Source organism: Pecten maximus, chromosome 11 (assembly GCF_902652985.1).
Source record: "Pecten maximus chromosome 11, xPecMax1.1, whole genome shotgun sequence".
Classification (NCBI taxonomy): Eukaryota; Metazoa; Mollusca; class Bivalvia; order Pectinida; family Pectinidae; genus Pecten; species Pecten maximus.
Window position 1 is genome coordinate 38186615 of NC_047025.1, and position 121896 is coordinate 38308510.

At 37.3% G+C, this 121896-nt stretch overlaps 2 protein-coding genes and 1 long non-coding RNA gene across 7 annotated transcripts; 2 read left to right on the forward strand and 1 right to left on the reverse strand.

Moving 5' to 3' along the window:
• Positions 1–13817: 13817 nt before the first annotated feature.
• Positions 13818–19480, reverse strand: LOC117337556 (tetratricopeptide repeat protein 19, mitochondrial-like). Its single transcript, XM_033898587.1, has 2 exons — positions 19327–19480; positions 13818–16468 (listed from the first exon to the last, which is right to left on the reverse strand). The coding sequence occupies exons 1-2, from the start codon at positions 19431–19433 to the stop codon at positions 15523–15525; spliced, it is 1053 nt and encodes a 350-aa protein (XP_033754478.1). The 5' UTR covers positions 19434–19480; the 3' UTR covers positions 13818–15522.
• Positions 19481–58526: 39046 nt separating this feature from the next.
• LOC117337066 (b(0,+)-type amino acid transporter 1-like) lies at positions 58527–116031 on the forward strand. 5 transcript variants are annotated; one of them, XM_033897848.1, is made up of 14 exons: positions 58527–58833; positions 65377–65494; positions 80950–81162; positions 84400–84501; positions 101231–101491; positions 102695–102820; positions 109115–109214; positions 109583–109627; positions 110116–110239; positions 110419–110522; positions 110707–110803; positions 111079–111228; positions 113649–113817; positions 114062–116031. In XM_033897848.1, exons 2-14 carry the CDS (start codon positions 65437–65439, stop codon positions 114133–114135), a joined length of 1623 nt encoding a protein of 540 aa, XP_033753739.1. In that variant the 5' UTR covers positions 58527–58833; positions 65377–65436; the 3' UTR covers positions 114136–116031. The 5 variants fall into 5 exon arrangements, with proteins under 5 accessions (XP_033753739.1, XP_033753740.1, XP_033753742.1 ...); XM_033897849.1 differs by lacking the exon at positions 58527–58833 and adding an exon at positions 64837–65068; XM_033897851.1 differs by lacking the exons at positions 58527–58833; positions 65377–65494 and adding an exon at positions 80386–80728.
• Positions 116032–118247: 2216 nt separating this feature from the next.
• On the forward strand, positions 118248–121374 carry LOC117337067. Its single transcript, XR_004534747.1, has 2 exons — positions 118248–119552; positions 119646–121374. It is a non-coding gene; the product is annotated as an uncharacterized LOC117337067 (long non-coding RNA).
• Positions 121375–121896: the final 522 nt, after the last annotated feature.

Consider the following 121896-nt stretch of genomic DNA (forward strand, 5'->3'; position numbering starts at 1 on the left):
ACAGTGTATACAGGGCCTGGTTTATACATAAGTACGGTGTATACAGGGTCTGGTGTATACGGGGTCTGGTAGATACAGAAGTACGGTGTATACAGGGTCTGGTGTATACAGAAGTACGGTGTATACAGGGCCTGGTTTATACATAAGTACGTTGTATACAGGGCCTGTTTTATACAGAAGTACGTTGTATACAGGGCCTGGTTTATACAGAAGTACGGTATATACAGGGTCTGGTTATACAGATGTACGGTGTATACAGGGCCTGGTGTATACATAAGTACGGTGTATACAGGGCCTGGTGTATACAGAAGTACGGTGTATACAGGGCCTGGTGTATACAGAAGTACGGTGTATACAGGGCCTGGTGTATACAGAAGTACGGTGTATACAGGGCCTGGTGTATACAGAAGTACGGTGTATACAGGGCCTGGTTGATACAAAAGTACGGTGTATACAGGGCATGGTGTATACAGAAGTACGGTGTATACAGGGCCTGGTGTATACAGAAGTACGGTGTATACAGGGCCTGGTGTATACAGAAGTACGGTGTATACAGGGTCTGGTGTATATAGAAGTACGGTGTATACAGGGCCTGGTTGATACAGAAGTACGGTATATACAGGGTCTGGGTTATACAGAAGTACGGTGTATACAGGGTCTGGTGTATACATAAGTACGGTGTATACAGGGTCTGGTGTATACAGAAGTACGGTGTATACAGGGCCTGGTGTATATAGAAGTACGGTGTATACAGGGCCTGGTGTATACAGAAGTACGGTGTATACAGGGCCTGGTGTATACAGAAGTACGGTGTATACAGGGCCTGGTTGATACAAAAGTACGGTGTATACAGGGCCTGGTGTATATAGAAGAACGGTGTATACAGGGTCTGGTGTATACAGAAGTACAGTGTATACAGGGCCTGGTTTATACAGACGTACGGTGTATACAGGGTCTGGTTTATACATAAGTACGGTGTATACAGGGTCTGGTGTATACAGGGTCTGGTAGATACAGAAGTACGGTGTATACAGGGCCTGGTGTATACAGAAGTACGGTGTATACAGGGCCTGGTGTATACAGAAGTACGGTTGTATACAGGGTCTGGTGTATACAGAAGTACGGTGTATACAGGGCTTGGTTGATATAGATGCACGGTGTATACAGGGCTTGGTTGATATAGATGCACGGTGTATACAGGGCCTTGTGTATACGGACATTACACATTTTTTGATTTTACAATGTATTCTGGTTTATGTAGGCTCTGTATATAGGGTCCCTGGTTCGGTTAATCATCTTGCTTTGGTGTTCTGTGATACTTGTTAAGCTATTGATTTATTGTTTATTTGTTCCATTTATTTTATTAAATCTCATTTTTTCGGGTGTGTGGGGGGAGGTAAAATTACTACTTTTTGATATATTTTTTATATCACTCCTCCCACTTTATAGATTCAGTGATTAACTCTCTTTAAGTTATCTTGTCAACATAACCGCGTTACTCTAACCACACAGACAAAACAAATAATGACGCAATGAGGTGATCCTAAAAACCGGTGGTATGCTATTAACACAAACGCCATATTGAATACACGTGCGAGTCTGAACGTCAGTATTGTTACAAGTATTACTGAAGAAAGTAGTTCAGTGTAACAGGGATACAGAAAAGTTACACTACCCGCAAATAATTTATCTGAAGTTGACATATCTCAGACGGACAATTTACCGGAAGGAGACGCAAAATAGACAATTTACCCAAAGGAGACGCAAAATAAACAATTCATCCGTAGGTGACGTAACACGGACAAACATTTTACCTGAAGGTGACGCAACACAGACATTTTACCTGAAGATGAGGCAACACAGACAATTTACATGAAGCTGACGTAACACAGACAGATGATTTACCTGGATGTGACGAAACACAGACAGATAATTTAGATGTAGGTGACGTAAAACAACCACACTTACAGGTACTGTAGGTGACGTAAAACAATCACACAATTTACAGGTAGGTGACGTCATACAGACAAATAATTTACCTATAGATGACGTAACACAATCACACAATTTTCCTGTAGTTGACATCACACAATCACCCAATTTACCTGTACGTGACGTAACACAATAACACAATATACCTGTAGGTGACGTCACACAATCACATAATTTACCTGTTTCAGTTTTTCTATCCCGAGAGCCATCCGGCTCAAAGGTTAGATGTCAGACAATAGAATAATGTGATATAGGTAAAAATGTTTGTTATACAGATTTAATTTGATTAAGTGGCGAGTAAGCTTACAAGATACAGTAGCCTCCTATATCAGACATTGAATACTTTCCTTGATTACATTTTTAACATTATTTGCACCCAGTAATTTGGTTAAATCGCGTTATATATCAACATCTCATGTATTGATATAATGGACATTTGAGGATGAAGTGAAATTCATCTTCTGTATCACCAGAAGTACAGCGAGTATATGATTAATTCTGTCGGGCAATATTGTTTTAAAAGTGATGTAACACGGACAGACAATGAACCTGAAAGTAATGTAACACGGACAGACAATGTACCTGAAAGTGATGTAACACGGACAGACAATGTACCTAAGGTTAATGTTACACGGACAGACAATGTACCTGAAAGTGATGTAACACGGACAGACAATGTACCTAAAAGAGATGTAACACGGACAGACAATGTACCTAAGGTTGATGTAACACGGACAGACAATGTACCTGAAAGTAATGTAACACGGACAGACAATGTACCTGAAAGTGATTAACACGGACAGACAATGTACCTGAAAGTGACGTACAAAATGTAACACGGACAGACAATGTACCTGAAAGTGATGTAACACGGACAGACAATGTACCTAAGGTTGATGTAACACGGACAGACAATGTACCTGAAAGTGATGTAACACGGACAGACAATGTACCTGAAAGTGATGTAACACGGACAGCTAATGTACCTGGAAGAGATGTAACATGGACAGACAATGTACTTTGAAGTGATGTAACACGGACAGACAATGTACCTAACGTTGATGTAACACGGACAGACAATGTACCTGAAAGTGATGTAACACGGACAGCCAATGTACCTGAAAGTGATGTAACACGGACAGACAATGTACCTGAAAGTGATGTAACACGGGCAGAAAATGTACCTGAAAGTGATGTAACACGGGCAGACAATGTACCTCAAAGTGATGTAACACGGACAGATAATGTACCTAACGTTGATGTAACACAGACAGACAATGTACCTGAAGGTAATGTTTGAAACCTTGGAAGATTTCGGGTGTTACCGAAGGCGTGTGATACCCTAGTCACTTGTTTTGATAAGATTGTTCACAAATATTCGCAAAACAATGAAACACTTCCATTCCATTTATTTCCGTCATCATCGTTTACCCGCGGGGAATCTTGTCTTCATCGGGTGTCAATGATGGGATGACATGCCGCCAAAACGTCTCCATACATGACTCGTTATACGATTGGTGTTTTATAACTAATCTCCTCCGGGATATTTATCACTATTCTGGTCCACGGTCATTCACTTGATCGGCACAAAAATTAAAATTTACACCGAAGTTGTGTCTGTGGTAAAGGTCAAGGCTACCTAAAGGGGTGTCGTGTCTTTGAATCCAGATGTATCCGAAAGAGCATAAGGTTCACGTGATCTACTATTCTATAAAAAATATTATCGGCTGGTTAGAGGAATTAAAGACTACACGCACCAAAAAAAAAGTCAAAGAAAAATAACTGCTTGAAAACATTGCTAAAAAACGGAATTTAACTGCAAAAATATCAGACGGAACTGTTTCTTTTTCTATAGATTTAATAAATATGTTATTCCTACATAGATTTTAGTGATAAACTGCGAGTTTCTGGTGTATGAAATTCTAGTAAAGATGTGACGTTACTCAGTGAGTGGTGTGTTTCCATATCGGGATGTTTGGTGTCGGCCAGACGTACTACAGGAGAGAAGGTATGAGGAGAATTCGGTGAACATCACAATATAAATGTCAATGGCAAATCACAAAAAAAGTAAAACGCTGGGGCCGCTGTTCGTGTATGCAGACAAACTCACCGGGAATAATCGTACCAATGGGTTCCGCTTTTCGTCAATTCATTTCAGACACAAATCTTGATAGACCTTCCTTTGTTAGTAAAGCTATATACACATTGCAGTTTTCTTTTCTCTAAGTTTTCCCATTTCGATTTCTAATATTTCCATTGGTTGTTTTTCATATTTCGTTTTTGTTTCTAAATATCTCGACTTACTGTTTTCTTTTTTTATATCTGCTGTTTTTCACATTTCGGCCTTTTGTCATTATTTACACGTGCTTTTTTCAATTTTCGAATCCATATATCAATAGCTCACGTACTGTTTTTGACTTTTCAACGCCAGGCATACTGTAAAGAAAACACAAGTCAGAAGACTTTGTCTCTGACGCGCATTGCTCCATCTTGATCATACATTACATGTATCTCGAGCTGGACCAATTCAAAGAGATAATTACGGCGAAATAGTGACCACATGTTCATCGTTAAAAAGATCGTGACCACGTGTTCATTATTGGAAAAGATCGTGACCACGTGTTCATTATTGGAAAAAGATCGTGACCACGTGTTCATTATTGGAAAAAGATCATGACCACGTGTTCATTGTTGGGAAGATCCTAATCACGTGTTCAATGTTGGAAAGATCGTATACAATCACGTGTTCATAGTTAAAATGATCGTGACCACGTGGTCATAGTTAGAAAGATCGTGTTCATTGTTAGGGAGATTACACCACGTGTAGATCGCTAGAAAGATCGTGACCATTAGTATTCTGAAGCATTTGTTGTAAGGAAGACCCCTCTGTCAACCAATAATCGGAAAATCTGTGAGCCGACAGCCAACCTACGGAGAGGGCAGACAGACAGATTCTTTATTTCCTCTTTACAGAGATTTTGAACAATACATAAATACAATACCTTAGTTACGAAATGCAATACATAAATTATTTGAATCAAATCATCAAATCATTAGAATGTTTTAGTTTCTAAATCAGATTACACTGATTAAGTTTTTTTTTTTTTATAGTTTTGAGTTCATATCAGAGAGCAGCACATCAATCCCGTCTGAGACTACCAGCATCAGGTGTTTCCATTCCTCATCATCCAACTGAACCTGCGTACGACATCCCAGTAAAAAGTCAGTTTGAAAGCTTATTCCAAAAGTTCAGCTTTCTCTCTTCTACCATACTCCACAGATCCATCAGACCGATACATTGCGAGGTAACCGCAGTAGATGATCGTTGCGGTAGACCAACGCAGCGCCTACAAGCGTGTCTTAATGTTACATTTACTTGGTCAGTTGCTTTTTGGGTATAATTATTCCACAATTCGCATCCATATACTATCCCTGGAATAACCACAGAAGTCAGTATAGTCTTACTCGTTAAGGGGTCTAACCCATTATAATGAATGCCAACACCTACAATGGAATTAAGCGTACGTCTTCCATTTTTACATTATGCCTTCATCGTTTTTCAGGTTATATACGAAGCTAACTCCTGCGTAAATGGTGCTCGTTACCCAGGACAGTTCTTTCTCGCCAAGATGAACAGTGCGATTAAATGTCAGCTTCTGACGGTTTAGTGTAAACTGCATAGCGTTACTCTTTTGTGGGTTATAATTAAGTCTCCATTTGCATGAATATGTATGTACAATGTCTAATTCATGTTGAAGATGGTCCATGGAAGCGGACAGGACCATGGTATCGTCCGCTAGCAAAACACCCGGGACATGTACATTTCCTACTTTCAAACCGTGATTGTAAGTGTCAAGTTCAGCTATCAGATCATTTATTATTACCAAAAAACACCAAGCAGATAAAGTTCTTCCTTGTCCGACGCCTTGCAACACCGGATACCGTTTGCTCAGGATTTGATTATAAAGCACAGACGCTTCAACGTTTCGATAAGAGTCAAACAAAAGACGCCAAAATTTCCCATTGAAACCAAGATGGTATATTTTGTACATCATTCCGGTTATCCATACACTGTTAAATGCCTTCTGGTTGTCCAAAAAGGCAGCGAATACTTTTGAATCCTGTTCTAGATAATGAGAAATTGATTCTTTTGCCACAAATGCTGCAGTTATACTACCACAGCGACTACGGAAGCCTTGCTGTAGCGGATGAGGAAAATCCAGTTCAGAACATTTCTTCCATACTCTTTGATAGAGGATTTTTTCAAACAATTTTTGAATAACAGGAGTGAGGATGATGTCCCTATAGCTGTTCGGATCTAGTTTGTCTTTCTTCCCTCCTTTGAACAGACTGATCACAACACCATATTTGAAATGCCCTGGGTAATGTTCGGTATAGATTATTCCGTTGTAAATTTTTACTAAAATGACAAGCGATTCATCGTTCAAAAGCTTTAAATGTTCCGCCACTATACCATCATGTCCACCAGCTTTCCCAGAATTAATTTCGCGCAATGCAAGCTTCAATTCATTAAGCGTTACAGGATTGTCACATATTGAATCACAGTTATTAAAACTTTCTGATTCTAGTTTGCATACACGCTCGGTTATGTAAGTCATGAATTTATTATCGAAATGTTCTTTTTCAAGTGGGCTTGCAAGGAGACTATAATGGTTTCTCCATGCGTCTCGTACAAGGTCAGGATCGCGTACTATGTCACCATTAACGCGAAGTTCCGACGATCCGTCAAAAGTGTGTCCCCTAGGACGACCTTCAGATATCCAAATTGACCTCATGTGCCTCATGTCCTTATGTAGCGTTTTCACACTGCCACGTCTCCAATATGGTTTGAGGTAATGCTTGTATACTTTATGCGGAAGTATGGAATCAGTCGCGTCTTTCATACATTTTACGAAGGTTTTGATACAACAATCAGCATCAGTCACACCACAATTACTTATGTCGCAAGATCGTAAGGAAGTTACAACATATTCCTGATATGCTTGGATATGTTCCGGTGTAGCAGCTTTCCAATGAACATTACGGACATTGATTTGTTGGTTATACAATTCGGGAAGTTTACGTAGACCGATTTGCACAGGGACATGGTCCGATACATTCAAAAATGGTCATCGCAATTATGACAAAAGTCGATTAGATCAATTTTCGAGTAATTGACGAATATATGATCAATCATGCTAACGTTTAAACCATTACCGGAAACAAACGTATATTCTAGACCTGTGGACCATGACTGAGTGTTGGCCGATATCAACTGCCTTTCAACCATGAATTCCTCCAAGAGTTTTCCCCTGTGGTTCGCTATATCATGATTCTTTTCGCCATATATCTTTGAAATGTGAGCATTAAAATCGCCCATCACGATAGCAGTTCCATCTTCGACAAGTCTATCGTAAACATCAGCTAGCGTATCGATAGTGTCACGATACTCACGTAAACTCTGATTAGAGGACGGTAGCAGAACACCAATAATGAATACCACAGTACCACCCGTCTTGATTCGAATGCTTATAATTCTGTCGTTTCCTTCACTAAATAGAGGCATAACCTGCAGACGCGTATTCCACATGATAGCGAAGCCGCCAAAACCGCGGTTCCCTCGGTTATTAGGGTTTTCAGAGATACGGCTATCCTGTCTTGCATATGACTTAAAATGTGGGTCTACAGAATCGAAAAACCTTACCTGTTCAGGCATAAGCCAATGTTCAACCACAGCCGCCACATCAACTGTCTTTAACGTTTCACACAAATACGGTGTGCCATACATGGCACCCCTCATGTTCCATGTCTGTAGTAACATCAACCAACAGAATACTAATAACAGCAAGTCTAATAACACAGGGATTCGACATCTAGTATCCATCACAATCGTCCGATGTATCCGCATATCCGAAACCGGCATTTCTATAATGGGTTGGTTTTACAGACCTGTCCTCATTACTATACATGTAGTCGTTCGCGTAATCATTTTTGTCTTTTACATTCCGTCGTCTGATATCGCGTTCGTCGCGTTTTCCTTTATTCGATATTCGCGAGTCTTCTCGATCCCACCATTCTCGAACTAACACACCTTCCGGCCAGAAGGAACCATCTGTAACAAGATGGTAATCCTCTTCCACTACATTGACCCTAGCGGTGTATGTAGGATTCTCTGATTTGTTGTAAGGAAGACCCCTCTGTCAACCAATAATCGGAAAATCTGTGAGCCGACAGCCAACCTACGGAGAGAGCGATTATCCAGTTCCAATTATCGTGATTTCAGTACTTCCATACATCTCAAATGTAGTTTTGCTGACTTCGTTGTAAAATTATAGTAAGGATTTAACATAGACATGTGTTGACGATCGTCAGTACTCTCCGTATCGCCAAGACCTGCTGTCTATGTTCTACAACTGAGCGGGAGTCGTTCTTCCTTTTCCTAGCCTTCTTATCGACTTCCATTCCTTCCTTCTTATGGACGATCTAGACGAGGTGATCCGTTGTGTAAGCGTCAAGGGTCTTGTTTTCTTCTTCTTCTTTGTACCAAGGTAATTTTAGCATAATTAAAGTTGCCGTCAAATTACTGGTGCTATCCTGGTTTTATGTGTATGTAATGGGTTCAGGTCGCCTACAAATCTAAAATATCAAGATGTGTCTAAGGTACACATGTTCATGAAGATGATTTCAAAGAAACATACGACAATGATCCAAAGACTGGTACCAATGGAAAACTACAAGTTCACGCATGAGAAAACACCGAAAAGGTTTTCAGGAAGAGCTCCTGGTGACATATTTTGATATAATTTTAAAAAAAATTGAATAGAACAAAATCAGCAATTACTTGATTTCAAAGTTAAATACAACTACAATATACAATAGTTTTATTCCGTGTGATTATTAATAACATGCAATCTAGAAACATATGCTGCCAATCGGTTTCATAGCATTTCAATCAGACTGAACATGATAAAGTATTGGAATTCTTTGTCAAAGCTCGTCTGAAAGTAACAACTCTAGGTCAGTTTATATCTAACGAAAACAGCTTTGTGACAATGATTGTTGGCGGTAAGGACATCGCGCTGACATTTATCTCTGTATATTACCAATACCTCTCGAGGGAATTGTGGAGTATGTTCCCATATCTGTAGTCTATCTACGTCCAGTATGTGTCTCTTGCATATTAACGCAAATTGTCCAAGATTGAATGAAGACCTATGGTCTATGTAGGAACTGTCAGATTGACGCACATGATATCGATTATCTGCCCATCCTAATACGGTATTGTTGTGTCGGTCTTCAGTGTTAGGGAAGTTATTGACCGCCCTAACCAGGCATACTTCTGTACAAATTTCCAGCAAATTAAATAACGCAATTAGAACAATGCCCAGGTGACCTGTCCACAGAAATGCCACGTATTAGTATTCAATATTTTCGCTTAAATATCGAAATTCAACAAGCGTGGGGACCTGAGTGTTGTGGTCTACTTAGGGGTATTAAACCTATCCTAGTTCAGAACACGTTTAAATCGGCACTCCTCACTTTGGACAAATCAACCAGATACAATGTATTGAATCATTTGTTTGCCGAGATACAAGTTATTTCGAGCATATCTTCATTGTTGTACGTTTGATGTAAAATTAAAGTTGGTCAAACCACAGATACACTGCAACACATTCTGGACGTTTTAGTTGTTCAGATTATACCGGGTATATCAAAATGTCCTGTACAATTTTGTATGTAGTACGTCTCCACACTTTATATGTTTATGAAAATAAAAGCGTTGTCATTGTCATTGCAGCAAATTCTGGACGTTTTAGTTGCTCAGAGAATATCAAAATGTCCTGCGTTACCATATAAATGTAACATGACTGATGTCAGACCCATTTGTAATGAATCAGACCACTAGTTACGGCTACTCTTTAAACAATTAAGTGACTGAAATCTGGGCGTTATCACACGTGTCCCCTCGTTATAGGAAACAGACGCCAAGTAAGCCTATCTGGTCTTCACCATTATCCTGTTATTTTGACATATCCCGAATGTTACTCAATGTTATCCTGTAGCTTATGAAGCGAACGGTATGTTCACAAGACTCAAAATTTGATTTTAATGGTTGACTATGATCTCACTTTCTAGTTGTTACACATGTAAAATATAACATTGATTTCCTTTACCTCTTGGCTACATGGAGGAGCTGATTCTCAAGATTTGTAACAGCCGTGACCTTAAAAGCCTCACCACCCTGACCCGAGTCTCTTAGGGTTAGGAGAATATTTCATATTTGACCCTGAAAGTAAGTAAAGGGCATTTATTTGAACCAAAATTGGTAAACTTAATTACGTTTGCGATATTCTTAATATGAAGAACTTTTTCAAATATTTCAGTCATTTGACCCCTACGGCCTTTGTAAAGTAGGTCAAGGTAAATTCACTTCAATAGAATTTGTAGCACTTCATCACATCATGCCACTAGCTAGCCCAATATCATGACTCCCAATTATTCTCTGCGTTTCAGTTAATCAACAGAGCATGTTTCTGTGTTTCTTGTCCCATTGAATTAGAATCAATGGTATTTCTTGTGCAAACTTTGCAGGCATCATTTGAAATATAATAAATTATTTTAAAATTTAGTTAAAAATATATATCAGATTTTATATCCAAAACTGTTCCTAGGTCTGTCTATATTACACATATTTGCCCTTTGGCACCAACTCTGTTTACCTGTTGACGTAGTTGATCTGATATTAACAGAACATGTTGTACATGGTTATCTAATATTGTCTCAGGCTATATGACAGACGTCTTCTGTATTACCATGTATCAATCAATCATACTCATCCCTAGGACTACCTAGGACTATATAAGATTAGATATTATTGTACCATTTAGTCGGTTTCCAAGATAAGAGAGGAAGACGGAGTCCAAGTCGTTGTATCTTGGTTTATTTAAGTGTGTAGAACTGCTTAGTCCAGTCCTTGGAAACCGACTAAATGGTACAATAATATCTAATCTTATATAGTCCTAGGTAGTCCTAGGGATGAGTATGATTGATTGATACATGGTAATACAGAAGACGTCTGTCATATAGCCTGAGACAATATTAGATAACCATGTACAACATGTTCTGTTAATATCAGATCAACTACGTCAACAGGTAAACAGAGTTGGTGCCAAAGGGCAAATATGTGTAATATAGACAGACCTAGGAACAGTTTTGGATATAAAATCTGATATATATTTTTAACTAAATTTTAAAATAATTTATTATATTTCATTCGTCCCTTTGTCAAAAATGATTTCAAATTAGATATAATTTCGACATCATATAAGTAGATTCTAAAATAATTAATTATGTTGATAACGTCCCTTTGTCATAAATTATTGAAAAGTAGGAGAAATATAACATGTTTAGATTATTTAAAACAAAAAGTTAAAATAACGAAAGAAATTGTGGTGAAGGCTAGATACTTATACTAAATATTATGACGGTATAGTATTGAATGAAATGACATTCAGTATACATTTCTTACATTTATAATAAGAAATGAAGTTATATAGATACTAATAATGAATTGAATACTAATCATGAACTAACATGATTACATTACGTAGTACGTAACAAAAATCATAAAGCAATAAAGCTTATAATGAAATAACATAGCAACATATATATTTCTGATAGTAATATCAAATATATCAATCAAATAATATTTAGTTTGTACTTTATATGTGTACAAAAACTTTAAATGTGTATAAATACATTATGACATATGTACTTGAAATGCATTAAAATATATAAACAAAAGATAAGAATTAAATTCACACAATATTTCTTCACACAGTTCATGATCACTTGTTGTAATTCCAGTATTAATGTCCAATGAATTAAAGAAATGTTTATGCACTGTTATTAAAATGAATGTTAAAATGAAATGGCGTGGATACGATGTACAACCATCTGTAAATCCAACTGTAAATTCTCGCACTCTAATTAGGCTGAGAAGATATAAAAAAAATGTCAGAAAGTTCCATGTAATGTAAAGATGTTCCTCTTCGGAAGTGGAAGTGGTATATCCTTTTTTCCTCGGCAATTGTACTGCATCGAGTATTCCAAATGTTTTAGAATCTACTTATATTTCACATTCCAGGTTAACCTACCAGCTAAATACATCATATCTTGATTCTAGGCCCCTCACTTCATCATAAGAGATCATTTGGGTGCCTTAACCAATTTTACGTGGCATCACATATGAGTCAAGGCCACATACACCGTAGTTTCCTAAACACTTTGTCTGGTGTCACCCAAGAAATCTGCCATGTATTTTAATTCTAGGCTGTCAGTCAACCAGAAGAAATAATTTGAGTGTTTTATCAAATTTGGCCAATGTGACCTTCAATATGGTCAAGGGCAATTCCTTCGGCAGACTTTGTCAGGTGTCATCTCGGGAATCTCTTGATTCCAGGCTGTCAGTCAATTACCGGCAGAAGAAAGCATTTGAGTTTTTTTTAATAAAGTTTGATCACTGTGACCTTCAATACAGGTAAATGTCATTTCTTTTCCCAAATTTTGCTGGGTATCATACACGGAGTCTACCAGCCATATAATTTGATTCTAGTCATTTCAGTTAAAAGAAGTTTTTTGAATGCTTTAACAAATTTGACACCTGTGACCTTGAATATGGGCCAAGGTCATTTCTATTCACAAATGTGATCAGGCTCCATCCCAGGAACCTACAAGCCAAATATCAGGATTCTTAGCCTGTGTGGTTTTTGGGGATTTGTATGAAGGAAAGGGTTGATGCAAGATGGCCGACGAGACACTGCACCGTGGGCATGACAGTGAAATCTCCAACACTTGGAGTGATATTGTTGATTGTCTAACCCTTGAGAGTCAATTGTTGGGAGATTTCTCTGTCACACCCTCAAGGTAGGGGGATGACACACACCTATCTAGGGCACTTGATCCCCTTGTTGGAAGCACCAGTCCCATGTAGTGGACACTAGAAAGAATCAGTCCCATGTAGAGGTCACTAGAAAGAACCAGTCCCATGTAGAGGTCACTAGAAAGAACCAGTCCCATGTAGGGGTCACTAGAAAGAATCAGTCCCATGTAGGGGTCACTAGAAAGAACCAGTCCCATGTAGGGGTCACTAGAAAGAACCAGTCCCATGTAGAGGTCACTAGAAAGAACCAGTCCCATGTAGAGGTCACTAGAAAGAACCAGTCCCATGTAGGGGACACTAGAAAGAATCAGTCCCATGTAGAGGTCACTAGAAAGAATCAGTCCCATGTAGAGGTCACTAGAAAGAACCAGTCCCATGTAGGGGTCACTAGAAAGAACCAGTCCCATGTAGAGGTCACTAGACCTTTGAACATCATCAATATCATCAAACAGGAAACTTTGGTCACTGTTCTACTGATCTGGGGGACATTTTCCTTTACAGAGACTTAGAGCCACTCAGCCCTTGATCGGAACACTTGGGCCTTGATCGGAACACTTGGGCCTTGATCGGAACACTTGGGCCTTGATCGGAACACTTGGGCCTTGATCGGAACACTTGGCCCTGGATCGGAACACTTGGCCCTGGATCGGAACACTTGGGCCTTGATCGGAACACTTGGCCCTTGATCAGAACACTTGGCCCTTGATCGGAACACTTGGCCCTGGATCGGAACACTTGGCCCTTGCGGCAACATAAGAGTCACTTATATTATGGATCTGTATTTACAAGGGGCCTGTATCTCCTAGATATCTATAATATCTAGATATCATTGCTTACCGGTAAATATTACACAGATATTACAAATTATAACAGTAGATCAAACTAATCATGTTTCGTCTGTTTTATTTCAATAAGATAGACAATCATGTGAGGCATCCAACTCAGCCCTACTCACTGTTATAAGCCATTCACAAATCTATAACAGGGCAAGAGAGAAAACAGTTTACTGTAAACCAACTCATGTTCCCAGTGACTTTATTCCGTGTATTCATGCAAAAACATTTTGTTTGCAGATATTTACATTTAAATTTACAGTCATAAAAGGCTTGTACTGTGCCTTTGATTGGAACTATTTCGCAGTGATTAATTTCTATGAAATTTTAATCACCTGCGAAATACACGAAAATTATAATTACACAGAAAAATAAGTTGATTTACAATATTGTATTTACCTCTTTTTGTGATAACGGGTAATCTAAAAGACCCACAGGGCCAGATCTACCCATCTACAAAATGAAAGTGATAGACTATATATGAATCACAAAAAGAGCTGTTTAACTTGGAAGCAAAAAGATGTCCTTTGATTTCCTTTTCAGCATAAGAAATATACATATCACAATCACATAAAATATCACAGGATTTAAAACTAACATTGCACAATCATTCGCTGGTGCTATTAACAAGATCAGAGAGAAGATCAGAAAGGTCACTGAAATACCGTTTTTCAGCCGTGACTGAAGAGTTAGGTGTCACTTAACAAAGCTACTTGCCAATTATAAATCCCTACACCAAATGGTTGGATGACAGTACAGAGACGAATGATAGATGCCAAACCTAACCAGGACATAAGCGTTCTGGCCCGCTGATCTAGATGAACTAACCTTTTTTTTGAGCTAATTCCAAATACCGTATTTGACCTAATAAATGTACATATACCTACCCTGAAAAGCACACCTCCACGTTTTACAGGAAAAGATGGTAGACTAATAATTGAAACATAAAACTTTCTTCGCTCCCCTGATCTGCCATAAAATTGTTAGTGTTTTTAAGTCTTTTAACCAAAGCCTCTATCTAAAGTGTATTACAAAAGGGCACGTAAATAAAAAAGAAAGTTATTTTTTCAACCCAAAATTCACACGGAAATTTGTCCATGCACATGGTTTTATTAAGTGTAAACCTTTTGTGTTTTGTAAGTGAATGGTGCGCTAAAGCAGGTATTCAAACTGTTACTGCTGCTGAGAGTGAAATATCACATTTTAACTTCCACTTAATCAGACAAATAGTAGAGTATGTTCAACGAGGTCCGATTGTAATCAAATTGACAGGATTTTTTCATCTACACTGTATAATATTACTGAGGTGGCATGGTAACAAATTGTTGGTACTTATATCTCTAACTACTGTGTATGTCAAACAAAATCCTACAATAAAGACAGAAGTCTTAATTACCTCTCACGAGCTAAGAACTGTAATTAACCTTTAAATCTTCTTTTAACTAATAAATCATTACAATACAAAATCTTAAGATTTTATTTTAATTATCAAACATTTATGCATTTCAGCTCATCTCTCAACAGTAGACATAGAAATATGTTTATTTTTCAAGGCAATACGTATATACACATACTTGCATTTGGAATCATTACATAGCAGATAATCCGCTGGTAAAATGCTGGAGCGGGCTATCTGTATACTAAATTTCATTACCTTGTGCATGCAATGTAAAGGAGCTGACAATGTTCAAGAAATAACAGTATAAGTTCATTAAATTAATACTTATAATACAGCACCTAAAACCTTCATTACTCCTATCTTTTCTCTTTTGCTTCTTGAATTTTTTCTAAATATAGCTCTGCCTTTTTAAGGCATTCTTTGTTACCATGTTCCTTGGCTAATTGAAGTCCTTTATTACACATCTTTGTTGCTTTTTTTAAGTTGTCCATTCTTGTAGCAAGATCTGCCATATAACAGTACGTAAAACACACATCAGGGGAATTCCCTTTCTCCCCAATTTTGACAGCCTTCTCAAAAGTTGCTTCAGCACCAGTGAAGTCTTGTTTGACAATCTGAACACCAGCCAAGTCAGTTAAAATACCCTGTCTCCCATTAAAATACTCCCCACTGGCTTTTTGCATGACATCATCTGCAATAATGAACATGTTTTCTGCCTCGTCATAGTCCTTATTTAAGACCAGAAATCGGCCATACAGTTGGAGAGTGGCCCAAAGTATCTGGTAGGTACTTAATGGACACTTGGTTTTACTATCCCTGATCTTCCTTAGTTGTGTGTCAATAATCATATCAAAGCTGTCCTTTGCCTCAACTTCCCTGCCACTCAGAGCAAAGCAGTTGGTCAATCTCAGGATTAATTCCAGAGAGGCATCATCATATTTGCTAACTCCCAATTTCTTATAAACTTCCATTGCTTCCACAAAAGATGATTCAGCCTTATCTATAATTCCTTTTTCTAGAAACTTCTCTCCTATATACTTATTGGCTAATACAACAACAATATCTCTCTCTTCCTCTGTTATCTGACCTCTTTTGAAAGCACGTTGAGCCTTCGCCTTTGCAGATTCTAATAAACTATTATCAAGCCTTTTTTCACTGCTGATCTTTTTTCCTTTTGCCATTAAAAGAAGAATTTCTGCCTTTACATCTTCCTTCATGTCACTCTTCACCATGCTGACTCCTGCAGCAGCTAATACCCCAATCATAGCAGGTGTCCGTCCACCATTACAGGCCTGGTGAAACCTGTAATAGAATTCATAAGTACACCATTATAATAGACAGTTTAAGTAATACAAAAGTATATATACATGTTTTTAAAATATCTATTATGTATATGGTAAATCCAATATTCAATATTTGAGAAAGTGAAAAAGCATGGAGTGGCAGCATGAGGGACTCAGAATCAAATGAGAATGCGATGGCTTCCAAGTTTGTAATACATCACAGTAGCTCTTCGAAGTTTTCATGTTATAGACAGCTACTGTCTACGTATTAAGCAAATCTGTCTATGGCATGATGCTGTAAGATTCATAAGAAAAACAACTAATTGTTGATCACATCCATAAATGTTCAATGTTCAAACAGTTATAATGATGACCATGCTAAAAAAGAACTTTGTGTTTCTTTTTCAAATTATCCTGCATTTTAATAACTTATTTATTACTCAAAGTAGTAACTGTCCCTCAAATCTAGGATTATTAAATATATCCATATGCGAAATTTTTAAGTTGATAGATTAAGGGGTATTGGTGAGTGCAATGAAACCATCAATCAGGTTATTCAGAAAGCATGCATAGAAAATTAGTTATTCACGGACTGAATACACTATACAATAATGGGGAAATGTTGATAAAGCGAGATTTGTCGTTTTCAAAAAAGTTATCACACACTTCAACAGTGTTCTCACGGGATGCATTGTTCTTGTTTCATGACAGACAAATTATTTTCATACCTTCACATATGTTATCTCGTACTTATACTTATGTATTATGTCAATGTTATCAAATTTTTTTTTGGGGGGGGGGGGGGGGGGGGGGGGGAACTGGCAAGATACATCACAAAACCAAACCACATTCATTTCCATGTCCAGTTTATCCAAAAAAATTACTGAGGTGACAAAGATTTCTGTGTGTGAATGAAGTACGTATACCTGTTGCACATTCGTGCATGCATGAGCACACCTTCCAGGTAGTAATTATATATAATGACTCTCAGTGCATACAAAAGCCTAGTCACCTCAGCTACTGTTTTGGATATTATTGTAGCTGAACTGGACTGAGCTGAACATCGGTGGCCAGGTAGCTCAAATGGTTAAAGCGTCAGTCTAGAGTTTGGAGTTCCTTGGTTTGAGTTCCGGTCTGGTTGTTGCATTTTTCCTATCCTTTTCAATTTTGCACCCATGGCCAACTAATTATATAAATACCCACGACGGTGGTATAGGGTCTCAGGAGTGTCTTTGGGGTTGAAGACTTCTTTGAAGGAAGGAGGAATGTAGAGGAACTGGACTGGGCTAAACACTGGTGGCCAGGTAACTAAAATGGCTATAGCTGTGATAACATAGCTCTGGAGGACGGGCGGACAATTTCTGACAGATAGTGTTGCAAAACAATGAACCTTGAAAATGCTACAAAAAGTGGATGTCATGTAACTTTGCTGTGATATTTAGTTTACTTAAATATTTTATTAAATGCAATTTATCAATGTTTATGCCTATCGTCACAACTGGAAATCTTAAATTCGCATATTCCGATATTTTACTACCGTTACTCGAGTTGTCTCAGTAATCTGCCATGATACTTCTTGGAGAACTCTTGCGAGGATGCTGATCCAAATGTTGTATCCGTGACCATATATGTATGAAGCCAATATTGATGAAAAAAACAGTATCAGAGATCTTCAACCAGTGTTTTGTAAGTCTTGTGAAGAAAGTGTATTTTACTTTGTATAATTATTTCATTTCAGAATGTTTGACCTTACTGAGGCATATATATAATTCTGAATTTGTGCAGGAAATCTAATTGGCATCAATTTATTTTGATTACGTACCTTATAAGAAAATTGACCTTTACACTCGTATCAAAGATGGCAGTATGTTTCAAACTGATTTCTCTGTGTGTCTTGCTCATTTGGGATTTTACAATTTATTGTCAAAGAAATGATGAATGTGCAGGTATGTGGATTGAATATTGCTAACAGATACTAGAATCATCAATTTACTTGTGTTTTTTATCCGAGAAAAATATAATGATAGTTTAATACTGCCCTTATCCGAGAAAATATAATGATAGTTTAATACTGCCTGATGTAAATCACATCGGGGCTTGCTACACTATCGGCAATAGGAGGGACTTCATATACCGTGTAGGAGAGCAGTGTTGGCAGGGTATACGTATGAATATTAGTTCTAAAATGGCTAGAGCATCCGTCTAGAGTTTGGAGGTTCCAGGTTTGAATCCCAGTCTGGTCATAGCATTTTTCCTCTCCCTTTACATTGAGTCCATGGAGATGAATGTGTTGTTGACAGAATACATATGATCACACATGTGAAGGTAAGAAAATAAACCGGCAAAGACTTAAATATGTGATAACATATCATTAAAACGACAAATTTCACTTTTGAATATGCCACATTTTACCTTTTAACTTATTTTGTATGAAAACGTTCCTTTGCGTGTATAATCAGTTTTCAATCCATGGTGTCGGCATAATCCGAAGTGTTCTGATGTTAAAGCTGCCTTGTGGCGATTTAGTAGTAGTTACATAGTAAGATCGTCAGAAAATTCGGACTAGGTGTCGGCAATACCCCTTGTTTACATAAATCTTTTGGCTGTTGTAAGTTGTATACAAGCGTACTCTGTTTGAGGTTTGTGTCATCGACTGTGCAAGCTGAATAAAAGCTGTCAAAGGGGTTTTAGTGCCTACACGGTTCAGTGATCAAACAGAAATTCTCACATTGGGTTAAATGTCCTATCTCCCCGAATAACATTGGCCTACGTGACATCAGTCATCCTGCTGGGTGACCCTTCATCACTTATGATCAGACATGCAAGTTCATCTGTTCAGCTATAACAATAAGTTAATTGGACATTCGCCTACTGTACCTTTTAGATGATTGGTTCGTGTAAAGTGAACATTTCCGAAAAATGTTCTTATTTCTCGTAAAAACTTGTAAGGTTCGAAAGCCTCTCGCAAACATTGAGGACGCCATTTTTACAAAACAGGTAAAGCTAGACTATACGCATATCCGGTTTAGTTTCGGATTTCCCACAGACGCCCAGAAGAACATGCACGAAAGTTGTCACCGGAGAGTTTATGAATATTTACGTGTCGCATATTTTTATCGACAGAAAAGTTTTGAAGTGTATGTGTCTTGACACCGTTTTGACACCGTTTTTTTCTTTCACATTTTGAAGATACATATATTTATCACTTTAACATTCTAACATTTAAATAACATCCCATAAACATGTTTGCTGGTATGACTTCTCTGTCATGTCTGTACTGTAGGCCTAATTTATTCTCGTATGTTTCTGAAGCAGTCTGTTTTGTGAGACGACAGGGCCTTTATTTTCTAAACAATGTTGTAGGGAACTGATTCTGCTAAGTAAAGAATAAACTGCGGAAACCAGTCGTAGCTCTAGTACGTGTTATTAAACTTGTGTTCATAATAGAATATTTTTTTGTAATCAGAGACGTGTGCTATCAGAGATATATATAGGCATATGTCTCTGGTGATGTTACACGTCTCTGTTGTAATTGATGTTATGGAATATATGACAACAAGAGTTGAGGACAGCAGTACTGTCCATGCCCAAATTAATACACTTTTATATACGTTCTTTAAATTGTGTGTTTATGTTCAACTACTTGACCAGGTAGCCAAGAATACCAATGGCCTCTAGAGCAGTAAGCTCTGTCATAATTGAGTTCTAAACCATGCACATTTAATTTGCTCTCCTAAAAAGAACATTCCAATTTATGGATACAAAAACATTTGTTCCTCTTTACAAATGCCTTGTACACCCTCAACTGGATAATACCAGCCTAACATGGTATCAATATGGAAGTTAACACATACACATGGTAGAGGGAGTCCAACGCAGGGCAGAGAAATGTCTCTGGGTCTGAAAAATCTCGCCTCCAGAAAAAAGATTGGGAAAACTTAAGCTTTCAACACTGTCCTATCGGTGATTAGGGGAGACATGATTGAATTATATAAGATGCTAAATGGACTAAACAACAAGGAATACCGTCAAACTATGAGAAGAGGTATCACAGCTGAAGAGGAAAACATCCCAAGGGAGCAACATTGGCAACAAGGAAAAACACATTCTCAATAAGAAAGGCAAACTTTTGGAACAGTTTACCAAAAACTGTTGTATCTGCATCAAGTATAAACATTGTGAAATATGCTTCAGACAATCATTGGAAAACACAGAAAAAGCATGACATTTTCTATGACTAAACAGCTGAAACAACCATAGCTGTACCAAACTGAAATTTGATATCAATGTATTCGTTAAACATTGTGTCTACATGTTCTGAATGTAATGAAGTGTTATTATGTACATACTTTAAGTTTAATGACATATCGATAGAGTCTTCTGGTACTCCTATTAGGAGGCCTCTGATTGACCATTTTGTCATATGGTGTTTTTGTGTTGACTGGTAAGTTTTCCGCTGTGTAAACCTCTAACATTATTGGAGTAAACTTCAGGGAGAAAGACTGCCTTTCCTTTTTCATCCATAATGTGCTTCCATCTAACTTGCCCAGGGACATTTCCTCTTCTGTTCATTTGGGAGAGTGCTATGTCATATCAGCAAGTGCTAGGTTCAATCCTTAGCAGAAACATTGTAAAAGTAATGATTTTAATGACCCGTATTTGTAACATTGACACCCATGTAGAGAAATATTGACAAAAATACTTCATATGCATCCCATATACTCCTGGAAATCTTGAGGCAATTTAGTTTAAAGCTTCTGGAGGGATAAGTATGTTACATTGGTAAGATACTTCCTACTGTTTAGCTCATTCATTGTAGGGTTAGTCTAAGACTGGCCCCTAGCCCCTAAGTTTTTGTCAGAATTGCTCCACTAAATTCAAATACTAGATTATCTACCCCTAATTTGAAACTTAGAATCAGATATATCCTGAAGACCAAAATCACAAACCTCACTTTAATTTACAATTTTGATATTCTAGAGACAGGTTGCCAGCCTAGGTTAGTCTAGATAGCCTGGATCCAGGGTTTGACCCTGAGCAAGGGCTCAAATGAAATTTATTAAAAACTGGTAAAGTAAAGTTTCTTTTTGAGGTTTAATATTTTTCATTATCCAGTCAAAATATGGAATATTGCCAGGGTTGTAGCCGTGGATTCAATACCCTTACATATTTTGACCACGCAGAAAGTTTATTCATGAGTAGAGCTCTGGTATGGTGTTATCTGAATAACAATATGTTCAGAAATCCCCATAAAACTTGGTAGACATTGTAATCATGACATGGAGTTTTTTCTTGAACAGCATTTCGATTGAACATATTTTGAAAGCATTATTGCCCTTTATTTAGACAGATCTCTTATGGTTGGTTTTATCAGCATGAGTATCACAATGATTTTTTTAAAAATGTCATTGCCTTTTAGTATTTCAACCTTGTTTTCTTCAATCAGGTTTTGACCATGCAACCTTTCTTCAATCTTGATCATGGGTTTACAATCATGACATGTAGTTCTATTTTGTCTTTTTCAAGTTTTCTACAATGTTTTTGGTGTATTTTCGTCAATCAGCAAATTACATTATGGAAGTAAGTGTTATAGTTATCATCTGGTAGAAACACTGTTATTATAGTTAATACAGGATATTGTAACTTCTTTGTGTAAATGACAGACCTAGGATATTGTAACTCCTTCGTGTAAATGACGAACCCAGGATATTGTAACTCTTTCGTGTAAATGACGAACCCAGGATATTGTAACTCCTTCGTGTAAATGACAGACCCAGGATATTCACTAGCGGATCCAGGGGGGGTCCTGGGGGTTAGGACCCCCCCCTTTTTTTCGGAGGAGGAACATTTTTTTATAGCCTTAAAAATGCCGTGGCGGCCCCCAGACCCCTCACAGATCCCCCCAAAAATCTGGCTCGCGCCTAGGAAAGATGGTTTTGTTATATTTCTTGAGGATATCTCTACGGCTGTCTAAACAAGAAAACAAATTGAAAATGGATGCTGTTCATATTTTAATTTCACAGAAAGCAAAGAAATTAATTTTCCCTAATGTATTCTCGCGATGATCCCATGTTGTGATTGTCATTTGTGAGTAGATCTAAAAACATATATATAATTGGGAAATGGCTTCATTTAAGTTTGAAAGCCTTTGTCCAATCCTTTTGTATATATTGATGCAAATAAAACATGTTTTAATCAAATCGAAAAATAATATGGCTGAAAGTTTAAGCTTAATATATATAAACAGTCACGCACGCGTAACACACTATGATCTCCGATTTCTGATCCGTTAATGAAAAACATGTTTTAAAAGTCTTTTAGTTTTGTTTTAGTCCATGTTGACTTTATAAATATGGTGTACATTTGTATTAACGAAAAGTCAATAACTTTCTCTACACGAGCAAGTTACAAACTTTTAATATTATTCTCGCAAATGAAAGTCACGTCAGATGTAACTTTGAAGGCGTCGATGAATTCGTGCAATTTACTCTCTAGAAAACGATCCCGAATGATTGCAAATTTGCTATATTCATTTTCCGCCGGGGGGAACCCCCTGCTCTAGACCCGCTGCCCCTCGCCAAAAAAATTCGGCTTGGGCCTACAGCGCTCTCATTATCACTAAATTTCTAGACCCCCCCCCCCTTTCAAAAATCCTGGATCCGCGCCTGATATTGCAACTTCTTTGTGTAAATGACAGACCAAGGATATTGTAACTTCTTGTGTAATTCTTATAGTTACAACCAATGTGATTTTGGATGGTTACACTTGCACCTTCAGAATCTATGGGTAATCAGTTCTGCAGAGCATAGAATATTCCAGATACAATCCCAGAACTTGACCTTTGAACACAACAGATAAGATACATATAATCATAAATGTTAGCTGATCTGTTTGCAGTAAAAATTATGTGTAAAAACATATTTAAAAAAAAAAAGTAGATTAGCTTCCATTGTTGGGGGTCATTGTACCTTAAGATATTTATGTATGTTTTACCTTGCTGTGATAAGGCCAGAGGAAATTTATTCTATTTTTAGATTGCTGGTACACAGAGAATTACAGAGGCTGACAAGGAGATTTCTTCTACATTACACACTACAGGCAAATGATGCTAGGCAACCATTGATGCCTGATACCCACATGTGAAGTAGAGCTACACAGTGGATCATCAAATCTCAACCTCAGTTATCAAGGCTTACAGAAAGGTAGGACTAACACCTAGAAATGGCTAGTTAACATTGTGACTGGAAGGTCATACTGACCTCTGTATAACACAGGTTTCAATGGCAGATAATTACAATATCAGCCTTTCATTATAAGTAGAAGGAATTTGATTCGTTCAGTCTCTGAACGTTCTAATTGATAGCAAACTGTCCAATGTCCAAGCCTTAATCAAAGTTGTAGGAAACAATAAATTTCTGACTGATTTGTCTTATTGCTTAATTATAGGGCTGTTTCATCCGAAGTGGAAATCTTCCCTTATAATTCTATTTCTGTATGTATGTTCTGTTATGTATAAAAAAAATGTTGAAGGTGACAGAATGCAAGTAACATATATCAAAAAATTAAAATATATATACAATTAAATATGCTATAATTTAATGTTCTAAATATGGTTTTATTTATACCAGTCAAACAAGTAATGAACTTAAAACATGCATGGCTGTACATAGACAACAAACTAAAACTGACTTCTTACAAAAGCTATAAGTCAACAAGCATAGTCATGATTGTGCCAGAGATCAATTAATGTATTTATCAATTAGTCATCTGACATTGTTTTACTAGAAAAGAAAGGTCAATTTATAATAATATTAAAACCCAGTCTCAACAGGCCATAGTAAAATTCACACTATTTTGTAGACTTGTTATGTGAAAGCATTTACATTATGACATCACATATCACTTATGACATCATTAAGATGGCCTTTGAAAATAAACCTTACTTGAAAAGCCCTGCAAAGGATGAAGCTGTTGGTAAGTTGGTTGTCAAATTTTGTTACTTTTTCCTATGTAGAAAATGTATATAGACAATGTCAAATACCTGTTAGAATAAAACAGTATATATTGTGTTATAGCACCATAACACCATTTGATTAAGCATTCATTTTTTTATATTTACATTTTAACAGAGTGTAGGCGTTACTTCGTTATCCTCCTAATGTCAGATTGTGATGTTAAGTTCTTGGAGCAGCAAAGTTAAAGCATCAGATTGATGACATCACAATAAAAATAACATCATCAAACAGTGATGTATTTGTCTACGTAACATATTGCATCCTCCATGCAAAAGGAGAATGCAAAGAAAATTTAGATATTGAAAGATATATTTATACTCTACAGTGTCACACTATGAATGGTGTAAACAAGATGTAGGCGATTTACACCTGTCAATGGCTTCTGTTGTACATGTCTTTACGTCAATTTTGAAGATACAATGTTGTTTCTGAAAGTGTGAACTACTACCAAGGCACCAGACAGATATTAATCTCATTTCAATGATTTCTTTGGAGAAGAAATTTAGTGAATGTGGTGTATTATTGAATTTGGTGTATTTGTATGGACAGTATATTCCACATATTTGCTGTTAGGCCTGTAATAAATCAAATGCTGGAACCTGAGCCAAAGTTTTTCTCTTGGAAACATTCTTCTGAGAGCACTATGCCAATTATATAACAGATATGTATGTCTTTGGTACCACAACAGTACAGGGGAATGTGACCAAATATAACAACCATGGTCACAAATCATTTATATTTTATTAGCCCACCATCATCAGATGGTGGGCTATTCAAATCGCCCTGCGTCCGTGGTCCGTCGTCCGTCCGTCCGTCCGTCCGTCCGTCCGTCCGTCCGTAAACAATTCTTGTTATCGCTAATCCTCAGAAAGTACTGAAGGGATCTTTCTCAAATTTCATCTGTAGGTTCCCCTTGGTGCCTAGTTATGCATATTGCATTTTGGGACCGATCGGAAAACAACATGGCCGACAGGCAGCCATCTTGGATTTTGACCATTGAAGTTTGTTATCGCTATTTCTGAGAAAGTACTGAAGGGATCTTTCTCAAATTTCATATGTAGGTTCCCCTTGGTGCTTAGTTATGCATATTGCATTTTAGGACCAATCGGAAAACAACATGGCCGACAGGCAGCCATCTTGGATTTTGACCATTGAAGTTTGTTATCGCTATTTCTGAGAAAGTACTGAAGGGATATTTCTCAAATTTCATACGTGGGTTTCCCTTGGTGCCTAGTTATGCATATTGCATTTTGGGACCGATCGGAAAACAACATGGCCGACAGGCAGCCATCTTGGATTTTGACCATTAAAGTTTGTTATCGCTATTTCTGAGAAAGTACTGAAGGGATCTTTCTCCAATGTCATATGTAGGTTCCCCTTGGTGCCTAGTTATGCATATTGCATTTTGAGACCAATCAGAAAACAACATGGCCGTCAGGCAGCCATCTTGGATTTTGACAATTGAAGTTTGTTATCGCTAATTCTCAGAAAGCACTGAAGGGATCTTCCTGAAATTTCATATGTAGGTTCCCCTTGGTGCCTAGTTATGCATATTGTATTTTGAGACTAATCAGAAAACAACATGGCCTACAGGCAATCATCTTGGATTTCGAAAATTGAAACTGGTTATCGCTATTTCTAAGAAACTAATGAAGGGATCTTCCTGAAATTTCATATGTAGGTTCCCCTTGGTGCCTAGTTATGCATATTGTATTTTGAGACTAATCAGAAAACAATATGGCCGACAGGCAGCCATCTTGGATTTCGAAAATTGAAACTGGTTATCGCTATTTCTAAGAAACTAATGAAGGGATCTTCCTGAAATTTCATATGTAGGTTCCCCCATGTGCCTTGTTATGCATATTGCATTTTGAGAAAATAACATGGCCGACAGGCAGCCATCTTGGATTTTGACAATTGAAGTTTGTTATCGCTATTTCTCAGAAAGTAATGAAGGAATCTTTCTCAAATTCCATATATAGGTTCCCCTTGGTGCCTAAATCTTAAATTTTGTATATAGGTTTCCCTTGTTTGAAAAGTACTAGAGGTTTCTTCTGAATTTACACAGATTAGTAAGACTTAGAAGAAGAGAAAAGTAGAGAAAAGATCAATCTGACATGGAACCTATGAAGAACATTCAATGGTGGGCGCCAAGATCCCTCTGGGATCTCTTGTTACTCCTGTAATCTCTGCTACAAAAATATACCACACCACGATTGTTAGGTAGTTTATGTTAGGACCCTAAACATCAACATTTCATACTGGTACCAGACTCCTCCACATCCCCGTCATATTGGTGAGAAGGTACTAGTTTTTGTAAGTGTTAAGCTTCCATTTCTCATATCAGAATGGTAAAAACCTCCCATTTCATGTATCTTAATGGTAAAAAGCTCCGAATCCATGTATCACAATGATAAGAAGCTCCCATTCCATGTATTTCAATGGTAAGAAGTTCCCATTCAATTTATCACAATGGTAAGAAGTTCCCATTCCATGTGTCGTACTTGTAAGAAGCTCCCATTTTATATGTTATACTGGTAAAATGCTTCATACATGCAGAAGATGTCCTCTGTAATACTGACAGGATGATCACAAAAAAATAGAAAATTTTTCTTATACTGTATAGCTTTGAACAAGATGTTTTAGCATGATTACTGAATATCCAAGTGAGCAATATATAGCCTGGCCCTCTGGACCTCTTTTTCCCCTCCAGCATTATCATTCCCCTCCACAAAGTGGTCAAAAATATACTCCTGGTCCCTGTATCTGTCCATTGACAAAGTTCGGTTATTAAGTTTTGCAGAGTTTGCTATTTGTTCAGTAATAATGATAATATACTGATTACAATCTAATTAAGATTAGACTTGTAATTTCCACTCCTCTGCAATACACTGCAAGATCTTAACGACACCCCATAGGAGGTCGTCTCAGCATGATCTTTGAGCTCAGCCAATCAGCGCAGTCAATTGGCGCATCGCTTATGAAATTTTCGGTGTGATTTCATTCTTCAAAAGTATGAATAATTGCATAATTGTTCCTGAGGTATTCCGATGGTCGACAGCAAGGGTAAAGAATATGGCTTTGCCCACTCCGGTTCACCGAGAACACGTCAATGAATTTATAGTTTTACAAACATGTGCTACCTGTGTGTTTTTTCCTTGATCGTACAAGAGATTGACTGTGAAGGAAACAGTATCGTGAACAAAAATTTAGTTTGAGAGGGAATGACTTGTACGGTAAAGATTTTCTAAATCCAGTTGGCAGCATAATCCGTCTTGTCAACAAGGCAATGAATAATTATTTTCTGTTCTTTCAATGTAATGTCCAGAGGATTAGCAACCTTTTTTTATTACTGTGGCCATTAAGATAGTCTGCTAATAATGTTTCTGAAATTGTGTGTAATTCAAATCAAATGCTGAATTGAGTGGTAAGTACTAAGGAGTTGCCACAGAAGGCTCGCATTGGACTTTTTGTCATTGGTTGACTAATTACGTCATTGACCAGCTTTCATTGGCTTATATTTGAAGCCCAAAGGTCTTGCTGAGATGACCTCTCACACAGTGTTGTTAGATCTTTAATTGCAGTGTATGGTAGAAATTACAAGTGTAATTTTAATAAGATTGTATACTGATTGATAAGGTTCTGTCCAGGGTTGGTTACTCAACATGCTCATCCCAAGGGTTGAGATTTTCTCTTTGTACCCTTGATATAGAGTAAGTGGTAAATGGGTCACATATAGATAATCCCCTGTCAAGACAGTCCAACAGACGCCTGTATTTGAAAAACAAAAAAAGTATATTAAAGCATTAAGCAAGTGAAAGTAATTCACAATTTACAGGTACTTATAAGTCCCATTAGGGGCCCTGCTGGGGGGCTACTGGTTCTGTCTCAGTCGGTCTATATTGTAGGTATGTATGTACATACAAACATACGTACAAGTATGTCACACCAATGCACTCTAGTGGCTTCATTCCTTGAAGGATTGTGATCAAATTTCACACAAGTACAAAGCCTATAATATCTGGGACAAGTTTGAGTTTCAAGGTTGTTGAGTCAAGGTCATTGTTACTATAATTATTAAATCCTTGTAGGGTTGGAGGGGAAATGTATTGCATCAGCAGAAGCAAATTATATATGCTTGTTAAATTACATATTTTATATTGTTATATTTTGTATTATTTTATACAAACATAGTTATCATATCAGGAATGAGATTCATCAGTTTGGTATGCATGCAATGAATTTGACAGCTGACTTATTTTGGATATTGAGCTGATTTCAGCGGTCAGAATACGGACACTTGGCTATTATACTCTGTCCTTGACAAAGGGAACAGACTTGTTCGAAAGATGGCAAAATATGTTTTCAATTTCTGTTTGTGTACAAAACAAAATTTAAATATAATTATTTATAGTGTGAAGATATATAAAATGTGTGTCTGTTGCAATCAATTAATATTTCAAATATGGAAGAAATGCTCATAAAATATTCTTTGTCAGTCATTTCACAATCATATTGTTATGTTGATGGATTCAGTAATTCCCAGTGGGCGGACAAGAGACATACAGATAAAATGAGAGAAAATCCATTAAATGCTTGTAGAATTTTTTTTTTTGGCCCTATATATTGCTTCCATGTTTGTATGACAGATAGAAATAGTCTTAATTATGTTATGTAAATAAATATAACATATATATAGATAACAGGATAAGGCTGTCCACTGTATAGGTAAAGGTGCCATGCTGGGCCCATAACCCCTGACTGAAGGGAAGGGTCTGTCCCCCATGGTGACCATATGGTACAGGAGACTTTCTAAGCTAAAGATACTTTAAGAGGTTGTGTTTGTTTTATATTTAAAACAATAAATAATTTAATAACTATTTTAATGTGGACTATAATATCTATACCATTAGATGCAGTAAGTGGTCTAGAATTTATACATTGTTTTATAATTCAATAGACAACATAGTTTAGAAGCTGTGTAGCTTTTACTGTAATGTACAATAGTTGGAAGTCTGTATTTCTAAGGTAACATTTATACTTAATAATGGTTTTATGTAATTTCTATATCAGTAAAAAAGTAGAAGAAGTCTTCTTTTAGATACAACTTTTATATTGATTGTAAATAGTAAAGTTTGTTTGCTATGACTTTTAATTTTATATGCTTTTACAGCATTACAGCAAGTCTTTGAGTGACGGTTACTTACATTACAGTGAGGTCTTTGAGTGATGGTTACTTACATTACAGTTAGGTCTTTGAGTGACGGTTACTTACATTACAGTGAGGTCTTTGAGTGATGGTTACTTACATTACAGTGAGGTCTTTGAGTGATGGTTACTTACATTACAGTGAAGTCTTTGAGTGATGGTTACTTACATTACAGTGAAGTCTTTGAGTGACGGTTACTTACATTACAGTGAGGTCTTTGAGTGATGGTTACTTACATTACAGTGAAGTCTTTGAGTGACGGTTACTTACATTACAGTGATGTCTTTGAGTGACGGTTACTTACATTACAGTGAGGTCTTTGAGTGATGGTTACTTACATTACAGTGAGGTCTTTGAGTGATGGTTACTTACATTACAGTGAGGTCTTTGAGTGATGGTTACTTACATTACAGTGAGGTCTTTGAGTGATGGTTACTTACATTACAGTGAAGTCTTTGAGTGATGGTTACTTACATTACAGTGAGGTCTTTGAGTGATGGTTACTTACATTACAGTGAAGTCTTTGAGTGATGGTTACTTACATTACAGTGAAGTCTTTGAGTGACGGTTACTTACATTACAGTGAGGTCTTTGAGTGATGGTTACTTACATTACAGTGAAGACTTTGAGTGATGGTTACTTACATTACAGTGAGATCTAAGTGACGGTTACTTACATTACAGTGAGGTCTTTGAGTGATGGTTACTTACATTACAGTGAGATCTAAGTGACGGTTACTTACATTACAGTGAGGTCTTTGAGTGATGGTTACTTACATTACAGTGAGGTCTTTGAGTGATGGTTACTTACATTACAGTGAGGTCTTTGAGTGATGGTTACTTACATTACAGTGAGGTCTTTGAGTGATGGTTACTTACATTACAGTGAGGTCTTTGAGTGACGGTTACTTACATTACAGTGAAGACTTTGAGTGATGGTTACTTACATTACAGTGAGGTCTTTGAGTGACGGTTACTTACATTACAGTGAAGTCTTTGAGTGACGGTTACTTACATTACAGTGAGGTCTTTGAGTGATGGTTACTTACATTACAGTGAAGTCTTTGAGTGATGGTTACTTACATTACAGTGAGGTCTTTGAGTGATGGTTACTTACATTACAGTGAAGTCTTTGAGTGATGGTTACTTACATTACAGTGAGGTCTTTGAGTGATGGTTACTTACATTATAGTGAGATCTAAGTGATGGTTACTTACATTACAGTGAGGTCTTTGAGTGACGGTTACTTACATTACAGTGAGGTCTTTGAGTGACGGTTACTTACATTACAGTGAGGTCTTTGAGTGATGGTTACTTACATTACAGTGAGGTCTTTGAGTGATTGTTACTTACATTACAGTGAAGTCTTTGAGTGATTGTTACTTACATTACAGTGAAGTCTTTGAGTGACGGTTACTTACATTACAGTGAGGTCTTTGAGTGACGGTTACTTACATTACAGTGAAGACTTTGAGTGATGGTTACTTACATTACAGTGAGGTCTTTGAGTGACGGTTACTTACATTACAGTGAAGTCTTTGAGTGACGGTTACTTACATTACAGTGAGGTCTTTGAGTGATGGTTACTTACATTACAGTGAAGTCTTTGAGTGATGGTTACTTACATTACAGTGAGGTCTTTGAGTGATGGTTACTTACATTACAGTGAAGTCTTTGAGTGATGGTTACTTACATTACAGTGAGGTCTTTGAGTGATGGTTACTTACATTATAGTGAGATCTAAGTGATGGTTACTTACATTACAGTGAGGTCTTTGAGTGACGGTTACTTACATTACAGTGAGGTCTTTGAGTGATGGTTACTTACATTACAGTGAGGTCTTTGAGTGATTGTTACTTACATTACAGTGAAGTCTTTGAGTGATGGTTACTTACATTACAGTGAAGTCTTTGAGTGATGGTTACTTATATTACAGTGAGGTCTTTGAGTGATGGTTACTTACATAACAGTGAGGTCTTTGAGTGATGGTTACTTACATTACAGTGAGGTCTTTGAGTGATGGTTACTTACATTACAGTGAAGTCTTTGAGTGATGGTTACTTATATAATACAGTGAAGTCTTTGAGTGATGGTTACTTACATTACAGTGAGGTCTTTGAGTGATGGTTACTTATATAATACAGTGAAGTCTTTGAGTGATGGTTACTTATATTACAGTGATATCTAAGTGATGGTTACTTACATTACAGTGAGGTCTTTGAGTGATGGTTACTTACATTACAGTGAGGTCTTTGAGTGATGGTTACTTATATAATACAGTGAAGTCTTTGAGTGATGGTTACTTACATTACAGTGAGGTCTTTGAGTGATGGTTACTTACATTACAGTGAGGTCTTTGAGTGACGGTTACTTACATTACAGCAAGTCTTTGAGTGATGGTTACTTACATTACAGTGAAGTCTTTGAGTGATGGTTACTAACATTACAGTGAGGTCTTTGAGTGATGGTTACTTACATTACAGTGAAGTCTTTGAGTGATGGTTACTTACATTACAGTGAGGTCTTTGAGTGACGGTTACTTACATTACAGTGAGGTCTTTGAGTGATGGTTACTTACATTACAGTGAGGTCTTTGAGTGATGGTTACTTACATTACAGTGAGGTCTTTGAGTGATGGTTACTTACATTACAGTGAAGTCTTTGAGTGATTGTTACTTACATTACAGTGAGGTCTTTGAGTGATGGTTACTTACATTACAGTGAAGTCTTTGAGTGATGGTTACTTACATTACAGTGAGGTCTTTGAGTGATGGTTACTTACATTACAGTGAAGTCTTTGAGTGACGGTTACTTACATTACAGTGAAGTCTTTGAGTGACGGTTACTTACATTACAGTGAAGTCTTTGAGTGATGGTTACTTACATTACAGTGAAGTCTTTGAGTGATGGTTACTTACATTACAGTGAAGTCTTTGAGTGATGGTTACTTACATTACAGTGAGGTCTTTGAGTGATGGTTACTTACATTACAGTGAAGTCTTTGAGTGATGGTTACTTATATTACAGTGATATCTAAGTGATGGTTACTTACATTACAGTGAGGTCTTTGAGTGATAGTTACTTACACTACAGTGAGGTCTTTGAGTGATGGTTACTTACATTACAGTGAGGTCTTTGAGTGATGGTTACTTATATTACAGTGATATCTAAGTGATGGTTACTTACATTACAGTGAGGTCTTTGAGTGATGGTTACTTACATTACAGTGAGGTCTTTGAGTGACGGTTACTTACATTACAGTGAGGTCTTTGATTGACGGTTACTTACATTACAGTGAGGTCTTTGAGTGATGGTTACTTACATTACAGTGAAGTCTTTGAGTGATGGTTACTTACATTACAGTGAGGTCTTTGAGTGATGGTTACTTACATTACAGTGAAGTCTTTGTGTGATGGTTACTTACATTACAGTGAGGTCTTTGAGTGATGGTTACTTACATTACAGTGAGGTCTTTGAGTGATGGTTACTTACATTACAGTGAAGTCTTTGAGTGATGGTTACTTACATTACAGTGAGGTCTTTGAGTGATGGTTACTTACATTACAGTGAGGTCTTTGAGTGATGGTTACTTACATTACAGTGAGGTCTTTGTGTGATGGTTACTTACATTACAGTGAAGTCTTTGAGTGATGGTAACTTACATTACAGTGAGGTCTTTGTGTGATGGTTACTTACATTACAGTGAAGTCTTTGAGTGATGGTTACTTACATTACAGTGAGGTCTTTGAGTGATGGTTACTTACATTACGTGATGGTTACTTACATTACAGTGAGGTCTTTGATTGACGGTTACTTACATTACAGTGAGGTCTTTGAGTGATGGTTACTTACATTACAGTGAGGTCTTTGTGTGATGGTTACTTACATTACAGTGAAGTCTTTGAGTGATGGTTACTTACATTACAGTGAAGTCTTTGAGTGATGGTTACTTACATTACAGTGAAGTCTTTGAGTGATGGTTACTTACATTACAGTGAAGTCTTTGAGTGACGGTTACTTACATTACAGTGAAGTCTTTGAGTGATGGTTACTTACATTACGTGATGGTTACTTACATTACAGTGAAGTCTTTGAGTGACGGTTACTTACATTACAGTGAGGTCTTTGAGTGATGGTTACTTACATTACAGTGAGGTCTTTGAGTGACGGTTACTTATATTACAGTGAGGTCTTTGAGTGACGGTTACTTACATTACAGTGAGATCTAAGTGACGGTTACTTACATTACAGTGAGGTCTTTGAGTGATGGTTACTTACATTACAGTGAGGTCTTTGAGTGATGGTTACTTACATTACAGTGAAGTCTTTGAGTGATGGTTACTTACATTACAGCAAGTCTTTGAGTGACGGTTACTTACATTACAGTGAGGTCTTTGAGTGACGGTTACTTACATTACAGTGAGGTCTTTGAGTGATGGTTACTTACATTACAGTGAGGTCTTTGAGTGATGGTTACTTACATTACAGTGAAGTCTTTGAGTGATGGTTACTTACACTACAGTGAGGTCTTTGAGTGATGGTTACTTACATTACAGTGAGGTCTTTGAGTGACGGTTACTTACATTACAGTGAGGTCTTTGAGTGATGGTTACTTACATTACAGTGAAGACTTTGAGTGATGGTTACTTACATTACAGCAAGTCTTTGAGTGACGGTTACTTACATTACAGTGAGATCTAAGTGATGGTTACTTACATTACAGTGAAGTCTTTGAGTGATGGTTACTTACATTACAGTGAGGTCTTTGAGTGATGGTTACTTACATTACAGTGAGGTCTTTGAGTGATGGTTACTAACATTACAGTGAAGACTTTGAGTGATGGTTACTTACATTACAGCAAGTCTTTGAGTGACGGTTACTTACATTACAGTGAGATCTAAGTGACGGTTACTTACATTACAGTGAAGTCTTTGAGTGATGGTTACTTACATTACAGTGAAGTCTTTGAGTGATTGTTACTTACATTACAGTGAAGTCTTTGAGTGATGGTTACTTACATTACAGTGAAGTCTTTGAGTGATGGTTACTTACATTACAGTGAAGTCTTTGAGTGACGGTTACTTACATTACAGTGAAGTCTTTGAGTGATGGTTACTTACATTACAGTGAAGTCTTTGAGTGATGGTTACTTACATTACAGTGAGGTCTTTGATTGACGGTTACTTACATTACAGTGAAGTCTTTGATTGACGGTTACTTACATTACAGTGAAGTCTTTGAGTGATGGTTACTTACATTACAGTGAGGTCTTTGAGTGATGGTTACTTACATTACAGTGAGGTCTTTGATTGACGGTTACTTACATTACAGTGAGGTCTTTGATTGACGGTTACTTACATTACAGTGAAGTCTTTGATTGACGGTTACTTACATTACAGTGAAGTCTTTGAGTGACGGTTACTTACATTACAGCAAGTCTTTGAGTGACGGTTACTTACATTACAGTGAGATCTAAGTGACGGTTACTTACATTACAGTGAAGTCTTTGAGTGATGGTTACTTACATTACAGTGAGGTCTTTGAGTGATGGTTACTTACATTACGTGATGGTTACTTACATGACAGTGAAGTCTTTGAGTGATGGTTACTTACATTACAGTGAGGTCTTTGAGTGATGGTTACTTACATTACAGTGAGGTCTTTGAGTGATGGTTACTTACATTACAGTGAGGTCTTTGAGTGATGGTTACTTACATTACAGTGAGGTCTTTGAGTGATGGTTACTTATATTACAGTGAGGTCTTTGAGTGATGGTTACTTACATTACAGTGAGATCTAAGTGATGGTTACTTACATTACAGTGAAGTCTTTGAGTGATGGTTACTTACATGACAGTGAAGTCTTTGAGTGATGGTTACTTATATTACAGTGAGGTCTTTGAGTGATGGTTACTTACATTACAGTGAGATCTAAGTGACGGTTACTTACATTACAGTGAGGTCTTTGAGTGATGGTTACTTACATTACAGTGAAGTCTTTGAGTGATGGTTACTTACATTACAGTGAAGACTTTGAGTGATGGTTACTTACATTACAGCAAGTCTTTGAGTGACGGTTACTTACATTACAGTGAGATCTAAGTGACGGTTACTTACATTACAGTGAGGTCTTTGAGTGATGGTTACTTACATTACAGTGAGGTCTTTGAGTGATGGTTACTTACATTACAGTGAGGTCTTTGAGTGATGGTTACTTATATTACAGTGAAGACTTTGAGTGATGGTTACTTACATTACAGTGAGGTCTTTGAGTGATGGTTACTTACATGACAGTGAAGACTTTGAGTGATGGTTACTTACATTACAGTGAGGTCTTTGAGTGATGGTTACTTACATTACAGTGAGGTCTTTGAGTGACGGTTACTTACATTACAGTGAAGTCTTTGAGTGATGGTTACTTACATGACAGTGAAGTCTTTGAGTGATGGTTACTTACATTACAGTGAAGTCTTTGAGTGATGGTTACTTACATTACAGTGAGGTCTTTGAGTGACGGTTACTTACATTACAGTGAAGTCTTTGAGTGATGGTTACTTACATTACAGTGAAGTCTTTGAGTGACGGTTACTTACATTACAGTGAGGTCTTTGAGTGATGGTTACTTATATAATACAGTGAAGTCTTTGAGTGATGGTTACTTACATTACAGTGAGGTCTTTGAGTGATGGTTACTTACATTACAGTGAGGTCTTTGATTGACGGTTACTTACATTACAGTGAGGTCTTTGAGTGATGGTTACTTACATTACAGTGAAGTCTTTGAGTGATGGTTACTTACATTACAGTGAAGTCTTTGAGTGACGGTTACTTACATTACAGTGAAGTCTTTGAGTGATGGTTACTTACATTACAGTGAGGTCTTTGATTGACGGTTACTTACATTACAGTGAAGTCTTTGATTGACGGTTACTTACATTACAGTGAAGTCTTTGAGTGATGGTTACTTACATTACAGTGAGGTCTTTGAGTGATGGTTACTTACATTACAGTGAGGTCTTTGATTGATGGTTACTTACATTACAGTGAGGTCTTTGAGTGATGGTTACTTACATTACAGTGAGGTCTTTGAGTGATGGTTACTTACATTACAGTGAGGTCTTTGAGTGATGGTTACTTACATTACAGTGAAGTCTTTGAGTGATGGTTACTTACATTACAGTGAGGTCTTTGAGTGATGGTTACTTACATTACAGTGAGGTCTTTGAGTGACGGTTACTTACATTACAGTGAGATCTAAGTGATGGTTACTTACATTACAGTGAGGTCTTTGAGTGATGGTTACTTACATTACAGTGAGGTCTTTGAGTGACGGTTACTTACATTACAGTGAGATCTAAGTGATGGTTACTTACATTACAGTGAGGTCTTTGAGTGATGGTTACTTACATTACAGTGAGGTCTTTGAGTGACGGTTACTTACATTACAGTGAGGTCTTTGAGTGACGGTTACTTACATTACAGTGAGGTCTTTGAGTGATGGTTACTTACATGGCAGTGAGGTCTTTGAGTGATGGTTACTTACATTACAGCAAGTCTTTGAGTGATGGTTACTAACATTACAGTGAAGTCTTTGAGTGATGGTTACTTACATTACAGTGAGATCTAAGTGATGGTTACTTACATTACAGTGAGGTCTTTGAGTGATGGTTACTTACATTACAGTGAAGTCTTTGAGTGATGGTTACTTACATTACAGTGAGGTCTTTGAGTGATGGTTACTTACATTACAGTGAGGTCTTTGAGTGACGGTTACTTACATTACAGTGAAGTCTTTGAGTGACGGTTACTTACATTACAGTGAAGTCTTTGAGTGATGGTTACTTACATTACAGTGAGATCTAAGTGATGGTTACTTACATTACAGTGAAGTCTTTGAGTGATGGTTACTTACATTACAGTGAAGTCTTTGAGTGATGGTTACTTACATTACAGTGAAGTCTTTGAGTGATGGTTACTTACATTACAGTGAAGTCTTTGAGTGATGGTTACTTACATTACAGTGAGGTCTTTGAGTGATGGTTACTTACATTACAGTGAGGTCTTTGAGTGACGGTTACTTACATTACAGTGAAGTCTTTGAGTGATGGTTACTTACATTCCAGTGAGGCCTTTGAGTGATTGTTACTTAAATGCTAATGGTTATATGTATAATGATAGTATATCATATGTACATTAAATTAGTTTTGCCAAGATAATGGGTTTTAGTGATCAGTTTAAGATAATTTTGTAGGTGTATATTCCGAAGATAATTTTCTGATAGCCATGATATGATGGTGGTGAATTTATAAAAGAGTAAGCATGTAAATAGAAGCAGTACATGTAAACCAACCATCATTATGTTGGAACTTTTCCAGTGCAAAAGTCACCATGTCAATCGCTTGTGTATACACTAGATATAACAATAAATTCTACAGAAGATGACGTCCTAATGTGCTGTGTTAGCCTGTAAGTAATAGTGCATGGCATAACAGCCTCTGTCTGGGAGGTGAGGGTTCGGGGGAGGGGGGTCCATGACATAACAGCCTGTCTCGGAGGTGAGGAGGGGGATATCATTGTGTTACATGTCATAATGACAGCCTCTGTCTTGGAGGTGAGGAGGGGGATATCATTGTGTTACATGGCATCTTGCAAGTAGTATTAATTTACTTGTTATGGCACTTGTACAATAGATTGTCACACTAGAGTACATTGTTTGTAATTTTGCTTTCTGTTATCTAGTCCCATACATTATCTTCTAAACAGCAGCATCAGAAGGCAAACATGTGGTCTTCTTAGCCAATTTAATCAATGAAACATTATTCTGTAAAGTCTTTAGCCCACCATTATCCATGGTCAATGGTCCGTCTGTAAACAATTCTTGTTGTTGTTCTTCCTCAAACTTCAAACTTGATATGTATGTTCCACTCAGTCCACTGTTGTACCAATTAAATTTTGATTTTGAGTCTCAGATCCAAACAACAAAATGGCCATGGCACCCATCTTGAGTTTTATAGTTGAAAGTTTGTTGTCTCTGTTTCTTGAGGAATATTAGAATATTTCTCAAAAACAACATGGAGTACTGACATAAGTATGCATTAGCATTATGCATAGACTATTCTGGGTTTTCTTTGCGAACATGGCCACATTAGGTATGATTAGCATATCTAATTATAGAAAGTAAGATAGTTACTAAAGATAATTTTATGTTTCTTAGCTTGTTAATGAATATTCTCCTTATAGGTATAAGATCAAAGCTTACAGCATTGTATTGCTTAGTTGTGACTGTAAGAGTTATTTCCCCTTGGTGTGTAAGTGATGAGTGTATTGTTAGCTTGATTATTTATCATTTGTTGCAGAGTTTTTTTTGTTTTTGTTTGTCCTTAGTTTTGATGTTAATTTTGTTTTGATATTCATTTCCATAAACATCTCCACACACTCTGACACCCCAGACAGGCAGGAATTTCCCTTCAGCATAATTATGGTAGGATGTTTGCTTTGAGAGTGAGAAGTCACTAATTCGAGCTCCAGCAATGGCAGGGTATTTTTTATACTGTCTTTCCAAAATCTATGAAATGTTCTAAAACAAACTTTTGCATTTGTTTTCATTGTCTAAATATTAAGTGGGAACAGTACAGTAAACAAAAAATCCCCAGGTAATAGACTTTGAAAATTTTGTCCAGGTGTAGAAAGTGAAGCCAACTTTTTGTAACTTGTTCAATAGACCAACACTCCTTGATGCTTACAATACCTCAAATGATAATGTGAGTCATTTTGCTTGCTGTTAGAGGACAGTAATTTTCCTACAATAGATCAGGGTCCGTTAAAAGAACCCATTCCCCTAAAAAAATCTTGTGAAAATTCCCAATTTGCCACTGAAAAATTCCCAATTTTGCAGTCACTTTTGAATGATTAATTAAGTTTTATTTACAAAGACCTATACTAAGGTACTTTTGAAAAATAAAAAAACAGCTATATATAACAAAATGAAATGAAAAATAATATAAAGGCAATATTCATCAAAGAAAAACTGAAATGTGTATGCATTTCACTATTTTATGTTTTTTTTTCAATGTCACATTTTGTTGTGTAGAAATTTCCAATAATTTTTAGAAAATCCCTGCTTGACCCAAAAACAATGGGACAATGCATCAGTATATAAGAGATGGTTTGGACCTGAGAGGTAATGTGGACTGTTAATTGTATAAACGTTGTAACATCTGTACTATTACTTTGTTATATATGTATATGAAATCTGATGAAGAAATTTGATATCATGATTTGATTTTCCTAATAAAGATCCGAACATACAGATACAGATTTCATATCTGTAAGTTAAGTAAAAACATAACGACACAGCTGTCAGCATTGTAACAAGATCCTTTGGAACACTGAAATATCAATAAACACATGTTTTATATCTTAAAAAACCCAACACATCGCAACCTGTTTCAATGATAAACATCCTAAGTTTGTGCTGACTAACAACTCTCACGATGACCAGTGATTCCTCTCTGTAACTTGCAACCCGGAAACATAACATTTTTTTCCCCAACCTACAGAGACCCAATTCTGCTAGCTCCTTTTTTCCGACACACAGTAACCCAGTTCTGCTAGCCCTCTCCCCCCCCACCCCCAGTAGTACAGCAACCCAATTCTGCTAACCCCCCCCCCACACACACACACACAGTAACCCAGTTCTGCTAGCCCTCTTCCCCCCAACCCCCAACCCCCAGTAGTACAGCAACCCAATTCTGCTACTCCCCCCCCCCTCCACACACACAGTAACCCAACCAATTCTGTTAGATCTTCCCCCCCCCCCCCCAAGGTACTGTTACTTGTTACTTCATATTGCTAGCCTAGCCCCCCCCCCCCCCCCCCCCCCCCTTCCCCCAATGTACAGTAACCCAATTCTGCTAGCTCTCCAAAGTACAGTAACCCAATTCTTCTAGTTCTTTTTGCCTCTATGTACAGTAACCCAATTCTGCTAGCCTTGAAAAGGTGACATATAGGTATCACTATGTCTGTGGTGTCGGCGGCATTGTTGTCCGCACAATGGTTTCTGTCCAATAATTTGAGTTCCCTTTGGCCAATCAAACTTAAACTTCACACAGTGCTTCTTTACCAAAAGTGCTTGCTTGGGATTGCTTTTTTAGGTTCAAAGGTCAAAGGTCAAGGTCACTGTTATAACTAATAGATAATTGGTTTCTATGCACTAACTCAAGTTCTCTTCAGCCAATCAAATTCAAACTTCACACAGTGCTTCCTTACCAAAGCGCTTGCTTAGGATTGCTTTTCAGGTTCAAAGGTCAAAGGTCCTTGACTATAAATAGAAAATAGGTTTGCTTGCGATAACTTGAGATCCCTTTGGCCAATCAAACTCAAACTTGATGCATTGCTTTCTTATAGGAAGTGCTTGCTTGGGATTACTTTAAGTTTTGATGTTCAAAGGTCAAAGGTCCAGGTCACTGTTGCTATTAATAGAAACTTGGTTTCCATTTGATAACTCTAGTTCCCTTGGACCAATTAAACTCAACCTTTGTATAGTACTTCCTTATCAAAAGTGCCTGCTTGGGATTGCTTTTCAGGTTCGAAAGTCACGGTCACTGTAAATAAATAGAAAATCTGTCCAGTTCCCATTGGGTCAATCAACCTAAAACTTCATATAGTGCTTTCTGGTTTCTGTATGAAAAACAGTTAAATTTTGCTCTTTTTTCTTCACATACATTGACCCAATTCTGCTAGCTCTTTTGCTGTAACTCAATTCTGCTAACTCTGTGGATGAGTTCACTTTGTCATCCCAGAACACATATATTTCAAACTTTTTGATTTTATCAATTTCTGTATATAAATTATATATTATGTTTAAAAAATGCATGATGTTTACTCCTGAAGGATTGTCACAACACTAAACAAGAAGGAGCAATATGTAGATAGATAATACTCACCTAAAACCATGCTATATATGGCTTATTGTGTGTTATCTGTGTCTAAAGTACTGACATGCCAGGTGAATAGTACTCACTTATTAACAAACAAGAGGAATCGGTGGAATAAAACAGTTGTAAGGTCATCACACAGTAGTACAGGTGTTTCATTGTCAATAATATCCCCAGACAGGAGGAAACCAGAACAATTCCTCTCCCAAACTTTGGTCCAGTAGGTAAAAATAGCTCTGTTATGCTTTAAGAACTAATATTCAATATTGTGTAAAACTTGAAATACAAAAAGGATCTCATATGAATGTTGATTTCATTTTGGTTATGGAGAGACTCAAGGAGTATGGGTGGTTGAGTGGCACAGTGGTAGCTTGCCTCTCACCTAGGCGGCCGGGTTAGATTCACTGATCGGACATAAAAAGATATGGGGTCACCAGCCCGATCATGTGTTTTCCCCGGATACTCCGGTTTCTTCCCATAGTTAGACCCCTCGTGCGCTTCAATCCAGGCCAACAAGCGTGTTTGACATAAGTTGACATAACTTGTTTCGCAATTGTTGAAAAATAAAGCTTACAAATAATTCCAAAGAGGAAAAAGAGCACAAGGACCTTTAATCATACAATTATATATATATTGTGTCAGAATCCAGTGAAGCATTGTGTCTAGACGAGCTTCAATAAGCATTAACCAGATATGAATATGTAAATTGAATAGATTTGTACTTAATTAAATTCTGACCATGAAGGACTCATGGAGACAATATGGACATGGTATAAAGGATATAAGATATCGTAAGAATAGAATACTTACTATAGGAATTCGCTTAATTAGTAACGTCCGGGTGGGATATCACAATACCTATAGTTATGTATAGAATAATGCACCTGCATTTTTAATACTTTTGGGGTAAAGAAGCTTTGTAATTTTGTCCTAAAGAGCCTGCAAAAAGTGCAAAACCAGGTGACAGATACTGAATAAAATGAAGAACCCACTCTGATGATAATATGTGATTGTTACCTTCACCTGATTTTACTCTCTACTGATCAATCACTCTACGTACATCGGGTATCCGGCTGAAGAGTAAAGGATCCTTAGATCCACCCAAGTACAAACGAATGGCGTTTCCACTTCTCCATGCACCTTACTTGATTTCATTTTGTTTAAATATACAAAGTTGAGGTTAAGATAAAAGAGATATATAGCCCAGAGATCGCTTGAAATTCTTGTTGTTTTATGATTCTTGATTTATGTACCTTAAACAATTACCTGGTAATAATTACAGTGTCAATACCTGAATCTTGCCAATAGCTGTCATTCCTTAAAATGAAAGTGAAAAAATTATCTTTAAAAATAGATTGAACTTGTTATCACTGGTTCGACAATAGCTTTCTAGAACTGCTCATTTTAGTTAGGGGAATTTCGGATGATTATTTAATGATGGAATATGTTAATATATATATCTAAAGGATTTGGAGCGTCTTTTGTTTCTGACGGAAATGTCAAGTATTCCACTTTATGGTTTAACAAACAGATGTTTAATGAAGTTGAGGAAAACCTGCTGCTATTTCGGCTTACAAGTGTTAATTTTTTTATGATCCACGTCCATCATCAACAGCTATTCTAGAGCTATATATATCTCCAGGCTTCTAAACCTGACGGAATTTTGGCCAGATGTCTACAACAGCTTAAGTTTTGTTTTTGAAGAATGACATTGGCATACATTGAAGGTTATACTGGTACAGTATCAGGAAACCCTAAAAAAAAGCATCATTTAGAATTGTACACAATAGAACATTCCTCTGGATGTCTTTGTATGTAGAGGTAATCCCATCAGTCAGCCATCAACAGACATGGATACAATTATCTAAGGACCAATGAATGGTCAGTAAAAACGTATAAAAGGGCAAAAGAAAACATCAAATCAACAAAATTGTATTGCTCTTCAAACCAATAGAAATCCTATACCAGCATGCTGATGTCTGTAGACTCTGGGATGTGTTGTGTACATATTACCACCAGAAAATATAATACATATATTGAATTGTTTAAGGCTGTGGGTTAGATGATTGGTTGGCACACCGACACCAGATCTGGCTGTGGTACCATGTAAATCAAGTTTCTGTTGACCTTGCAGTTGTACATTTATTAACTGTAACTTCAATTTATGAAAGTAAGCAAAAGTAATAGCCAATTTATTTAGGAACAGATGGAATCATAGCAAAACATTATTCAGGTATGTAACTTTAGACAAATAAAGATAAATACATAATTGATATTATAAAGCATTGAAAATGGCAGAATGCCTGACAGACTATGTACTATCTTTATGACATCTGTGTGAGGGTTCTGTTCCCCAAATTCTTCTTAATTATACTGATAGGCAAGGCAGTGCCAGAGAATGTTCGAAGTCTGCTGTCTTTGAAATGTGGATGGTAGTCATTAAAGTCTGTTTACAAGACATGAAGGGTATGGCCTGGATAGTTAGTTTGGTTTGGCCAGGCGTCAATATAATACAGCTGCTGGTTATTACAGGCTAACTGATGTCAACCACCTTTTATACAGGTGAGATAAAGTTCGAAGTCTAACGCCCCCCCCCCCCCCCCCCCCCCCCCCCCACTCCCCCCTCCCCCATCCCCCCTTTTTGAGATGTCTGGTTGGTCAAACAATTTTGCACATTCGAGTGTTTAGCTGATTTCCTAAAGTCTTGGTACCTATAACATCAATGGGTATAAATATAAACTTGCAGAATAAAAATGTATCTGTTGTCATGGTAACTAGAACAGTCATGCTTTTATTGATAACCTATGGTTTAAAAAGCTTGTGTATTCCATTGAAATAGTTGAAGATATTTTGCAGGATAGTTAGCTGCAACTATTGAAAATTGAACAAATCTTAAGTATGTCATGTAGTTCTCATCAAATCTGAGCCCGAGTTAAATTTAATTCTAAGTTGCTGTGAGGTTGAATAAGAATGATAGATGGTTGCTTGTAGCTTCATCGGTCTCCCTGGTGCATTGATTTCCTGCTTCCTACGCAAGCAACTGTTTTTCAGGATTTCTGCTGAAGTAGCAGCCAGACAGCCAGGAATACACTATAAACATGCCTAATTTGTTATACTTATTACTCTCTTCATCCCTACAGCACGCTAAATAGGCTCAAAAGATAATACGTAAAAATAACATTTTGTTATTAGGGGTTGCGTGTCGGACTGTGGTTCCTGACAATGACATACTGCTGTCATTGTGCTTAATTCAGTATGAAATATCGGTGGAAATATTTGAAATGACATCACTACATTGACAACTTAATACGGAGAAAACCTAGAGTTGTATGTTACCACCATTATAGGTATAGTAACCTAGAGTTATATGTTACCACCATTATAGGTACAGTAACCTAGAGTTGTATGTTACCACCATTATAGGTACGGTAACCTAGAGTTATATGTTACCACCATTATAGGTACAGTAACCTAGAGTTGTATGTTACCACCATTATAGGTACAGTAACCTAGAGTTGTATGTTACCACCATTATAGGTACGGTAACCTAGAGTTGTATGTTACCACCATTATAGGTACAGTAACCTAGAGTTGTATGTTACCACCATTATAGGTATGGTAACATAGAGTTGTATGTTACCACCATTATAGGTATGGTAACCTAGAGTTGTATGTTACCACCATTATAGGTACAGTAACCTAGAGTTGTATGTTACCACCATTATAGGTATAGTGACCTAGAGTTGTATGTTACCACCATTATAGGTATAGTAACCTAGAGTTGTATGTTACCACCATTATAGGTATAGTAACCTAGAGTTGTATGTTACCACCATTATAGGTATAGTAACCTAGAGTTGTATACCACCATTATAGGTACAGTAACCTGGAGTTGTATGTTACCACCATTATAGGTATAGTAACCTAGAGTTGTATGTTACCACCATTATAGGTACAGTAACCTAGAGTTGTATACCACCATTATAGGTACAGTAACCTAGAGTTGTATGTTACCACCATTATAGGTATAGTAACCTAGAGTTGTATGTTACCACCATTATAGGTACAGTAACCTAGAGTTGTATGTTACCACCATTATAGGTACAGTAACCTAGAGTTGTATGTTACCACCATTATAGGTATAGTAACCTAGAGTTATATGTTACCACCATTATAGGTACAGTAACCTAGAGTTATATGTTACCACCATTATAGGTATGGTAACATAGAGTTGTATGTTACCACCATTATAGGTATAGTAACCTAGAGTTGTATGTTACCACCATTATAGGTACAGTAACCTAGAGTTGTATGTTACCACCATTATAGGTATAGTAACCTAGAGTTGTATGTTACCACCATTATAGGTACAGTAACCTAGAGTTGTATGTTACCACCATTATAGGTACAGTAACCTAGAGTTGTATGTTACCACCATTATAGGTATAGTAACCTAGAGTTATATGTTACCACCATTATAGGTACAGTAACCTAGAGTTATATGTTACCACCATTATAGGTATGGTAACATAGAGTTGTATGTTACCACCATTATAGGTATGGTAACCTAGAGTTGTATGTTACCACCATTATAGGTACAGTAACCTAGAGTTGTATATTACCACCATTATAGGTACAGTAATCTAGAGTTATATGTTACCACCATTATAGGTATAGTAACCTAGAGTTATATGTTACCACCATTATAGGTACAGTAACCTAGAGTTGTATGTTACCACCATTATAGGTATAGGAACCTAGAGTTGTATGTTACCACCATTATAGGTATGGTAACCTAGAGTTGTATGTTACCACCATTATAGGTATAGTAACCTAGAGTTGTATGTTACCACCATTATAGGTACAGTAACCTAGAGTTGTATGTTACCACCATTATAGGTATAGTAACATAGAGTTGTATGTTACCACCATTATAGGTACAGTAACCTAGAGTTGTATGTTACCACCATTATAGGTACAGTAACCTAGAGTTGTATGTTACCACCATTATAGGTACAGTAACCTAGAGTTGTATGTTACCACCATTATAGGTATAGTAACCTAGAGTTGTATGTTACCACCATTATAGGTATAGTAACCTAGAGTTGTATGTTACCACCATTATACGTACAGTAACCTAGAGTTGTATGTTACCACCATTATAGGTACAGTAACCTAGAGTTGTATGTTACCACCATTATAGGTACAGTAACCTAGAGTTGTATGTTACCACCATTATAGGTACGGTAACCTAGAGTTGTATGTTACCACCATTATAGGTATAGTAACCTAGAGTTGTATGTTACCACCATTATAGGTATAGTAACCTAGAGTTGTATGTTACCACCATTATAGGTACAGTAACCTAGAGTTGTATGTTACCACCATTATAGGTATAGTAACCTAGAGTTGTATGTTACCACCATTATAGGTATAGTAACCTAGAGTTGTATGTTACCACCATTATAGGTATAGTAACCTAGAGTTGTATGTTACCACCATTATACGTACAGTAACCTAGAGTTGTATGTTACCACCATTATAGGTATAGTAACCTAGAGTTGTATGTTACCACCATTATAGGTATGGTACCCTAGAGTTGTATGTTACCACCATTATAGGTATAGTGACCTAGAGTTGTATGTTACCACCATTATAAGTATAGTAACCTAGAGTTGTATGTTACCACCATTATAGGTATGGTAACCTAGAGTTGTATGTTACCACCATTATAGGTATGGTAACCTAGAGTTGTATGTTACCACCATTATAAGTATAGTAACCTAGAGTTGTATGTTACCACCATTATAGGTATGGTAACCTAGAGTTGTATGTTACCACCATTATAGGTACAGTAACATAGAGTTGTATGTTACCACCATTATAGATATAGTAACCTAGAGTTATATGTTACCACCATTATAGGTATAGTAACCTAGAGTTGTATGTTACCACCATTATAGGTATAGTGACCTAGAGTTGTATGTTACCACCATTATAGGTACAGTAACCTAGAGTTGTATGTTACCACCATTATAGGTATAGTAACCTAGAGTTGTATGTTACCACCATTATACGTACAGTAACCTAGAGTTGTATGTTACCACCATTATAGGTATAGTAACCTAGAGTTGTATGTTACCACCATTATAGGTATGGTACCCTAGAGTTGTATGTTACCACCATTATAGGTATAGTGACCTAGAGTTGTATGTTACCACCATTATAAGTATAGTAACCTAGAGTTGTATGTTACCACCATTATAGGTATGGTAACCTAGAGTTGTATGTTACCACCATTATAGGTATGGTAACCTAGAGTTGTATGTTACCACCATTATAAGTATAGTAACCTAGAGTTGTATGTTACCACCATTATAGGTATGGTAACCTAGAGTTGTATGTTACCACCATTATAGGTATGGTAACCTAGAGTTGTATGTTACCACCATTATAGGTATGGTAACCTAGAGTTGTATGTTACCACCATTATAGGTACGGTAACCTAGAGTTGTATGTTACCACCATTATAGGTACAGTAACCTAGAGTTGTATGTTACCACCATTATAGGTATAGTAACCTAGAGTTGTATGTTACCACCATTATAGGTACGGTAACCTAGAGTTGTATGTTACCACCATTATAGGTATGGTAACCTAGAGTTGTATGTTACCACCATTATAGGTACAGTAACCTAGAGTTGTATGTTACCACCATTATAGGTATAGTAACATAGAGTTGTATGTTACCACCATTATAGGTATAGTAACCTAGAGTTGTATGTTACCACCATTATAGGTACAGTAACCTAGAGTTGTATGTTACCACCATTATAGGTATAGTAACCTAGAGTTGTATACCACCATTATAGGTACAGTGACCTAGAGTTGTATGTTACCACCATTATAGGTACAGTAACCTAGAGTTGTATGTTACCACCATTATAGGTATAGTAACCTAGAGTTGTATGTTACCACCATTATAGGTATGGTAACCTAGAGTTGTATGTTACCACCATTATAGGTATAGTAACCTAGAGTTGTATGTTACCACCATTATAGGTACAGTAACCTAGAGTTGTATGTTACCACCATTATAGGTACAGTAACCTAGAGTTGTATGTTACCACCATTATAGGTATAGTAACCTAGAGTTGTATGTTACCACCATTATAGGTATAGTAACCAAGAGTTGTATGTTACCACCATTATAGGTATAGTAACCTAGAGTTGTATGTTACCACCATTATAGGTACAGTAACCTAGAGTTATATGTTACCACCATTATAGGTACAGTAACCTAGAGTTGTATGTTACCACCATTATAGGTATAGTAACCTAGAGTTTTATGTTACCACCATTATAGGTATGGTAACCTAGAGTTGTATGTTACCACCATTATAGGTACAGTAACCTAGAGTTGTATGTTACCACCATTATAGTTATGGTAACCTAGAGTTGTATGTTACCACCATTATAGGTACAGTAACCTAGAGTTGTATGTTACCACCATTATAGTTATAGTAACCTAGAGTTGTATGTTACCATTGTTATAGGTATAGTAACCTAGAGTTGTATGTTACCACCATTATAGGTATAGTAACCTAGAGTTGTATGTTACCACCATTATAGGTATAGTAACATAGAGTTGTATGTTACCACCATTATAGGTATAGTAACCTAGAGTTGTATGTTACCACCATTATAGGTACAGTAACCTAGAGTTGTCTGTTACCACCATTATAGGTACAGTAACCTAGAGTTGTATGTTACCACCATTATAGGTACAGTAACCTAGAGTTGTATGTTACCACCATTATAGGTACAGTAACCTAGAGTTGTATGTTACCACCATTATAGGTACAGTAACCTAGAGTTGTATGTTACCACCATTATAGGTACAGTAACCTAGAGTTGTATGTTACCACCATTATAGGTACAGTAACCTAGAGTTGTATGTTACCACCATTATAGGTACAGTAACCTAGAGTTGTATGTTACCACCATTATAGGTACAGTAACCTAGAGTTGTATGTTACCACCATTATAGGTACAGTGACCTAGAGTTGTATGTTACCACCATTATAGGTATGGTAACCTAGAGTTGTATGTTACCACCATTATAGGTATGGTAACCTAGAGTTGTATGTTACCACCATTATAGGTATGGTAACCTAGAGTTGTATGTTACCACCATTATAGGTACAGTAACCTAGAGTTGTATGTTACCACCATTATAGGTATAGTGACCTAGAGTTGTATGTTACCACCATTATAGGTATGGTAACCTAGAGTTGTATGTTACCACCATTATAGGTATGGTAACCTAGAGTTGTATGTTACCACCATTATAGGTATGGTAACCTAGAGTTGTATGTTACCACTGTTATAGGTACAGTAACCTATAGTTGTATGTTACCACCATTATAGGTACAGTAACCTAGAGTTGTATGTTACCACCATTATAGGTATAGTAACCTAGAGTTGTATGTTACCACCATTATAGGTATGGTAACCTAGAGTTGTATGTTACCACCATTATAGGTATAGTAACCTAGAGTTGTATGTTACCACCATTATAGGTATAGTAACCTAGAGTTGTATGTTACCACCATTATAGGTATGGTAACCTAGAGTTGTATGTTACCACCATTATAGGTACAGTAACCTAGAGTTGTATGTTACCACCATTATAGGTACAGTAACCTAGAGTTGTATGTTACCACCATTATAGGAACAGTAACCTAGAGTTGTATGTTACCACCATTATAGGTATAGTAACATAGAGTTGTATGTTACCACCATTATAGGTATAGTAACCTAGAGTTGTATGTTACCACCATTATAGGTACAGTAACCTAGAGTTGTATGTTACCACCATTATAGGTATAGTAACCTAGAGTTGTATACCACCATTATAGGTACAGTGACCTAGAGTTGTATGTTACCACCATTATAGGTACAGTAACCTAGAGTTGTATGTTACCACCATTATAGGTATAGTAACCTAGAGTTGTATGTTACCACCATTATAGGTATGGTAACCTAGAGTTGTATGTTACCACCATTATAGGTATAGTAACCTAGAGTTGTATGTTACCACCATTATAGGTACAGTAACCTAGAGTTGTATGTTACCACCATTATAGGTACAGTAACCTAGAGTTGTATGTTACCACCATTATAGGTATAGTAACCTAGAGTTGTATGTTACCACCATTATAGGTATAGTAACCAAGAGTTGTATGTTACCACCATTATAGGTATAGTAACCTAGAGTTGTATGTTACCACCATTATAGGTACAGTAACCTAGAGTTGTATGTTACCACCATTATAGTTATAGTAACCTAGAGTTGTATGTTACCATTGTTATAGGTATAGTAACCTAGAGTTGTATGTTACCACCATTATAGGTATAGTAACCTAGAGTTGTATGTTACCACCATTATAGGTATAGTAACATAGAGTTGTATGTTACCACCATTATAGGTATAGTAACCTAGAGTTGTATGTTACCACCATTATAGGTACAGTAACCTAGAGTTGTCTGTTACCACCATTATAGGTACAGTAACCTAGAGTTGTATGTTACCACCATTATAGGTACAGTAACCTAGAGTTGTATGTTACCACCATTATAGGTACAGTAACCTAGAGTTGTATGTTACCACCATTATAGGTACAGTAACCTAGAGTTGTATGTTACCACCATTATAGGTACAGTAACCTAGAGTTGTATGTTACCACCATTATAGGTACAGTAACCTAGAGTTGTATGTTACCACCATTATAGGTACAGTAACCTAGAGTTGTATGTTACCACCATTATAGGTACAGTGACCTAGAGTTGTATGTTACCACCATTATAGGTATGGTAACCTAGAGTTGTATGTTACCACCATTATAGGTATGGTAACCTAGAGTTGTATGTTACCACCATTATAGGTATGGTAACCTAGAGTTGTATGTTACCACCATTATAGGTACAGTAACCTAGAGTTGTATGTTACCACCATTATAGGTATAGTGACCTAGAGTTGTATGTTACCACCATTATAGGTATGGTAACCTAGAGTTGTATGTTACCACCATTATAGGTATGGTAACCTAGAGTTGTATGTTACCACCATTATAGGTATGGTAACCTAGAGTTGTATGTTACCACTGTTATAGGTACAGTAACCTATAGTTGTATGTTACCACCATTATAGGTACAGTAACCTAGAGTTGTATGTTACCACCATTATAGGTATAGTAACCTAGAGTTGTATGTTACCACCATTATAGGTATGGTAACCTAGAGTTGTATGTTACCACCATTATAGGTATAGTAACCTAGAGTTGTATGTTACCACCATTATAGGTATAGTAACCTAGAGTTGTATGTTACCACCATTATAGGTATGGTAACCTAGAGTTGTATGTTACCACCATTATAGGTACAGTAACCTAGAGTTGTATGTTACCACCATTATAGGTACAGTAACCTAGAGTTGTATGTTACCACCATTATAGGTATAGTAACCTAGAGTTGTATGTTACCACCATTATAGGTACGGTAACCTAGAGTTGTATGTTACCACCATTATAGGTATAGTAACCTAGAGTTGTATGTTACCACCATTATAGGTACAGTAACCTAGAGTTGTATGTTACCACCATTATAGGTATGGTAACCTAGAGTTGTATGTTACCACCATTATAGGTATAGTAACCTAGAGTTGTATGTTACCACCATTATAGGTACAGTAACCTAGAGTTGTATGTTACCACCATTATAGGTATAGTAACCTAGAGTTGTATGTTACCACCATTATAGGTATAGTAACCTAGAGTTGTATGTTACCACCATTATACGTACAGTAACCTAGAGTTGTATGTTACCACCATTATAGGTATAGTAACCTAGAGTTGTATGTTACCACCATTATAGGTATAGTAACCTAGAGTTGTATGTTACCACCATTATAGGTACAGTGACCTAGAGTTGTATGTTACCACCATTATAGGTACAGTGACCTAGAGTTGTATGTTACCACCATTATAGGTACAGTAACCTAGAGTTGTATGTTACCACCATTATAGGTACAGTAACCTAGAGTTGTATGTTACCACCATTATAGGTATGGTAACCTATAGTTGTATGTTACCACCATTATAGGTATAGTAACATAGAGTTGTATGTTACCACCATTATAGGTATAGTAACCTAGAGTTGTATGTTACCACCATTATAGGTACAGTAACCTAGAGTTGTATGTTACCACCATTATAGGTACAGTAACCTAGAGTTGTATGTTACCACCATTATAGTTATAGTAACCTAGAGTTGTATGTTACCATTGTTATAGGTATAGTAACCTAGAGTTGTATGTTACCACCATTATAGGTACAGTAACCTAGAGTTGTATACCACCATTATAGGTACAGTAACCTAGAGTTGTATGTTACCACCATTATAGGTATAGTAACCTAGAGTTGTATGTTACCACCATCATAGGTATAGTAACCTAGAGTTGTATGTTACCACCATTATAGGTACAGTAACCTAGAGTTGTATGTTACCACCATTATAGGTACAGTAACCTAGAGTTGTATGTTACCACCATTATAGGTACAGTAACCTAGAGTTGTATGTTACCACCATTATAGGTACGGTAACCTAGAGTTGTATGTTACCACCATTATAGGTATAGTAACCTAGAGTTGTATGTTACCACCATTATAGGTACAGTAACCTAGAGTTGTATGTTACCACCATTATAGGTACAGTAACCTAGAGTTGTATGTTACCACCATTATAGGTACAGTAACCTAGAGTTGTATGTTACCACCATTATAGGTACAGTGACCTAGAGTTGTATGTTACCACCATTATAGGTACAGTAACCTAGAGTTGTATGTTACCACCATTATAGGTACAGTAACCTAGAGTTGTATGTTACCACCATTATAGGTATAGTAACCTAGAGTTGTATGTTACCACCATTATAGGTACAGTAACCTAGAGTTGTATGTTACCACCATTATAGGTATAGTAACCTAGAGTTGTATGTTACCACCATTATAGGTATAGTAACCTAGAGTTGTATGTTACCACCATTATAGGTACAGTAACCTAGAGTTGTATGTTACCACCATTATAGGTATAGTAACATAGAGTTGTATGTTACCACCATTATAGGTATAGTAACATAGAGTTGTATGTTACCACCATTATAGGTATAGTAACATAGAGTTGTATGTTACCACCATTATAGATATAGTAACCTAGAGTTGTATGTTACCACCATTATAGGTATAGTAACCTAGAGTTGTATGTTACCACCATTATAGGTATAGTGACCTAGAGTTGTATGTTACCACCATTATAGGTACAGTAACCTAGAGTTGTATGTTACCACCATTATAGGTATGGTAACCTAGAGTTGTATGTTACCACCATTATAGGTACAGTAACCTAGAGTTGTATGTTACCACCATTATAGGTACGGTAACCTAGAGTTGTATGTTACCACCATTATAGGTATAGTAACCTAGAGTTGTATGTTACCACCATTATAGGTATAGTAACCTAGAGTTGTATGTTACCACCATTATAGGTATAGTAACATAGAGTTGTATGTTACCACCATTATAGGTACAGTAACCTAGAGTTGTATGTTACCACCATTATAGTTATAGTAACCTAGAGTTGTATGTTACCATTGTTATAGGTATAGTAACCTAGAGTTGTATGTTACCACCATTATAGGTACAGTAACCTAGAGTTGTATACCACCATTATAGGTACAGTAACCTAGAGTTGTATGTTACCACCATTATAGGTATAGTAACCTAGAGTTGTATGTTACCACCATCATAGGTATAGTAACCTAGAGTTGTATGTTACCACCATTATAGGTACAGTAACCTAGAGTTGTATGTTACCACCATTATAGGTACAGTAACCTAGAGTTGTATGTTACCACCATTATAGGTACAGTAACCTAGAGTTGTATGTTACCACCATTATAGGTACGGTAACCTAGAGTTGTATGTTACCACCATTATAGGTATAGTAACCTAGAGTTGTATGTTACCACCATTATAGGTACAGTAACCTAGAGTTGTATGTTACCACCATTATAGGTACAGTAACCTAGAGTTGTATGTTACCACCATTATAGGTACAGTAACCTAGAGTTGTATGTTACCACCATTATAGGTACAGTGACCTAGAGTTGTATGTTACCACCATTATAGGTACAGTAACCTAGAGTTGTATGTTACCACCATTATAGGTACAGTAACCTAGAGTTGTATGTTACCACCATTATAGGTATAGTAACCTAGAGTTGTATGTTACCACCATTATAGGTACAGTAACCTAGAGTTGTATGTTACCACCATTATAGGTATAGTAACCTAGAGTTGTATGTTACCACCATTATAGGTATAGTAACCTAGAGTTGTATGTTACCACCATTATAGGTACAGTAACCTAGAGTTGTATGTTACCACCATTATAGGTATAGTAACATAGAGTTGTATGTTACCACCATTATAGGTATAGTAACATAGAGTTGTATGTTACCACCATTATAGGTATAGTAACATAGAGTTGTATGTTACCACCATTATAGATATAGTAACCTAGAGTTATATGTTACCACCATTATAGGTATAGTAACCTAGAGTTGTATGTTACCACCATTATAGGTATAGTGACCTAGAGTTGTATGTTACCACCATTATAGGTACAGTAACCTAGAGTTGTATGTTACCACCATTATAGGTATGGTAACCTAGAGTTGTATGTTACCACCATTATAGGTACAGTAACCTAGAGTTGTATGTTACCACCATTATAGGTACGGTAACCTAGAGTTGTATGTTACCACCATTATAGGTATAGTAACCTAGAGTTGTATGTTACCACCATTATAGGTATAGTAACCTAGAGTTGTATGTTACCACCATTATAGGTATAGTAACATAGAGTTGTATGTTACCACCATTATAGGTACAGTAACCTAGAGTTGTATGTTACCACCATTATAGGTACAGTAACCTAGAGCTGTATGTTACCACCATTATAGGTATAGTAACCTAGAGTTGTATGTTACCACCATTATAGGTACAGTAACCTAGAGTTGTATGTTACCACCATTATAGGTATAGTAACATAGAGTTGTATGTTACCACCATTATAGGTATAGTAACCTAGAGTTATATGTTACCACCATTATAGGTACAGTAACCTAGAGTTGTATGTTACCACCATTATAGGTACAGTAACCTAGAGTTGTATGTTACCACCGTTATAGGTACAGTAACCTAGAGTTGTATGTTACCACCATTATAGGTATAGTAACCTAGAGTTGTATGTTACCACCATTATAGGTACAGTAACCTAGAGTTGTATGTTACCACCATTATAGGTATGGTAACCTAGAGTTGTATGTTACCACCATTATAGGTACAGTAACCTAGAGTTGTATGTTACCACCATTATAGGTATGGTAACCTAGAGTTGTATGTTACCACCATTATAGGTACAGTAACCTAGAGTTGTATGTTACCACCATTATAGGTACAGTAACCTAGAGTTATATGTTACCACCATTATAGGTACAGTAACCTAGAGTTGTATGTTACCACCATTATAGGTATGGTAACCTAGAGTTGTATGTTACCACCATTATAGGTATGGTAACCTAGAGTTGTATGTTACCACCATTATAGGTACAGTAACCTAGAGTTGTATGTTACCACCATTATAGGTATAGTAGCCTAGAGTTGTATGTTACCACCATTATAGGTATAGTAACCTAGAGTTGTATGTTACCACCATTATAGGTACAGTAACCTAGAGTTGTATGTTACCACCATTATAGGTATAGTAACCTAGAGTTGTATGTTACCACCATTATAGGTACAGTAACCTAGAGTTGTATGTTACCACCATTATAGGTATAGTAACCTAGAGTTGTATGTTACCACCATTATAGGTACGGTAACCTAGAGTTGTATGTTACCACCATTATAGGTACAGTAACCTAGAGTTGTATGTTACCACCATTATAGGTACAGTAACCTAGAGTTGTATGTTACCACCATTATAGGTATAGTAACCTAGAGTTGTATGTTACCACCATTATAGGTATGGTAACCTAGAGTTGTATGTTACCACCATTATAGGTACAGTAACCTAGAGTTGTATGTTACCACCATTATAGGTATAGTAACCTAAAGTTGTATGTTACCACCATTATAGGTACAGTAACCTAGAGTTGTATGTTACCACCAATGTCCTGTTGGGTTCAGGTCACTCTAATCTGACCAAGTAATTCCTGTTGCTATTTTATCAAATCAAGTAAATCACAGAGCATTGATGAGTGTATGACATTGAGAAATTTCTTTTAATCTACAATGTAATCAATGTGTTTCAGCTAGCAGATGTACGGGTAATTAATATGTTGACACAGCTATTTTATGAGCTTTTATATAGATTTCCTGTTTTTTGAGGTCAGATGTTAAGTGATTAACCAGATCAGCTTTCAGGTTATCTATTCATTCTATATCTTTTCAGTCAATAGTTTTGTGTATTGGTATAATGGCTGGACAATCTATCTGTACAGTTAGATTCACTGTAACAGATGGTAAAACCCTGATCAGGCAGGTAGCGATCCCCTCCACAATATATATTGACCAAATACAAAAGAGTTCTAAACGTAAATTTGATCACCGTCTGACGTAGTTACCATGTCTGATACACCACTTGCCGGTGATAGACGCACCTCTGTAACAGTGAATATGTGTTCAGAATGATTTAGTGTCAATAGAGGTTTTTAAACATAAGAAAGGCTTATCTTTCTTTACCTGAAATAGGTATTGTAGACCATGTTTCTTGTGTGTACTGTTTAAATGAAATTCGTGTGGTGTTATATTTTACTTAATCATCTTAATTAGCAGATTTCCTTGATATGGCATACTAGCAAGCGCACCACATACCCCTGTTTGGGGCCAAAATATGGGCCAATTTCTATTGAAAGTCAGATATTTTTTTTCATATCTAAAGTTCACCTTGTGTTACACTGAAAGCATAGAGTATGCACATCTTAATGTGTATTTATGTACCTGAATTTAAACTTGTTTCACATCCTTAGGTTTTCTCTATTTCTCTTTCTGCAGACAACATTGTTAATTGTAGATTGTGGCTAACTAACTGTGATCTGAAAAAGTGAAGTTTGTTTTCAGCTTTTCATTAAACAGCAATCTAAAATGTTTCTCGACCACAATTTGCTTGTGTAAGTCTTGGCAGTTCACCAAGGTTCACATTGTGTTACACTCAAACGGATGCTATATAAAAGTCTTAAGCCTTGTAAATTGCAATAATTAATCATTGATTATAAATATCTTAACAAATTCCGACTTCCTTACCAACATTCAGAATTGAGTTATTTTTTACATCAATTAGACATCTTGATTATCATTAAAAAGTCTCAATGACATTCCTTATAGCGTAATAATAAATAAATAATGAAGAAAATGAAAAAAAGGGATGATTTAAATTGAGTCACTTTTATAATGAACACATTTTCTTCGATGTTCTTATGTAGCAGAATGGCAGGGTTGAAGAACAAATATTTATATAAACTGGAATTGTGCTCTGTATTTTGATCATTGATTTAAACTATGACGTTTGAATTCAATTGAGTTTGAATCAGAAACTGTTGGTACAATGTGAATGTGAACTTGGGTGTGTTTTAATACACATAAGATTTACACACGTGAGATCCACGTTTGATTTGTGATTGCTTTGTCCTTTACCCCACTGACACACGTTACTAGGGTAGACAATGGTGCTGTAATAGACAGGTGCAGTCAGAGGATTTAACCTGGTAAAATATTCACCGACTCATATCCTATACTACAATCTATATATCAACTTAAAAGTTGATGAACGATTAATCCTGATTAAAAGCCATACACCTTGTGAAAAGGAGTTCTGGTTTAATCCTTAGTTCTAATGAGTTGAAATCGGGCCAATGAAGAACATGTGTACAGGGCATGGACATTATAAGGAATTCTGTCTGGTCCAGGATTGGTAAGTGTTAGGTAGAACAGTAACTGACGTCTGTAATCTCCTTAACACAGTCTACTTTGGATAACTACTGGGATATTGAAGGTGACTGACACATCTGGGACAGACATGGATTTTACATTCCATTAAGTTATGTAAGTATATTAATATTTAGTAACAAGTGGATACAGTATTGTTCTGTGTATATTTAATCCTTTGTTATAATTGAATTACAACCCTTACAGGTCCATGTGATATATACTATAAGTAGCTTATTGATACTTATACTCGTGGTATGTGGAGGGTAAAATTTCCTACACAATTTTCATATTGTATGAAAATTTATAAGTCAGAAAATTAATTTTTGTTCTTACTCTTGTTACATATATTACTCAGATTGTAGGGATAAAAGCATACACCTTTACTCCAAATAATCCAGTAACATAAAAGATTGGCCACATATTTCATGGAAATATCTGCTCTGTTTAAACAGATGTCAAGCAGTTTGACACAATCTGAAATCTTACGGTAGTGAATCAATCAGTTATACGCAAGGATGTTCACATTAGTCACCTCCTACAATCATGTTGTGGGACAAAGGATGTCCACATTATTCACCTCCTAGAATCATGTTGTGGTATAGGATGTCCACATAAGTCACCTCTTACAATCATGTTGTGAGATATAGAATGTCCACATTAGTCACCTCCTACAATCATGTAGTGGGATATAGAATGTCCACATTATTCACCTCTTACAATCATGTTGTGAGATATAGAATGTCCACATTAGTCACCTCCTACAATCATGTTGTGGGACAAAGGATGTCCACATTATTCACCTCCTAGAATCATGTTGTGGTATAGGATGTCCACATAAGTCACCTCTTACAATCATGTTGTGGTATAGGATGTCCACATTAGTCACCTCTTACAGTCATGTTTTGGGCTATAGAATGTCCACATTAGTCACCTCTCACAATCATGTTGTGGTATAGAATGTCCACATTAGTCACCTCTTACAATCATGTTGTGGTATAGGATGTCCACATTAGTCACCTCTTACAGTCATGTTGTGTGATATAGTATGTCCACATTAGTCACCTCTTACAATCATGTTGTGGGCTATAGAATGTCCACATTAGTCACCTCTTACAATCATGTTGAGGTATAGGATGTCCACATTAGTCACCTCTTACAATCATGTTGTGGGCTATAGAATGTCCACATTAGTCACCTCTTACAATCATGTTGTGGTATAAGATGTCCACATAAGTCACCTCTTACAGTCATGTTGTGGTATAGAATGTCCACATTAGTCACCTCTTACAATCATGTTGTGGGATATAGGATGCCCACATAAGTCACCTCTTACAATCATGTTGTGGGATATAGAATGTCCACATAAGTCACCTCTTACAGTCATGTTGTGGTATAGAATGTCCACATTAGTCACCTCCTAGAATCATGTTGTGGTATAGGATGTCCACATAAGTCACCTCTTACAATCATGTTGTGGGATATAGGATGCCCACATAAGTCACCTCTTACAATCATGTTGTGGGACAAAGGATGTCCACATTAGTCACCTCTTACAGTCATGTTGTGGTATAGAATGTCCACATTAGTCACCTCTTACAATCATGTGGGACAAAGGATGTCCACATTAGTCACCTCCTACAATCATGTAGTGGGATATAGAATGTCCACATTAGTCACCTCTTACAGTCATGTTGTGGTATAGAATGTCCACATTAGTCACCTCTTACAGTTATGTTGTGGTACAGGATGTTCACATTAGTCACCTCTTACAATCATGTTGTGGTATAGGATGTCCACATTAGTCACCTCTTACAGTCATGTTGTGTGATATAGGATGTCCACATTAGTCACCTCTTACAGTTATGTTGTGGGGACAAAGGATGTCCACATTAGTCCCCTCTTACAATCAATTTGTGTGATATAGGATGTTCACATTAGTCACCTCTTACAGTCATGTTGTGGGGACAAAGGATGTCCACATTAGTCCCCTCTTACAATCAATTTGTGTGATATAGGATGTTCACATTAGTCACCTCTTACAATCATGTTGTGGTATAGGATGTCCACATTAGTAGTCACCTCTTATAACCATGTTGTTGGATATATGATACACAATTGTTTTAAAATAAATAGTTTGTATCAATTTAATCATGTAGTGGGATAAGAAATAGCCACCTAAAGTCAAATAGATGAATACAGGATATCCTCATTAGTTGCCTCCTACCATGATATAATGAGATACAGGATATCCACATTAGTTGCCTCCTACCATGATATAATGAGATACAGGATGTCTATATTTGTCACCTCCTACAGCCATGTAGAGGAATACAGGGGTGCTATGTTTGTATGTGATGGATTTGAGCTAGGTTAATTGACAGAATTTAGATACTTTTGTCAAATTTGTAATATATTTGTGTAAGCTATTATAGAACATTGTAATTATGAGAATTGGTGACGGATTATTGGACTTATACATCTCCTTTTCGTGGTGCTCTCCTAGTTATGTTAATCAGCTGATTCTCATGCCAGCTAGATCTTTTAATCATTTGTGTTCTCAAGGGACAATGGCTTCTATAATGTATTCTCATTTACCTGTAAAGTCCTGTACTGTAATATCCTGATAGTGCTCTAGAACTAGAAATGACTTTTAATTTGGAATTAAGATATTCAATTATTGTTATTTGATATTTAAGTTGTTATGTGCTAATGACACTATGCAGTTCAGTAAATTATTCAGTCACTCAGAGAAATAGGTGTGTTAGCATTAATTGAATTTTACAGGTGACGTCTATACACTTGTCACTTTACCAAATAGAATGGATTGGCATGACATGGCTGGTATAAGAAATACAATATAATTGTCCTTGTCTACGGCATTACAGTAAATATTCAATACACATATATAATAGTGTTGGGACCCCTTGGCATGAATTGCCAGTTCATATTCTGCTAATTAGATCACTGTTGATAAGACCATTGAAGGGGTCACCTCTGCCACAGAATATCCCACATGTAGGGGATCAGTCATTGATCAGAACAGCATTACTCTGGCCGTCAGTAGTGTGTCAGTAGTGTGTCAGTAGGTTAATCTACATACATTGTACGTGCAACAGTGCATTAAGGTGAAACATATTACTGCACAATTATTTTTCCTGGGAATCTCCATTGTATATAGATGAAACAAGAGATACCATCAACAAAAGATTTTTTGGGTTTCAGGGATTCAATCATTCTGGTATTGAACAACTCCTAGACAGCAATATTGTTTAGAAATAGGTAAAATGTCCTTGGCATTTTTTTCTCCACATATCTGTGACGATTCATATCATGGTATGACATTGTCATCCACCTGTCTTGTATTTACTCTGTAAACCTGATTTTTAGCTCACCTGCCTGAAGGGCAAGTGAGCTTATGCCATGGCGCCTGTAGCATGCTTGTATGAAGGGCTACCAAGTGTGTTCAAATGAATGACGTTGACCTACATATAAGGTCACAAGGGCCAATTAGGCTAAAATCTTTAAACAACTTCTCAATAACCAAGAGGCTCTGGGACCCTAAAACTATTTAAAACTCCTTCTCAATAACCAAGAGGCCCAGGGACTTGATATTGAGTCTGTAGCATCTTTGGGTAAAGGGCTACCAAGTTTGTTCAAATGGATGACCTTTACCTACATTCAAGGTCACAATGGTCAAATAGACTGAACTATTTAAAGGACTTCTTTTCAATAACCAAAAGGTCCAGAGACCTAATATTTGGCTTGTAGAATGCTTTGGTAAAAAGAAGACACCTTTTCAAATAACTGCGAGGCCCTGATATCTTATATCTGGTTTCTGATTAGTGATACACTTGTTTTTTATTATGTTTAAGTATAAAAAGGGTTACTAGATAGCAGGTGAGCGATTTGGGCCCATTTAAGCCAAGTTCTGATTAAACTTCACACAAGTGTTCACAACCAAAATCTAACAACTAAGTATCTCATAACATTGTCAATGATATATTGTTTTTCACTTACAGGTAATGTATAAATAACCTGGTGGTATACTCTTTAGAACTCATTTGTGGTTCCATCCTTCTCATGTGAGACCTGAATGTTATATATCATGTGTTGTGGTATAAATGACATGTTTGGTGCTGTTGTAAGTGAGATCAATACAGGATTACATAACAGATCCTGGTAACCAGTGGATTGTCTGCTGACTTTGTAAGGTCAGAATTCTATAGTGGATATACAGTAATGTACATGTCTTTTTGTGTTGTTGGTATTAGTAAGCTGATTTTTTGTGTATCAATCCTGTTCTGATATCAGTATGAATGTGCAGCATACTGAAATTGATTCCATTATACAGAGTTATGGCCCTTTGTTTAATTTCAATATGACCTAGAGGTGGGGAATTATATAATAATTAGTCATTGGCGCCATGTTGTATGTAACAAGTGTTGCTATTGATACAGAGACTACGAAAGAGTGTGGTATGTTAATTGTGTGGTAAGAAATGTAACACTCAGCTGAGAATGTCAATATCCTACAAAATGTTCTGAATATAAGTTAATGTGTCTTTTAAGAAGATTTTGTTTCTGGTACCCCTTGATGACCTTTGTTGTAACTAATATCTTTCCTAAGGTTGTCCTGTTAAAGCTCAGGGTGAACCTAATAGGAAATGTATTTACGAAGCTCTACAGATCACTAATTGAATATATATATCTATAGTGAACATAAAAAACCCTGGTTTATGTAATAGGATATAAGATTTTTAACAAAGCAACACATAGTACAATAGTCCAGCTTCAATACATAGTACAATAGTCCACCTTCAACACATAGTACAATAGTCCACCTTCAACACAGTACAATAGTCCACCTTCAACACATAGTACAATAGTCCACCTTCAACACACAGTACAATAGTCCACCTTCAACACATGGTACAATAGTCCACCTTCAACACACAGTACAATAGTCCACCTTCAACACATAGTACAATAGTCCACCTTCAACACATAGTACAATAGTCCACCTTCAACACATAGTACAATAGTCCACCTTCAATACACAGTACAATAGTCCACCTTCAACACATAGTACAATAGTCCACCTTCAACACATAGTACAATAGTCCACCTTCAACACATAGTACAATAGTCCACCTTCAACACATAGTACAATAGTCCACCTTCAACACATAGTACATTAATAGTCCACCTTCAATACATAGTACAATAGTCCACCTTCAACACATAGTACAATAGTCCACCTTCAACACATAGTACAATAGTCCACCTTCAACACATAGTACAATAGTCCACCTTCAACACATAGTACAATAGTCCACCTTCAATACACAGTACAATAGTCCACCTTCAACACACAGTACAATAGTCCACCTTCAACACATAGTACAATAGTCCACCTTCAATACACAGGTTCTTTATAGAGTGAAGTACTTTTAATATTATCATTAACATCAGTGACACAATTACTGACACTCAATATATTAGAAGAAAACCCCTGATTTTGGACCTTAAATTTGGGCATCTATTAGCATTAAATTTTCCTCATCATTCTTAATTTATAAAAGCCTGGTTAGTCCTGAAGTTATAAGTTTGTGTGTAGGAGATATATAATTAATGCAATTTTCTTAGACCTGAAAATTTGAGGAAGCAAAATATCCCCTATGGATGTTTCAAACAGTTGGCAAGCATGCAGACAAGGTTTCCATTCTAAATCTTACACTTATACAGCCTTAAGAAGGGAGATAATCATGGCTGTGAACCTCCTTAAAACAAAATCGGAGTTAAGTAATATGAAGAGCCTGATTAAATAGCATTTAAAGCTTCAAGTGAATACTTATGCCTATTTCATCTAATTAAAATAGGTGTGAAACCAAATCTGCTACTTAATCAAACATTATATACAAGTGCAGGATGATTAATTATACTGCCAGATTTCAATATAACACCAGTTGCTTAATTAAACTTGACATAATCTTGATTAAAAAGTTTGCGGTTAAGTTGGTATGAGTGCAGTTCTAAGAGTTATCATGAATATTAGATGTAAATACGGCACCATCTGACTATCGAGGGAGAGCTAGAGTTGGTGGCTATTTTCGGTAGTGTAAGACAGACAGTATTGATGTAGCTGCTGTGAAAGTGACGCACACAGACGTGGATACCTCTAGGTAGGGTGTCTACACATGCAGCTCTGAACCACAACAAACTAGCCAAAATCTGACAGCATATTTGTCAATAATACATTCAGTATTACCTATACAGAGAGTATATTAGACCGAGGTGGACTAAGGATACAGTGTGAAAGGGTACTACCCCTCAGGCTGCTCTGTTTAAAGGTTGGTAGAATAAACTTATGAATGGTGATTCAAAGGCTGAATCTTATGAATATTCATGTGTTCTAAAGTGGAATATTTTACATACACTTGTCCTGTTGTTAATCCAACAAATGTATATATCAGGATAATGGATTGATTTGTCGTAGGATTAGAATACTTTAATATGTTAACCTTGTCTGTTCACCCCCAAGTAGGACATGTATATACACACTGGGCCAATAGATATCCAGTCCTAAAACTAGCCAATCAAAACTGTTTTTGTAGGGATATACCTGCACCCTGCATTCATTACATCATTTTATTTCCAGTATAAGGACTTGAGGCACAACTTTCAGAACAGAACTAGGATCTTGGGGATAGTCAGCAATATGGTGAATTACAAAGGTGACAATGGACAATACTTACTGAACTACAAGCAGAGTGCAGGTAAGTAATTTGGTATGAGTAATGATATGTACAGGTGTAATGATATGTACAGGTATAATGATATGTACAGGTGTAATCATATGTACAGGTGTAATGATATGTACAGGTGTAATGATATGTACAGGTGTAATGATATGTACAGGTATAATGATATGTACAGGTGTAATGATATGTACAGGTGTAATTATATGTACAGGTATAATGATATGTACAGGTGTAATGATATGTACAGGTGTAATGATATGTACAGGTATATGTACAGTTGGATTACTTCACATCTGTTACTCCTCTGTCATCAAACCTGTAGTCAACAGTTTATGGAACTCTATCCATTGATTTTGAAATGAAGGCATATAATATTAAAAATGACTTGAAATTAGATTATGCAATCTTATTTAAAACAACTTGCCCTATAGCATTTTAAACAATGGGGTGAAACTAAAATTTGTTATGATATTTAAAACACATGTCATGTAGCATTAAAAAGTAATAAAATGAAATTTACAATGAAAATTAAAAATTCATTCAGTGGAGAGATTATAAAACTCCTTTCCATGAATGTAAGGTAATAATTACAATAGAAATCAAAATAGCTTGGAATTAAAATTTGTAATGGTATTTAAAGCATATGTCATTCTGCATTAAAAATCATTGAAATTATTTGTAATTGAAAAGTCATTTAGCCTTTGTTATAACTGTTTTAGATTTAAAAATTATCATTTTGATTAAAACATTCATCATTGAAAATCCGGTAATGAGTGATCATATTGGAAGTTAGAGATCTATAAAAAGAATATCTAACTCTAAACAGATAATAATAAATCTAGTTAAGTATGTACCTGGTAAATGTCCAAATACCATGTGTATATCTATAGCTAACAAGTACAGGTCATAAACGTTCAGGAGAGTTTTACTGTCAAAGTATTGCATACTTGCCAACTTTTTAAAATTCTCATGGGGGAGAATACTATTGTCAAAGCTTTAATTGAAGAATCTAACAGTATTTTGTGTGTGTGTGTTTATTTGAATATAAAGATCTTCTTGATACTGGTTATAAGGGGATATACTCAAACTAGATTAAATTGTGTGTATGATATAATGTAAACCTTCCATCAAATAGACAACTTGGCAAACTAGAACAGAAGGCTGTAAACATGTCTCACAGTGTAGATGAACAGCAGACCACCATCCAGCCCTGACAGAAGTTTACTATGTTCCTTAGGCAATAAGTATCAAATGTCTGGCACAATTATGTGTAAAAAAAGTGAATACCTGTTTTGTCGGGATACAGGGGTTTACATATTGTGAATTTGTCCTGTGTAGTCAGGTGTCCAAGGAATTAGGTACTGTGAGTTTGTCCTGTATAGTCAAGTGTCCAAGGAATTAGGTATTGTGAGTTTGTCCTGTATAGTCAGGTGTCCAAGGAATTAGGTACTGAGTTTGTTCTGTATAGTCAGGTATCCAAGGAATTAGGTACTGTGAGTTTGTCCTGTATAGTCAGGTGTCCAAGGAATTAGGTAGTGAGTTTGTCCTGTATAGTCAGGTGTCCAAGGAATTAGGTACTGTGAGTTTGTCCTGTATAGTCAGGTATCCAAGGAATTAGGTATTGTAAGTTTGTCCTGTATAGTCAGGTATCCAAGGAATTAGGTACTGTGAGTTTGTCCTGTATAGTCAGGTATCCAAGGAATTAGGTACTGTGAGTTTGTCCTGTATAGTCAGGTATCCAAGGAATTAGGTATTTAGAGTTTGTCCTGTATAGTCAGATGTCCAAGGAATTAGGTACTGAGTTTGTCCTGTATAGTCAGGTATCCAAGGAATTAGGTACTGAGTTTGTCCTGTATAGTCAGGTATCCAAGGAATTAGGTACTGTGAGTTTGTTCTGTATAGTCAGGTGTCCAAGGAATTAGGTACTGTGAGTTTGTCCTGTATAGTCAGGTATCCAAGGAATTAGGTACTGTAAGTTTGTCCTGTATAATCAGGTATCCAAGGAATTAGGTACTGAGTTTGTCCTGTATAGTCAGGTATCCAAGGAATTAGGTATTGTGAGTTTGTTCTGTATAGTCAGGTATCCAAGGAATTAGGTACTGTGAGTTTGTCCTGTATAGTCAGGTGTCCAAGGAATTAGGTACTGAGTTTGTCCTGTATAGTCAGGTATCCAAGGAATTAGGTACTGTGAGTTTGTCCTGTATAGTCAAGTGTCCAAGGAATTAGGTACTGAGTTTGTCCTGTATAGTCAGGTATCCAAGGAATTAGGTACTGTGAGTTTGTCCTGTATAGTCAGGTATCCAAGGAATTATGTACTGTGAGTTTGTCCTGAATAGTCAGGTGTCCAAGGAATTAGGTACTGTGAGTTTGTCCTGTATAGTCAGGTGTCCAAGGAATTAGGTAGTGAGTTTGTCCTGTATAGTCAGGTATCCAAGGATTTAGGTACTGTAAGTTTGTCCTGTATAGTCAGGTGTCCAAGGAATTAGGTACTGTGAGTTTGTCCTGTATAGTCAGGTATCCAAGGAATTAGGTACTGTGAGTTTGTCCTGTATAGTCAGGTATCCAAGGAATTAGGTATTGTGAGTTTGTCCTGTATAGTCAGGTGTCCAAGGAATTAGGTATTGTAAGTTTGTCCTGTATAGTCAGGTATCCAAGGAATTAGGTACTGTGAGTTTGTCCTGTATAGTCAGGTGTCCAAGGAATTAGGTACTGTGTGTTTGTCCTGTATAGTCAGGTGTCCAAGGAATTAGGTATTGTGTGTTTGTCCTGTATAGTCAGGTATCCAAGGAATTAGGTACTGTGAGTTTGTCCTGTATAGTCAGGTATCCAAGGAATTAGGTACTGTGAGTTTGTCCTGTATAGTCAGGTATCCAAGGAATTAGGTATTGTGAATTTGTCCTGTATAGTCAGGTGTCCAAGGAATTAGGTAGTGAGTTTGTCCTGTATAGTCAGGTGTCCAAGGAATTAGGTACTGTAAGTTTGTCCTGTATAGTCAGATATCCAAGGAATTAGGTACTGAGTTTGTCCTGTATAGTCAGGTGTCCAAGGAATTAGGTATTGTAAGTTTGTCCTGTATAGTCAGGTATCCAAGGAATTAGGTACTGTAAGTTTGTCCTGTATAGTCAGGTATCCAAGGAATTAGGTAGTGAGTTTGTCCTGTATAGTCAGGTGTCCAAGGAATAAGGTATTGTGAGTTTGTCCTGTATAGTCAGGTGTCCAAGGAATTAGGTACTGTGAGTTTGTTCTGTATAGTCAGGTATCCAAGGAATTAGGTACTGTGAGTTTGTCCTGTATAGTCAGGTATCCAAGGAATTAGGTACTGTAAGTTTGTCCTGTATAGTCAGGTATCCAAGGAATTAGGTAGTGAGTTTGTCCTGTATAGTCAGGTGTCCAAGGAATAAGGTATTGTGAGTTTGTCCTGTATAGTCAGGTGTCCAAGGAATTAGGAATTGTGAGTTTGTCCTGTATAGTCAGGTGTCCAAGGAATTAGGTACTGAGTTTGTCCTGTATAGTCAGGTATCCAAGGAATTAGGTACTGAGTTTGTTCTGTATAGTCAGGTGTCCAAGGAATTAGGTACTGTGAGTTTTTCGTGTATAGTCAGGTGTCCAAGGAATTAGGTATTGTGAGTTTGTCGTGTATAGTCAGGTGTCCAAGGAATTAGGTACTGTGAGTTTGTCGTGTATAGTCAGGTGTCCAAGGAATTAGGTACTGTGAGTTTGTCGTGTATAGTCAGGTGTCCAAGGAATTAGGTATTGTGAGTTTGTCCTGTATAGTCAGATGTCCAAGGAATTAGGTATTGTGAGTTTGTCCTGTATAGTCAGGTGTCCAAGGAATTAGGTACTGTGAGTTTGTCCTGTATAGTCAGGTGTCCAAGGAATTAGGTACTGTGTGTTTGTTCTGTATAGTCAGGTGTCCAAGGAATTAGGTACTGTGAGTTTGTCGTGTATAGTCAGGTGTCCAAGGAATTAGGTATTGTGAGTTTGTCCTGTATAGTCAGATATCCAAGGAATTAGGTACTGTGAGTTTGTCCTGTATAGTCAGGTATCCAAGGAATTAGGTACTGTGAATTTGTCCTGTATAGTCAGGTGTCCATGGAAACAGGTACTGTGAGTTTTCCCTGTACAATTGAATAAAATGCATTTAGTTGAATTTTTTAGTGGTATTTATAAATTAATATATGAGCCTCAATAATAATGGTTGAAATAAGACTTTTTTCTATAAATGTAGGTAAAGTTAATCTCTATTTAAATCTTTTATTTTCAGAAACAGATAATGGCAATGCCCTGTAATACATACACCATGTCTTACGAGAATGTTCATATTCCTTTTAATCTCATTTGTTTAAAAACTGTGTAGTTACAAAAAACAATTTTATATGTAATATTGCACCATCATCTTTTTGCAATATTGGACACATATGTGTTTAGGTGATTACTATCAGTACAATGATCTCTAGTTGAGTAGTAGGTAAGCACAGGGATTGATTCTGTTGGTTTGTAAGATATTGTTGGGATCTCTGTGATGGTAGACTCTATATCAGGCTATGCCTACGTGCTGTTTAACATGCTTCACTTTCCCCCAAATTGACTGATGTTTAAAGATGATATCACAGTATGACAGACAGTTGGTGATTGTAGAAATATTTAACCAAGATTACAAGGAATTCTTTGTAGTTAAGGCTGAATTAACACTGATATCCTCTTATTGACACTTCCTACAGGAATAGTTTTGACTTTTTTCTGTAGTTTTTTTTTCTGTGAATATTTTCCCCCTTTTCTGTCACTCAGTTTGTTTTATTTTTTTCCCATGTTTTTGTATTTGAATTATTACCTCCCTGTTCTAACATTCTTACACCAGTCTTTGTTTTGTGTTACACATTCTTCATTCTTCATTGCATTACATGCAATCATTAAAGATGTATATCCTTTTATTTCTTTTCTTTTTCCCATACCTTAATCTGTTGATATTGCCGTGTTCCTGGTCCCATTGCAGTAACAGGAAATAGTATAACACTATAACCAACAATATCAAAACAAGTTATATCAACTTACATAAATCACGCTTGTTGGCCCGGATAGAAGTGATATCAACTTACATAAATCACGCTTGTTGGTCCAGACAGAAGTGATATCAACTTACATAAATCACGCTTGTTGGTCCAGACAGAAGTGCCTGAGGGGTCTTAGTGTGGGAGAAAACCGGAGTACCAGGGGAATACCAGCTGGTCAGGCAGCTGACCCTATACCTTTTCGTTTCTGATCGGGGAATCGAACCCTGACCGCCTAGGTGAAAGGCCACTGTGCCAACCAACCACCTAAATAGTATAAAATAGTATAAAGCTACAGTTACTGAATTTTATCTCTCCTTTAGCACTTGATACCAGGGATTATTTTGGGTTACCAAATGGATGGGTCATTTTCAAGAAAAAGAATTCTGTTATATAATTTATTGGCCATTCATAGAAATTTTAAGGATTTTTCTTAATCATGTGGGTCATTCAGGAAAATTGTGGGCCAATGACCCCATGCCCCCTCTAAAATGATCCCTGTGATACCATCTGTGTGTCTGTATCCTGAAAATGGGCCTCATTACATTTCACCAGGTACATACCAGAAACAGGTTAATGGAGGGACACCTCTTAAGATGATTTCTGACATCCCTAGGCTATTTAAATGATTACACCTGGAAATAGCATATATAATCTCCAACAATACCACATTTAACAATTTTGGGTTTCATTGGGGCTGATGACATGAATATGGCCACTTTAACCACGATAGTTCTGTATGGTCCTGTGAGAGTATTAATCCACACTACACCTGGGATGTCTGTGTCAATGTTTGTACACTTTCCATCCAAGTCCTTTTCTGTGTAATGCATGTTGATTATTGCTGTTTAAAGTGTTGAGATTAGAGAGCCGACTGGGAGCTAGATCAAGTTGACCCATCCTACATTGACTTTATGGATCTGGGGTCACTACATACAAAGCCCATGTAAATGTGGTGTCTATGTCATCACCTATTCTATATAAAACCAGCCCTAATATAAACTGTCCTATCAGATACACAGCTATCAGGTAGGTGCTCCTTCCTCATTAATTACTTGTGATGAGAAATCTACAACAAATAGTATTTTATGAAAGCTAGTGTTTATTATAGTGTAATGTAAGTAAAATATATCTTCACCATTTTCTGTGTAGTATTTTGTTACCAGGTACTTAATTTTTTTTTTCTCAATCATTTTTGATGAAATTTGACATTTTTTTCTCAATCATTTTTGATGAAATTTGACATAAGGAATTAACCAGGAACTGTTAGTGAATATTGTTTGCCTGTACCTCATTTAGACTGGACAGTCTGAGTGAATATTGTTTGCCTGTACCTCATTTAGACTGGACAGTCTGAGTGAATATTGTTTGCCTGTACCTCATTTAGACTGGACAGTCTGAGTGAATATTGTTTGCCTGTACCTCATTTAGACTGGACAGTCTGAGTGAATATTGTTTGCCTGTACCTCATTTAGACTGGACAGTCTGAGTGAATATTGTTTGCCTGTACCTCATTTAGACTGGACAATCTGAGTGAATATTGTTTGTCTGTACCTCATTTAGACTGGACAGTCTGATGTGTTTGCCTGTACCTCATTTAGACTGGACAGTCTGAGTGAATATTGTTTGTCTGTACCTCATTTAGACTGGACAGTCTGAGTGAATATTGTTTGCCTGTACCTCATTTAGACTGGACAGTCTGAGTGAATATTGTTTGCCTGTACCTCATTTAGACTGGACAGTCTGAGTGAATATTGTTTGCCTGTACCTCATTTAGACTGGACAATCTGAGTGAATATTGTTTGTCTGTACCTCATTTAGACTGGACAGTCTGATGTGTTTGCCTGTACCTCATTTAGACTGGACAGTCTGAGTGAATATTGTTTGTCTGTACCTCATTTAGACTGGACAGTCTGAGTGAATATTGTTTGCCTGTACCTCATTTAGACTGGACAGTCTGAGTGAATATTGTTTGCCTGTACCTCATTTAGACTGGACAGTCTGAGTGAATATTGTTTGCCTGTACCTCATTTAGACTGGACAGTCTGAGTGAATATTGTTTGTCTGTACCTCATTTAGACTGGACAGTCTGATGTGTTTGCCTCTGGCTTTCTCATAGCTGTTGTGGTGGTAGATTGTAAGCCAGGCTGTTGGAATGTTAAAGCTATCAAGGTTAAACTGTCTTATACTGCAAAATATAGAAAGTTATCGTACTGAAGCACTTACTGGCTCATCATATGTATCCTCTGTATCAACACATGTAAAACACCTTAATGGTCTCTAGATACCATGAAGGCCAGTATTGGTTAGTTTGGGATGTGATCCAAATTTTAGGTCATCTGTGACCTATTCTAATAAACTTAAATTTTGTTTGTCGATTTGCATTGTCTGTTGTGCATATAATTTTATAATTTACTTTTTTGACTTCTCCACAGAAACCAAACCAATTTCATTTAGTAAGCATAGAAGTGGACAATACATGGGTGATTTTATAGTCTGACAATACATGGGTGATTTTATAGTCTGACAATACATGGGTGATTTTATAGTCTGACAATACATGGGTGATTTTATAGTCTGGCAATACAAGGGTGATTTTATAGTCTGACAATACATTGGTGATTTATAAACTGACAATACATGGGTGATTTTATAGCCTGTGATTTTATAGTCTGACAATACATGGGTGATTTTATAGTCTGACAATACATGGGTGATTTTATAGTCTGACAATTCATGGATGATTTATAGTCTGACAATACATGGGTGATTTTATAGTCTGACAATACATGGGTGATTTTATAGTCTGACAATACATGGGTGATTTTATAGTCTGACAATACATTGGTGATTTTATAGTCTGGCAATACATGGGTGATTTTATAGTCTGACAATTCATGGATGATTTATAGTCTGGCAATACATGGGTGATTTTATAGCCTAACAATACATGGGTGATTTTATAGTCTGACAATACATGGGTGATTTTATAGTCTGACAATACATGGGTGATTTTATAGTCTGACAATACATGGGTGATTTTATAGTCTGACAATACATGGGTGATTTTATAGTCTGGCAATACAAGGGTGATTTTATAGTCTGACAATACATTGGTGATTTTATAGTCTGACTTGACTTACAGAGATTTTTATACCTTTGGATGAAAATTTCTTACTTTTCATATTTCGTTTAACGTGTTGGAGCAGTCTGAAACATGAGAAAATTATTAATAATTAAACAAGAAATTTTTGTTCAGCTTGAAAAAGTTGCATAATGGTGACGCTAATTTGAATTGATGGAGATTTACTGTTTGTGTTGGTGTATTTGTTTATAGGTTTACACAGTGTGTACATGTTCATCCAGGATCACAGTGCATGTTTGAATGATTCTATGATGTTCTGATATTTTAAAGTGTTAAAATTAATCAGACTCATTGTTAAAGATAAATAATCATTTTGGCAAATGACTTTATGTTTTATCCTTACATTTCCATAACCAATAAAACCTTGGGATAATCACAATACTCTAGAATATTGAAATATTTCTTTCAACCTTGAGAAAACTTAGACAATTATGTTATAAAAATGTATATGCATATACATGCACGAAGAACAACTGTGGAAGCTGCTAATGGTATATTTTTGTAATTATTAAAAATAAAACTAATGAGGAAATAAGAATATTTCGGTGATTTTATATAATTGATTTACCTGTGATATATAATTTTATCATTTTTACCTATTAATGCAGGTGATATTAAGTATGGAACACACATGCATGGTTGAGTTGATACATTATGAGTTCTTGAACAATTATAAAAATGGAATTTATTACTATATATTGTGAAACAAGTTTATACAGACGTGCCGATAAACTACAAATTGATACATACCTTTTCAAGTGACTAATATCAATTCATGGCCATAATTTAGATATGGATATAGATGCATAATGTTGTCTTTGTCAATTACTGAATATGATCAATATGAAAATCATATCAATAAAAAATAATGATACAGAAATCTAGCTCAGCAGGAGAGACGTCAAAGAAACACTGTAAAATACCAGTGATCTGTTGTGTAAACCTTGTGTCCCCCTCCTCTGATGTACGTAGTTATAACCTTGTGTCCCTCCTCTGATGTTCGTACTTATAACCTTGTGTCCCCCTCTGATGTACGTACTTATAACCTTGTGTCCCCCTCCTCTGATGTACGTACTTATAACCTTGTGTCCCCCCCCTCTGATGTATGTACTTATAACCTTGTGTCCCCCTCTGATGTACGTACTTATAACCTTGTGTCCCCCTCCTCTGATGTACGTACTTATAACCTTGTGTCCCCCCCCTCTGATGTATGTACTTATAACCTTGTGTCCCCCTCTGATGTACGTACTTATAACCTTGTGTCCCCCTCCTCTGATGTACGTACTTATAACCTTGTGTCCCCCCCCTCTGATGTATGTACTTATAACCTTGTGTCCCCCTCTGATGTACATACTTATAACCTTGTGTCCCCCTCCTCTGATGTACGTACTTATAACCTTGTGTCCCCCCCCTCTGATGTACGTACTTATAACCTTGTGTCCCTCCTCTGATGTATGTACTTATAACCTTGTGTCCCCCCCCTCTGATGTACGTACTTATAACCTTGTGTCCCCCTCCTCTGATGTATGTACTTATAACCTTGTGTCCCCCTCCTCTGATGTACGTACTTATAACCTTGTATCCCTCCTCTGATGTACGTACTTATAACCTTGTGTCCCCCTCCTCTGATGTACGTACTTATAACCTTGTGTCCCCCTCCTCTGATGTACGTACTTATAACCTTGTGTCCCCCTCCTCTGATGTACATACTTATAACCTTGTGTCCCTCCTCTGATGTACATACTTATAACCTTGTGTCCCTCCTCTGATGTACGTACTTATAACCTTGTGTCCCCCTCCTCTGATGTACGTACTTATAACCTTGTGTCCCCCCTCCTCTGATGTTCGTACTTATAACCTTGTGTCCCCCTCCTCTGATGTACGTACTTATAACCTTGTGTCCCCCTCCTCTGATGTACGTACTCCTCTGATGTACGTACTTATAACCTTGTGTCCCCCTCCTCTGATGTACGTACTTATAACCTTGTGTCCCCCTCCTCTGATGTACATACTTATAACCTTGTGTCCTCCTCCTCTGATGTACATACTTATAACCTTGTGTCCCCCTCCTCTGATATACATACACATGTACTTATAACCTTGTGTCCCCCTCCTCTGATGTATGTACTTATAACCTTGTGTCCCCCTCTGATGTACGTACTTATAACCTTGTGTCCCCCTCTGATGTATGTACTTATAACCTTGTGTCCCCCTCTGATGTACGTACTTATAACCTTGTGTCCCCCTCTGATGTACGTACTTATAACCTTGTGTCCCCCTCCTCTGATGTACATACTTATAACCTTGTGTCCCTCCTCTGATGTACGTACTTATAACCTTGTGTCCCCCTCTGATGTACGTACTTATAACCTTGTGTCCCCCTCCTCTGATGTACATACTTATAACCTTGTGTCCCCCTCTGATGTATGTACTTATAACCTTGTGTCCCCCCCCTCTGATGTATGTACTTATAACCTTGTGTCCCCCTCTGATGTACATACTTATAACCTTGTGTCCCCCTCCTCTGATGTACGTACTTATAACCTTGTGTCCCCCCCCTCTGATGTACGTACTTATAACCTTGTGTCCCACCTCTGATGTATGTACTTATAACCTTGTGTCCCCCCCCTCTGATGTACGTACTTATAACCTTGTGTCCCCCTCCTCTGATGTATGTACTTATAACCTTGTGTCCCCCTCCTCTGATGTACGTACTTATAACCTTGTATCCCTCCTCTGATGTACGTACTTATAACCTTGTGTCCCCCTCCTCTGATGTACGTACTTATAACCTTGTGTCCCCCTCCTCTGATGTACATACTTATAACCTTGTGTCCCTCCTCTGATGTACGTACTTATAACCTTGTGTCCCTCCTCTGATGTACGTACTTATAACCTTGTGTCCCCCTCCTCTGATGTACGTACTTATAACCTTGTGTCCCCCTCCTCTGATGTACGTACTTATAACCTTGTGTCCCCCTCCTCTGATGTTCGTACTTATAACCTTGTGTCCCCCTCCTCTGATGTACGTACTTATAACCTTGTGTCCCCCTCCTCTGATGTACGTACTTATAACCTTGTGTCCCCCTCCTCTGATGTACGTACTTATAACCTTGTGTCCCCCTCCTCTGATGTACATACTTATAACCTTGTGTCCTCCTCCTCTGATGTACATACTTATAACCTTGTGTCCCCCTCCTCTGATGTACATACACATGTACTTATAACCTTGTGTCCCCCTCCTCTGATGTATGTACTTATAACCTTGTGTCCCCCTCTGATGTACGTACTTATAACCTTGTGTCCCCCTCTGATGTATGTACTTATAACCTTGTGTCCCCCTCTGATGTACGTACTTATAACCTTGTGTCCCCCTCTGATGTACGTACTTATAACCTTGTGTCCCCCTCCTCTGATGTACATACTTATAACCTTGTGTCCCTCCTCTGATGTACGTACTTATAACCTTGTGTCCCCCTCTGATGTACGTACTTATAACCTTGTGTCCCCCTCCTCTGATGTACATACTTATAACCTTGTGTCCCCCTCTGATGTATGTACTTATAACCTTGTGTCCCCCTCCTCTGATGTACGTACTTATAACCTTGTGTCCCCCTCCTCTGATGTATGTACTTATAACCTTGTGTCCCCCTCCTCTGATGTACATACTTATAACCTTGTGTCCCCCCCCCTCTGATGTACGTACTTATAACCTTGTGTCCCCCTCCTCTGATGTATGTACTTATAACCTTGTGTCCCCCTCCTCTGATGTACATACTTATAACCTTGTGTCCCCCTCTGATGTATGTACTTATAACCTTGTGTCCCCCTCCTCTGATGTACGTACTTATAACCTTGTGTCCCCCTCCTCTGATGTATGTACTTATAACCTTGTGTCCCCCTCCTCTGATGTACATACTTATAACCTTGTGTCCCCTCCTCTGATGTATGTACTTATAACCTTGTGTCCCCCTCCTCTGATGTACGTACTTATAACCTTGTGTCCCCTCCTCTGATGTATGTACTTATAACCTTGTGTCCCCCTCCTCTGATGTACATACTTATAACCTTGTGTCCCCCTCCTCTGATGTACGTACTTATAACCTTGTGTCCCCCTCCTTGTTTGTAAGATTTCAGGGAAAATGCAAACATTAAAATTTTGATAGTTTGAAATGCTGAGCTTGCAATTCTGATCATTGATGTTTTCAGATTTGACGTGTTGTTTGCGGTTATAAAATGTGTTAAAGTAAGAATAATTTCAGTTGTATTTCAACCTCATCTACAGCTTATAAATAGGATAAAGACTTCTGTGTTCATGTTGCAAAGGTTCAGAGATTGGACTTATTTGTTTTGCATGGAAATCGTGAAGGGCATTCCATGTGAACATTTCAAGGCTGTAAAAAAAACAAAGAAATACCCGGTAAACAATATCTACATATGTTTACACTTCTCAACCTTAACTCCATCCCACCAGACATCTAACCTACAACTCCAAATCTCATGTCCATTTGAACTGTTAATAGGAATTTCACTTAGAGTTGAAAATGTGAAAGTTTGAGAATCAAAATCTAATTGAAATATTAAACGTCTGTTCTTTAGAAAAAGAATCAGATTTAATTCTGTAATACTGAATATTTTTCCATGAGTGGAACTGGCTGATGAGAATGACTGTTACCATTGCTGTCTGATGATCAATGATTATCAGGTCCAGACCAATGTCCTCTGTGCGTCCTTTATATTTTCACCAGTGCGGTAGTTTTATTGATTTTTAGAAATCTGCCTTTGTAACAGTGTAGGCAGTCTACGTGCAGTTTCTCCGACAGCACAGGATCAATGACGTCCTTACAATGTTTGTTATGTGTGTAAGGACTAGAAGGGTGACACCATGCTGATTCTTACCTCATGTATGTACCTCACCTGTCATTGGCACTCATCTAATGACTCTTTTGTCTTTTATAATGAAACTATTATGCTAAAATATTCCACCTGAGGTCATGTGTTTGGAACTCCAGGGATTTTGAAAAAAAAATGTTTGGCAATAGGATTTGTAAGTATCTATGTTTCCATTTAACACTTTCATATATCTTTTTGACATGGTGTTCCTATTGGGATTTGATAACCAAAATTTTTTTCCAAATTGTATGTTTTTTTTTGTTAAATACTGCTTTTTACATATTGCAGTGAAGCTGTATAATTTATAGCAGGCACTGCCATATGCCACTGATATACAGGTGTCAGCTTGATTATAATTCTCTTGATCATCAAATTACAGATAGTTCATTAGTTTTTTAAATACCTTTAATCATATTACTGAATTAATTGCAAGTAGCATAGCACTGCTTACATAAACCGTTAAGAAAGTTCAATACTACTTATTTGGTATACCACATGCAGCCATTTAATTCATTCCTTTTCATAGCTGTGGGCATTGATAACTGGTTTTTTAACCATATAATGAGTTTTCTATTTTAATTTATGAGAAGAATTGTTAATTTCGTTGTGGTTTGTGTTATAGGGAAAATGTGCTCAATAAATTATGACACAAACCATAACCAGAAAGTATGTATGTGTTTGCTTACTTTTATCACATTTGTAATGTTCAGGTAACGGACAGAAAAATGTCCAATCTCATATGTAGGATTCTGTATATCATCATTGTGTGATTACCCAGTGGTCAAGGTGACCCTATCGATTAGTTATTGGCTATTTAGGATTAATCTACTAGGGGATTCCTGTTTACTGGAGGAGGTAATGGATTGTGTGAACTTTTACATCTGTCACTCACTTAACCATAGCCATGCAACCATTTTTATTGGTGGTATCAACCAAAGACATTCGGAATGTTTCCTGGAATGAGAACACATGTACAGTGTACTGGATATTAAAAATAGAGGTTCAGATATACTGGAATGTGGTTTTTGTCCCAGCAATTACTTTCGAGCTTTACATATTTTTATTTCAAACTGGTTTTTTTTTCTATTGGGATTTCAATTTTTTTTTTTCTGAAATTTATTATCTCACTAAATTGAAAATTATCATAAAATGATATAGGCCATTTCTTATGTCATTTAATAGCAATTGAAATATGTTAAATCTGGATATAAAATTCTGACTCCTTGTAGAATAATAAGTCTTATCTATCATTACAGACAGATTCATGTTTTTTTCTTCATTGTTTAAACCTATATGAATGCATTAATAACAAATTACTTACAAAAATGTGAAGTGGACTCTTCCAATGTTCGTTCTGAAAGGTGATTGGTAGAAATGGTAGGAACATTCCAATTATTTTCTATAAAGGAAATGGCTGCATATTTATTTACCGATTTAGATCTTATCTTCCCAATCTAAGTGTATAATTAGGGATTCTATCAACACCCACGCAAATTTTCCCTTACAGAAGCTTAAGATCCAAACCTATCTTTATACCTAACAGGAAAGTTTAGAAGAAAGCAATTCAGTGGATTAGTTCTATGATTATTTATTTCTGTTAGCAGAACTGATGTTTACAAAACAAGCATGATGTGTGTTCCATTAGTAGATCCACTGTCAGAGTAGAGGATAGATAACTTGATAGAGAACTCGTTTGTTTCTTTACATCTATAAATATTTTAGCTGCTTCTACTGGATAATGGTTCTGCAATTTACTTCACATGCCAGTAGGTGAGCACCTGGCTGTGTGATAAGTAATGTAAAAAACATGGTGTGCAATGCACCCACTGGTGACTAAGAGACGGCAAGGTCATCTCAAAGACGTATATCAGAATGTGTACATGTAGACACGGCACATCCACACAAAGTGAAATGCCAGAAGAAAAAGCTATTGAAAGTTTTTACAGATTACTGAGAAGCTTACATGGGCCAGCTAATAGGATTTGGATACTGGGTTTAAATTAACAAAATACGTACACTTGGGAATCTCTTTTTTTCTTTACAGAGCTATAGGCATATATTTATTCTCCATTGGACGAAGGTTTCTTTGACTTTTTTGTGAAAAATGTTTTGGAATCGATAATCATTGCAAATAAGCGTATTTTATTGAAGTTTAAATGATAGGTAATATATTTGTAGATAAGTTTCCATCACTCTAAAAAATGATTTGTAAGAAACTAGCATAAACATTGTGATATATGTGTTTCCATTATACAGCTTGTTCAGACATTCTAATTAGGAGGGAATTTAAATTCTTAACTGTAAAAGGTGGTTGTATAAGATTATAATCAGGTAATAGAAGGTTACACTGCCTGCTGACTAGAAACTCCCTTTGTATGTTACAGTGAATGGTAACAGTTTCCCTTGTTTGGATGGTGAAGAATCTCCGACAGGAACTATGATCAACGGACACATCAATGGGGATCTCGACAAACTGAAATATCGCAGTAATGGTAACAACAACTCAGGGGAGATTACTCCTAAGAAACAGCATGTGAACCTAAAGAAACGAGTGGGCCTCACCTCTGGCATCGCCCTGATAGTGGGGACCATGATAGGTATGTCAAATGTATCTAACAAGAATTTTGTATGAGTTATTGGATATAAGCATGATATAGTTTGATAACAATTGTATTACAGAAAGAATTAGTCTTAACTTATATCGACAGAATTTAACATTTATCATATCTTTTCTGTCATATTCATCCATCAATGAGCCACCGCCTGGTACTTAGCCAACCTATGTCTATTGCTGTTCATTAAATGTGTTTACATGCTATTCCATTATCCTCGCCCATCCCCTACTTTTAAGTTTATGTATTGTCTCCCTGGGCTTATAACATGATAAATACTGTACTAGTTACCACCTATTCAGCAACAGGATAAATACAGTACTATTATTTTGAATGATGTAAATGATGCGTTTTTGAAATCTTGAGAAAATGTTAAAATTTAGTTGTTTGAGTAAGATATAACCTTCTACATGTTTGGGATTGAGACAGGGAGTTGTTGATCGAGTATGATATAACCTTCTACATGTTTGGGATTGAGACAGGGTGTTGTTGATCGAGTATGATATAACCTCCTACATGTTTGGGATTGAGACAGGGAGTTGTTGATCGAGTATGATATAACCTCCTACATGTTTGGGATTGAGACAGGGAGTTGATCGAGTATGATATAACCTTCTACATGTTTGGGATTGAGACAGGGAGTAGTTGATCGAGTAAGATATAACCTTCTACATGTTTGGGATTGAGACAGGGAGTTGATCGAGTATGATATAACCTTCTACATGTTTGGGATTGAGACAGGGAGTTGTTGATCGAGTATGATATAACCTTCTACATGTTTGGGATTGAGACAGGGAGTTGTTGTTTGAGTATGATATAACCTCCTACTTGTTTGGGATTGAGACAGGGAGTTGTTGATCGAGTAAGATATAACCTCCTACATGTTTGGGATTGAGACAGGGAGTTGTTGATCGAGTATGATATAACCTCCTACATGTTTGGGATTGAGACAGGGAGTTGTTGATTGAGTATGATATAACCTTCTACATGTTTGGGATTGAGACAGGAAGTTGTTGATCGAGTAAGATATAACCTTCTACATGTTTGGGATTGAGACAGGCAGTTGTGGATCGAGTAAGATATAACCTCCTACATGTTTGGGATTGAGACAGGGAGTTGAGATATCCCCATTAACCACAAGGGGACACAACCTGTAAGCATACATAATTTGTCAACTTTTCATAACTCTGATAGGGAGAAAAGTGTGGAAGACAATTTGGACTGGATAACATACATTGTATAGGACACAAGTTAACAAATACTTTCTAAAGCATGGCAGATCATTTCTATAAAGTAAATTCCCTTCCTAATGACTTCCCGCTCTAATATAAAGGTTATATAAAAGGGGTGGGGTGGGGTGGGGGGGGGGGGGGGGGGGGGGGGGGGGGATCACCTCTCCAACCAGGTGGGTTTCCTCTTGGTAATCTGATTTCCTCATACAATAAGATTCATCTTTGCCAACAAGAGTGTTTAATATTAATTGATAATTTGTAACATATAACTTGTTTTGTCACTGTTGTGAAATAAATAAAGTATAGTATAGAGAGTATTAGAGATTGCTATATCACATGTTTACTGTCAATTAGAGATTGCTCTATCACATGTTTACTGTCAATAAGAGATCCCTCTATCACATGTTTACTGTCAATTAGAGATCCCTCTATCACATGTTTACTGTCAATTAGAGATTGCTATATCACATGTTTACTGTCAATTAGAGATTGCTCTATCACATGTTTACTGTCAATTAGAGATTGCTATATCACATGTTTACTGTCAATTAGAGATTGCTCTATCACATGTTTACTGTCAATAAGAGATCCCTCTATCACATGTTTACTGTCAATTAGAGATCCCTCTATCACATGTTTACTGTCAATTAGAGATTGCTATATCACATGTTTACTGTCAATTAGAGATTGCTCTATCACATGTTTACTGTCAATTAGAGATTGCTATATCACATGTTTACTGTCAATTAGAGATTGCTCTATCACATGTTTACTGTCAATTAGAGATTGCTCTATCACATGTTTACTGTCAATTAGAGATTGCTCTATCACATGTTTACTGTCAATTAGAGATCCCTCTATCACATGTTTACTGTCAATTAGAGATTGCTCCATCACATGTTTACTATCAATTAGAGATCCCTCTATCACATGTTTACTGTCAATTAGAGATCGCTATATCACATGTTTACTGTCAATTAGAGATCGCTATATCACATGTTTATTGTCAATTAGAGATTGCTATATCACATGTTTACTGTCAATTAGAGATCCCTATATCACATGTTTACTGTCAATTAGAGATCCCTCTATCACATGTTTACTGTCAATTAGAGATCCCTCTATCACATGTTTACTGTCAATTAGAGATCCCTCTATCACATGTTCACTGTCAATTAGAGATTGTTATATCACATGTTTACTGTCAATTAGAGATCCCTCTATCACATGATTACTGTCAATTAGAGATTGCTCTATCACATGTTTACTGTCAATTAGAGATTGCTATATCACATGTTTACTGTCAATTAGAGATCCCTCTATCACATGTTTACTGTCAATTAGAGATCCCTCTATCACATGTTTACTGTCAATTAGAGATTGCTATATCACATGTTTACTGTCAATTAGAGATTGCTATATCACATGTTTACTGTCAATTAGAGATCGGTCTATCACATGTTTACTGTCAATTAGAGATTGCTCTATCACATGTTTATTGTCAATTAGAGATTGCTATATCACATGATTACTGTCAATAAGAGATCCCTCTATCACATGTTTACTGTCAATTAGAGATTGCTATATCACATGTTTACTGTCAATTAGAGATTGCTCTATCACATGTTTATTGTCAATTAGAGATCCCTCTATCACATTATTACTGTCAATTAGAGATTGCTCTATCACATGTTTACTGTCAATTAGAGATTGCTATATCACATGTTTACTGTCAATTAGAGATCACTATATCACATGTTTACTGTCAATTAGAGATTGCTATATCACATGTTTACTGTCAATTAGAGATCCCTCTATCACATGTTTACTGTCAATTAGAGATTGCTATATCACATGTTTACTGTCAATTAGAGATCCCTCTATCACATGTTTACTGTCAATTAGAGATCCCTCTATCACAGTCATGTTTACTAAGTTGCCCACAAAGTTTGTATTAGTAGTATGTTTACAAAGTTAATGTGATGTGTAGGGTCTGGGATCTTCATCTCACCAAAAGGAGTACTGATGGGGACCGGCTCGGTGGGGCTGAGTTTTATTGTGTGGATTGGATGTGGTGTCCTGTCCCTAATGGGTATGTATCACTCCCTAAAATACTCACTCAATAATAATATTAATAGATTTGTTGAAACATTGATAAGATATATGGGTATTGTTGTTTTGTGTGAGAGGTAAGTATATATGTCTGTTATGTATACGACAGGTGAGTATAATTACGATACCTAATTTTTTATCACCATTTATCTCACCACCTAACACATGGTTATTTCTTGGGGGTACTAGGCTACTGTCGACTGACATTGTTACTGAAACGTTGTACATACACGTACCATGTGTCTTCAATATGTGTATCCCTCCATGTTTGTGTCTGTACTCCAACCATCAATATAGCTCATCTTTGTTTGTTGCAATCGCTAAACCATGTGTAACTGTTGTAGATCCAATATTATTTTGATGTAAAATTTATTTTTTTGAGAAAAAATTATATCTGGAAATGTATAATATTTCAAACAATGTTTATTTTCCTCGGTCACTTTCAATATTTGTATGAATTTCAAAGTTAGATATTTGAATGTTTTTGTCTGAAAATGATTGAATTCAATAACAGATGTCCTGTTGTGTATGGTTGTATTAAGATTTCTGATGCTTGTATCTAACAAACTAAATATCTAGTAGTGTAAGAAAGTAGGTGTATCCTAATTGGCCAATAAGATTGCTGGAGCCAAGCATAAAAGTACAAACAAGACAAACAAATAATCTAATTGGCGTCTAGCCCTTTTTGTCTTATTTTTAACTGATATGTATATCTATACTGCCTCCAATGATTCAGCATCAACAGAGATGTTAATTGCTTTTATACCGAACTGTTTGCTGCTGGTTCCAAATAAATTATGCAATGAAACGGTTTAATTTGGTTTGGGTCCAAGTACAGGTAAATTGATAGACTTTGAACCCAAGAATATTTATTTCAATGCAAGCAATGGAATTTCCAAATTAGTTTTGAATTACATATTAACACTATTCTCCTGCAGTATAAAGATAAGATTTTGTCAGTTCTCAACATAGTTACAATGCTCTGCTGCGCTGTCCCCTATTATTAACGCTGCCCTACTACACAGTATATCACTAACAAATTTAACACATTCCTATTTCTATACTTGTGCCTTCATATAATCACATCTCACTTTTTTGTTGCTATATTATAAATGGTGCCCATCAAGTTAGATTTCTCCAAAGAATAACAAATTCATGAAATGTATATGAAAGCTGACACATTAACTTGCTTCTACTCGTATATGAAGCTTTCTACTTGTGCTTCAGAGCTTAAGTACGGCTTTGCAGCTCTGATTAGATTTGCTTTGTACCAGACACTGGGACTACACTAATCCACCGAAATACTGCATGTATCTCACACACTATGGTATTACTGGCTCTCTGTTATGGAATTCATGTGCCAGTCACGCTTCTCCGTATATTCAGCACAAACTTAAATTGTTTTTGTTAAAAGATCTCTTTATTTAATGGGCATATCTATGCAAAATAAAATGTGGCTTTAAAATGTCCAGATAACTCCTACTCATGCTTTTAGCTTTCTTTGTATGAATCTAAATTGATAGATAGAATTGCCTCATTCTACATTTTTTTTTCTATCTTGCCATTTTTGGGGGAGTGATGTCCCTTTAGACATTTTGTATATATACATGTAGGTTAGTTATTCTTTACCAATACCTAAAGGAAACTGGTACAATTAGTTGCTATAGTCCGACAAGAATGACCTGTCACATTGACCTTTTCGTGGAATATTAAAAGTAAGCGATCCTATTAGTGCATAGGTATGTCAACCTTTTAATTGATGATTCAGTGCATCAAGTACATAATGCACATGGGCACATTGTGAAGTAACTTGGCTGCAAAATTAGAATATTACATATTGTATTCAAATTATTCACAAATTAACATACAAGCAAATTGGGGCGACCAATAGCGAACAGAGGAAGGCCTTACAAAAATATGCAATATACAAATGTACAGTCGAACTTTGTTAACTCAAACTCATCTAACTTGAAGACCTTGTTTAAATCAAAGTATTACTCTGGTCCTGGCCAAAATCCTTTAATTCTTTTTTTTTTGTAATAAAAGCTCAGATAATTCGAACTAAGTAATTCAAAAAACTAAGTTATCCCGAAGTAAAATGGTGGTCCCAATATTATGAAACCTATGTAAAATGTACTGGTTATTCCGAAGTTGAAAACATTATTTTTAAACAAATTTGTTAATTTAATGATTAAAGTGGTGAGATAATTATGCATAGCCTTGCGACACTATAAAATTGTCTGGGTCACCATGCACGATCAGGCAAAACTAATCCAACAACTGAAATCACAATCTTGGTTGGGTTACTTGCACACTGTATTTCTGGCTACTTCTCAACTTACCAACAAGTGGCCAATGGTGATACATTTTTGTATGTTTTTTATTATGTGTTGCAATGATATATACATACAGTACATACATTAATATATATACAATAATAACGATATAAATTATTCGAATGAATATCAAAGTACTGAAATTGTTTTCTAATCCTCTCTTTCCTTCACTTAGAAATGACATATCAGAAACAACTTCAATCATAGATATACGCCTACATGTTTTCAAAACAATATAACAATATTGCGTAAAATACGAAATATTTATCAAAAATATAGTTTTTAGTATAAATGATAAATACAATTTTGTTATGATTATTGTTTGCAATAAAAAAGGTGAGTTTCTGTTAAGGGATTTTTTAAGATATATATATACCAAAACGTCTATCTTGAAACTCGGTTAACTTGAAGACTCAGATAACTCAAAGTTTTCCACGTTTCCGACGACTGCGTAAACGAGGTTTGTCTGTAACTAGGCTTATTGAGCCTGTGTTCTGTGCCGCACTCTCATTGTGCCTATATACACACACAGGTAAAATGAAAAAAATTACCAGATGTGGTCGTTGATTAGTAATTGCAATAACATTTAATTGTTTTTGATTATCAAATTTGTAAAATTGAATGTTCTCTGTCATTGGGGTATCTTGTTGTCTGATATGTCAGTAGTTTAGTAAATAGTCTAGTTGCCAGAAGTATGACATTAATTGAATGTAAAATTGAAAAAAAAAAAAAAATGAATGTGAAAATACAAACAAAATATGCACTGCCACATGATAAACAACAAAATTCTTGTGATGGAAAAAATACCCTATGGGATTCAAAATGATAACACTGTTACCAGTACTACAGTAACATTCCACTTGGCCCACACGACTGATTCATCAATGTAAACGGCCTTGTTCATCATTTATAACAGTTGCATATTTCCTTTAAATGATTATTGACTCAATCAAGCAATCAATATGCTAATCAAAATTCAACACGACATGTCATTCTGACCGGACTATACCGTAGGTAGTTAATGGGGTGTCATTCTGACCGGACTATACCGTAGGTAGTTAATGGGGTGTCATTCTGACCGGACTATACCGTAGGTAGTTAATGGGGTGTCATTCTGACCGGACTATACCGTAGGTAGTTAATGGGGTGTCATTCTGACCGGACTATACCTTAGGTAGTTAATGGGGTGTCATTCTGACCGGACTATACCTTCGGTAGTTAATGGGGTGTCATTCTGACCGGACTATACCTTAGGTAGTTAATGGGGTGTCATTCTGACCGGACTATACCCTAGGTAGTTAATGGGGTGTCATTCTGACCGGACTATACCCTAGGTAGTTAATGGGGTGTCATTCTGACCGGACTATACCCTAGGTAGTTAATGGGGTGTCATTCTGACCGGACTATACCGTAGGTAGTTAATGGGGTGTCATTCTGACCGGACTATACCGTAGGTAGTTAATGGGGTGTCATTCTGACCGGACTATACCTTAGGTAGTTAATGGGGTGTCATTCTGACCGGACTATACCCTAGGTAGTTAATGGGGTGTCATTCTGACCGGACTATACCCTAGGTAGTTAATGGGGTGTCATTCTGACCGGACTATACCTTAGGTAGTTAATGGGGTTGTGATTCATATTTTTTTTTCATATTTATAAGTGTGTTATGCATCTTTTTTTATTATCTTTAATGCAGGCATACTGTGTTGTAGTGTGTCAGCATTAGATTCAGGATACATTTGTACATAGAAATTAATCTTATTTACTTTCTTCTTGTTTTACTTGCATAACAAACTAAAACTCATTCCTGTAAAATATTTGAAGTCAACTTAAAATAATATTGTATGCTGAATTATTTTAAATTAATCATAATTTGAAGTGTCAGTAAAAAATTACTAAAGAAAATTGATAATCAAGCAAAGTTGAGTAAATCTACATTAAGATTGTTTGATCGTTGCTGTGATCTATGGGTTTAGAGTGGCGACCTTTGATCGTTGCTGTGATCTAGGGGTTTAGAGTGGCGACTTAAGGCCACGTAAAATATTTGCTGAATATGCTTAGATGATGACTTCACATGTTGATAAGATTTATATGATTTATCAGGAAATCTAATGTATAAAAGTTAAATTTGTTAAATTTTTTGTCTTCTTCATTTTCACTAACTTTTAAAATGATTATTTAATCAATTGTATATGTTCAATTACTTCTACTATAAAGTCAGTTGCAGTGGTTGATCCAGACCAGGGAGGGGGGAAAGGGGTGGGTGGGGGGTTGTTATGTTCCAACTGTGTCTGGGTGAGTGTGGTTGGGGTTGGTTGAGTAAGGTTTTCAGTTAAGAAAACGTTATAAAAAAACACACATATTTTGAGGATGTGGGAGGAATAGTGATGGGGGTACCTATTGGGTATTACCAGACAGGGGTGTCAGGGGTGTCAGGGGGTACCTATTGGATATTACCAGACAGGGGTGTCAGGGGGTACCTATTGGATATTACCAGACAGGGGTGTCAGGGGGTACCTATTGGATATTACCAGACAGGGGTGTCAGGGGGTACCTATTGGATATTACCAGACAGGGGTGTCAGGGGTGTCAGGGGGTACCTATTGGATATTACCAGACAGGGGTGTCAGGGGGTACCTATTGGATATTACCAGACAGGGGTGTCAGGGGGTAGCTATTGGATATTACCAGACAGGGGTGTCAGGGGTGTCAGGGGGTACCTATTGGATATTACCAGACAGGGGTGTCAGGGGGTACCTATTGGATATTACCAGACAGGGGTGTCAGGGGGTACCTATTGGATATTACCAGACAGAGGTGTCAGGGGGTACCTATTGGATATTACCAGACAGGGGTGTCAGGGGGTACCTATTGGATATTACCAGACAGGGGTGTCAGGGGGTACCTATTGGATATTACTAGACAGGGGTGTCAGGGGGTACCTATTGGATATTACCAGACAGAGGGTGTCAGGGGGTACCTATTGGATATTACCAGACAGGGGTGTCAGGGGGTACCTATTGGATATTACCAGACAGGGGTGTCAGGGGGTACCTATTGGATATTACTAGACAGGGGTGTCAGGGGGTACCTATTGGATATTACCAGACAGGGGTGTCAGGGGGTACCTATTGGATATTACCAGACAGAGGTGTCAGGGGGGTACCTATTGGATATTACCAGACAGAGGGTGTCAGGGGGTACCTATTGGATATTACCAGACAGGGGTGTCAGGGGGTACCTATTGGATATTACCAGACAGAGGTGTCAGGGGGTACCTATTGGATATTACCAGACAGAGGTGTCAGGGGGTACCTATTGGATATTACCAGACAGGGGTGTCAGGGGGTACCTATTGGATATTACTAGACAGGGGTGTCAGGGGGTACCTATTGGATATTACCAGACAGGGGTGTCAGGGGGTACCTATTGGATATTACCAGACAGGGGTGTCAGGGGGTACCTATTGGATATTACCAGACAGGGGTGTCAGGGGGTACCTATTGGATATTACCAGACAGGGGTGTCAGGGGGTACCTATTGGATATTACCAGACAGGGGTGTCAGGGGGTACCTATTGGATATTACCAGACAGGGGTGTCAGGGGGTACCTATTGGATATTACCAGACAGGGGTGACAGGGGGTACCTATTGGATATTACCAGACAGGGGTGTCAGGGGGTACCTATTGGATATTACCAGACAGGGGTGTCAGGGGGTACCTATTGGATATTACCAGACAGGGGTGTCAGGGGGTACCTATTGGATATTACCAGACAGGGGTGTCAGGGGGTACCTATTGGATATTACCAGACAGAGGTGTCAGGGGGGTACCTATTGGATATTACCAGACAGGGGTGTCAGGGGGTACCTATTGGATATTAACCAGACAGGGGTGTCAGGGGGTACCTATTGGATATTACCAGACAGGGGTGTCAGGGGGTACCTATTGGATATTACCAGACAGGGGTGTCAGGGGGTAGGGGGTACCTATTGGATATTACCAGACAGGGGTGTCAGGGGGTACCTATTGGATATTACCAGACAGGGGTGTCAGGGGGTATCTATTGGATATTACCAGACAGGGGTGTCAGGGGGTACCTATTGGATATTACCAGACAGAGGTGTCAGGGGGTACCTATTGGATATTACCAGACAGGGGTGTCAGGGGGTACCTATTGGATATTACCAGACAGGGGTGTCAGGGGGTATCTATTGGATATTACCAGACAGGGGTGTCAGGGGGTATCTATTGGATATTACCAGACAGGGGTGTCAGGGGGGTACCTATTGGATATTACCAGACAGGGGTGTCAGGGGGTACCTATTGGATATTACCAGACAGAGGTGTCAGGGGGTACCTATTGGATATTACCAGACAGAGGTGTCAGGGGTGACAGGGGTGTCAGGGGGTACCTATTGGATATTACCAGACAGGGGTGTCAGGGGGTACCTATTGGATATTACCAGACAGGGGTGTCAGGGGGTACCTATTGGATATTACCAGACAGAGGTGTCAGGGGTGACAGGGGTGTCAGGGGGTACCTATTGGATATTACCAGACAGAGGTGTCAGGGGTGACAGGGGTGTCAGGGGGTACCTATTGGATATTACCAGACAGGGGTGTCAGGGGGTAACCTATTGGATATTACCAGACAGGGGTGTCAGGGGGTACCTATTGGATATTACCAGACAGGGGTGTCAGGGGGGTACCTATTGGATATTACCAGACAGGGGTGTCAGGGGGTACCTATTGGATATTACCAGACAGAGGTGTCAGGGGTGACAGGGGTGTCAGGGGGTACCTATTGGATATTACCAGACAGGGGTGTCAGGGGGTACCTATTGGATATTACCAGACAGGGGTGTCAGGGGGTACCTATTGGATATTACCAGACAGGGTGTCAGGGGGTACCTATTGGATATTACCAGACAGGGGTGTCAGGGGGTACCTATTGGATATTACCAGACAAAGGTGACAGGGGGTACCTATTGGATATTACCAGACAGGGGTGTCAGGGGGTACCTATTGGATATTACCAGACAGGGGTGTCAGGGGGTACCTATTGGATATTACCAGACAGGGGTGTCAGGGGTGTCAGGGGTGTCAGGGGGTACCTATTGGATATTACCAGACAGGGGTGTCAGGGGGTACCTATTGGATATTACCAGACAGAGGTGTCAGGGGGTACCTATTGGATATTACCAGACAGAGGGTGTCAGGGGTACTATTGGATATTACCAGACAGGGGTGTCAGGGGGATACCTAATTGGATATTACCAGACAGGGGTGTCAGGGGGGTACCTATTGGATATGACCAGACAGAGGTGTCAGGGGGTACCTATTGGATATTACCAGACGGTGGGTGTCAGGGGGGTACCTATTGGATATTACCAGACAGGGGGTGTCAGGGGGTGTACTATTGGATGATTACCAGACAGGGGGTGTCAGGGGGTACCTATTGGATATTACCAGACAGGGGTGTCAGGGGGTACCTCTTGGATATTAACTCAGACAGGGGTGTCAGGGGGTACCTATTGGAGTAAATTACCAAGCAGGGGGTGTCAGGGGTACCTATTGGATATTACCAGACAAGGTGTCAGGGGGTACCTATTGGATAGTACCCAGAGGAGGGTGTCGGGTGTCAAGGGGGTACCTATTGGATATTACCAAGCAGAAGGGTGTCTAGGGGTACCTATTGTGATTATTACCAGACAGGGGTGTCAGGGGGGTACCTATTGGATATTACCAGACAGGGGTGTCAGGGGGGTACCTATGGATATTACCAGACAGGGGTGTCAGGGGGGTACCTATTGGATATTACCAGACAGGGGTGTCAGGGGGTACCTATTGGATATTACCAGACAGGGGTGTCAGGGGGGTACCTATTGGATATTACCAGACAGGGGTGTCAGGGGGTACCTATTGGATATTACCAGACAGGGGTGTCAGGGGGTACCTATTGGATATTACCAGACAGGGGTGTCAGGGGTACCTATTGGATATTACCAGACAGGGGTGTCAGGGGGTACCTATTGGATATTACCAGACAGGGGTGTCAGGGGGTACCTATTGGATATTACCAGACAGGGGTGTCAGGGGGTACCTATTGGATATTACCAGACAGGGGTGTCAGGGGGGTACCTATTGGATATTACCAGACAGGGGTGTCAGGGGGGTACCTATTGGATATTACCAGACAGGGGGTGTCAGGGGGTACCTATTGGATATTACCAGACAGGGTGTCAGGGGTACCTATTGGATATTACCAGACAGAGGGTGTCAGGGGGTACCTATTGGATATTACCAGACAGGGGTGGTCAGGGGGGTACCTATTGGATATTACCAGACAGGGGTGTCAGGGGGGTACCTATTGGATATTACCAGACAGAGGTGTCAGGGGGTACCTATTGGATATTACCAGACAGGGGTGTCAGGGGGGTACCTATTGGATATTACCAGACAGAGGTGTCAGGGGGTACCTATTGGATATTACCAGACAGGGGTGTCAGGGGGTACCTATTGGATATTACCAGACAGGGGGGTCAGGGGGTACCTCTTGGATATTACCAGACAGGGGTGTTCAGGGGGGTACCTATTGGATATTACCAGACAGAGGGTGTCAGGGGGGTACCTATTGGATATTACCAGACAGAGGTGTCAGGGGGTACCTATTGGATATTACCAGACAGAGGGTGTCAGGGGGTACCTATTGGATATTACCAGACAGGGGTGTCAGGGGGGTACCTATTGGATATTACCAGACAGGGGTGTCAGGGGGGTACCTATTGGATATTACCAGACAGGGGTGTCAGGGGGTACCTATTGGATATTACCAGACAGGGGTGTCAGGGGGTACCTATTGGATATTACCAGACAGGGGTGTCAGGGGGTACCTATTGGATATTACCAGACAGGGGTGTCAGGGGGGTACCTATTGGATATTACCAGACAGGGGTGTCAGGGGGTACCTATTGGATATTACCAGACAGGGGTGTCAGGGGGTACCTATTGGATATTACCAGACAGGGTGGCAGGGGGTACCTATTGGATATTACCAGACAGGGGTGTCAGGGGGGTACCTATTGGATATTACCAGACAGGGGTGTCAGGGGGTACCTATTGGATATTACCAGACAGGGGTGTCAGGGGGTACCTATTGGATATTACCAGACAGGGGTGTCAGGGGGTACCTATTGGATATTACCAGACAGGGGTGTCAGGGGGTACCTATTGGATATTACCAGACAGGGGTGTCAGGGGGTACCTATTGGATATTACCAGACAGGGGTGTCAGGGGGTACCTATTGGATATTACCAGACAGGGGTGTCAGGGGGTACCTATTGGATATTACCAGACAGGGGTGTCAGGGGGTACCTATTGGATATTACCAGACAGGGGTGTCAGGGGGTACCTATTGGATATTACCAGACAGGGGGTGTCAGGGGGTACCTATTGGATATTACCAGACAGGGGTGTCAGGGGGGTACCTATTGGATATTACCAGACAGGGGTGTCAGGGGGTACCTATTGGATATTACCAGACAGGGGTGTCAGGGGGTACCTATTGGATATTACCAGACAGGGGTGTCAGGGGGTACCTATTGGATATTACCAGACAGGGGTGTCAGGGGGTACCTATTGGATATTACCAGACAGGGGTGTCAGGGGGTACCTATTGGATATTACCAGACAGGGGTGTCAGGGGGTACCTATTGGATATTACCAGACAGGGGTGTCAGGGGGTACCTATTGGATATTACCAGACAGGGGTGTCAGGGGGGTACCTATTGGATATTACCAGACAGGGGTGTCAGGGGGGTACCTATTGGATATTACCAGACAGAGGGGTCAGGGGGGTACCTATTGGATATTACCAGACAGGGGTGTCAGGGGGTACCTATTGGATATTACCAGACAGGGGTGTCAGGGGGTACCTATTGGATATTACCAGACAGAGGGTGTCCAGGGGGTACCTATTGGATATTACCAGACAGGGGTGTCAGGGGGTACCTATTGGATATTACCAGACAGAGGTGTCAGGGGTGGGTACCTATTGGATATTACCAGACAGGGGTGTCGGGGTACCTATTGGATATTACCAGACAGGGGGTGTCAGGGGGTACCTATTGGATATTACCAGACAGGGGTGTCAGGGGGTACCTATTGGATATTACCAGACAGGGGTGTCAGGGAGTACCTATTGGATATTACCAGACAGAGGTGTCAGGGGGTACCTATTGGATATTACCAGACAGGGGTGTCAGGGAGTACCTATTGGATATTACCAGACAGGGTGTTCGGGGGTACCTATTGGATATTACCAGACAGAGGTGTCAGGGGGGTACCTATTGGATATTACCAGACAGAGGTGTCAGGGGGGGTACCTATTGGATATTACCAGACAGGGGTGTCAGGGGGGTACCTATTGGATATTACCAGACAGGGGTGTCAGGGAGTACCTATTGGATATTACCAGACAAAGGTGTCAGGGGGTACCTATTGGATATTACCAGACAGAGGTGTCTGACTTGGAATCCCTTCTGGATCTGCCACTGTGTCTCCCACGGTACACTAACTAACTTGGTCAGACCCAAGGTATGTAGATTATTTGATTAACGTGCCACATTATCCCATAACCTATAACGATGGTTCTATATAGATCAGCCTTTGTTATACATTACATGTTGTTAGAACCTGTGTAGATATTTATTTCAGGTTTAGTCAACAAAACTTTACAGGATTCTGCTGTTGTACCTATTTGCATGATGTATATGTGTGCTGTCCAGACTTTTATACAGTATATATGCATGTATCATTATATATAAATATATATATACCCATTTCCATATTTCATCCCTGGCACTTGAGTTTGATTGATGTACATACCAAAACAAGACTTTTTTTTTCATTCTATTGTGTCATTGTTTGAGAACATTTTATATATAGACATGTGTTTCCATAACTGGAACATTCCAGTTTGATTTGTGTTGTTTGTTATGTCATCAGTCTTTTAAACATTTGTGAGTATGGCAGTCCGGATAACCTGTGGTTAATACGGGAAAACATCAGGTCGAAAATCGTTTAGTCTCACCTTATCCAGTGTTTAGGTTCAGAAAACACTGCCTTGTGCAAGGTAGCCTGCCATACTTAGATACCTGGTATTTTATAGAAATATAAAATAAAGGTGGAAGAAAAAAAAAGACTTTCTATATAACAATAAATATAGAATAATACCAAATATAAGATTTTGTCGAAGATTTGTACTCTATATGTACAATTACCACTCGATTTAAAACCTCCCTAAATGGATCTACAATAAAAAGGTCACCATTTATCTCTGGATCTCTCTGTCTTTTATTTATACTTGGCCTATCATTTGGCTGATATTGACTAAAATTACAATGGTCATTATGTGTTAAAGTTCTTTGTCATAATTTGATCTTCAATATTGATATAACAAAGAGTACGAAAAAGTTTCCATATAAAGGTGGATAAAAGCCTGACATTGGAGATATCATTTAGAATTGCCAAATATGAGTTTTGTTGATGTGCTCGGTGTTTGGTTTGTACATCCTGTACAGTGTTGAATATCCATAGAGTGTGTCCTGTACCGAGGGTGAGAGAATCAGTGTGTGCTTGCTTTGTAATTAGATGGGGAAGCTATTTTCCCCCTTTAAAAGTTGTATTGTATGTATTTTTCTTGCATACAGGTTACCGCTTGCCTCTGAGTTTGGAGTAAGGATGACCCCATCATTGAGCGGGTGCAGTAAGTAGGCAGCAAACTCTGAGCTGTAGTCACCAGCAGCCGTCGGAAAGGGGTCGATCATGTCATCTGAAATACCATAAAGCAAGCTTAGTTGTAGAACTGATTCAGGGAAGGGCCTAGAGCTATTTGTAGGATGTACACAGCTTGACAGTCAAAAAACCTGTGTTTAACATAACCTCCTGAATGACATATAAAGACCGTGAGTCACAGGGGATACTGCTTTGCATGCTTTTTTCTCTATCCGAGCTGCAATCCCAAGCCTACAAGTCCCTACCCACTACAGGGTATACCCAGACACCTGAATCAGTCTGGTCATCTATCATCATCACAATTAAATCATTTCCCTTTATTTCAGGGAAGGGGCTGTTCCAAAAATATCTGAGTGGAGAGACAAACTTGGCAATGTCAAATAAATGTTAATTGTTAATTGATACTTGTTACAAAAGAAAAAACAAAATTGAGTCCTTCTCATGTCCCTGGTCCTGTCTTCTCTATGTAGGGTCAAAGTTCAAACTTGCTGCTCTGAATTGTCCAGAATGATGGTAGCATGACTAGTAAGTATGCATGCAAGGGAGACAACTGGAACCAGAGTTCATGAATTATGTTCTCTTGTTCCAGACATGATCATAAAAGATGTGGGCTGCAAATTGTTCAGTGTGCCTAGACTGATTACTGTAAGCACGAAATGATAGATTAAAGAGTAGTGTTACCTATTGATTATTCTGGTTTACCTATTGATTATTCCTGTTTAGTTATATCCACCTTTTGAATTTTTCCCCCACCAAACACAATAATGTATCTAAAAATATTTTTGGAAATATTACTTTTTGTTAAAGTATACTTGCATGTATATGATCTGACTAAGATTAATTTTGAATTTTTCAATATTACTTTTAAACTTGTAACTGTAATATATAATAATACAAATTGTAAACCAGTCTTCAACTATTTTAGTGATAATGTAAGCTTCAATGTTTGTCCTAAGTCATACCCTTGGTACTGGAGTCAGTTAATAGATGGATTCATGGTGGACAGAATACCAGACTAAAGTAATGAGACTGCAGTGAATCCCTGAACAATTTGCAGTTCACATTTAATAACCCATCTATAACTTATTTTTGAGATATATAACATTTAAGTTGTCACCATGAAGAACCTATACCGCTTACAGTCCTTTATTAGACTTGAAATTTGGATATAATTCTGCAGCCTGCCACATGGATCCCGATCTAGCCTAATCCAGCTATCATCTGTGGCAGACTTCAGGACACAACCAAAGTTTCTTTCTATTGGAGCCTGCTACACTGATCTGGTCTATTCTAGCTGTCTGTCTGTGGCAGACACCACTTAGTCCTGGAGTATTGGTGCCTCCCCAGGGACTCTGATCTGGTCCATTCTAGCTGTGTGTCTGTGGCAGACACCACTAAGTCCTGGAGTATTGGTGCCTCCCCAGGGACTCTGATCTGGTCCATTCTAGCTGTGTGTCTGTGGCAGACACCACTAAGTCCTGGAGTATTGGTGCCTCCACTCGACTGATCTGGTCCATTCTAGCTGTGTGTCTGTGGCAGACACCACTAAGTCCTGGAGTATTGGTGCCTCCACTCGACTGATCTGGTCCATTCTAGCTGTGTGTCTGTGGCAGACACCACTAAGTCCTGGAGTATTGGTGCCTCCCCAGGGACTCTGATCTGGTCCATTCTAGCTGTGTGTCTGTGGCAGACACCACTAAGTCCTGGAGTATTGGTGCCTCCACTCGACTGATCTGGTCCATTCTAGCTGTGTGTCTGTGGCAGACACCACTAAGTCCTGGAGTATTGGTGCCTCCACTCGACTCTGATCTGGTCCATTCTAGCTGTATGTCTGTGGCAGACACCACTAAGTCCTGGAGTATTGGTGCCTCCACTCGACTGATCTGGTCCATTCTAGCTGTGTGTCTGTGGCAGACACCACTAAGTCCTGGAGTATTGGTGCCTCCACTCGACTCTGATCTGGTCCATTCTAGCTGTGTGTCTGTGGCAGACACCACTAAATCCTGGAGTATTGGTGCCTCCACTCGACTCTGATCTGGTCCATTCTAGCTGTGTGTCTGTGGCAGACACCACTAAATCCTGGAGTATTGGTGCCTCCACTCGACTCTGATCTGGTCCATTCTAGCTGTGTGTCTGTGGCAGACACCACTAAGTCCTGGAGTATTGGTGCCTCCACTCGACTCTGATCTGGTCCATTCTAGCTGTGTGTCTGTGGCAGACACCACTAAGTCCTGGAGTATTGGTGCCTCCACTCGACTGATCTGGTCCATTCTAGCTGTCAGTCTGTAGCAGGCTCCAATACTTACTCATGTGTTACACGAGGCTACTCAAGGGGTGTGAGCGGTATATAGTCCCTTCATTTATATCTAGTACAATATTGTCCACACAGTTTTCCTGGAGCAAAGAAATGTTTTCAGTTGAACTGGTCATACTATCATTAGTCTGGATGAATAGGTTTATCAGAAGTGGATCTTTTATTTCCTACCTAAAGTTTTCATTTTAAACTTTAATGTTTTTAGTTGTACATGTATATATGATAAATGACAAAAGTTTGATATCCATTCTGATTTTTAGTTAGGAAAAGTAAATGAATACATGTATTTGTAGTGTAGCTATGGATTCTAGCGAATTGATGTTTGATAATAGTCAATATATATATGAATGTAGATTCAGGTAAATGATATTTATAAAATCAGTAGTGTATATGTATTGTAGAAGTTTGCCTCAGTTCTGCTTCCTTTGATAATAGTAACTATGTATCCACTTCTGATATCAACTTATAAGCAACAGTAAGTTGGACATTTCGTAAACAAAAGATGCAGGCTGCCATCTTGCCCTCCAGAATTATGTTGGAGAGACATGTGGCAAACCTGTCTAGCACATTGTCACCTCATGTGCCAGTTAGCCCTCCATGTATTGTAGGAGAGACAAATCTGGCATACTGAGAGACTCACCCCTGTCCCCAAAATAAAAACATCCCTCAATTTTGACCTTGACTTTCACAACATTTGGCATTAATAAACCATGGATGTCATATCGCCCTCCTTTTTTTATTGGAGAGACGATAATGACATCTCAAACTACAAAATTACTGTCTATATTTATCATTAAATCTATTTCACACATGCCAGTTGGCCCTCCTTTAAAAGAAGTTTCTGGAATAGTTACCATGGAGAACGGCCAGAAAGCAGGACGTATGGCAGAAGTACGAGGAACCAGTTGTTGTTTGGTTATTTATATATATATATACAGTTTTATTACAGCCAACTAAGGGCTATTCCGATAACTAACCCCGTCACGGAGAGACATACATGGCACGTTAACTTAGGCTAGATTAGTATGTTTTGGTCAAAACTTAAAAATGGATGTCATAATGCCCTCCTATACGTTGAGAGACATAATGTGACGTCTATAAAGAAAACAAAATTCTGACATTTTTTGGCATTAATAAAACAGATGTCATAATGCCCTCCTATACGTTGAGAGACATAATGTGACGTCTTTAAAATTCCAAATTTATTACCTTATTCAACATTTTTTGGCAAAACAAACAGAGATGTCATAATGCCCTCCTATACGTTGAGAGACATAATGTGACATCTTAGCAAAATTTCGTACTAAAAGTCGACGCTTGAATCCTGTAAAAATACTGCAGAAAATTGAAACGATAGGGTTATTGGCCATTCTGCTCCTCCAGATGAAGACAAAAGTCCCAGTTATGGAGAGACATGTATGGCTTCGCGGTAGATAGTGCCATATTGCCCTCCAGATTGTGGATTAATTGTGGAACTGCCCTTCCTTGTAAGATAAGGTCAAATCACCCTCATACATGACAGTCTGTCACACAATAATCACCACTACACGGAAATCATTTTAGCACCAATATCCAGTATTCTTCACTGACATATTCTTAATTCCACTCAATATCTTATTTCAAAAACATATTTTATACACCAAACCAGTGGAAATCTGAACTTCTGTCATAACTTTGTAATATTTTTTTTTTTACTAATTTGGGTGCAAGAAAACTATATTTCAACTCATTGTTTAATTGCTACATTTTTTACACAATAGAATAGTCTTTTAATGTTCACTCTATATGTAATAAAATTAAAGATGAAATTTAATAGGGTAAGTAATGGTACCTCATGGTAGGTATGTTTAATTATCTAATTCTAGCGAATTTCTCATGTCATGTAAATATAATAGTTGTTAAATTAACTCCTACAATGTATGTTGTTAGATATCCCAGTATCTCTCGTGTCTAACTTCTCAGGCCACAGTCATATTCTATACTAATCATTGTGAACAAAAATATAAAGCTATCTTGCTGTACTCTTCCTGTTCACATCTGCACTTAATAATCATCTACCAGGAGTAAAGGTATAGGATAACATTTCACTGATGCATTTATCATTCTCAAAGAATTAATTTGAAAAATCTAAAACAGCACCACAAATATCTTTTAATCATGAAACGATAAATATTTCAAAATTTGATAGAAAATTCCTGCCTGATCTGGTACAGTCATATACAATTGTCTCAACATAGCCTACAATGGATGTCTTTTCAGGTGCTTTATCCTATGCAGAATTAGGAACTATGATAACCCGGTCAGGAGCTGAGTACGCCTACCTCAAGGAGGCATTTGAGCCAATGCATGCAACATTGGGGTCGATTCCTGCCTTCATGTACGCATGGACGTCGGTACTGATCCTGAAACCAGCCTTGTTTGGTGTTGTGGCCATGAGCTTTGCCCTATACAGTACAGAGCCTTTCTATCCATGTGGTCCACCAGATATTGTCATAAAGCTGGTGTCAGTTGTCTGTCTGTGTGAGTATGTCAGTCATCAATGGCAGGATGTAATTATTTTTTTATATCTTAAAGAGTAAAGAAATTGTTAAGTGCTGTTATCAATACTAAAAAAGTTGTTGAGATATTGCCCAAAAGGCACTTAGCTTTTGAGAGTCATATTTCATATTTTAAAGTAGAAACACTGTCAGCCAAACTGGTGCCCAGATCTACTAACATATGAGTACGAGAACCTTCATCCTCCTGATTTGAGTTGTTGAGTTAGGTCTATTAGTAGTGGTCTGGTCGCCATCTTGCCGCACTGAAGGCTGCTAGAAGGCCTTAGCGTCTCTCAATTTTTTTTACTAAACTAAGATGAATTTCATTATCCTGAAATGGATGTTCAACACAGACAATTTCTCCCACAAACGAGCGATGGTCCAATTCTCCAGACTATAAGGATCGTAGAGGACAGGTCTTATTTTACTGTAGGCCCTATATCTGATAAATATCACAAGTAACAGTGTTAAGTTCACTACAGTACCTATACAGCGAATCATTACAAAGTATTCCATTCGCTGTTAAAGTGATGTGCCTACTTCCTTATGTCTAAAGTTGTTTGGAGGCATTTTACGTCAAGTTCAATAGTTTCTAATGACCAATGGTGTCTCAAATGCCGACCAGCAGCATCTTGTCGAGTGTAGCTGGACTTCACAAAGTTGAACAAAGGCTTTCCTCATATACGATACTCCACGTTAGTCGTAAAATATTGGTAAAAACAAATGATCATGATTATCTGCCTGAATCAATGAGAGAATGTGGTGCTGACAATACTCATACCTCTCGAGGGGATAATGCTAATTGGTCAATCTCTACCCTTCTCACATATAAACTTGGTGATCCCAATACAAAAATTTGCATACACATATCAACAAACTTACATAAAGACATCAAGCTATAATATTAGATGTACTGACATAAGTAAGAGACATACCAGAGCACATTACTCTTGTTAGCAAACTAGATACGATATATGTGAACATGTATACAAAAACACATGTCTAGTCTAAACAATTATTCATCCTTAAAATAACATACCTGGAGGTATGTATAAAAATCAACTAAAAACCATGTATGGTGACAGTACCCATAGTTGTATACAAATTGTTATTCGACATAAAACATGTAAAATTATCATGAAAAGACTTGAGGATTTTGTTTTATAGAAGTGTTTCTTTCTTCCAGTTGTGGTTTCATTCATCAACTGCTACAGTGTGAGTCTGGCCACCAAAGTACAGAACATCTTTACAGTAACCAAGCTTGTGGCTGTTGCTGTCATCACTGTAGGTGGACTGGTCATGATGAGTAGAGGTAGGTCAATTCTTCTGATCTGTAAGAATTATATACCTACTGATGTCAACATTCTGGGTAAAGGTAGACTGATCTGTAGAAATATATACCTACTGATGTTGACATTATAGGTAAAGGTAGGCCGATCTGTAGAAATATATACCTACTGATGTTAACATTATAGGTAAAGGTAGGCCGATCTGTAGAAATATATACCTACTGATGTCGACATTATAGGTAAAGGTAGACTGATCTGTAGAAATATATACCTACTGATGTCAACATTATAGGTAAAGGTAGGCCGATCTGTAGAAATATATACCTACTGATGTCGACATTATGGGTAAAGGTAGACTGATCTGTAGAAATATATACCTACTGATGTCAACATCATGGGTAAAGGTAGACTGATCTGTAGAAATATATACCTACTGATGTCGACATTATGGGTAAAGGTAGACTGATCTGTAGAAATATATACCTACTGATGTCAACATCATGGGTAAAGGTAGACTGATCTGTAGAAATATATACCTACTGATGTCGACATTATGGGTAAAGGTAGACTGATCTGTAGAAATATATACCTACTGATGTCAACATTATAGGTAAAGGTAGACTGATCTGTAGAAATATATACCTACTGATGTCGACATTATGGGTAAAGGTAGACTGATCTGTAGAAATATATACCTACTGATGTCGACATTATGGGTAAAGGTAGGCTGATCTGTAGAAATATATACCTACTGATGTTGACATTATGGGTAAAGGTAGGCTGATCTGTAGAAATATATACCTACTGATGTCAACATTATAGGTAAAGGTAGACTGATCTGTAGAAATATATACCTACTGATGTCAACATTATAGGTAAAGGTAGACTGATCTGTAGAATATATACCTACTGATGTTGACATTACAGGTACTGTAGAAATATATACCTACTGATGTTGACATTATGGGTAAAGGTAGACTGATCTGTAGAAATATATACCTACTGATGTCGACATTATAGGTAAAGGTAGACTGATCTGTAGAATATATACCTACTGATGTTGACATTACAGGTACTGTAGAAATATATACCTACTGATGTTGACATTATGGGTAAAGGTAGACTGATCTGTAGAAATATATACCTACTGATGTCGACATTATGGGTAAAGGTAGACTGATCTGTAGAAATATATACCTACTGATGTTGACATTATAGGTAAAGGTAGGCCGATCTGTAGAAATATATACCTACTGATGTCGACATTATGGGTAAAGGTAGACTGATCTGTAGAAATATATACCTACTGATGTCAACATTATGGGTAAAGGTAGGCCGATCTGTAGAAATATATACCTACTGATGTCGACATTATGGGTAAAGGTAGACTGATCTGTAGAATATATACCTACTGATGTCGACATCATGGGTAAAGGTAGACTGATCTGTAGAAATATATACCTACTGATGTCGACATTATGGGTAAAGGTAGACTGATCTGTAGAATATATACCTACTGATGTCAACATCATGGGTAAAGGTAGGCCGATCTGTAGAAATATATACCTACTGATGTCGACATTATGGGTAAAGGTAGACTGATCTGTAGAAATATATACCTACTGATGTCAACATCATGGGTAAAGGTAGACTGATCTGTAGAAATATATACCTACTGATGTCGACATTATGGGTAAAGGTAGGCTGATCTGTAGAAATATATATACCTACTGATGTTGACATTATGGGTAAAGGTAGACTGATCTGTAGAATATATACCTACTGATGTCAACATCATGGGTAAAGGTAGACTGATCTGTAGAAATATATACCTACTGATGTTGACATTATGGGTAAAGGTAGGCTGATCTGTAGAAATATATACCTACTGATGTCGACATTATGGGTAAAGGTAGACTGATCTGTAGAAATATATACCTACTGATGTCGACATTATGGGTAAAGGTAGACTGATCTGTAGAAATATATACCTACTGATGTCAACATCATGGGTAAAGGTAGACTGATCTGTAGAAATATGTACCTACTGATGTTGACATTACAGGTACTGTAGAAATATATACCTACTGATGTTGACATTATAGGTAAAGGTAGGCTGATCTGTAGAAATATATACCTACTGATGTTGACATTACAGGTACTGTAGAAATATATACCTACTGATGTTGACATTATAGGTAAAGGTAGACTGATCTGTAGAAATATATACCTACTGATGTTGACATTATGGGTAAAGGTAGACTGATCTGTAGAAATATATACCTACTGATGTCGACATTATGGGTAAAGGTAGACTGATCTATAGAAATATATACCTACTGATGTTGACATTATGGGTAAAGGTAGGCTGATCTGTAGAATATATACCTACTGATGTTGACATTATGGGTAAAGGTAGGCTGATCTGTAGAAATATATACCTACTGATGTTGACATTATAGGTAAAGGTAGACTGATCTGTAGAAATATATACCTACTGATGTCGATATCATGGGTAAAGGTAGGCTGATCTGTAGAATATATACCTACTGATGTCGACATTACAGGTACTGTAGAAATATATACCTACTGATGTCGACATTATGGGTAAAGGTAGACTGATCTGTAGAATATATACCTACTGATGTCGACATTATTGGTAAAGGTAGACTGATCTGTAGAAATATATACCTACTGATGTTGACATTATGGGTAAAGGTAGGCCGATCTGTAGAAATATATACCTACTGATGTCGATATCATGGGTAAAGGTAGACTGATCTGTAGAATATATACCTACTGATGTCGACATTATAGGTACTGTAGAAATATATACCTACTGATGTCGACATTATGGGTAAAGGTAGACTGATCTGTAGAAATATATACCTACTGATGTCGATATCATGGGTAAAGGTAGGCTGATCTGTAGAATATATACCTACTGATGTCGACATTACAGGTACTGTAGAAATATATACCTACTGATGTCGACATCATGGGTAAAGGTAGACTGATCTGTAGAATATATACCTACTGATGTCGACATCATGGGTAAAGGTAGACTGATCTATAGAAATATATACCTACTGATGTCGACATTACAGGTACTGTAGAAATATATACCTACTGATGTTGACATTATGGGTAAAGGTAGACTGATCTGTAGAATATATACCTACTGATGTCGACATCATGGGTAAAGGTAGACTGATCTATAGAAATATATACCTACTGATGTCGACATTACAGGTACTGTAGAAATATATACCTACTGATGTTGACATTATGGGTAAAGGTAGGCCGATCTGTAGAAATATATACCTACTGATGTCGACATTATGGGTAAAGGTAGACTGATCTGTAGAAATATATACCTACTGATGTCGACATTATGGGTAAAGGTAGACTGATCTGTAGAAATATATACCTACTGATGTCGACATTATAGGTAAAGGTAGACTGATCTGTAGAATATATACCTACTGATGTTGACATTATAGGTAAAGGTAGGCCGATCTGTAGAAATATATACCTACTGATGTCAACATCATGGGTAAAGGTAGGCCGATCTGTAGAAATATATACCTACTGATGTCGACATTATGGGTAAAGGTAGGCCGATCTGTAGAAATATATACCTACTGATGTCGACATTATAGGTAAAGGTAGACTGATCTGTAGAAATATATACCTACTGATGTTGACATTATAGGTACTGTAGAAATATATACCTACTTATGTTGACATTATAGGTAAAGGTAGACTGATCTGTAGAAATATATACCTACTGATGTTGACATTATGGGTAAAGGTAGACTGATCTATAGAAATATATACCTACTGATGTTGACATTATGGGTAAAGGTAGACTGATCTGTAGAAATATATACCTACTGATGTTGACATCATGGGTAAAGGTAGACTGATCTGTAGAAATATATACCTACTGATGTTGACATTATAGGTACTGTAGAAATATATACCTACTTATGTTGACATTATAGGTAAAGGTAGACTGATCTGTAGAAATATATACCTACTGATGTCAACATCATGGGTAAAGGTAGACTGATCTGTAGAAATATATACCTACTGATGTCAACATTATAGGTAAAGGTAGACTGATCTGTAGAATATATACCTACTGATGTCGACATTATGGGTAAAGGTAGACTGATCTGTAGAAATATATACCTACTGATGTTGACATTATAGGTACTGTAGAAATATATACCTACTTATGTTGACATTATGGGTAAAGGTAGACTGATCTGTAGAAATATATACCTACTGATGTCAACATTATGGGTAAAGGTAGGCCGATCTGTAGAAATATATACCTACTGATGTTGACATTATAGGTAAAGGTAGGCCGATCTGTAGAAATATATACCTACTGATGTTGACATCATGGGTAAAGGTAGACTGATCAGTAGAAATATATACCTACTTATGTTGACATTATGGGTAAAGGTAGACTGATCTATAGAAATATATACCTACTGATGTTGACATTATGGGTAAAGGTAGACTGATCTGTAGAAATATATACCTACTGATGTCGACATTACAGGTACTGTAGAAATATATACCTACTTATGTTGACATTATGGGTAAAGGTAGGCCGATCTGTAGAAATATATACCTACTGATGTCAACATCATGGGTAAAGGTAGGCCGATCTGTAGAAATATATACCTACTGATGTTGACATTATAGGTAAAGGTAGACTGATCTGTAGAAATATATACCTACTGATGTCGACATTACAGGTACTGTAGAAATATATACCTACTGATGTCAACATTATAGGTAAAGGTAGGTTGATCTGTAGAAATATATACCTACTGATGTTGACATTATAGGTAAAGGTAGACTGATCTGTAGAAATATATACCTACTGATGTTGACATTATGGGAAAAGGTAGGTTGATCTGTAGAAATATATACCTACTGATGTTGACAATATGGGTAAAGGTAGGTTGATCTGTAGAAATATATACCTACTGATGTTGACATTATGGGTAAAGGTAGACTGATCTATAGAAATATATACCTACTGATGTCGACATTATGGGTAAAGGTAGACTGATCTGTAGAAATATATACCTACTGATGTTAACATTATGGGTAAAGGTAGGCCGATCTGTAGAAATATATACCTACTGATGTTGACAATATGGGTAAAGGTAGGTTGATCTGTAGAAATATATACCTACTGATGTCAACATCATGGGTAAAGGTAGGCCGATCTGTAGAAATATATACCTACTGATGTTGACATTATGGGTAAAGGTAGACTGATCTGTAGAAATATTTACCTACTGATGTCGACATTACAGGTACTGTAGAAATATATACCTACTGATGTTGACAATATGGGTAAAGGTAGGTTGATCTGTAGAAATATATACCTACTGATGTCGACATTATGGGTAAAGGTAGGCCGATCTATAGAAATATATACCTACTGATGTCGACATTATGGGTAAAGGTAGACTGATCTGTAGAAATATATACCTACTGATGTTGACATTACAGGTAAAGGTAGACTGATCTATAGAAATATATACCTACTGATGTTGACATTATGGGTAAAGGTAGGCCGATCTGTAGAAATATATACCTACTGATGTCGACATTATGGGTAAAGGTAGGTTGATCTGTAGAAATATATACCTACTGATGTTGACAATATGGGTAAAGGTAGGTTGATCTGTAGAAATATATACCTACTGATGTCGACATTATGGGTAAAGGTAGACTGATCTGTAGAAATATATACCTACTGATGTCGACATTATGGGTAAAGGTAGGTTGATCTGTAGAAATATATACCTACTGATGTTGACATTATGGGTAAAGGTAGACTGATCTGTAGAATATATACCTACTGATGTCAACATCATGGGTAAAGGTAGACTGATCTGTAGAAATATATACCTACTGATGTTGACATTATGGGTAAAGGTAGACTGATCTGTAGAAATATATACCTACTGATGTTGACATTATGGGTAAAGGTAGACTGATCTGTAGAAATATATACCTACTGATGTTGACATTATGGGTAAAGGTAGACTGATCTGTAGAAATATATACCTACTGATGTCGACATCATGGGTAAAGATTCCTATTGTTGTTGGCAATCCATTGTGACTGCTATTTTGTTACTGGATCATTGTTGTGTTGGCTACAGTTTTGATTGATTTTAGCTCAAATTAAAATCAGTGATATGTGATTGGTGATTCCAGCCTTGGTTCCAGTAGATGATACTCTACCCAACATTTTACACCTCATTTAAATTTTTCCAGGTGAAACTGAAGTCCTCCACACTGGGTTTGAAGGTACTGAAAATTCACTGTCAATGATAGCCTTAGCTTTCTATGATGGACTTTGGGCATATGATGGATGGTAAGATATCACTTTAATGATAAACATAGAATTCAGTAAATGCATATACTTTTGAAGTGAAGCTAATTCTGTCAGATGTATAAAATATACATTATTTCTATATTTTGGAATTAAGTCAATTCTTCTGTAGTGTATCTAATTATTTTTGTCTTAGATTTATAAGACATATATTATTAAATTATTTAATTGATCAATGTTACAAAATTCCTAACGGAACAGGTCCTTATTTCTATTGGACATTTTGTCATGTTCTTTTAACCTCTGTACAACATTAGAAACCTGATTCTGTCCACTGATCCACATAGTATCATGTCTGAGTGATATCTCATCAATTGTTATGTATCTAATACACACAACTTTCTCTTCAGGAACAATCTTAATTATGTGACAGAAGAAATCCAAGATCCACATAGGTAAGTTATGTATACATCATTTAGCTAGTCATTAGGGTGTTTTCTGGAGATCAGTTTACCATGCACATGTGCATCTTATTTTTTCCCAGATTGTTGTCATGTTTACCAAACCAGAGGTCTCTGATTGGTGTAAACCATTTTGACAATAAAATATGTAATATTTCCTTCAAGACTTGTATAAGTGAAATAAGTGAAAATGAGGGATGGCAACCTGCAAATTTCTGTTGCCGAGGTAGCTAGAACAGGAGTATCTGGTCTGTCAGAATTCTTAAAACTCCATAAATTGGCATGTGAAAGTTTTGTGTGACTGAGATCAAATAAGTATTCAGCTTATTAAACAATATCCGCCATCGATGAAGGCCTCAGATTAGTTGAGTGGTTTAGAGTTAACACATGCTTGGAAATTAATTGTCCTGGGGATGACAGTTCTAGTTGTCACTGTTTGACATGAGAATATATTATTTGATTGAACATTTATTGTGAAACAGGAACCTGCCCAGAGCCATCATGATTGCTATTCCTCTAGTGACCGTCTGCTATTTCTTCACCAATTTGTCTTACCTCACTGTCATGTCGACAAAGGAACTTCTGGCTTCTGCTGCTGTTGCCACGGTAATAACAATTTACACATCTTATTAGCTAGGAATTTAATGTTAAGTTTACAGCACATGCTCATTTCTGTTAAAAAGGACTTGTCTGTAAGGAAGCACTTTACTGTATATTTGATTTCTACATGAAACAGAATTTTATAAACGATATAATGTGAATTTTAATGTTGGTATGTTTTAAAGACTTGGGGAGAGCGGGTACTTGGAGGTTTTGCAATGCTCATACCAATCTCTGTGGCATTCTCTACATTTGGTGCTGCTAATGGTTCCTGCTTCACAGGAGGAAGGTAAGATTATCAACCATGTCTGTATAATAACATTATCAGTAAAATATGTGTTCTACAATTTATGTAATACGTATAATACATATGTATTATACAATATTTATAAATTTAAATTTTGCAAAACAGCTAAATATGAGAAACCATTTGTTGTATAGATATCCTGTCATACTTACCATTGGTGTTTTAGAGTGATGTTTGTGGCTGCCAGGGAAGGCCACCTACCCGAGGTGCTGTCCTACGTTCATGTCAAACAGTATACACCTCTCCCATCTCTTCTATTCTCGGTAAGCTTAGCAGTCCTACACAGAGACAGCAACTACATGTTGTACAGCAATGTTACAAAGATATTGGACCTTGTATTGTACAGTAAAGTTTTCCAATATCAACTAAGATCTTAGACCCCATGTTGTACTTCTTCTTGTTGAGTGTTTTTTGTTATGTACATATGTATATAAAAGATAATGTATTGGTCATGGCCCATTTTTCTTAGCGATTTTATTATATGATGCCAGTGGAAGTAAAACATATTTAACTATATGGTAACTGTTTATTCTTTCAGACTTTACTCGCAGCTATTCTTGTAACGTTGGGAGACATCTTCACCTTGATAGATTACTTTAGTTTTGCTGCCTGGTTTTTCTATGGAGCTACCATGTTATCACTGTTGGTCCTCAGGTACACATGTCCTGACCGTGAACGTCCGTACAAGGTAGGTATCTAGGGATTTAATGTCCGTACAAGGTAGGTATCTAGGGACTTAAATGTCCGTACAAGGTAGGTATCTAGGGATTTAAATGTCCGTACAAGGTAGGTATCTAGGGATTTAAATGTCCGTACAAGGTAGGTATCTAGGGATTTAAATGTCCGTACAAGGTAGGTATCTAGGGATTTAGTCCGTACAAGGTAGGTATCTAGGGATTTAAATGTCCGTACAAGGTAGGTATCTAGGGATTTAAATGTCCGTACAAGGTAGGTATCTAGGGACTTAAATGTCCGTACAAGGTAGGTATCTAGGGACTTAAATGTCCGTACAAGGTAGGTATCTAGGGACTTAAATGTCCGTACAAGGTAGGTATCTAGGGATTTAAATGTCCGTACAAGGTAGGTATCTAGGGATTTAAATGTCCGTACAAGGTAGGTATCTAGGGATTTAAAAGTCCGTACAAGGTAGATATCTAGGGATTTAAATGTCCGTACAAGGTAGGTATCTAGGGATTTAAATGTCCGTACAAGGTAGGTATCTAGGGATTTAAGTCCGTACAAGGTAGGTATCTAGGGATTTAAGTCTGTACAAGGTAGGTATCTAGGGATTTAAATGTACGTACAAGGTAGGTATCTAGGGATTTAAATGTCCGTACAAGGTAGGTATCTAGGGATTTAAGTCCGTACAAGGTAGGTATCTAGGGATTTAAGTCTGTACAAGGTAGATATCTAGGGATTTAAATGTACGTACAAGGTAGGTATCTAGGGATTTAAATGTACGTACAAGGTAGGTATCTAGGGATTTAAATGTACGTACAAGGTAGGTATCTAGGGATTTAAGTGTACGTACAAGGTAGGTATCTAGGGATTTAAATGTCCGTACAAGGTAGGTATCTAGGGATTTAAATGTACGTACAAGGTAGGTATCTAGGGATTTAAATGTCCGTACAAGGTAGGTATCTAGAGATTTAAGTCCATACAAGGTAGGTATCTAGGGATTTAAATGTCCGTACAAGGTAGGTATCTAGGGACTTAAATCTGTACAAGGTAGGTATCTAGGGATTTAAATGTATTATACAGGAACTATAGATTAGAGATCACCATTTATACATTATATACAGGTACTATAGCCTAGAGATCACCATTTATACATTACATACAGGTACTATAGCCTAGAGATCACCATTTATACATTACATACAGGTACTATAGCCTAGAGATCACCATTTATACATTACATACAGGTACTATAGCCTAAGATCACCATTTATACATTACATACAGGTACTATAGCCTAGATATCACCATTTATACATTACATACAGGTACTATAGCCTAGAGATCACCATTTATACATTATATACAGGTACTATAGCCTAGAGATCACCATTTATACATTATATACAGGTACTATAGCCTAGAGATCACCATTTATACATTACATACAGGTACTATAGCCTAGATATCACCATTTATACATTACATACAGGTACTATAGCCTAGATATCACCATTTATACATTACATACAGGTACTATAGCCTAGAGATCACCATTTATACATTATATACAGGTACTATAGCCTAGAGATCACCATTTATACATTACATACAGGTACTATAGCCTAGAGATCACCATTTATACATTACATACAGGTACTATAGCCTAGAGATCACCATTTATACATTATATACAGGTACTATAGCCTAGAGATCACCATTTATACATTATATACAGGTACTATAGCCTAGAGATCACCATTTATACATTATATACAGGTACTATAGCCTAGAGATCACCATTTATACATTACATACAGGTACTATAGCCTCGAGATCACCATTTATACATTACATACAGGTACTGTAGCCTAGAGATCACCATTTATACATTATACATACAGGTACTATAGCCTAGAGATCACCATTTATACATTACATACAGGTACTATAGCCTAGAGATCACCATTTATACATTATATACAGGTACTATAGCCTAGAGATCACCATTTATACATTACATACAGGTACTATAGCCTACAGGTACTATAGCCTAGAGATCACCATTTATACATTACATACAGGTACTATAGCCTAGAGATCACCATTTATACATTACATACAGGTACTATAGCCTAGAGATCACCATTTATACATTACATACAGGTACTATAGCCTAGATATCACCATTTATACATTATATACATGTACTATAGCCTAGAGATCACCATTTATACATTATATACAGGTACTATAGCCTAGAGATCACAATTTATGCATTACATGCATTAAGTTCGTGAAAGGGCTGCACAAATTATAGACTAGCAAGGATTCAACTTATGGTGTGTAAGCACTGTACAACTAAAGTATTTACCCAATTAGCACTAATTAACATCTCCTTGTTAAGTGAATAACTCTTTTCTTTTCCAGGTGCCAATAATTGTGCCAGTGATTGTCTTGCTTTTCTCCATCTACCTTGTTGTTGCTCCTATCGTACAGAACCCACGGATCGAGTTCCTGTATGCCTTCCTCTTTATGATCAGCGGACTCTTCTTCTATGTCCCCTTTGTTGTGTACAAAACTACATTCAAATTTACAGGTAAGAATCCTTGTTCATTATAATTTCAATAATGATAGTTCAAAGGTCATAGTACAAAATGTTGCATAAAATATATTTCAATAATTGCTCAGAATACACATTTTTACAGTATTTGAATGAGCTTCTTTCTTTGATATAATGATTGATGGTCTCATTCATACAAAATCAATAATCTGTATTCTTAAAGTAATGAATTATGTTACTTTTATACTGTCATTGATTTTAATTACTATTTTCTCTGCAGAAAAAGTGACAAGATTTTTACAACTGGTGCTATTGGTGGCACCAAGCAGATATGAAGAACTTGTCGCCGACTGAAAACCAGAATAGGATATTAGCATCTTCTATCTTAATGTTCTTTTTAACAAATTTGTATAAACCAAATAGGTGTATATAATTTATCTAATTACGACAAAACACTCTTTATGCATTTCTGAAGTTGAACCATAACTGTATCTGATTGTTCTGTGATAATGAACCATGGGCAGCAGCTTCCATGTCATAACTCAAGAAATCTTTTGGACCCTGATATCATTAGAAAGTCTGCAGAGTACTCCTCCTCTCACTCACCCTGGATGTAGGCTGGATCAGACAAAAAACTGTAGTACCGACTGTGTCGTAGATGTTCATCATAGTGAATCAAACATATATACAACTCACATAAGGGTAAAATCATTGATACAATTAGTATGTCACATGTTTCTGTATACTAGTATAAGATATATTGTTATTTATTTATTTATTTATTTAAAGGACAATGTTATTTCTAGTCATGTTTTCAATCCAGTATTTCTTTAAAAAAGTTGTGAGTTGATGCTGTCTATGTCTGTCACATTATTGATAGTGTCTCTTTTGCTCAATCTTAACATCTAGAAAGTACATCAAACATGCTGTGATACACATTACAATATAGGAAATATAGTTATCACAGGTACTGACAGTGCAACCTTGTATGTAAATCCAGATTATCATTCCAAATCTTGCTTTAGAGTTCTTTCCCTTTCTGGATCAGGTTTCCTAGATTACCAAATTCAGAATAAAAAGGTATGAGTTTTAACGGTCCTAAGATTTTTTGTTTGGATGGGCAAATAGATAACTTTTTCCTAAAATGCATAATTCATGGAGTTTAACAAGACAAATAGGAGTGGTTATCCCAAACATGGACAGTAAGATAGCTGTACTAGTTTGATACAATGTGTAATACAATTGTATATAGTACTGTATTAATGTATTACCTTGTTGGTTTTATATGTCTAGCTATCTATTGTAATTGGTTTAGACTCTTAAATTGAGGCTTTTGTTTGTTTCTTTTTTGTTTAACGTTCTATTTACAAAATTGAGGCTAAATAAGTAGCTTACCTAATTATTGTCATTATTGATAAGTTGGGGAAAATTTGTAAAAAAAAAAAAAAAAATAAGAGAGCCTGGTAACTTTGATACCCACGCTTTCTCAGTTCACCAATGTAACACTAACACACATTCTGTTTGAAGTTATCCACACTACATAGCAGCACCATAATCACAGCTATATAATAGTGACAGGGTTTGTGAGAGAGAGCTCTTTATCATTCCATTCTGTGGACAGTTCTAGTGGTGTCAGTGGTCCTCCATCAATGGAAAACTTCATGAAATGTAATTATTGATATGGACATTGGAAGTCTATCGAACACATACATGGTGCTAATGATGGTGTGTCATTTACATGTGTAAGTACACATGTTTAGAATCCCAGGTGAAATGAGTTTGCCAATGTATATATACAAACCTTGTTGTACTTGGAGAAATTGTACAGTAACACAGGTAAATATGGCCATCGTAATTTGTTACATTAATGTATTATTTATTGGCTAAAACTTCTACAGAGTAATTACCTGTATTACAACCAGTAGATTTCAGTAATGAACAGTTTTTATTTTTATATCTAGCCATCTGAAGTAATTAATACAATAATACTAGCTTACAAAAATATTGGTTGACAATTTCTAAAGCTTGAGCCCTTGGATTCCATTTTTATAAGTTATGAAACAATCTCTATGATAAATTTAGAAATGAACATATATGTATACCGGTAATCACTGAATGACTTCCACCAAACATGTAGATCGTCATTGATAATGTCACAGGTGGTTTTTTGCTTAAATTTACATGAAAAAGGAAAGATGAATGATGTAGGTTGTCAGTTAAATCATTGTTGCCAAATTATTGAAGTGCTATTGTAATAATGTTATTGATTGATAAATAAATGGTAAGAATGTCTGATGAAATACAGAAATGTTTTATTTCTGTAGTACTGATACAGCCATGATTGTTTACATGTGTTAGATCATCATATATAACATAGATTTAAACATTTAAGGGTAATATATACTGTTCTGATGGTTTTTTTTGCCTTACATCTACCTTCAGATTAGGATATAATTATGTACCTTGTCTTAAAAAACCATAGCTGTACTACTCCTGAAGTGTTTCTATGGAAACTTTAATTAACAGTTAATTTTAGCAGATGCCAAATTGATTTGTGATTTTTATTTTTGAGTAACAGACCCTGATTAATCTCCACTACAGATGTGATGTAGGTACCGCTCTGGGTATAGCCTTCCGATACATCTCTGGGTATGGCCTTCCGATACATCTCTGGGTATAGCCTTCCGATACATCTCTGGGTATGGCCTTCCGATACATCTCTGGGTATGGCCTTCCGATACATCTCTGGGTATAGCCTTCCGATACATCTCTGGGTATGGCCTTCCGATACATCTCTGGGTATAGCCTTCCGATACATCTCTGGGTATGGCCTTCCGATACATCTCTGGGTATGGCCTTCCAATACATCTCTGGGTATAGCCTTCTGATGGGTATATATAGCCTTCCGATACATTTCTGGGTATAGCCTTTGGATGGGTATATATAGCCTTCAGATTCAACTCTGGGTATAGCCTTCTGATGGGTATATATCCTTCCGATACATCTCTGGGTATAGCCTTCGGATGGGTATATATAGCCTTCTGATACATCTCTGGGTATAGCCTTCTGATGGGTATATAGCCTTCCGATACATCTCTGGGTATAGCCTTCTGATGGGTATATAGCCTTCCGATACATCTCTGGGTATAGCCTTCTGATGGGTATATATAGCCTTCAGATTCAACTCTGGGTATAGCCTTTGGTTGGGTATATATAGCCTTCTGATACATCTCTGGGTATGGCCTTCTGATACATCTCTGGGTATAGCCTTCGGATGGGTATATATAGCCTTCCGATACATCTCTGGGTGTAGCCTTCGGATGGGTATATATAGCCTTCAGATTCAACTCTGGGTAAAGCATTCAGATGGGTAATGCCTTTAGGATCAGCTTTGGTAAAGCATTTGGGTATAGCCCATGGGTACAACTCTTGAGTACAGACCCAAGGATCCCTCGGGTACAATCCTCGAGTACAGACCCAAGGATCCCTCGGGTACAACCCTCGAGTACAGACCCAAGGATCCCTCGGGTACAACCCTCGAGTACAGCTCCCAGGAGCCCTTGGTTATAACCCTTGAGTACAGCCCTCAGGAGTCCTCATTTACAGTCCTTGAGCCCTTTGTACAACTGTCTAGTACAACCTTTGTACAACTGTTGAGTACAACCCTTGTACAACTGTTGAGTACAACCCTTGTACAACTGTCGAGTACAACCCTTGTACAACTGTCTAGTACAACCTTTGTACAACTGTCGAGTACAACCCTTGTACAACTGTTAAGTACAACCCTTGTACAACTGTCGAGAACAAGCCTTGTACAACTGTCGAGTACAACCCTTGTACAACTGTCGAGTACAACCCTTGTACAACTGTCGAGTACAACCCTTGTACAACTGCCGAGTACAACCCTTGTACAACTGTCGAGTACAACCCTTGTACAACTGTCGAGTACAACCCTTGAGTCCAGCCCTTTGTACTAATCTTGGGTACAATCCTTCAGTGCTGTCCTTGTGTACGGTAAATCCCTTGGGTAAAATACTTCAGATGTTTGTAACTTGCATTCAATCATCTAAAGCCATCATATCAAATAATCATGTTGTAAATAGTCATTTGATAAATTATTGATTAAGTTATTCATATTTCATTATTTTCTACACATTGGTACTAAAATAGTCACAGACTTGTTGAGATATTACATTATAATGCTGTGGAACAGAGAGTGTGCTTGAGTCTGTTAATGTACACATATATAGGACAGGAATAGTTGTGAATGGAGAAAATCCTACAGCATTGCTGTCTTGTGTATAAATCTTCTACATAAAAAACCGTCTAGATTCTTATTATTTTAGATAAAGACTATCTGGGTGTTTTTCTTCCCCTACCAAAAGGCCTGTCCCTCATCTTCTCCCTCTTCCAAGATGCAGAAGAAGAGGGGGGGTTGGGGGTTGGGGTTGGGGTTGGGGGGGGGGGGGGGGGGGTGTTCTGTGTAGTATACTGTGATCTGTAATCTTTATGTTGGGAAGTGTGGCTGATACTTTAGTGCCAAATTGTTGTATCATTGTGCTTCTGTAGTGCTCAGGGCAGCATAGGTGCTTTTATCTTCTCTTGAAGTAGTTTATGTTTCCTAGGCATTTGTAGGTAAGATGAAATCAAAGGAAAGAAGTAAAGCTATTCATAATACAAAAGTGTATATCAAAATATGATGCAAAACATTAGTTATTTCTATGCAATTTATCAATTAAAAGTTTTCTATGCTAGATAATATTTACTTTTTTCATCTATTTGAATCAAATTACTGCATTACCCCTAATTCGTGGATCAGTGAAGAGTATTGTAAATGTCCTTTTTTGTTTACTGTAGTAGTGTCTGAAGAATCTGTTCTCCGAGACACATCAAAGATTCAGAAAAAGGAAGGTCAGGGAAAATGGGTTGATGAGGAATGATTCACTGTGAATACATGGTGTTATGTTAGTGTCATATCATTGAAAAATCCAAAGATTGGTTGTACATGAATTATTTGTACTTTTATCATTGTTAATATGCTATATCTTTATAAAATGTTTTTTGTTCAAATGTATTTCTTCATATTTCAGGAAATTGATCAATTCCATCATTCCATTTGTATACTAATGTCTTATTGTTGCTAATTAATGCTTGTCGGTGAAATTTTGTAATTCAATCTATTCAAAACAAGTCATCAGTGAAAGGTGTTCTCTTATTGTACAAGAGGATTATTTACATTGAGTACATAAAATTACACCCTAGTAAAATATTGGCTCAATGAATAATTTTGATAACAAAAGGAGAAGAAAGTTGGTAATTTGAAATTGACTTCTCCAAATTGTCATTGGATTGAACAGATTGAATATGGTTGTCAACATCTGGTGCTATATTTCAGTAGAGCATTCAAAGTGAGGATTTCATGTCCATACTGTACAGAGTCGTTTTTCTATGTCTCATGAATATCTGTGGTTTGACAAACTGTGATCATTTTTACATACAACTGTTTCTTTAACTGTGAAAGTGTGCATATATTTGAAAATGTGATCAAAATGTGAATTCCATGGTAGTTAATGCATGTTTGAAATCATTCTACATTGTCAAGGCATCTATACCTGTGTTACAGCTAAACATCTTATATATTCTGTTTATGTTTGTTTGGTACTTAGTAAACCAATGAAATATGCTGTAACATATCTGTTACCATTAGTGAGCCAATGGGAGATGTTGTAACATTAATATTAGGTCTGTGATTATTGGTGAGCCAATGAAAGGTATTGTACCATCTGGTGTATGATCATTAGGGAGCTGTAAGCCAATAAAAGGCAGTGTAGCATTTGGTGTGATCATTGGTGAGCCAATGGGAGGTGTTTTAACATTTGGTGTGTGATCATTGTAACATTCTCCTTTGGAATATTTGTCTTCTACCATCAAAACAATATAGTGTTGATATTGTAATACTTTTCTTATTTCATAATCGCTATGATTTTTGTAACCTTTCTGTTGGTTTTAACATATTATATTATTAATATGATAATTAAAATCACTCCATGCCATGTGTTCAAATCAGGGTACCCATAGGTTCCTGATGCATAAGAAGGGTAAATATGTCTATATGTAGTACAGATTACTTACCTATCTTATGTGCCAGGAACCTAGTGGGTGCCATTGTATCTGTAAAGCCCGTTTTCAGTGTCTAGATCTGTAGCTGTGATGTTGACACACTGAAGTGTCTATGTCTGTAGCTGTGATGTTGACACACTGAAGTGTCTATGTCTGTAGCTGTGATGTTGACACACTGAAGTGTCTATATCTGTAGCTGTGATGTTGACACACTGAAGTGTCTATATCTGTAGCTGTGATGTTGACACACTGAAGTGTCTATATCTGTAGCTGTGATGTTGACACACTGAAGTGTCTATGTCTGTAGCTGTGATGTTGACACACTGAGTGTATGTCTGTAGCTGTGATGTTGACACACTGAAGTGTCTATGTCTGTAGCTGTGATGTTGACACACTGAAGTGTCTATGTCTGTAGCTGTGATGTTGACACACTGAAGTGTCTATGTCTGTAGCTGTGATGTTGACACACTGAAGTGTCTATGTCTGTAGCTGTGATGTTGACACACTGAAGTGTCTATGTCTGTAGCTGTGATGTTGACACACTGAAGTGTCTATGTCTGTAGCTGTGATGTTGACACACTGAAGTGTCTATGTCTGTAGCTGTGATGTTGACACACTGAAGTGTCTATGTCTGTAGCTGTGATGTTGACACACTGAAGTGTCTATGTCTGTAGCTGTGATGTTGACACACTGAAGTGTCTTCGTCTGTAGCTATGATGTTGACACACTGAAGTGTCTATGTCTGTAGCTGTGATGTTGACACACTGTTTGTCTGTAGCTGTGATGTTGACACACTGTTTGTCTGTAGCTGTGATGTTGACACACTGTTTGTCTGTAGCTGTGATGTTGACACACTGTTTGTCTGTAGCTGTGATGTTGACACACTGAAGTGTCTTTGTCTGTAGCTATGATGTTGACACACTGAAGTGTCTGTCTGTAGCTGTGATGTTGACACACTGTTTGTCTGTAGCTGTGATGTTTACCTGTGATGCTGATGTTCTTCTCTTTGAAATGTTCATAGGTTGTTCAGATAACACTCTCAGTTGTGATAATCTAGTCTTTGTTTACTTCATTCACCATGTCAATGTATTGTCCCCATTTAAACCCAGTTTTATTTATTTACAAATACCAGGTAGTCAGATGATACCTTTTTAATTTTCCTTGGTAAAAATAATTGTTGTTTTTAAGTTTCTTTTATTTATAAAACATGTTGAGCCAAATACATTTGTTGGTATGATGTATGTATATGCATTTTACAAGAAGTATTTCACAAATACAGTATTGTTATAAATAAGATGTGTGCGTGTATGTTCAAGTGTATCTAATTGATGCTCTTTATATAATTATAGAGTTTATATTTTCAAAATTTATTTCTATATAATGCATCACATTGTCCAGTTATTTTAAGCACAGTTGTATCATTAATTGGTGGTTGATTTGTCTGCTGTAATGAATATATAGATAAAACATCAACTATATTTGTTTTCTTTTACACATGCAGTCATCTGAGAAAGATCAATCATGCACCATCCTCAGAAATAACGATAACAAACCTCAACTTATATCCAGGTGGCCACCTATCACCCATTTTGTTCTTCAAATAAGTTTCAAAAATAATCATGTACAATAAGGGATCAAAGAGAACTTGAACCTCAAGTTTGAGAAATATCCTGCCAGAACTTATTGAGAAAATAGTGATACAAAAATCAAAGATGGTCGCTTGTTTGCCATTTTTATTTCCCGCCAGGCTCTCAAGATTGAATGGACACAACAAGTTGATGGAGAAAAGGGAACCTATATCTAAAATTTTCAGACATATCCTTCCTTTACAATTGAAGAAACTCAAACTGCAAAAATCCAAGATGCTTGCAATTGCCTGTTGACCATTTTGCTTGACCTTAACCATTTTGCCCAAATGTCAAGTGAGCTTATGCCTTGCTGCCTTGTCTGTCATCTTTTTCCTTAAACAATGTCTTTTAAAAAACCAAAATCAAT

What these genes read in the sequence shown, in the direction of transcription:
- LOC117337556 (XM_033898587.1), bottom strand. Translation starts at nt 19,433, where the DNA reads ATGGCGTCCTCAATGTTTGCGAGAGGCTTTCGAACCTTACAAGTTTTT. An exon ending in ACGAACCAATCATCTAAAAG is followed by an intron (nt 16,469 to 19,326) that starts GTACAGTAGGCG and finishes ATTCTATTACAG; the next exon opens with GTTTCACCAGGCCTGTAATG.
- LOC117337066 (XM_033897848.1), top strand. Translation starts at nt 65,437, where the DNA reads ATGGTGAATTACAAAGGTGACAATGGACAATACTTACTGAACTACAAG. An exon ending in CTTTGGGCATATGATGGATG is followed by an intron (nt 109,215 to 109,582) that starts GTAAGATATCAC and finishes CTTTCTCTTCAG; the next exon opens with GAACAATCTTAATTATGTGA. An exon ending in ACCGTGAACGTCCGTACAAG is followed by an intron (nt 111,229 to 113,648) that starts GTAGGTATCTAG and finishes TTTCTTTTCCAG; the next exon opens with GTGCCAATAATTGTGCCAGT.